The 121,896-nt window shown below is 51.8% G+C and overlaps 6 protein-coding genes and 1 pseudogene across 16 annotated transcripts; 2 read left to right on the forward strand and 5 right to left on the reverse strand.

The window, feature by feature from the left end:
- Positions 1-10,544: 10,544 nt before the first annotated feature.
- HEXIM2 (HEXIM P-TEFb complex subunit 2) lies at positions 10,545-15,980 on the reverse strand. Its single transcript, XM_065909555.1, is given in 4 exon segments — positions 10,545-11,593; positions 13,861-13,961; positions 14,901-14,998; positions 15,112-15,980. A coding segment is annotated over 1 exon segment (783 nt). The 5' UTR covers positions 11,522-11,593; positions 13,861-13,961; positions 14,901-14,998; positions 15,112-15,980; the 3' UTR covers positions 10,545-10,738.
- Positions 15,981-23,161: 7,181 nt separating this feature from the next.
- Positions 23,162-25,212, reverse strand: HEXIM1 (HEXIM P-TEFb complex subunit 1). Its single transcript, XM_065909355.1, has one exon. The coding sequence runs from the start codon at positions 24,523-24,525 to the stop codon at positions 23,548-23,550; it is 978 nt and encodes a 325-aa protein (XP_065765427.1). The 5' UTR covers positions 24,526-25,212; the 3' UTR covers positions 23,162-23,547.
- A 4,189-nt stretch (positions 25,213-29,401) lies between these two features.
- On the reverse strand, positions 29,402-36,712 carry ACBD4 (acyl-CoA binding domain containing 4). 3 transcript variants are annotated; one of them, XM_065910489.1, is made up of 12 exons: positions 36,232-36,712; positions 35,384-35,887; positions 35,181-35,279; positions 34,886-35,005; positions 34,485-34,605; positions 34,317-34,401; positions 33,925-34,045; positions 33,629-33,715; positions 33,261-33,331; positions 33,084-33,159; positions 32,259-32,398; positions 29,402-29,672 (listed from the first exon to the last, which is right to left on the reverse strand). In XM_065910489.1, the coding sequence occupies exons 4-12, from the start codon at positions 34,971-34,973 to the stop codon at positions 29,547-29,549; spliced, it is 915 nt and encodes a 304-aa protein (XP_065766561.1). In that variant the 5' UTR covers positions 34,974-35,005; positions 35,181-35,279; positions 35,384-35,887; positions 36,232-36,712; the 3' UTR covers positions 29,402-29,546. The 3 variants fall into 3 exon arrangements, with proteins under 3 accessions (XP_065766561.1, XP_065766559.1, XP_065766562.1); XM_065910487.1 differs by having other exon boundaries at positions 35,384-35,547; positions 35,768-36,712; XM_065910490.1 differs by having other exon boundaries at positions 29,402-29,669; positions 35,384-36,699.
- A 266-nt stretch (positions 36,713-36,978) lies between these two features.
- On the forward strand, positions 36,979-57,370 carry PLCD3 (phospholipase C delta 3). Of its 2 annotated transcripts, none has more exons than XM_065910509.1 (15): positions 36,979-37,228; positions 48,382-48,543; positions 48,641-48,869; positions 49,235-49,364; positions 50,205-50,433; positions 50,910-51,111; positions 51,277-51,421; positions 52,232-52,384; positions 53,646-53,774; positions 53,906-54,056; positions 54,855-54,971; positions 55,826-55,992; positions 56,140-56,275; positions 56,390-56,539; positions 56,737-57,370. In XM_065910509.1, exons 1-15 carry the CDS (start codon positions 37,078-37,080, stop codon positions 56,823-56,825), a joined length of 2,340 nt encoding a protein of 779 aa, XP_065766581.1. In that variant the 5' UTR covers positions 36,979-37,077; the 3' UTR covers positions 56,826-57,370. The 2 variants fall into 2 exon arrangements, with proteins under 2 accessions (XP_065766581.1, XP_065766582.1); XM_065910510.1 differs by lacking the exon at positions 36,979-37,228 and adding an exon at positions 41,384-41,526.
- A 2,340-nt stretch (positions 57,371-59,710) lies between these two features.
- On the reverse strand, positions 59,711-92,138 carry NMT1 (N-myristoyltransferase 1). Of its 2 annotated transcripts, none has more exons than XM_065908781.1 (12): positions 91,969-92,138; positions 81,317-81,425; positions 78,528-78,672; positions 71,803-71,921; positions 71,139-71,230; positions 70,171-70,287; positions 69,220-69,390; positions 68,286-68,394; positions 65,492-65,662; positions 64,741-64,908; positions 63,634-63,771; positions 59,711-62,935 (listed from the first exon to the last, which is right to left on the reverse strand). In XM_065908781.1, exons 1-12 carry the CDS (start codon positions 92,097-92,099, stop codon positions 62,915-62,917), a joined length of 1,491 nt encoding a protein of 496 aa, XP_065764853.1. In that variant the 5' UTR covers positions 92,100-92,138; the 3' UTR covers positions 59,711-62,914. The 2 variants fall into 2 exon arrangements, with proteins under 2 accessions (XP_065764853.1, XP_065764854.1); XM_065908782.1 differs by lacking the exon at positions 91,969-92,138 and adding an exon at positions 81,516-81,581 and having other exon boundaries at positions 81,317-81,444.
- Positions 92,139-92,334: 196 nt separating this feature from the next.
- Positions 92,335-121,357, forward strand: DCAKD (dephospho-CoA kinase domain containing). Of its 7 annotated transcripts, XR_010659719.1 has the most exons (7): positions 92,335-92,521; positions 93,808-94,059; positions 110,844-111,065; positions 111,673-111,876; positions 116,092-116,179; positions 119,382-119,730; positions 120,923-121,357. XR_010659719.1 is itself a non-coding variant. In XM_065910542.1 (6 exons), exons 3-6 carry the CDS (start codon positions 110,954-110,956, stop codon positions 119,671-119,673), a joined length of 696 nt encoding a protein of 231 aa, XP_065766614.1. In that variant the 5' UTR covers positions 92,335-92,521; positions 93,808-94,059; positions 110,844-110,953; the 3' UTR covers positions 119,674-120,896. The 7 variants fall into 7 exon arrangements, 6 of the variants coding, with proteins under 6 accessions (XP_065766614.1, XP_065766616.1, XP_065766620.1 ...); XM_065910542.1 differs by lacking the exon at positions 120,923-121,357 and having other exon boundaries at positions 119,382-120,896; XM_065910544.1 differs by lacking the exon at positions 120,923-121,357 and having other exon boundaries at positions 93,808-93,919; positions 119,382-120,896.
- On the reverse strand, positions 94,070-95,371 carry LOC136149900 (reactive oxygen species modulator 1 pseudogene; annotated as a pseudogene).
- Positions 121,358-121,896: the final 539 nt, after the last annotated feature.

Below are 121,896 nucleotides of genomic sequence, written 5' to 3' on the forward strand. Positions count from 1 at the left end.
ACACACCATCAATAAGAGGTAGTAGAAGATAAGAAGCTATAGGTTGGGACTTCCCTGGTGGTCCAGTGGTTGATAGTCCATCTTCCAGGGCAGGGGATGCAGGTTCAATCTCTGGTTGGGGAACTAAGATCTCACATGCTGCAGGGCAGCTAACCCTGTGTGCCACAAACCACAGGGCCCAAGAGCTGTGAAACCCACACACTGCAACTAGAGAGAAGCCCACAGGCCATGATGGAGATTCCACGTGCTGCAACTAGGACTTGATGTAGCCAAAAATTAAATGAATATTTAAAGGGGAAAGAAAGCTATAGGTCAAAATAAAGAGCACAAGAGAAGGTAAGTGCCATGAGGGCAAGGGCTGTGTCCATCCAGCTCACTGTGCTATGCCCAGGGCCTGGCACGGTGCCCACCACAGCACAGAAACCCACCGTTACGGATTAACTTGAGTCCCTCCTACAAAAAAGACATGCTGAGGGACTTCCTTGTGGTCCAGTGGTTAAGAATCTGCCTCGCAATGCAAGGGGACACGGATTCAATCCCTGGTCAGGAACTAAGATCCCATATGCTGAGGAGCAACGAAGGCCCTGCTGGAGACCAAAGAAGATTTTGCATGACACAATGAAGATCGCACGTACCATAATAGCCAAAATAAGTAAATATTTAAAAATACAGTAAAAGGAAGTAAATCTTTAAAAAGAGAGAGAGAGAGATGCTGAAGTCCTAACCCCCAATATCTCAAAATGTAATCTTGTTTGGAAATAGGGCTTTTCTCTTTTTTTGGCTGCGGTAGGTCTTCACTGCCGCACGGGCTTTTCTCTAGTTGCAGTGAGCAGGCACCACTCTAGTTGCGCTGCATGGGTTTCTCACTGCAGTGGCTTCTCTTGTTGGGGAGCATGGGCTCTAGGTGTGCAAGCTTCAGTGGTTGCATCTACCGGGCTCTAGAGCACGGGGTCGGTAGTTGTGGTGCATGGGCTTAGTTGCTCAGTGGCATGTGGGATCTTTCCAGATCAGGGCTCAAATCCATGTCTCCTGCATTGGCAGACAGATTCTTTACCACTGAGCCACGAGGGAAGTCCGGAAAAAAGGTCCTTACAAGGGTAATCAAGCTAAAATGAGGTTACTAGGGTGGGCTCTCATCCAACAAGACTCGTGTCCTTATAAAAGGGGGACATTTGGACACTGAGACAGGCACACAGAGGGAAGATGGAGAATTGGACAGAGGTACCTATAAGCCGTGCGAGCTAAGTGTCCAACTCTTTGCGACTCTATGAACCCCCAGAACTTAAGAAGAGTTAAGAAAGGCTTCTTCCCTTACAGGTTTCAGAGGGAGCCTGGCCTGCCCACACCTTGATTGCAGACCACCACTAGCCTCCAGAGCTGTAAGACATTACAGTCTCTAGCCACCCAGTTCATGGTACTTTGTTATGGTGGCCCTAGAAGACGAATGTACCCAGCAAACGTCTGTTGGGTCAACAAATGGTGCTTCTAGTGAGACAGGACATCCCTTCATCAACAGAGGAGGAGGCATGTGTGCAGACAGGTGATGGGGACGGTGCCCCTCCTCTTCTGCCGTGGGTGGGGAGCAGCAGTGGATAGTCCAAGAAGCACAAACTCTTCATCTCTGCGCCGGAGAAGCCCAAATGAACCTCCCTACCCAGCCTCCAAGTGGCCTCCTCCTTCCCTCCCTCTGCTTCAGGTAAGCCAGAAAAAAAGGGGGCAGGAGATAATCAATAAGGCACTAAAAAAGGAAGCTAGGAGAGCATGTGATCCTGAAACTCCCTGCAGGCTCATATACAACACCTGCTCACAGACAGATATCAATAGCAGGAGGTCTATGTAACCTCCAGTATGGAGCTCCCACCCCACCCTGGCCCAGAAGGGGCAGAAGCATCATCACACACAAATCACAGGTGGTTGTGCTGCTGTGAATGTGAAGCAATGGTTCTTTGCCAGGTAGAATTTTCAGAATCTGATGGTTGGAGGGCCCCTCAGCATAATTTCTCCTCTCACTTCCTGCCTTTCCTCATAAGCCCTGGCACATCCCATGATGGAGGCTGCAAGTCTCTGGGACAGTTTGACCCCACCCACCCCCGCTGGTCAGTGGAAATTCCTTCTTGCTCTGCCCATCCCTAGGTCTGCCCCTCAAGGTTCCCCCGAACACCCTGATTCACTGTTTGGCTTCTGCATATTGGAAGTCATGCTATCTTGGAGTCCTCCTAGGGATGTGGGCAGGTGACAAGCACCCACATGCTTAACCAAGATGAGCTGGGCAGAGAGGATATTCAGAGTTCTTAGAACTCTGGTTCTCAGCTCTCTTGCAGAACCTATGCATCCCTCTTGAAAGCCTTAAAATCTCCAATGCCTAGGAGTTCCCTGGCGGTCCAGTGGTTGCGCTTCCACTGCAAGGGGGCACAGGTTCCATCGCTGATTAGTGAACTAAGATCCCGCATGCCACACATCATGGCCAAAATAAATAAGTTAATTAATTTTTAAAAACTTTCCAATGCCTGTGGCTCAGTGGTAAAGAATCTGCCTGCCAATCCAGGAGACTCAGATTCAATTCCTGGATCAGGAAGCGCCCCTGAAAAAGGAAATGGCAACCCATTCCAGTATTCTTGCTTGGGAAATCCCATGGACAGAGGAGACTGGTGGGCTACAGTCCATGGAGTTGCAAAGAGTCGGACATGACTTAGGAACTAAATAATAACAAATGCCTGGGTTGCACCCCAGAAGAACTAAATCAGAAATTCTGGTGGCACCCAGTCGTCGGAACTCTAAATATTTTTCCGGGGTGATTCCGATGGGCCATCAGTTGAGAAGCAATAATTCATTGGACAAAGGAGTTCTGTAAGGAGAGGAAACCTGGGGTCCAGCTGGATGGAAACCAGCAGGGGAGCAATCTTATCAAAAGGCTTCTAGAAAAGAAGAATGGTAGTTGCCAGGGGCAGGGGGAGAAGGGATTATTGTTTAATGGGTAGAGTCTCAGCTTGGGAAGTTGAAAAGGAAAATGTTCTGGAGATGGATGGTGGGGGTGGCTGCACAAGAATGCGAATGTACTTAATGCCACTGAACTGTACACTTAAAAATGGTTAAAGAGTATAAGAGAGGGCCACAGGTTTAGAAAGATATTTAATTCAGCCTGAAGATAGGATATTAAATTAGGTAATGTCTAGAACACTCTCACATGCTTGCTTCCTTCCACAATACCTGTATCTGTGCCTATATTTGCATATCTATCTATATCTTTATATACAGATATTCAATACATAAAGATATGCTTTGGGGAGAGGAGCCGAACATGCTGCTCTTTTTAAAACTATATCATTAATCTATTTGGCTGCATCAGGTCTCAGTTGTGGCACGTGGGATGTTCCTTGTGGTGCACTCACCCACGGACTCTAGAGCAGGAGGGATCAGTAGTTTCAGCCTACAGGCAGGATAACCAAGTGTGGCAATATGGTATCTTAACTCCCTGACCAGAAGTTGAACCCACGTTCCCTGCCTTGGAAGGTGGATTCTTAATCCCTGGACCACCAGGGAAGTCTTCAGAAATGCTGCTTTTGAATATACTCGAGAAAAAAATTTAAATCTAAGAATTTCCAATACTTTGGCCACATGATGCGAAGATCTGACTCATTAGAAAAGACCCTGATGCTGGGAAAGACTGAAACCAGGAGGAGATGGGGATGACAGAGGATGAGATGGTTGGATGGCATCACTGACTCAATGGACATGAGTTTGAGCAAGCTCTAGGAGATGGTGAAGGAGAGGGAAGTGTGTCGAGCTGCAGTCCATGGAGTCACAAAGAGTCAGACACGACTGAGTAACTGAACAACAAGAATATCCAGGAATCTTCATTGAAAGAAGGGTAAGGAGACAGAATAGAGCTTATCAGATATTAAAGCATATTGAGTAGCAATCAGATTTTTTTAATGTGACTGGTTTATCAACAAATGAATTAGTGGAAGAGAAAATTCACACATGCATTTGTGAAGGTATTTTATGACAAAGAATTTCGAATTGTGATGAAAAGAATTTTTCAATAGTGTGAAGATGTGGGGTAGTCATTCATCTGGTGGGAGAGGAGGGAGTTAAAAAAATAAGGCCTCTAGCATCTGAAGCCTGGGGTAGAAGTGGGGAGAGACAACTGAGGAGGGAGAGCTGAAGGGGACCCTGGGAATGGGGTGAGTCCACAAACACAGCTGATGTGGGTTACAAGTGAGGACAGTTGGACCAGGGGCCCAGAGGAAAAGATCCTGTTTATCAAAGGCCCCAAGAGGAAAATGGTTGAGGCCGGCACAGAGAAGCTGAGGAAGGGAGGTCTAGCTGGGGAGGCCAACAGTAAGAAAAGAAGGCAGCCAGCCGAGCAGCCACGGGGTTTGGTTCTGGGCATGGCTGTGAGAGGAGCTTGTAACTTCCTCGCGTCCTCACTCAGTCATAAAGAAGCCTGATGGCTGATTGGGCCTGTGTGGGCCTAAGGAGCACCCCACAGAGGGCGCTAGAAGGATCAAGAGCCCGGACGGGGACTTCCCTTGTGATCCAGTGGTTAAGACTCCAGGCTCTCAATGCAGGGGGCCCAGGGTTCAGTCCCTGGTCAACCAACTAGATCCTCTGTGCCAAAACTAAGGATCCCGCAGGCTGCCACTGAGACCCAGTGCAGCCAAATATTAAAAAAAGAGAGAGATGGAGAAGGAAATGGCAACCCACTCCAGTATTCTTGCCTGGAAAAGTCCATGGATAGAGGAGTCTTGCGGGCTGAAGTCCATGGGATTACATGACTGAGCATGTGTGCACGAGGGTGGAGGGAAATGGGTCGGTAGCAATAAAGTGGTAGAACTAAAAAATAAAAAAAAAAGAGAGAGAGAGACCGGGACAGACAGAACAGGTAAAAGGTCCCAAAAGACGGGCTGTGGCAGAGTCCCGCCCTGGACACCTTCCCAAGCTTAGTCTGCTTGGGAACTTCCTCTCAGAGCCCCCGGACTGGGGTAAGGACAGAGCAGGGGAGGGAGCCCTGCCTGGCCGTCCTGAGGAAGGAGACAGCAGGCGTCCAGAGGGCTCATCTGGGCGTTTCCATCCTGGAAGGGTTCCGGAGCTGGGGGTGGGGCGGGGGGGAATCTCTCTGGCAGGTGGTCTCTGGAATGCCCAGGCCCGCAGGCAGCTGGGACACAGAGGCCAACTGGAGAACCAGCTGCTCAGTCTGGGCCCTGCCAGGCCAGGCCTGTGCAGGCCTCTCCCTCCCCTGGATCCACAAGCTCATTTCTCTTTGAGGGGGCCGGGATGGAGGTTCAACCAGGGAGAAATAGGTAAACTGAGCTCCGTCGAAGGCAACAATCATATCTCCCTCATTGGGTGAGATGGGAGAGAGCCTTCTCACACCCACCTGCCTTAAAGACTTGGGGTCCAGGCAACCCCTTGGTCCCAACAGGAGTTGTCATCCTAGGGAGGCCAGTGGAGGACAAAGATGAGGCAAGTGGGGAGAGAGGAACTCCCAAGAACCACCTCGGTTTATGTGGTTTAGTGGCTAAGTCATGTCTGACTCTCGGTGACACCATGGACTGTAGCCTGCCAGGCTCCTCTGTCCATGGGATTTCCCAGGCAAGAATACTGGAGTAGGTTGCCATTTCCTCTTCCAGGGGATGTTCCCCACCCAGGGATTGAACCAGGGTCTCCTGCATTGCAGGTGAATTTTTTTTACCAAGAATTTACCAAGAATCACCTTGGACTGGAGCTATTCACTTCAGGATTACAGAGTGTTCCACAATGTAGTAAAATTTGTTGCTGCTTCCATTTGAGAGCACCTCCCACACGGCTGGCATTTTGCTAAGCCCTTAACTTTATCTCTTTGAAGACAGGAGGACACTGTGGTTAAGAGTTCCAACACAATCAGACTGAACCGGCTGCCACTCCAGTGCAGCAGGAGTTGTGTGGCCTTGGGCAAGTTTCTCAACCTCTCTGAGCTGAAGTTTCCTCATCTGATGCCTCTGACCCCAAACTCTGTGGTATTACACCGTCCCCTGGGGCCATCTTCACTGCCTGGGTCTGGCAGGAAGGAGCCAAGAGGATCAAACAGGAATATTTTTCAGGTCAGGCTCCACAATCCCAGACAGAAGCCTCCAGACAAGGGTATGATCTGAAGGCTGAGGATACTGGACTGACCTGAAGTCCCCCAGCCCCGTGAACAGGGGAGGGGAGGCCCCTCAATTAGAAACAGAACTGGGATCTATCACAGACCTTAGGGGGTTTCCCAGGTGGCTCAGTGGTAAAGAATCTGCCTGCCAATGCAAGACACACAGATGATGTGGGTTCAGTCCCTGGTTCGGGATGATTCCCCTGGAGGAGGAAATGGCAACCCACACCAGTATTCTTGCCTGGAAAATCCCAGGGACAGAGGAGCCTGGCGGGTTACAGTCCATGAGGTCACAAAGAGTCAGACACGACTGAACACGCATACGAGCCTTGGGACTCCTGGTCCAGTGCTCCCTCAACAATAGGCCCTCAGAGAATCTGTTTTTGACATACAGACCCCGGGTGACTAGGTTTTTCCTCTTTTCTCTACTCCATAATACCCAGAATAAGTAAATCCATAGAGTCAGAAGGCAGATAGGTGGTTGCCCGGGCTGGAGAAAGGCGGGAATGGGTATGGGACTTCCTTTTGGGTTGATGATGTTTGGAACTATTGTAGATGGAGGTGGCAGTTGTATACTTTGGGAAGGTACTAGGTGCCACTGAATTGTTCTCTTTAAAATGGTTGATCCTATGTTAGGTGAATTTCACCTCAATTAAAAATAAGGGTGCCTGGGCTTCCCTGGTGGTCCAGTGGTTGAGAATCCATCTGCCAATGCAGGGGAAAGGAGTTCGATCCCTGCTCCGGGAAGATTCCACATGCCCAGGGGCAACTAAGCCCATACATCACAACTACTGAGCCCATACACCTAGCGCCCATGCTCTGCAACAAGAGAAGCCACCACAGTGAGAAGCCTGTGCGCCATAACTGGCAAGCAGCCCCATTCGCTGCAACTAAGGAAAGCCCTCGTGAAGCAACGAAGACCCATTGCAGCTAAAAGTAAAATTAATTAGTTAACTTTTTAAAAAGGGTGCCTGGGGAATTCTGCAGTGGTCCAGTGGTTAGGACTCTGCACTTTCACCGCTAAGAGTGCGGGTTCGATCCCTGGTCAGGGAAGTAAGATCCTGCAAGCCACTAAGGCACAGGCAATAAATAAATACATTTAAAAACCGTAAGGGTTCCTATAGGTAAGAGATTACAGGAAGAGCAGGCAAGTGCCAAGGGGGGAAGGGAAGGTGAAGGAGGGCCTGAGGTGTGAGGGAGGGAGAAGGATGTTGGAGAGTTGCAGAAACAGGGACTTTTGCGGTGGGGGAAAGGCTTGAGGGAGGGGGCTTTCCTAGGCTGCCGGGGAGGGTGGCCTGGAGGATGTAGCTGGTTGACGAAGCAGAGCTGGATCCTGTAAACTTGGGAGCCACTGCCCTTTAGAGGAAGGAGGGAGAGCCAGGAGAGGGAGTGGGGCAGGCGCTTTGAGCAGCTTTGAGCGTTTGCTTCTTCTCAGACTTTAGACTGGAAGCTCCTGGGGGTGGGGGAAGGGACCTCATCTTCGCTGTTTTTAATTTTCTGAGCAGAACGTCATCAAGGTAGGCAATTCCTTTAGAAACCCGGACACCAATGGAATGAAATCAAACACGTTAAGCAACAGGAAGATCACCCACCGCCCGCCCACACCCTCACGGGGAAGTGAGGCTGGCACTGGGCTGAGTGTGGGTGCCACCTCCGAGCGGCAGGGGGGCTGCCGAGACTTCCCAGGGCCAAGAGGCTGCCCCTCACCCCTGGCAGGCCCCAGAGCCCCCAGCAGGCAGCACCCACCGAGGGTCTGGGATGGGAGAAGGGGCTGGCTGAGCACCTTGGGCTCCTTTGTCAGACCCAGGAAGGAGAGTGGGGGCAGCTACAGGAAGCAGGGGGGTGAGGAGCTCCCTCCGGAATCCATCCCCCCACTTCCCTCCCCTCCAGCTTTGCACCGCTCCTGCACATGCTCTGTGTGCCCTTGAATTGGGTTGGCTGGGGGAGGGCATTGACTGGCACCCCCACTTAAAGGGCCAGTGCCATCCTTGCCTGTGCCCAATGGGGCAATGGGACCTGGCCACCCTCTTCACTCACACTGAACGACTGACTTCACCTTGACCCCCATCCCCCTTTCCTGGCAAGCTCCTCCCTCCCTGTCACCTCTTATTCCCTGACCCCACCGCAGGCAGGGACTGTCCATTGGACACAAGGGTGTCCACCTTGGGTGGGGAAGAAAGAAGGATCCCAGACTCGGGTATGCAGTTTCTCCTGGGAGCTACCTGCTCCTCTGGGCCTCCCTCCCCCAGCCCAGGAGACAGAGAAGGTCCTGGAAAGCAAATGAGCTGGAGGGAATGAGGCCCTGGGCATCTGCTCTGGAAAGGCCTGGGGAGGAAAGGAGTGTCCAGGCCCAGCTTGACCAGCAAACAGGGTGATGGGGGCTATAGACTGGAGCTTCCTCACCGGAGTGGGCTCCTGGGAGAGGGAAAAGCAGGGGGGCAAAAAGAGCCCACAGCACAGAGCTGGCTCCACCCAGTGCTGAGGGTCAGGGACACTGAGGTCGGGGACCCAGATGGAGGTAGGGAGCGATACTGACTCTTCACTGATCCTCCTCAGCCCCTCCCGACACCCTCCCAGCTCACATCCTTCTCCTGTTTTTCTTTTCTGTTTTCTTGCCCAGTCCTGGACCCCAGTAGCCTTGGAAAAATTATCCCACCTCGGTGTGACCCTGACCCAGAGCCCTTCAACCATTGTGTGTGTGCATGTGTGTGTTGGCATTATGGCAGCTTTTCAGTCTTCAGGCTCCTCAGCTCCTTGGCCGAGAAAGGCCAAACTCTTCACCTGTCCCCTCCCCCATGTGCAACTTCTGCCTGCTCTGGGACACGCTGGCCCAAGCCGCCTCCTGGACACACCCCCAGCACCCTCTCCCTGGACACTGCACCCACACCCCTCCCCCTACACTCTCACAGCCCTCTGGAATCTTCTCTCCCCTCCTGGTTACTTTTACACACACACAGAGGCCTCCCGGTGGGTAAACAACTCTGTTCTGGCCCTGGCCCTCCCCTTTCCCTCTGGCTCCATGCTGAGGAATGCAGCTGCTGGGAGGCTGCCTGCGCCCTGCCCAGGGGCCTTCAGGTCCCTGGCTAGCACCCCCACAGGGGAAGGCCAGCCTGGGGCCAGCTTTCCTGGAACCCAAAAGCGGCTTCCTCTCTGAGCCTAGGGCTTTCCGTCTGCAAAGTGGAAACGATCATTCCTCCAGCCCCTTCCTGACAGAGCTGTCTGGGATCAGAGGGGAGAGGGTTGACTCTCAGCCGGGGCTGGGTCAGGGGAGACCCCAAAGATGGGAGATTCTGCCCTCATAAAAACCCATCCTTTCCTAGAATCTGTTCTGGCCTTGCTTCTGGAAGGCGCTGGCGAGGCCTGGGTGTGGCAGGGTAGAAATGAAAGTTATCCTGGCAACACATAGGGTTTGTCAACATTTCCATCCCAGCAGCTCCCAGGCCTGAGCCTGTCTCTCCCCCAACGTGGCCTGTCAAGATGAGTTTTCCTGAAACGGAGGTTAGGCTGGGCCAGCCAGGCTTCTACCGCTCCCTGATCACAGTGGCAGAGCCAACACACACTGGTTGACTAACTTCCCCTCCACCACCACAGCCTGACACTCTGCAGCCACAAGAACAAGAGACGAGGTGCCTGGGGAAGGGTGGGTCTGAGTGTGAGGGGGTGTGTGAGCTCGCTTCAGAGCCCATACTGCTGGTGTGTTGGTGGCATATCCAGGATGACTCAGCTCTCTATTAGACAAGACAGGTGAGGGGCTCACCTCGGAAGGAATTAACCACACAGGTGATTAGGCTAAAAGGAGTAGGGATGCACAGGTGCACAGCAGGCCTCCAGCTCTGCTAAGGATCAATCCCCTGTCCAACCGGTCTTGGGGTTATTTTCCATCAGGAGAAAGTCTCCCTTGAGTCTAAGTGCCCTTCTCGGAGGTCAGAGGGCAAACTTGACAACTCACCTCCTGCCCAAGCCCCAGCTGAGAGACGTGGGGGGCAGTTAGGGAGACTGTTAAGGACAAGGAGACACGAGGTCCCCAGACCTTGTCTAGCCCAGAGCGCTACACTGTGGAGAGAATAAGGGAAACACAGGGAGCCTGGGAATACACCCTGAAGAAACCCCTGGCCTTGAGCCCAGGCCTCCTCTAGGGAAACTCCCAGTTCCTCAAGGCAATCTGGCATCTTCAGTCAGGCTCTGGCTGAACCTGGTGGTTCCCTCCCTCCTCTGCCTTCGCCTCCCTAAAACCTTCGCAGCAGGTGATGGTTCCTGGATACCCGGAGCAGCTTACAGGCAACCAAGACTCAAGAGGTCCCCAGGGCAGGGGTCTCCCAGGCTTGAGGCAGCCCCAGGCCTCTCTGGGAAGAACGGGCTTTGATTCTTTCTCACAGCAGCCCTAGTGAAACCAATGCTAGTCACTCCCATGTGATCTCACCAAAATCATTTAATTCCTTCGTGAAAAGTAACATGACATCCAAGAACAAATTGTGGACATGACAAGGTAGAAGCCTGAGCCTGTATAGGCTGTTCTCAGGGAGAGCAGGGGGACTGAGACCTGCCTCCTTGAGATTCAGCTGGCCTGAGGGTACACTCCTTGAGTCAGCCTGGCTGGGGCGGGGGGCACCCCTAGCGGCCCGGCTGCCCACCACGGCGGCAGCCTTCTCGATTCCGGTTCCACATCTCGTTCTCCTGCCGAAGTCGCTGGTTCTCCGTCCGGAGCCGCTGGTTCTCCGTCCGGAGCCTCTCTACCTCGGCGGCCAGTTCCTCCACCTGGCAACAGGGGTACCCGCTGGTGCGCCTCGGCAGCTGCCGCAGCCTCCTCACCTCCTCCTTGGCCTGGGACAGCTGCCTCTCCAGATCCAGATAGTCTCGCACCAGCTCCTCCTTGCTGCGGCCCTGCAGGCTCTCGGGGAGATGGCGCTCATAGGCCTCAGAGAAATCCTTCTGCTGGAACTCCCCACAAGCGCGGCCCTGCCCGTCACTGTCCCCGGCCTCACTCTCCCCGCTGGAGCCTGGGTGGGAGGCCCCCTGGGGCACATCCAGGTTGGGCTCCTTGGGGTCTCGGTAGTTCATCGGGAACTGGGTGGTGTTGTAGGGTGCCACGGGCTAGCCTTTGGCGAACAATTCTTCTCGGGCCCGGGAGGCCCGCTGGCTCTGCCTCTCGTCCCGCAGTTGCTTCTCAGCCCAGCTGAGCTCCAAGTAGGGCCCCCAGTGCCGCTTGCGCTTTGTATATGTGCTGCTGAAGCGAGCATGCCGCTTGCGCTTTGAAGGCCGCCGGCGGTGCTTCTTCCGGGCCAGCATGGCCTCTGCGGAACAAACCCCTGGGCTCTGGGCCTGGGGACGCCTACCATTCCAGTCCAGGCCACCGCCAGCCTCAGGAGGGTCTTCCTCCTCTGAGTGGCTCTCCATCCGAGGGGTCAGGGGCTGGGAACCTCCAGGGTCATGAGGCTCAGGGGATGTTCTCCCACAAATGCCAGAGATCTAGAGAGAGAGGACAAAGGAGAAGGGATCACAGATGGCCTCTCCCCAGTGGTGGAATTCTTCTCTGTCCACCCAGCCTGAATCTGACCTGCGCACACCCAACTCACTTGGTCCCTCTCTAGCCTCACACCTTCTACAGTCATCTGTCAGTTTATGGGCTTACCTGTCTACTGTTTGTCCTCTAACCCTCCCCAAGCAAACTCATGGGGAGAGCCAGAATCTTGCCTGCATTTCTCATTCTGTAATTTCAATACCTGCAACAGTATCTGGCATAGGGTAAACATTCAATAAATACTCTGAAACAGCATGGAAAGTCGCTCATGATGTATTTACTTGATCAGAAGCCCAAACAGCACTTGCTCTTCCCTCCTTAGAAAGCTTCTCTTACATGGATGGACCCAGAGATTATTATACTGAGTGAAGTAAGTTAGAGGAGAAATATCATATGACATCCTTATATGTACAATCTACAAAGAAATGATACAAGTGAACTTACCTAGAAAACAGAAACAGACTCACAGACTTATAAAAAGAACTCTGGTTGCTGGGAGAAGGATGGTAGGGAGGGATAGTTAGGAGTTTGGAATGGACGTGTATACACGGCTATATTTAAAATGGATAACCAATAAGGACCTACTGTACAGCACATGGAATTCTGCTCAATGCTATGTGGCAGCTTGTATGTGAGGGGAATTTGAGGGAGAATGGATACATGCATACAAATGCTTTGTGTGTGCTTAGTCGCTCAGCCATGCCCAACTCTCTGCGACCCCATGGACTGTAGCCCACCAGACTCCTCTGTCCATAGGATTTTTCAGGCAAGAATACTGGAGTGGGATGCCATTTCTTTCTCCAGATTGTCCTGATCCAAGAATCGAACCCATGCCTCCTGTGTCTCCTGCATCGCACGTGGGTTCTTTACCGCTTAAGCCCAGGTGATGCAAGTGGTAAAAAAAAAAAAAAAAAAAAAAATCTGCCTGCCAATGCAGGAGGCATAAGAGACGTGGGTTCTATCCCTGGGTCAGGAAGATCCCCTGGAGGAGGGCATGGTCACCCAATCCAGTATTCTTGCCTGAAAAATCCCATGGATGGAGGAGCCATAGTGTCACAAACAGCTGAACACGAATGAAGCGACTTAGCACAGCACACACACGTGTGTAGCCGAGTCCCTCTGCTAGTCACCTGAAACTATCACAACAGTTAATCAGCTATATTCCAAAACAAAATAAAAAAATTTTTTTGGCAAAGCTAGTTTCCTGGCAAATGACCTGTACTGTCCCACAGAACCCCCATTCAGAAAGGCCCCAAGCTTAGGGCTTTGCTTAATCTCTGCTGTCATTGTCTTGAACTTTTTAGTAATTTTGAATTAGAAGCCCCATAATCTATGTGGCCAATCCCACTTCCAGCTATCTGCATAGCTAATTCTTTTTCATCCCTTAAGGTTTAGTTCCAATGTCAGCTCTTCAGAGGCCCTCCCTGACCACCCTATCTATGTGGCCTCCTCCTCCGCTTCCCAGTGACCCCCTGATATGTGACACTTAAGTGTCCCACTTAGCATTAGCACATTACCATTTACCATCTTTCTCTCCCCTAGAAGAATGGGTCCTGTCCGGTTCACCACTGTGTCGCTATGTATGGCTCAAGGTGAGTGTTCAATAAATATATATTAAATGACATGAGCCCAGAAGAAGGGGGTGGGGGGGGACCCAAAAGATATCAGAACACGAGACTCTCTCTTCTGTCATTCCAGGGTGAATGGAGTGTATTTATTCCAGGCAGAAGTTGCTATCACTCTTCTACAGGAGGGCCAGGAAAGCACTAGGGAGAGGAAGGGCCAATCTCCAGTCTGTAGCCCAGAGAATTCTAGAACTTATCTAAGAGGTGGAAAGGATTCTGTCTCTGTCAAGAGTGTGTGTGTTCAGGGCATCTGTTTATCTCCCTCGTGGTGAGGGTGGGAGCACTGAGTGTGGGGGGAGGGGAATGAATTGCTAGAAGTTTGTGGTTTGGGGAATTCTAATAATAACTACTAGCATTAGAACAGTGTTTTATAATGTTTAACACATTATATGTTCTGTTCAGGGATCTCTGAGCATGGGTCTATACAAACATAGGGCTTGTCCTGGGAGATGGACACGGTCCTATAAGAGTTAGAGGTGTGTTAACATGCATTTGGGAGACCCCGAAGTTCTCTTCTTAATTTGTGATGGGGTATTTTGGAGGCGCGCGTGTATGTGTCTGCTGTTGGTTGTGTTGTATTATTACTTTACCTGCAGATAGAATATCTATCAAGAGTGACAGGCCATGTCTCCACCAGTGTCTTGGGCCAACGGAGAAGAGCTTCTGCCCCATCCAGGAAGAGGCAAGGCCACTGGGAAGTCCAAGGTGGGGGGCTCATTTGTGTGTGCACAGTCATCCACCTGTTCCCAGCCCTCAGCAAATGTCCCGCAGGAGCTCACCCCCACCCAAGCCAGGCCTGCCCTCAGCCCCACATGCTGCCCCCCTCCTAAAGGCCTGTCCCTCTACCACCATTACCACTACTGCAGGTAAGCTGTGTGATCTGGATGAGTCATCTGCCCTCTCTGAACCTGACATGCCATGAACTCCAAGTTAAACCCAGAAAATATACTGGAGGTAGCTAGGTATGGAGGGTCAGAGGGCAAGCATTCCCTCCTTACCTACAGGTAGCTGTGGACTAAGGGAAAAGAATGGGCAAGGTGGGGGCAGTGAGACAGCACACAGGCTGGGAGGCTTTGGGCTCCTGCTGTTGATCAGAAGGTGATGTTCTCTGACTCTCCCCTCCCTCCTGGGTGATTTTCTACCCACTAAACCCAACCTAAATTATGAACCAATGGCTCAAACTCTTCTCCCTGCTTCAGACTTGGTTCTCAGCCTAGACAAAAATGCAAGGCAGGGTTCTGTTGCTTAAGGCCCTAAGCTTAAATCCTAGGTCTTCTTTCTGCTTGCTGGCTGCATGATTCTAGAAAAGGCACTTCAGGGGACTTCCCTTGCAGTCCATGCTTCCACGGCAGGAGGCAGGGGTTTGATCCCTGGATCCCTGGTGGGGGAACTAAGATAGCAAAGGCTGCCTGGCCCAGGCAAGAGGAGGGGAGGTGTGGGAGTGGGTAAGCATTGACAGAAAAGCATTTTTTTGAGATAGCATCTAGCATGTTGCTCAGTGCACAGTAGGGACTCACTTAAAAAATACTGGTTTCCCAAATCCACCACCACATCTGAGACAAGAAGCCACAATCCCAGTTGGCAGGATCCACCTTCAGGGCACTAAGGTGGTTGGGAGAATGGGGCTTACCTTGGCCTCCTCCAGGGCGGCTGGTGGTGGTCGGTTTGGAAAAGCCACCTTCTTCTGTTCCCAATTTTTCACCAGAGGCCTTTAACTAGTGACACCTGCTTTAAATAACACAAACTTAAGTCCAGAAGGAGAATTTTCAGGAGGGCTCTGGCTGCCCAGCAAATGTTTACCAAGGCAGCGGCAGCCATTTTGTAGCATCAGACCTACATACCTTGATTTTCAAATAAAGGGCCAGGAAGGCTGCCTCCACCCTGGTTTTCACACCTCCAAGCAGGGAGGGGGTCAAATGGGGATCAGGGAACCATCTTTCCAGCCCTGTTCCTCAGGTCCCAGGCCAGGGCTTACATCTTATTCTTCTGAAAGTCACCAAGGCCAAAGCAAGCAGCTAGGCAGCTACAGAGGTGAACCAAAGCGGGGGGAAAGACAGCCTGGGGAGGCGAATACACAGCAATGATCTGGAGAGGCAGGGAGTGGCGTCGGTCAGTGGCTCTGACAAGCCTGAGGAGGAGTCCTTTCTCCACTGCCTCCAGAGGTCCCTATCTTGACTGCAGTCTCCCACCTCCGTTTCTGGAGCGCTGGGCTCCAGAAATCAACGCCCCAACAGACACCACTGAGACCTAGGCCCAGCCTGGGACTGAGGCCCTTTCATCTACATGGTTTGGCCGGCTTCCCTCCTCCTTCTCAATGGAAAACAGAAGAAAGGGGAAAAGATGTCTTCGCGCTATATACAACTGGGAGGGAAAGTCAACTGGGATAAGGATGGACTCCGTGGAAAAGGGGAAATGATCCGGGAAGGAGATTTTGCAAAGGCAGAACTGACCTATTTGCTGTCAGGTGCCATGCACAGGACTACGTCTGTGTGTCTTTCTGTGCGACCGCCTGTCTGTGCAATTCCCAACGCCTCAGCCCTACCCACTGCTGCAGCTCTAGTGAAGCCGCTCAGGCACTAAAGTTGAGGGGAGGGGGCCCTTCCCGGGGGGCCCCCTCCCCCCACGGCCCCGCCCGGCAGCGCTGTGCCTGCTGGGGATTGTAGTTCTTCTGGCTGGGGAAGGGGGATCAAGAGCCTGTCACGTCGACAAGCACACAGAAAACTCAAAACCCATCTACCCTTTCGCGAGCGGCATCCCGCGCTCATCGATGCCTCCTTTGATTGGTCCACTCACCTGTCAATATTCCCCCATTCGTCATCGATTAGCTGTGCGGAAGCACAATGAGACCCGCCTACCATACCTCAATTAAAGAGTTCATTGATGGCGTTAATCTTTACTGGGCAGAAAATAGATCCGGCTGAAGGGGGAGGGGCTTGGACGCGGAGGTATCCTCGGCCCTAGAGGAAGGCGACGAGAAGGATCGGTGGCCGCCGCCGCCATTTTGGGCTGGGAGGAGGCAGCGGAGGGACTCGCTGCGCAGTGAGAGCACCCCATGGGGGGTGGTCCGGGCGCGGGGAGAGGCCGGGCCGAGTGGGCTGCCTGAAGTGGCGGCGCCGGGAGACGGCGGGAGTGAGACCGGGGGCCGCGGGGGTGAAGGTTTGAGTCTCTCCGGCCGGGCCCGGTCCTCAAACCGTCCCGGCAGCCCCGCAACCTCGCCTCTCACAGAGGGCGGGGTTCTTGGGTAATTACCCCGAATTTTCCGAGACCCCCAACTGGGGAGAGACCGGGTGAAACGACTACCCTTTGCTCCTATCACGGGGGCTCTGATCCTGAGGTCGAACTCCGCTAAGTTCTTTCCCCACCCCCATGTAGCCTGGGTATGGCGGCGAGGCCGGTTTAGCGGGACCCCCACTTCGATGGGCATGGTGGGGGCGACGCCACATTCCAAAGACTGGCGCCGCGGGGGCGGGTGGAGGTTGCAGCTCCGGCCGCGCGTCCCTTTGGCGTGGCAGTCAGCTGGAGGCTCCGAGGGCGGAGAGCCAGGCGCACCCACCATCTCCCCCCATGCACCAAGGCCACCCCGTGGCCAGGGCTGTGAAAAGGGACAGCCTTCTTCCTACTGTAGCAACCACTAATTCTCCCCAGGGACCAGCTAGATCGCGGCACGTGCAAATCTCTGAGCGCTCTTGCCCTCGAGATTCCTTCTGTCCAACCCCGATTCTCAGAACGACCTGACCTCGCACGTTGCCAGCCGCTTTGGGAAACTCCAAAAGTGTGCTGTTCTACTTCTCTTGAAAGTTTACACCAAAAGGGGATGGGATTCTGCCGTTTGCAGAGTTGGGACACAAAGTAACTTGGGAGTCGCCACGGTTCTGGGAATAAAAGTGGAGTGGCCCATTTCGGTTGCTTCAGGAACATCTGTTTGCATTTTGAAATCTGAGCCATAACTTTTACCAAAATCTTTGGAGAAATGGCCGCCTTCCTAAAGGAAAAAAAGAACTAATTCCAATGTAATCTTTATAAGAGTAGAGATTATTTCCAATTTAAAGAACTTTTCTCCCACAAAGGAAACAAAATGGGGGAATATTTTGCCACTAATGCATTGTTAGTAGGGAGCCTCTGTTTTGAAATTCCAAGTAATTGAAAGTCACGTCTGTGGATCCCGGATGACCCCCAAAATAGAAATTGCAGTTTTGAGCTACTTCATATGTGTGGTGTTTGAGAGAGTAGGGAAAACCTGCTTTGAAAAAAATAAACAACCTTTTGTTACAGTTGTAGCACCTTCTTAAGGATTGAAGATTGATGTGAAATTCTTTTCTTGAATTGCAGATGAAACAATTTTGTTTCTTACTGCTTGAAATCTAAATTCAGAAAGATTCATAGCTCAGGAGTTGCTTAATGTTGTTGCTAAAAAGTCAGTTAAAATTATGCCCAGGTAGACTGAAGTAGAGATAGTGACTGGGCAGTGAACTTTTATCTTTGAGGGTATCTTGTGGTGAAGCTCATGGCTGATTACAGATGGTCAAATCGTTCCTAAGTATTTGGCCTTCATAGCAAAGTTTTTTCAGAACTGAAGTCCTGTTCCTCCTATTAGTAATTTTTTTTTTAAGTTGTAAGAGTGACAACTCCAGAGCTTTAACTATGTTCTGTTTGTCCCTGGGATGTTCTTAGTGAAAGTCTTAGAACTGGATTGCCAAAAGTAAGATCACCTTTGATACATTATTAATCTAAAATATGAGCCACTTATCCTAAATAAAGATTCAGCACACTTGATTCATGCTGTAGGTTGACTTGGCCTACCTCATATTCTCTTTACACTTTTCAGATCAAGAGAAGATACCAGTTTGGAAAAGCTTACACTTAAGTTGGTAGGACTTCAAGTGTCATAGCTGAAAGGGGCTTTAAAGCTTATCTTTGTGGTTCAGTTGTCAAGAATGTAATGATGGAGAATCTCAGACTTGTGATTCATCCTCCATTGTGAAGTAATCTAGTTAAACATTTGGAAACTACTAAGGAGAGTACTGTGCCAGGTGCAGAAATTTTACTCATAAAGGGGAAAGCTTATCACTTAAGGATGACCCATATGCTTTTCCATTCCTTGATAAGAAAAGTTGGGAATAAAATCAGTTTGTTAATGATCCCTTGGTTACCCTACTGAGCAAAACATAGGACTGGAAGTTAGGAACTCCAAATTCTATTTCTGTGTGTGCTACCACAGACTTGGTTCACTTGGCCAGGAGCCAAATCCTGAGATGAGGCCAAACTGGTCATTTTGTTGCTGAGTCTATTGTTTGTCTAATGTTCAACCAGACCTTCAACTTCCTTCTCAGCTCTCCTGTTTCAGATGAGTTGCTGTGTGGTTTATGACAAATTCAACAAACTTTATATGCCTCAGTTTCTTAATTTGAAATTGGTATCAATGCAGCCTCCATCGTAAATACCTTGAATAACTACTCTAGAGGCTGTGTAAACATCTACTTGTTATAACTTAGTTATTTGGGAACCTTAGAACTCCTGCTTCAAAGCTGGTTTTGAGCATTTGGGAGGCCTGCTTTCCCAAAGTGTGGCCTTGGTTGCCATGTTCCATCCAAATAGTTGAGCAAGGGTACCAAGGTACCTCTCAGGGTACCAAGCAGTTGTTACCTCAAGTCCTGAATGGCTTACATTTGCCTAATGGCCAGCTCCTGGGACTATTGGCTGTGTGTGAACAGGATTCGTTGACAATAGTGATTCTTTGCAGCAGCCTTATTCAGGATGAAAATTCTTACTCCTGAACTATTTGATTTCCACATTTTTTTTACTTTGTGTTTAGTCCTCATCCTCCTCTCTTTCTCTTCTCTTTTTAAGTTAAAATGTTTGCTTAAATAAATACACTTTTAGTAAGCCCTAGAGAAGAACGTAGAACTGACCTCCTCGACATTTCCTTCCATCTTCCGGTTTGGTCCTCTGCCTTTGCCTGAAAGTTGTTCTGGGGTTATCCAGGTATGCAAAAGTGCATGCTTAAAGCAGACTTCAGAACTTCAAATTAATCTCTGACGCTCTGGAGGCTAGGGCAGGTTCTACTGAGTAGCTTACAAGAGCAGTAATGCTGTCGTTTTCTCAAATTGTGCATGGAACACTAGAGCTCTCACATTTTCCTTCAGGAATATCATCTTTGCTTACCGTTGACCCAGAGTTGTTTTTTAACACTTCACAGAGTCAGTGGATGTATCAAATAGAATGTGCCTTCAGATGAGAGTTTACAGTGCTCTTCAAGTTTTCGTTCTTTTTCGAGAATTTTAAACCAACTATAACTGTTCTTGGTGCTGTGCTGAGGGAAAGAATCACACTAGCTATTTCAGAAGACTTACCAGCTGTTTCTGGTAGCAGCTCAATCATTTGAAAGAATTTCGAGGTGTGTAAAGATTTGTTAGTAAACTACTTGGATTATCCCTGCTGTTACCAGTGTTATATCATTTGTCATAATTGAATTGCCTCTCAGTAAAGCCCAGGAAAAACTTTATTCAGGAGGATTTGCGAGAGCTATGTTATTTATCTGCCTTTGTTTTTTCAACAAGAAATGATGTTGTAAGCTTTCTGACATTCAAAGAAAACTGGCAGGAATTGGCAAAATATTGAATCTTCACTTTCTAGACCATATATTTTGTCTTACAGAGTGTGACTTGCCCTTTGGTCAGCAGATCCCACTATTCAGGGCCTGAATTTGACATTTTCTTTTAGAAATTACTTTTCATTTTTAGCAACAGCACTTTACACTTTACATGAGAAGAGATAGTAAAGTGGAATTTTATTACAATCTTGCTTGAGAAATGGGGAAAATAATTTTTGAAAACCCACAAACTCAGGTGTACATAGGTACAAATATAGTACTCTTACTCTCGCCAGCTTTTCCATCACACTGTTATATTTGTTTCTAGCTGTTTGTGTAAGTGGCCAGGGGACACCTATAGTACATTATCAAGTATTTGGCTGAACATTGGTTTTCTGAAGTAGACTAGTTGTGGATTTTGCTTATTTCTGTAGATTTCTTTGATTTCTCTTTTGAATTCACCAGGATAAAGTATATTGTTTGCATTTCCCCAAGCCGAGGAGTTTTATTTTACTTTAACAAAGTGAAAGTTAAAATACTAATCAAATGGGCAATTGCTCTGGTCTTAAGAATATCAGTGGTACCTTACTCTTGTATAGACTGTTTTCATGCTGTCTCTAATCCTTGGAGCAGTTCTGTAATGTAGGCATGGCCCCGTTTTGCTGATGAAGAATGAGGCTCTGAGAGTGTTAAGGCTTACACTCTTAGTGTATATCAAAGGGAGAACTAGGAACCTGGATTTTTGACTCTTTAGTCTGGTCTAATTTTATGTTTCCTCTCTAGAAAAACCTTGTCTATTTTTCAGAACTAAACCAATCTGAAACTCCCTGGCTTTCCCACTCAAGCAGAAATCAGGGCTCTATCTCCTGAGGGCCACTTTAGGTTATAGGCTAGCCCTATATTGTCTAAGTTTTCCTTCGCTCAGAGGAGGATTAAGCTGCAGCCAGCTGTCTCCAAAGTTTGGGAAGTGCTTTGCCCTTGCTGGATACCCAGACCTCAGTAAAGAGAACGACTGAAATTGCTAATGTGTAAGCATGATCTTTGAACAGCTTATTTAAATTGTTTAGCAGAAATACCTTTAGTGAATGGCTCGAGTGGACTTGAGGATCATTCGTCACGATCCTGGTAGTATAGGGAGTTCAGAGTCTTCCCTCTGCCCCGGCAGCAGTGTTCTAGTCAAGTGTTTCACTTAGAAAGTGTTGATAGAAAATTGAAATTTTGCACAAACCACATCATTCTGAGAACATTAAGTAGGTGTTAGTTGCTCAGTTGTGCCTGACTCTTTGCGACCCCATGGACTGCAGCCCACAGGCTCCTCTGTCCATGAGATTTTCCAGGCAAGGATACTGGAGTGGGTTGCCATTTCCTTCTCCAGGGGATCTTCCCAACCCAGGGACATTAAATACAATAAAATGCAGGTGCCTTTGAAAGCAAAATTCAGAGTTGCATATCTCAAGGTAAATCAAAGTAAATTATGACAATTACTTTAAATTTGTATAATTTTAGAGACTGGATTGAATTTGTCTCCTAAAACTTAACACATTTTTATTTTCCTGATGATCAATGCACTACAAATCTTTCTAAGAATAATAGGAAAACAAGATCTTTATACTTAAACCCGTCTTATTAAGAAGAGGTTCTGAAATCAAGAGGCCATCACTGCTGCACCCCATGTAGTGCAGCCAGAATGAGGCTCCTGCTTGTGCACTGTAAAGCCAGAGGGCAGTGTTGCTGCTTTTCCAAGCAGCCCTTTCTGGGACTCCTGTATGACGTCATGGCAGAAGGAAAATTAAAAACACGAAAACTATTTCAAAATAGACTTTTAATGTAGTTTTTAGGCCAAAGGAAAAGCTGATCATACATTGTCTCCAGTGGACCATCTGCCAGAATAGGGCCACCTCAAACCAGCTTTGAAGGCCCTGAATCAGTCTTAACCGCCATAATTTCCCTTGATTCATGGATTTGTGTATGCTTCTCATGCATCATAAGGCACATTTCACTCTTGAAGTTCCCACCACCTCCACTATTTCATTTAGATGCAAAAGCAAGCTTCCCAACGGGAGTTTTTTCCCCCCAACCTTCAAGGAATTTGAGAATTTCGATTCTCTAGAACCCTCTCTCCTTCAAGGAGTTTGAGAATTTCGATTCTCTAGAACCCTCTATCCAGAAGTACCTACACATAATATAAGTCTACATACAATTCCACGGGGCTCACGGACCCCAAGGCCCCCTTTGTTTCTAAGGAACCAGGTGAGAGAAGCCTTGTGCTAGTGATTGGAGCAATGCATTTGGTCTAGGGGAACACTGGGGGCAGGTAAAGATGGGCTGGGTAATCATGATAACAGGAGGGAACAGTCTTAAGAGTTTCTATTTTGACTTGGGGGCAGAAAGGAATTCCTAGGGCCTCCTGCACTTTGAAGAGTAGAACTACTCAAGGACTAAGCAGCTATCAGCACAGTTTAGAAGACTGAGAATAAGAGGCTGTATAGGGATGGTGCAGGGCTCTCACTTGGCCCCCCAAGGACTTAACTTAGCTCAACCAGAAGCTTTACATTTTATTTGCAGTGAGGGGGCATTTCTAATTTTAGTTTGAGTCTCATGGAAAGGTGGACAGCTCCTGTTCCTTTTTTTTGGTATAGGGAGCACTTAAGTATTGGGCATTTAGGGTTAAGTCCTTGGAATGCCCCAAATGGTCATTTCCTCTAAAAACACAATATTCCCTACCTCGGAATATTTTAACATAAAGAGCTGCCTCACAACTGTTTATTCAACCATTGCTTGCACTAAGAAAGCAAGATAAATGCCTTTCCGAGGCATCCAAGAACTCCTTTCAGCCTTACTGGGAAGAGGTGGGGGAAATCACTAAAAACCCACTTGTAGGAGTGAAATGAGGCTGTCAGTTGTCCAACCTGACAAATGGCCAAATTAGGTTTACATTTTTGTTAATAGACTTTTGAATGGCTATTGAGAAGCAGAATTAAATTTTAAGCTGCTGATCATAGTTACTTCCTACTCCCCAAACACCCAACGCTGGTTTATTTCTCCAGCATCAAGTAAGAAAATGAAGGCACTAGAAAATAACACACTTAAGTATTGAAGATAATTAAATCTTTATATTTTGCTGGAACTGTATATTGTAGCACACTAAAACCCATTCAAGGGAAAACTGGGCAAACTGAAAATTCTCCCATTAAGGTTTGTTTTGAAAACGGACAAATTAAATGCTTCCTTTACCCCTCCCCCAATGCAATCACATAAATCAGTATTACTTTGAATTAGCTCTAGAAATCACACAAACTATGTTACATTTACAAATATTTATTATAACTAGAATGAATTTAATGGTTCTCAGATTTGGCCACCTTATAGCTCCATTTAAGGAGATTTTTAACAGAAAATGCACTATAACCTGGTCGAGTTACTTACACATTAAAAAAGAAAAAAAAAAAAAAAACTCCTAAAAGGAAAACAAGGAAAGCAACCCTTCAGTTTCACATAATTAAAGAACAGGAGAAAGCACACAAGCTACATCATAGGTAAACTGACCGAAGCAACCAAAGCCAGGGGGGATTTCTTTTCGGATTATGTGTCATAAAAAGGCCCGCTGTCTTATATACACGTGTATATAATGGTACATTCCATCACTGTAAAAAGTCCCCTTTGCCCCCTCCCCCGGAAAAGTTTCAGTCTAGTCTCCAAAGTTGGACAGCGGCGCCCGCTCCTGCTGCCGGTGCAGTTCGTTCTCCGTCAGCAGCTGGAGGTTCTCCGCGCGCAGCCGGTCCAGCTCCAGCTCCAGCTCCCGCACGCGCGCGTCGTCGCCGTCCAGCCGCTGGCTGTCCAGCCGCTGGCTTTCCAGCCGCAGCCGATTATTCTCGTCCTCCATACGAGAGAGGCACTTCTCCAGCTCTAGGTACTCTTTGATGAGCTCCTGCTTGCTCATGTTCTGCAGGCTCTCCGCGTGGTACCGCTCATAGGTCTCCGAGAAGTCCCGCTGCAGAAACTCGCTGCCGTCTCCTCCCATCCCGTCGCTGCCCCCATCCTCCTCACCCGCTTCTTCCATAAAGTCCTCATCGCTGGTGTCGTCGGACTTGGCAGCGGCCCGTTTGGGGTAGAGGCCGGTTTTAAGATCCGGTTCCTCCTGGTCGTGGTCATCCATGAGGAACTGCGTGGTGTTATAGGGAGCAACTGGCTGACCCTTGGCGAACATCTCGGCTCGAATCCTTGAAGCTCGCAGGCTCTGTTTCTCATCGAACTTTTTCTTCTCCTCCCAGGTCAGCGTATAGTACGGTTTCCAAAGCCGCTTCTTCTTGGAGGGGCGTCTCCTATGTTTTTTCTTGCCCACCTGTCTCTGCTGCGGGGGAGCTCCGCCGGCGGACAGGTCGTCCCCATTCTGGCCCTTTTCACCCGCTTCCGGACAGCTGGATTCTGGGCAGACCTGGGTCTTCAGGGGAGACGGCTGGGGTTCCAGGCTCCCTTCCCCCCGGTGCCCCGGAGAACCACCCGACTGGGGGGACGCTCTCGATTGCCACCTACTGTCTTCCTCCGGCACCCGCTCCTCCGCGCCTGGGGGGCGATCAGGGTTCCGTTCTTCATGGACAGCAACAGCACCTGTACAGTTGCTAGTTTGAGGCTGGTGCTGATACTCTGACAAGAGTGGCTCGGCCATTGCTAATAGAATCTTCTTCTCGAAGTTTGAAGAATGTTGGCTGTAAGTCCTTAAGGAAAGAAAGGTTTGCTTTTCTTTGCAAAAATGTCCAACACAGTCCTCTTCGGTCTGTAATTCCTGTAGTGATGCCTTTAGCCAGTCCTCCTGTCAGCAAACTCCAATTGCAATTTGGGGGCGCTCAAGTCAGTAAAGGGTTAAGCGCCCAGAGCGCGACCAGATAGCGGGTCCAAGGGGGAGCAGCAGCAGGAACAGTACGTAATGTGCAGAGGGAGTGGGCTTCAAGCCTTCCTGCAGACCGCCCCCGCGATCGAGAAGTTGCTGGGCAGGATGATTAGGTTAAATCCAATGGGTTAAACCCAGCCCCGAAGGGGTTAAAACTACCCGATGACGCTGACTCCGAGGGGCCGGATCCACAAAGGGTTAAATCCCCTGCCGCAGAGCCCACAAGGGGTTAAAGTCCCAAAGCCACCTCCTCCCACTTCCACGGGTGTCGCTCCAAGCCGAGCTCCCCGTTCCCTAGGCCCGGCCGGAGCCTCAGCCGAGGACAGACAAACTCATCTCCCCTTTGGCTCGATGCTCTGCTCAGCTCAGTTCTCCTCCGCCTCCTCCTCTTTTTCCTCCCTCCCTCCTCCCCCTTCCGACAGCTCCTCTTCCGCCTCCTCCCCCAACTTCCCCTCCCAACCTGCCTCTCCACCTGCCAACTTCCAACTGCTGCCTCCCAGCCCTCTGCGCCCCTTTTATATAGAAGCCGGTCCGCCCCGCCCATGCGCATGCGTGACGGAGTCCCCATCGCAGGAAGCTGGGAGTCGTAGTTCTCATCTTTCAGGCCCGCCGTCCTCGCGCGCCGTGCGACGTAGCCAATCCCAGGACGCGTAGGGGGCGTTTTCCAGGCCGCCGCCTTCCATCGCTTAGCCCTCGCTAGAGAAACGTGAGCGCCCATTGGTCAAAAGGCACACGTCTCGCCGAGGAAGGCAGGCCAATCGCAGAGAAGATGGGGCGGGTTCTGGACCATACCATTCTGCTTTAGGAATACAAGAAGATTCGATGACCTGTGAGGGCCTGTACAGAATATTTTTCTGAAAAGGTGCTTCTTAAAGGTTATTATCCTATTCTGTTCTCAGCGGAAAAGTTCTGAAGATCACAAACATTTGTTAACTTAAACGAGAATGGTTTACTCCTAAAAAGTAGTCCCTAAAGTGTAAACGAGTATTTATTACTGTAAAGAGAGACGTTGGCCCATGGCGGCTAATTCTCGATTCTTAAGATTACAAGAATGGCTTCAAGGTGTTGATTAGTGACTGGGATTGACGTTTGCGGAAGGATATTGTGAACACATTTTTTTTTTGTTTTAAAAAAAGCGCAAGAAGAGGTAAACAAATGAAGAATAAAAAGTGCCGCCTTAAAGGGACAGTGTGACTGCTTTACGGCAGCAACCTCCGACTAGGCCTCGGAAGATGAGAAAGCAGGTTCGAGTCCCGGGTGACGTCCATCCCCGGACTACCCTGGGACCCTTGGCGGAAAGTGCCGGAGTCTCCGCCCCAGCGGAGTCTTTCACGGCCGCCCCCGCCCAGGGGCCGGTGCAAAATGGTGGGCCGTGGCTGATTTCTCTCGCCGGCGCTGGGAAGTGCGGGTGTGCGCCCTGGGATCCCCCGAGACCCCGGGATGTAAGGCCTCGCTTCTCTTCTCCCTCCCCGGGCCTCAGCTTCTATCGAAGAAAATGGCCTCCTGGGGCCGTCTTGGTCTGTTCGTTTCGACCATGAAATTTTCCTGAGCCTGGATGGGAGTCCAGGGCAGCGGATGAGCCTCTTTGTTGGGGGAGGGGTTAGAAATTGATACTGAGTTGAAATAATCAACCCCGGCTACTCGAGAGAGAAGCCACAGACTGGAAAGACATCCACTGAGAGTCTTCCTTGTCAGTGGACGCTGGGCAACACCGGCAGGGAAGCAGAGCCAGAGGCTCCCCCGAGGAGGAAACCTTGCCGAGAAATGGGGGCAGAGGGATTCTGGCCCAGAACTGTGGGACAGATTCATGGGGGGGGGGGGGGGGTGTCGGCGCGCGATATAACTCTGCATGTGAAAATTCTCTAGATTCCAGGCTTCCGCTCAAAGGACAGGGCCTGAGGGTCAGCAGTAGCAGAAACCCTCCACTCAAATCACTTAGGCCTAAACTCTTAAATGCTGCAGTCCATGGGGTCGCAAAGAGTCAAGACAATCCTGAGTGACCGAACTGAACTGAAAATCTTGCTGTAATCTCGGTTTTTCCCATTTGCCTCACACCGTGACTCTTCTGTTCATCAACGGCCCTGTCTTGTAGTCCACCCGCTTTCCACCGCACTGTGTTACTTTGCACACAGAACCGTGTGCCCCTCCACAGCCCCGTGAGTTAGGCAGGGTAGCGACTCTTGTCTCCGTTTTAGAGATAAGAAATCTCTAAAGCTCAGAAATTAAGTGACTTGTCCAAGGTTACATGACAAGTGACACTTTCGGCTAAAGCGAAGGTCTCTGTCACCCCATGCTGTTTTTCTATCACAAACACAAAATCCCTTTTTTTGTAAGAACTCTGGATTTAGTTCCTTTCCATCTGCAACACTTTCAGCCAACCTCTGGCCCTTCTTTCTCTTTCCTTCTCTCTCTCTCTCTCTCTCTTTTTTTTGCCTCACCTGGAGGCATGTGGGATCTTCGTTCCCCCACCTAGCAAAGAACCAGGCTCCCTATAATGGAAGCACTGAGTCTTTACCAGTGGACTGTCAGGTTAATCTCACATTGGATAAGAAGGCACAATGATGAGTAAAATTTCATCCGTGCTATTCAAGGACTGTGTAGAGAGGCCATCAAACCTATGGTAAGCCAAAATGGCAGGTGATGAAAATCCTGGTAGGAGCTTGTGAGCCAAGTTGCTTAGGAGTTGAGAATTGTGGACAGGTTTCATGGAGGAGGTGACTTCGTGGCTGCCTAAAACATGAAGCATTTTCAGGCAGAGTGGCATGAAGCAGGACATTATATGACGAGTAGGTGTCTTGTCCCAAGACAGGACTTGTCTGGGGATTCAGGAGTGGTTTTGTGGGGAAGCGGTCATGAGCATGCCCAGAGGGAGAGGCAAGCAAGAGTGACCCTGAGGCACATCCAGATGTTTGGAGACGAACATCCTAGCCTGTTTTCCCTGAGAACTCAGGCCTTTCTGAAAAGCCTGCCCCTCCCCTGTGCTGCTTCATCAGTCATGCAAGAAGCTTCGCAGGAGCAAGAGCTTCTCCTTAACAGTGGGGGCTCCCTGAGGAAAAGTTTTTGGAGAACTCGACTGGGAGTCTGAGACCTCCAAATTGCTACATTTTCAGACTCCAGAGGACTGCTGGGTACCCTCAGTCAGGGGATTTGGAAGGTACAACTGAGCCCAGCCTCAGTCTGTTGAACCTTGTTCAGCTGTATGGGCTCATTTGTTTTATTGGGGGGGGGGGGGGGGGGAGTGGTAAGACTTGACAGGTTGTGGAATTCCAGAATTCTATGAAACAAGAGGCCACACACGTTGATATTAGCTAGGCATTTTGTCATTAATGTCCTGGTCATTAATCCCCAGGACTACCTTATGGTGAAAATGTCTTCATCGCTATTTCACAAACAAGGCACCCAGGATCAGCAAAGAATCCTGCCCAAGTCACACTGCTAGTATGCGCAAGTGGTGGCGCTGGCTTGCGCTTGCATCCCCAGCACCAGTTTGGCCCCTCTTCCATTGCCCTCCAGTTCTTCATCCTTAACACAGGGATTAACTCAAGATTTCGTAGCCCCAACAGCTTGCAGCAGCCAGCGGCTCCCAGAGGTCTCTGCTCAGTTTGGCATTGGACCCACCCCGACAAGGGACCCGGGGACGACGCTCCCGCCGTCCTTGGCCTTCCAGAAAGTTCCCTGGAAAAGCCAGAGCGCAGAGGTCACAGGGAGAGAGCAGCTGAGGAGGGGGAAGCGGGCAATGGGCACTTCCGGGGCCCGGATCTCGGCACCCGACCCTACGCCGGGCGCGCGAAGCAGAGAGCGGCCGCCCTTCCCTTCGGGCGGGAATGGAGCCTGGGCCCGAGCCCGCCGGACTCTTCTCCCGCCGCCCCTAGCTCGCAGCTTCCCCCCGCGCGATCCCGACTCCCGACAGGGCAGGGGGCGGGGCTCTGACCGTGGCCCCACCCCCAGCGGCTGCTGGGGGCCTCGCCCCGGGCGCCCCCAGCACCCGCTCCGCCTCCCCTGCAGAGCCGGGGCTGTGTTCCCTCCACGAGCCCCGGGAGGGGGGAAAATGCTCCCTCTGGAACGCAGACCCCTGGCGTCTCGAGGTCGTTCACGGCAGCAGGGGAGCGGCCACAGAAGGGACCTGAACCTCGCGCGTCCCGGATGCGCTTTTCGCCTCACTCCGTGGCAGCCCAGACGGCAGAAGATGAAGGTTTTATTTTATTTAGTGAAATACTCTTTTGTAAGTGCATCTTTAGTGAGGTCGTCCTGAGTATTTCTGCGGATAGGGCGGCCAGCCAAAAGGAGCTGACTGCCCTCCCCCGGGGCCAGCTCTCTCCGCCTTTCCCCAACTCGGTCGAGCCTCCTGGCCTCCCTCCCACAGCCCGCCAGCCAATCACTCTTCCAGGGCCCGGCCGAAGTCCCAACTTGCCCAAGAGCTGAGCCTCCTCGGGGAGAGGCTGGGTTGGGAGAGGAGTCAGGTGACTCAGAGGGTGGGGAGGGCAGAGGCTGAGACCCGGTAGTTCCGCCCCTGGATCACCCGCCCACCCCGAACTGGGGACTTGCTCCACAAGGGCAATCTCCCCAGGGAGCCTGCGGCGGTCGAGGGGGACAGGAGGGACAGTCCCTGTGGAGCAGCAGAAAGAGTAGAGTCTTATCTGGCCCCCACACGAGGAGAGGGGTGTCAAGGCGAACACTATTTGGGTTGGGAAGCGGGGTGAGAACGGGGGTTAGTGCTGCTCTCCTAAACCCTAGGAAGACTGGGCACAGCAGAACACAGGGCTCATAGCCTCCTGTTGGCTGCAGACTCCTCCATCGAGTCACCTCTTCTGGGTCCGAAACTGTCGGAAGAGCCACTGGACGATGAAGGGCCACAGGAAGAAGAAGATCAGCGTGGGGCCGGAAAGCCTGAGGGGCCAAGGCCTTGCACTGGGTGGGGGCATCTGCTGTCAAGAGGAGAGAGTCAGGCACCAGCCCAGGCCTCAGCTTAGGCTAGGCCCTCCTTAGGGACCTGCTTCCAGAACTCAAGTGGGAGCTGCTACCTCCCTCTCCCCAGTCTGAAGATTGGGGCTCCCGGTTTGTCCCTGAAACATTGAGCCCCAACTGCCTCCCCTATCTTCCTACCACGGCAATTCAAGGTGCCAAAAAGAGTGGAGGAACTGACTCAGAGGTCATCTCCTCTGGGCCACAAAGCCTGATATGGCCTCAAGACCCCATATGGTAAAGGGTGTGCCACATTTCCAATGAAGACCCAGGGTGTTCAGATTTTAGTTTCTAAATCCCATTATCTGTTGAAAGGAAGCAAGGCTCCTTGGAGAAGTGGCAGATTTCAGGTCTGGAGCAGGGACGGTGGAATTGAATGTGGGATGTCTTATACCAGGAAGTAAGGAAGCTGTTAAGGATTAATGAGATTATATTACAAGAACATAGGACCCAGCTAGAAAGGGAGGGTCTCACCAAAATTGTGACAGTCTGGGCATCAAGAAGAATGATTGCAGTTGACTGAAATACTGAGTCTTTAAAGTCCATAAATTCATAAAAGAGTAAGTTGGAAATTTATCACCACTGAGGTGGCTGTTAAATCAACTCCTTACTTTAAAAATAGATAATTAAAGAGAAAGAATTAGGCACTTATTCTGCCCTGCCATAAGGCACCATATTTCAGGGAAATCCTAGATGGTCAGGGAGACTCTACAGAAAAATGCCAGCTAATAAATGTTAAAAGAATCATAGAAAAGTCCACATTTTTTAAACCATTAACTAAATTATTGATCCAAGCAAGGATTATCTATCACGTGTCAAAAGCTGTGTGTCAAATAGGGCTGACGGGGAACTGGGACATTCCCTGGCTCCAAGTGGTGGAATCAGACTGTCACCCCTTCATCCCTGCTGTGATCCTCACTAGGAATATTCATGGTAGGACATCCAGTTCTGTGTCTTTTGATGTGAAGAAAGAATATTACCTCTGATGTAATCTGGTCATGTAATCTAGCCACAGGGCTGTCGTGAGACTCCAGAAGTGGTACAGTCTACAGGACTACTGTCCAGTCTCATCAGCAAGTCAGTAGCAAGGAAGAGGGACTTATCTAGACTAACAGAATCTTAAGGACAGAGGCTCCTGGCCTGGACAGACAGGGAAGCTGGAAAAGGCGATTTGAATCTGGACTGTGTATTTGACTGTTGGCTCAGATGGTAAAGTGTCTGCCTACAATGCAGGAGACCTGGGTTCGACCCCTTGGCCGGGAAGATCCCCTGGAGGAGGAAATGGCAACCCACTCCAGTATTCTTGCCTGGAAAATCCCATGGATGGAGGAGCCTGGTAGGGTACAGTCCATGGGGTCGCAAAGAGTTGGACACGACTGAGCAACTTCATTTTGTGTTTTTGATGATACGAAGGAATTGTGGTGTGCGATAAAATGTTTTTGCTAGGTAGTAGAGTGTTCTTATTTTCAGAGATGTAAATCCAGGTATCTCAGGGTGGAAATATTCAGCATATAAAATTAGTAAAAGGTAAACAAAAAATATTAGTAAAACCTCGGCGAGGCAGGGGTGAGTGTTGAAATGTTAGCCACTGTGGATCTGAGGAAATTCCTATGAATTCCTCTGTGTCAAGGGGACAAAGGGTCACCTGAGTGATTCCTCCATAACCAGGACCGCAGCCATCCCCTGCCCCCACATCTCCAGGCTTCACAAGAACAGACTCATTCAGAGTTAATGGTGGATGCCAGCTTTGGAGGGAGATACAAGCGGGACCACTCCCAGCTCCATCACTTAATAATAATGCTAATAGTAACAATGAGCCCCATTCGGAAGCACCTACATGCATTATCTCATCTAATCCTCACAGCAGCTCTGTGGGGTTCTTCCAGGCTGTGTGAGTTACTTCCAGGCCCTGAGGTAAGTTATTCAACCTCTCAGAGCTTTAGTTTCCTCATTTGTAAAAGGGGAATGAAAAGAAAACCTATTTCATTGTTGTGTGTGTGTGTATGTGTGTGTGGATAAAGTGAGGTAATGCAGGTAACATGTTTGGCACACAGCCGGGGCTCCAGAAATGGCTGCTCTTATTTATTTTGCAGAAGCAGAGGTGTCAGGGGCAAGCAGATCTAGAAGTCGGGAGGAGGGAGTGAGGGGTGCAAGGGCTGAATGTGACGGGAGGGGAAGACAGTAAGTCTGGGAACAGAAGTCCTGACAGAGGGGCAATAGGGACCTCCTCCCAGCCCCAATGCAAAGAGCAGACAGGTTCTAGCCCCTCCAACCGTTGGAATACCCTCTGTCCTCGGTTTCCCTTCTGGCACGGGGTGGGAGTAAGAGCAGGAAAGGAGAGCTTCTCCCACTCTCCCTTCCAGGTTGGAAGCACTTTAGACCCCCTGACTTCCTGGCCTGACCCATAAGCACACCATTCTCTGGAGAAGGCAGAATTGTGGGCAGGTAGAGATGGGGGGACAAAGACAGAAGTGGCTGGCCGAGGAGTCCAGCATAGAGACCTCAACATTCTGCCCCAGTCTTGCCCTGGACCTTCGGAGGGGGCTCACCTGCTCAGCGGGTGCAGGCATGCTCTCCAGGCGCTGCAGCCTCCCCTGGACGTCCCGCATGCTGTCCTGCAGCGCACGGACTGTCCTCACCAGCCACGAGTCCAACTCCTGGGGCCCCAGCAGGGGGCCTTCCAGTCTCCCTGCAGAGTACAGACAGGGAGGGGATGCAGGAAGCAACTCAGCCGAGGGCAGGCTGGGGCAGGGCCGGGAGGAGCCAGTAGAATGCCATCCTTTGTGCCCAGTATGAGTCTTACAAAGTCCATGCATACAGCTAATGGACTGCCAGGGGTTCGAACCCCAGCACTACCACTTAGCTCTGTGGCTCTGGGCAAGTCAGTAACTTCTCTAAGCCTTGTCTGTCATCTGAAAATCATGTCCTCTCCCTCACAGGGCTGCTCGCTCTGAGGAATGAAGGAGATAATATTTATGAAAGTGCCTCTTACGGGACGCGGCACACTGGAAGTTCTAAGAAGAGATAAGGCAGAACTCAGCTCGTCGTCCTTGGAGAGTCCCAAATGGGGGACCCCGAGAGAGAGGATGACTCCCAAGGCCACGCAGGTGTAGATGAGAGAACTGGTCTAGTTCTACCCCAGCTGCCCTGACTCAGTGCCAGCCAAGGGCACGGAGACTCCTGGTGGCCCTTGGAGGGGAGGCCAGGCAGGGACTTTGTTCCTCCAGGCCAGTGTCTGGCTTTTGGCAACCCTTCTGGGCAGAGGCTGCGCTCTCTAGTGCCCAGTGCTGGACTTTCACCTCTGCCCATGAAGGCAGCCAGGGGAAGGCCCCAGGCACTGGAACCATGGGGCAAAGGGTCAGATGGAGGCTCACCTCTCTCTGCAGGAGGCTCGGGGCTGTTTCTGGTGTCAGTTTCTCCTCCAACGGCGCCCCTTTGCGCTTCCCCAACCTGCAGAGAAGAGTCACAACGTCCACGGAGGGGAGGGTGGTGGTGGGAGCAGCCAGGGCCCAGTGGGGTGGGGAGAGGGAGGGAATGGGAGTGGGTCTCACCAGCTCAGGCTCCAGCTGCTCCACAGAATCACAGAAAACCTCGGAGTCCTGGTCCCTGGGTGGCTGGGACTCTGAGGAGGAGGGAAGTAGGGCGAGTGGCAGGAGGGAAGCCATGGAAGGAAGGGAAGGGTGTGCACCTGGGCAGGAGCACCTGTTCAGGGGGCCCTCAAGATGCTACCACAAGAAGCACTGATGGGTCCCTGAGAGGACAGGGATCCCAGAACCTGCCTCTGGCCTTTGGGAGCACAGGGGTCTCAGTGTCTGTGGGCATGAGGTGTGACAGGCACAGCGCGGCATCTAGCCTGCTCCCCTCCATGCTGCCTCCCACCTCTGGCCTGGCCCTCTGCCCTTCCCACCCAGACACTGACCTGGGCTTGGGGGTGCTGGTTCCTTGGGGAGGCAGCGGGGCTCTGGGGCGGCCTCAGCATCTCCATTCAGTACCTGCTCTTTCCAACCTGTGGAGACACAGCACCCAGAGGTGGGGCTGGGAAGAGATCAGGCCCCTGCTCCGCTTCCCCATTTAGCCAGGGACTCTGTCTGAGACCCACCCCAACGGGGCACTACCTGGGGTCCCTACAGAGGGCCTCCAGGCTCCCCTCCAGTTGAGCAGCCCCCTAAGACAGTTCCATCAATCTTTGTGGAGCTCCCAGCCTGGGGGCCTGACCTGTGACCCTTCTCAGGAACGTCTCCGGGGGCCTCGGCATGTCAGGGATCACCTGATAGAGGGGCTTGAAGTAACCAAACACGTCCTCTGCCACCTCACCCAGGGGCACGGTGTCGATCACCTGTGCGGGAGGGGGTCTAATGGGGACAGGCTGGCCCCTCCCACCGCTGCCCTCCTACCCCCTTGAGCTGGGCCAGCCCCGCCCTGATGCTGCCATCATATCCCTCCACCTTCTGCCCAGTCAGGGACCAGAGTCAAGCAGGGGCAGGGGAGCAACATGAAGGTGGAATTCTATAGACGTATCAGCGTGCAGGAGACATAACGGGGGAAGGGGGCGCAGGTCACCTGGCTGAGAGCTTGGGCATAGGGAGGAGCCTGCAGCCTCTCCCTACCTTCTGTGCCACCAGCTTCATCTCGGTAATGTAGGCGGACATGGCCTCCTCCCTGCTCATCTGGCCCAGGCTGTTCCAGGCTTCCCTGGGGGTGGGGGTGGGGGGCGGAGGGCTGTGAAAGGCTGATTGACAGCTGAGGCTTGTTTGCCCAGCTGATGGGAAGCTCACCATTTGTAACGTCCGATAGGGTCCCAGAACCCAGGCTGGGGGATGAGGCAGGGCCCCATGGTAGCCTGCTTGTAGTAGCTGTAGAACCGCAGCATCTCTTCGTAGGAGGGGCGGTAAGAGCCTGGGCAGGAGTTGAGAAGTGGAGGGGGACAGTATCACTCCCAGCTCCGGGAGGACAGAGGCGGGAGAATCACCCTTGGCGGGGTGGTGAAGGGTCTCCCTTGGTGGGGGCAGAGATGGTGAGGGGTCTCACTCAGGAAAGATAGACAGGGGCAGGTGGCAGAGGGGAACCCCAGGACGACACATGCAGGGGCTTGTCTGCAAAAGCTGCCAGGATCGGAGTCCCCTGGGAGGCAGACCCTGGTCCTCTGGTCCCCAAATGTGGGTCCCCGTGACCTCACCGTCCTTAGGCAGGTTCTGAATGACGCTGACGGCGGCCTGGAACTGTTTCTGACAGTCCGGTTCTGGACTTTCATTTTCGGTACCCATCTCCAGCCCTGGGGCCCTACTTATGGGCGACTCTGCAAGAACGAGGCTGTGGGTGAGCAGTTTCCAGGTTCCTCCAACCCCCTCCCTGGCACACGCCTCTGTAAGCCACTGGTCCATTTTCCAGAGGGGCAAACTAAGCTCTTTAGAGGCCTGAGTGAGATGCCCCGGGAGGTCAGAAGCTGCGACTGAAGAGGCTCTTTTTCCTACCCCAAGGCAGCGTGGGTGTGACCAGGGTGGCAGAGAGGGCCTCGGTGTGTGGGTCAGGTGGCAAGGGTCGCGGTGTCTCTAGATGCACATCTTCGACTCCTAGACAGGCGAACGGGCAAGCCGAGAGGAGTCAGGGCGGGGCGAGCAGTCTCCCACCCGAGCCTCCCATACCCCGGCTCAGCCTCTCGGCGCCCGGCACTCACCCTCAGGGCCCACTGCCCGGACACCTAGGTTCCCTCTCGTCACTAGTCGGAGGCTTCCTACCGACCTCCGGGCCGGGATGGGGACGCGAGGCAAGAGGGAAAACTTACGCCAATCAGAGAGCCCGTTTCAAATCTCTTCTATACCACAACCACTCAGCGCGGCCCTTTCAAGATTATGCAAATAGTTTAGTGGTGCCTCTCCAGATCAGGCGGGGCGAACCCGCGGGTTGGCTCCCCAATCCCGGACGGCCAGAGGCGGGAGAAAGCGCCCCCTGGTGGACGTCGTGAAATGACGCTGTCTCTTGCGCCCCCTGGTGGAAACCGCGTAGTCAGCTGAACCCAGGCCCCGCAGATTCGAGTCACTCTATTCAGCCCTTCACTTACCAGACCGTGGGGATAAAACGGCAATCAGGTCTTGAGATCAAGGGTTCTGCAGATGGGACATTGGAGCAGAGTTTTGGAAGGCTTAAGAGTAAGCCAGGAGAAGAACGAGGATGGTCATTCCTGGAGGAAGGAATTGCAAGATCGAAAGTACAGAGGTATCCAGGGAGGATATTCTTGGAGACGCAAGCCAGTATGGACGCAATCTCCAGGTCAGGGCTACCTGAAAATGGAGTAAAGCAGTAGGTGGCAAATCTAAGTCCTGATAAACTAATTTATCTTTGGGATGCCATGCTCCCGGCCGCCGCCGAGTGGCGGTGTGCACCCAGCTCTCCGCCCCCGACCCAGGGCACTTGCTGCAGAAGAGGCCGATCACATCACACCCCTCGTGCACAAATACGCTGGTGGTTTCTTATGTAGTAAGCGCACGCATGACACGGTCACCAGAACCCGTACTCGACGGTCACCCACACGTTTATGTCAAGGACATCCACGCGACGTGCGGTGGCTGTCCCGGGGCGATCAAACGCCCGGTGGGGGCTATCAACCGACCCAAGCGTTCACTCCCAGGTTCTGCCGGGGACTCATCCCGGCAGAACCAGTCAGCTTCGAGTCTTCTACCCCTTTGGGGGCGGCAACTGGCCGGGCGCAGAGAGGGTTAATCCTGTGACGTCATAGCCAGAGCCTTCCTCCTTCCCTGCCTTCATCAGTTCCCGCCCCCCTTAACCCTCCAGTTTGGGCTTCCCTGCCTCCCCGCTCAGCTCCTAGACCCGGGACTAGCCGGCCGCGGACCCGATTCCCTGTCTGGCTCCCTTCTGAGACCTCGGGCAGGACGGGGAGGGGGAAGTGAAAGGGGTCCTGAGTCCGCATTGAGGCCAGGTCCGGGGAAGGAAGAGGGTGTCTTCGCGAGACGACAGTTCTCGCCCCCCTCCGAAGCCTCCCCCAGCACCATGGGGGCTCCGCATAGGGCCGGGATCCCAGGACCGCTCGGAGAACAGGGAGGACTCAGGAGCAGACGGCGAGCGCGGAGACTCGGGGGCGCGGGCCAGGTCGCCTCCCCACTTGTGCACCAGTGCCCCGCTCCCCGCCGAGGGTCACCGCCCCCCTTGCCGCCGCCTCGCGCCGCCCCCGCGCTGTCCTCGGCCCCGCCCTCTCGCTCTAGGTCCCTCCTTCCTTGACCCTCGTCCCTCCCTTTCTCCCTCCTCCCGACACCTCCTCCTCCAGACTCGCTCCCGGCGCCGCTAAGTTTCTCCGCTCCGCACCGTGAGCGCTGACCCCAGGCCGGGCCCGGCCCGGACCCCGGACCCCCGACCATGCTGTGCGGTAGTTGGAGGAGCCGCGGGCGGCAGCCCGAGGAGCCCCTGGTCCCGGCCCAGGTCGCAACGTCCGTAGGGCACCCGTCCCCGCCCGCATCCCAAGACGCCAGCACCAAGAGGCCCGGGCTGCGGGCGCTGAAGAAGATGGGTCAGTGAGCGGCCGGGGTGGCTCCGGGTGGGCGCGGACGCGCCCCGGGGGCCGCATCTTGGGAAGATCGGGGTGTTCCGGCGAGCCGTTCGTGGGCTTCCCAGTAGGGATGTGGGGAGTTTGGCGAGGGATGGAAGGCCAGCGCCGTTCCAGCGGGGGGCGGGGTGGAGTGTCACACCTGGGGTCACCCGAGGTCCCGGGTCTGAGCGAGGCTCCCAGGACGACTTCTGGGAGTATGGAGTGGGAGTTTGGACGAGGGCTGCGGACTGGGGTCCGAGAAGGTTGGGGGAGTAGAAAGGGAGAGACAGGTTTTGGATGCCCGTCACCCCCTCCCGGACACCCTGTACTTTCTAGGGTCTTTGAGCGCTCAGGGCATCCTGGATTCTTGGGCCCCTTAAGGTATGAGATTGTGGAAGAGGCTGGCGTCTCATGCCGATCTTCCAACCCTACAGCCCCCACTGGGACTAGAGCACTGGTAGAACTGGTCTAACTGGTGAGAACACTGACCTTTGGGTCAGAAAGCCAAAGTTGCCTTGTTAGATTTGAGGGAAGTCGTGGGGGAACGGAATGCAATTGTGGTTTATCAAGCATCTCCTAGATGCAGGCCAGCACTGGGTGACTAGGGATATGGTGCCGGTCAGTCTTCTTCACCTTCCTGAGAGGTAGGTGGTATTCACAGATGAGGTATTCTTGCCCATGACCATAGAGCTAGTAGATGGCAAAGGTTGGCGTGTACCCCCACACTGCCCCTGGTACCCTTTCAGAATCTGGGCAAAGTGGGACTGAGTGGGGGTTGAGGGCTGGAATGAGGGGGCGTGTGTGTGAAAGTTATTGTTTAGCATTTATTTTTATTTATCTTATTATTTATTTGGCAGCACCAAGCCTTAGTTTGTGGTGCACAGGCGCTTTAGTTGTGGCGTGTGAAATCTTTAGTTGTGACACATGGGATCTAGTTCTCTGACCAGAGATCAAACCCTGGCCCCTGCAAAGGGGCCAGAGTCTTACAGAGTCTTACCGCTGGACCACCAGGGACGTCCCTGTGAGAGTATTTTATACAATGTAAAGTACTGTAAAACTGAAGTGGGGTAGGAGAGCTATGGTCAGTAGAATAGTTAATGATGGAGAGGCTAGAGGTGGGGCTGAGGGAGTAGAAGGACAGGGTTGCCTGAAGACCTGTGTGAATCTTGGGGTAAAATGCAGAGGTCTCACTCGCCAGTCTTACCTTCTCTTACAGCCACAGGGCATGTAAGATCTAGTTCCCAGACCAGGAGTTGAACCCATGTGCCCTGCATTGGAAGTGTGGAGTCTTAACCAATGGACTGCCAGGGCAGTCCTTCTGGTCTCACTTTCTCTGTCCTCCATTGTTTTGTTCTTATTTCTACCTCCTTTCATTTGACCTGAATTTGTTGAGCGCTGTGTTCTGATCACTGTGACTGGCACTCTCCTTATAAACACAGAAGACGTGCGCTCTGCCCTACGCTTCATCAATCACACATGCATTCAGCCAACATTTATTGAGTGCCTGTAGTATGCTCTGCCCTAGGGATTCAGCAACAAACAAGACAGACACAGCCCTGGCCCTCAGAGAGCTGAAGCACCAGCAAGGGTGTCAGACAACGAAACCAAGAAACAAGGCTCTGAAGGATAGAGCAAGAGGCTGGGGAGCCCTGACTGCACCCCGAAGCTGGAGGGAGGCTAGAGTGAGGCCAAAGCGGAGAGGCAGGGGGAGACTGGATCCTCGAGGCCCCTCTCTCTGGAGGATGTCAGGAGCTCAGGAAAGGTCTTAGGCAAGAGGAGAGCAGGAACTGTGTAGGGTAAGGGTGGGTTGGATGAACACAGGGGTAAAACAGGGAGCCCCACCGGAGGGAGGCTGAGGGGTCAGTTGGGCAAAGTGGTGGGGGGGAGGCTCAGATGTGAGCTGTGGAACCAGAACGGATTCCAGGACGACGGGGAGGTGGACTGAGCTGGGCTCTGCTGTCGACGGGATCTGGGAGATGTCTGTCGTCATCCTCTGGTTTACAGGGCAGTGGTGGAGAGGACGATGCCCATGGGGAGCTGAGGTGCTGCGGAGACAGCCAAGGGCTGGCGTTAGGCCTGAGAAGCAGCCCCGGGAGTCAGCCGCCCTCGAGGGTTACATTTGCCATGGGAGGGTCGAGGTGACCATCCTGCCCACCTGCCTGTCTCCTCATTCCGCACACATTTGCCAAGCAAGCCCCGTGGCTCAGATCCTAAGGAGTCTGCTTGCACTGCATGAGACCTAGTTTCAATCCCTGGGTTGGGAAGATCCCCTGAAGAAGGAAATGGCAACCCACTCCATTATTCTGACCTGGAAAGTCCCATGGATGGAGGAGCCTGGCAGGCTACAGTCCATGAGGTTGCAAAGAGTTGGACACGACTGAGTGACTTCACATCGGGGTGCCAGGGTGTTGTGCCAGGGCTGGGGCTTCAGAGATGGAGAATACCTAGCCCTGGGGGAGAGGAGAGTCTAGGAAACACTTGTAGACAAGTAATTAGCGCTGAGCCCAAGACTCAGTGCCCTGTGGCTGAGTAAGGCTGCACGGGAGTTCCGGGCACCCTGTGGACAGTGACACTCTTGGGCACTATGTGGGTGTCACAGTGTCACCTGGGCACCCTCCCTCCCCTTGGCTGTTGCACCATCCTGTTGAGTGACTGCCTTCTCAGAGAGGAATGTCAACTCCATGGGGAATGCCCCTTCCCCAGGCCTCGCTGAGTCCAGGAACAGGGTGGAGGCGAAACCCAGGTGTCCTGGGGCCCAGCTGCTCAGGCCCACAAGGCCAAGACCTGTGTCGACCACCCACATAGCTTTCGATGCGACCCCTGTGGCTGCTGCCTCTCCCAGAATGATCTCAGGGCCGGGCCTGGTCACCGCCTTCTCCACACCCCTTGGTGGTGGTTGAGTCGCTCAGTTGTGTCCGACTCTTGTGACATCGTGGACTGTTCCAGGGCAGGAATATTGGAGTGGTTCGCCATTTTCTTCTCCAGGGTATCTTCATGACTCAGGGATAAAACCTGGGTCTCCTGCATCATAGGCGGTCTCTTGACTGCGGTAGATTCTTTATCACTGAGCCACCAGGGAAGCCCCACCCCTTAGTCCAACAGAGCAGATTTTCTTTCAAATCCGGTCAAGAGGCCAGGGCAGGGAGTGGCTCAGAGTCAAGGCTCAGAGGGGCTCAAGGAAAAGAAAGGGCTTGGAGGGCCATACTGGGAGGAACTAAGATGAAGGGGGAGGGAGGCAGCCCCCATGTTGAGTGGGAGTATTTGTGGAGCACGGGGTCCAGCCTGCTCCAGCCCCCTGCCCCAGCGCTGGGCTGCTGGCCCGACCTGTTCCTGGGAAGCCAGGGAAGAGTTGAACCAAAGAGGAGACGGGAGCACCGTGCAGTGCTGAGCACACAGCAGCCCTGATCCTGTTTAATCCTCTCCATCCCCGGGGAAGGTGCTGAGCTGTCCCCATGTGACATGGGAGGCTCGAGGTGGAGGGGGGGTGCTTTTCACTTACTAGCTCATTTAATGTCACAACCGTATGAAGTAGGTGTAACCATTAGCTTCATTGTATTTTATTTTAAAATGTTTATTTATTTGCACCAGGTCTTAGTTGCGGCAAGTGGGATCTTTAGTTGTGCCATGAGACCTCTTAACTGTGCCATGTGGGGTCTAGTTCCCTGACCAGGGATCGAACCTGCACCCCCTGCCTTGGAAGCACAAAGTCTTAGCCACTGGGGAAATCCCTAACCTCATTTTTCAAGTGAGAAATCTGAGATTTAGAGAGGTTCAGTAACTTGGCCCAGGATTCAAAGCTCAGAAGTATTTATAGCTAAGAGAGGATTTGAGGATTTGAACCCAGGAAGTCTGCCCAGAGTCCCAGCTCCTAACACAATGAATGGATGAGTGATTTAAGCCTGGTGGGGAGGGACCTGCTTCACCCCTCCCCCATATTGACTCTGCTAACCTCCAGGGGGTGTCCTCATAGGGCTGCCCCCCAAAATATAGGATGCCCAGTTATATGCACTTTTCAGATAAACCACACATAATTTGGGACATACTGATACTAAATTATTATTTGTTGTTATCTGAAATCGCTGTTTAACTGGGCATACGGAGTTTTGCCTGACAGCCCTGCCACCCCAGAGCCCCAGTTGCTCCACCCCACGCCTAATCCCCCGGAGCAGAGCACTGAGTGGGCAGAAGTTGCTCCCTTCCCTCTCCAGTGTGCAAACACCACCAAATGCCACAGGGCAAGCGTGCTCTCCCCACGGTCTGCCCAGAACATGTCCTGCAGGGTGAGTGGGGCTCCCGGGGGGAGGTTGGCAGCTGGTGGGGGTCTTCTGAGAAGCCCCTGGTCCAGGCAGATGCCTGCCCTGGGTGGTGGGGAGGGCTGGGGTGTGCCAGGCAGGGCTGAGGGGCTGGCTCTTTCCTGCACTGAGGGCCCGTCACCTCTTCTCCTTCTTCAGCTCTGGGGAGCCCCTCTCTCCCATCTCAGCCCCCAAACAGCCTTCACCCCTGGTCTGGCTGAGAAAGGTGACGACACCTTCACAGCACTGTGTCCGCCTGGACCAGGGGAGCCCCGCCACCCTTCCCTGACTTTGTTGATGTTTCAGGGAACATTATGGTTTCTGGCACTGAGCTCCACTGAGTTCTCGCCTTGGGTGTGGCAGCCAGCCTGGGTGAGGGGGACTCACTTGGTACCCAAGGTGTGGGGCTGCCTGCTGGCTCGGGGATTTGGGTGGGAAGGTGTTTGAGACCCCGCACTGTTGCCTGTCCCCTCCCAGAGCCTCATGGCCTCAGTCACCATGAAAGGCTGCTCTCCTCCCTGCCCCTGTTGACGTGAAGCTGACGGCAGTCTGTCGCTCTTGTCTGCATGTCTCACATTCCTGCTGGAGTCCTGTGTGCCCTTCCTGAGTGCACTGGTGTGTGTGCGCGCACACACACAGACACACACACACACACACTGCCTAGTTTCCATACCAAGCGAATCACCTTCCTCCCACCTGCCGACCACCCCTGCCCCCGCAACAGGTGCACACACCATATATGCATACACACACCTTCAGTCCTTACACACCCTGGCCTGCATATACACCCCGTGACCACACAGCACCTCTCACCCCTGCCCCCTACACAGTCCTTACATCCGCCCCTGCCTTGGGCCACCCACACTGTTCGGCATACATGGCTCGTCCTCTCTGACCTTCAGTGGCCCATCTATGAGAAGGGTGGAGTGTTTTTTTTTTTTTTTTTTTATTTTTATTTTTTTTATTTTATTTTTTTTTTTTTTTAATATTATTTTATTAGTTGGAGGCCAATCACTTTACAACATTTCAGTGGGTTTTGTCATACATTGACATGAATCAGCCATATAGTTACATGTATTCCCCATCCCGATCCCCCCTCCCACCTCCCTCCCCGAGTGTTTTTTTTTTAAACATTAAACAAAATGTATTTGTTTTTAAAAAAGAAAAAAAATGTATTTGTTTTTGGCTGCGCTGGGTCTTGGTTGCTGTGCGAGGGCTTTCTCTAGATATGTCAAGAAGGGGCTACTATCTAGTTGTGGTGTGCAGGCTTCTCATTGCGGTGTCATCGCTTGCTTCGGAGCACGGGCTCTAGGGTGTGTGGGCGCAGTAGTTGCAGCTCCCGGGCTCCAGAGCACAGACTCAGTAGTTTTGTGGCTCACGGGCTTAGTTGCTCTGCTGCGTGTGGGATCTTCCCAGATCAGGGATTTAACCTGCGTCTCCTGCATTGGCAGGCAGATTCTCTTCCAATGAGCCACCGGGGAAGTCCAGAAGGGTGGGATTTAAGGGCCAGAGATGAACTTGGCCTCCCACAGCCTCTTCCAACTCTGTTGCTGAGGCAGATTTCTGCCCCACCCCCAGCCTTGGCCACAGAACCCCTCTGGCCCCCCGACCATACACAGCCTGAACTGCCCAGGCCAAAGGTGGTCGCTGGAAAACTGTGGGGCTGCGCATTTCCCACCACCTGCCGGTCCCTCTCTGGGGGCAGAGGTGAGCCTTCAGCTCAGGGAAGATGTCTGAGCCCGAGCTGATGACAGTGGGCTGAACAGGAGACAGAACCAGCTGGAGGCCCTGAGACTGAGAAGCAGGGATGGAGCAAATTAACCATCTTCCTTCCCAGGCGTTGCGTCAGTTTCCTTCTTCTTTATATCATTTATTTCAAGCTCCCTGTGGACGGGCTCCAGGTGGATCAGGGTTCAGCCCCGTAGAACCCTTTGGGTGAGCTTCCTCCCCAGTTCTCAACACACTCCAGCTCCACCACTTACCGATCCTGCAACCCTGAACGAATTCATTAGCTGCCTCTTTAACAGCTTTATTGAGAATTAATTCAGCCATTTAAAGTGCATGGTGGTTTCTGGCATGCGTGCTCAGTCGCTTCAGTCTTGTCCAACTCTTTGTGACCTTATGGACTGTAGCCCACCAGGCTCCTCTGCCCATGGGGTCCTCCAGACAAGAAAACTTGAGTGGGTTTCCATGCCCTCCTCCAAGGGATCTTCCCTGCCCAGGGACTGAACCTGCATCTCCTGCATTGCAGGTGGATTCCTTACACACTGAGCCAGCTGGGAAGCCCCTCCTGGCATATTACATTATTATTAACGTTATTTTGGGCTGTGCCATGTGGCATGTGAGATCTTAGTTTCCCCACCAGGGATTGAACTCGTGCCCCCTGCATTGGGAGCACGGAATGCTAACCACTGGACCACCAGGGAAGTCCCTTTATTTCTAAAAATTGTTCTCAAATATATATAACATAAAATTGGGCATGTAAACCATTTTGAAGCAGGTAATTGAGTGGCATTAATTACATTGACAATGTTGTGCTATTTCCAAAACTTTCCCGTCACCCTAAACAGAAGCTCTGTAACCATTGGGCCATAATTCCCTGATTGTCCCTTTCTGAAATCCCTGGTAACCTCTAATTTACTTTCTGTCTCTGAATTTTTTAAATTGAGGTATAATGATATAAAATGTTTCTGTGGATTTGACTGTTCTAGGTCCCTCATGTAAATGGAATCGTATGTTTGTCCTTCTGGGTCTGGCTTATTTCACTTAGCATAATGTTGTCAAAGTTCATCCATGTCGTACTTTGCAGAGATCAGACTTCACTCTTTTTTTTTTTTTTTTTTTTTATTTAAAAAAAAATTTTTTTTTTTATTAGTTGGAGGTAGACTTCACTCTTTATACGGCTGAATAATATCCCACCGAATGGAAAGACCACATTTCACTTATCCATTTATCTGCTGATAGACACTTGGGTTCATTCCACCTTTTGGCTACTGATTGTTCTCATTTTCACTACTATTATTTCATGATTGTTCCCCAACCTGCTCGGTCGAGGTGGCCGTGGTGCTGGCCCAGCCCCACTCCAGAAATGGATAGATAGGCAGAAATGGATAGATAAAGAACCCACGGAAACTGCAGGAAGTAGGCTCCTTGTGAACCTGCTCCAAGTGAATAGGAATGAGGTCCAGGAAACATCTGTGGGTTTGGGTCTGGCAGGACTGAAAAATGTTTACTGGGCGGCTAGGCAGAGGGACAGGCCCCTCCCAGGATCACTGCGCAGAGCTTGGACCCTCCTCCTGACCTCACCTCCTTACCTCTGCCTGCCTTGTCTGACACCCCCTACCTCTCACTATCCCAGAGTTCAGAAACTCAAGCAATGGAAAAATTGCTCAGCACCTGGTCCAGCCTGGCCCTTCACCCTCGTTCTGTGAAGCCTTTCCACTGGCAGTGTGGTTGGAGGACAGTGTGGTCCAAGGGGCAGTGTGATCTGGGGGCCCTTGCTGGGAGGGCGTGCAGAATGGAATATCACCCCTTCCCGAAACAGGCTCTTGGGGAGCTGGCGTGAGGGCCAGGAGAAGGGCCCACCTCAACGTGGGAATCTGTCCCTCTGGGGGGGCCAGTCAGGAGTTCAGGCTGCCTTTCTCTGCCTTTGTCCAGAAAACAGGCCCTGGACAAAACAGGCCCTCGGTGATGGTGACGGTGACTCACCTCCATTTCCGGCCTTAGTCATTCACCAGCGCCCCTCCTCCCCGCCCCCCAACTCTGGGCTTGGCATCACAGGGCTGGCCGGGTCAGGAGAGGTGGCTCCAGCTCCAGAGCTTAGTTGTCATGGAAATGAGAAGTCCCCTTTCCCACAGCTGAGAAGGTCGAGAAGGGGTGGGCTCAGCCCCGGTGGCACTGCAGGGCCCCCTGACTGCCCTGCCCCCCACCCTCAGGAAGAGAGAATGCAGGGGTTGTCCAGATATGAGGATAGGGGACTGAGGGTCTGGTGAGTCTCTTGGCCTGACACACGCCATGTTCTAGCTCTTTGTCTGGAAGCAGGAGGGTTCCACCTCCCCTTCCTGGCTAGGTGGCATTGAGTGGCCATCGACCCTTCCAGAAGGCCGAAGTCCCCAGGACAATGGACCTCTATTCCTTCCTTTATTTTAAAGGGAGACCCCTTCGAGCCATTAGGGTCACACATTGGCCCTAAGGGGGACCATAGCCTCTTCTATTTATTTATTTTTTATATATTTATTCAGCTGCATCAGGTCTTAGTGATGGCATGGGGAAATGTTGTTGCATCATGCTGATCTCTCCTGGCCACACACAGACTCTCTAGTTGCAGCACAAGGGTTTCGAAGTTGCATTTAGCTGCTCCAGAGTGCACAGGCTCCACAGCATATGGGATCTTAGTTCCCCGACCAGGGATTGAACCTGTGTCCCTTGCATTGGCAGATGGATTCTTAACCACTGGACCATGAGGAAAGTCCCACAAGGTAGGACAGATACCCGATGTACCGATACCCAATCCCCAACCTGCACCTGTTGAACGAGAATCTCTGGGTCATGACTTTCGAAACCTCTCCAGGTGATTCTGACGCACAGTCAGGGTTGCGAAACCCTGACTCACCAAGCTGCTGCTCAGAAGTCGGGACAGATGGTTCAGGGCTGGGACTAGAATGCACTTAGTCCCCCAGCTGTCTCTCCATCTGCCTCCCCTTTCAGAAAACACCGACTGCAAGCCTGGCTCTGGGACAAGCCCTGGGGTGAGGACATCCCAGTGCTTCAGTTTATTAAAAATCCACTGAAATTACAATTTAGGTGGGGTGATTTAATTAAAGTAAAAAGTGTCGTTGGTGGTCAGGGAAGGGGAACTCCCATTTGAAGATAAATCAGAGAAGGCTTCCTAGAGGAGGTGGTATCTGAGCTGGTCCTTGAAGGACTCTGATATGAAGAAGAGATGGAGAAGGATCCTACAAAGGCTCCCAGAGAGAGGGAGATGCAGTTGCAGGGATTTAGACTTGATTCCTCAGGTCAGAGTTTGCAATCAGGCAAGCAGGGTCCTTGAGGGATGGGGCACGAAGCCTAAAGCCAAGCCCAGTGCTGGGAGCTTGTTAAAATAAAAGGAGGAAGAGAGGCCCACTGTCCTGTTTCCTTTGGCACACACAATGGTGTTTTGGGATTTTTACTTCAATTTGATTTAATTGCCAACACTGAAAAATTTGGAGGCATCACATACAAATTCAGATTCCAGTTCTCTGGAATCTCTGGGCCCACATCCACCCCTGGCTGTCCCCGTCCTTTCCAAAGGGTGTGGACCCTACAGTTTGACTGGTTCCCACCCATTCTATTGTCCCCTGACTCACAAACTTTTGATTTTGACCCCTGCTGAGACACATCCAAGCAAAGGGAGTGGCCCCACGGAGCAGGCAGCCGCTGGACTGAATTTTGGATTTTGCAGCAGCTACTATTGTGGTCACCACTTTATGAATGGAGAACTGGAGGCTTAGAGCAGTCACAGGGTAATGCCACCATGGCCGTGTAAGTGACAGAAGTGACAGAGCTGGGATTTGACTCCCTGAATCCCGCTCTGCCCTAGGTCCCCAGGCCCAGGATGGTTGCAGGGAGGGGCAAAGCGGATAGAAGAAGGAGCAGGGGGGTCAGTGTGCTGGCCAAGGGTGAAGATGCTGAAGCCTGACCTCCAGGGTTTAAAGCCTGTTTCCACCACTCCCCAGCCATGGAATTCTGGCAAGTTCCTGAAGCATCTCTGCACTTGTTTTCCCGTGTGTTAATACATGAGTGGAGTCTGGCATGTAGTAGGTGCCTTATAAGCATTTTGTCATATTTTGTCATATTAAGGAAGAGGGACGCTATGACTGGAGAGCCCGTGGGGTTGTGACAGTGTCTGGACAAGGGGGATACCCAGTGTCACAAGAGATCATGCTTTCTGCTGGACCTCACCAGGGCATCTGGAGGTCAGCCCCAGGCTGGCCAAAGCAGGGCTGGGCCTGGCCTGCTTGGTCTGAGACCCTGGAGCCAGAGTGACCTCCTTGTCCTTGAGAAAGCAGAGGTGAGGAGCTTGGGTTGCAATAAGAAAGATTTAGGTTGGATAATGAGACTACCCTCTTGATGATGGTTGGATGAAAAGAGTCTGAGCAAATTCCGGGAGATAGTGAAGGACAGGAAAGCCTGGCATATGCTGCAGTCCATGGGGTTGTAAAGAGTCGGACACGATTGAGCAATCAAACAAAAACAACCCTCTTGATGGTCAGAGTTTTGTCTCAAGGGAAAAGGCCCTTGATGGCAGATTCTAGGCTTGAAGCCTGGAGGGCAGTGGCAGAAAAGGTGACCTTTAACAGGCTGGAGCCCCAGTCAGTGTCTTCCCTGGAGGCTCAGACGGTAAAGCGTCTGCCCGCAATGCAGGTCTGCCTGCAATCGACCTGGGTTCCATCCCTGGGTCGGGAAGATCCCTGGAGAAGGAAATGGCAACCCACTCCAGTATCCTTGCCTGGAGAATCCCATGGACGGAGGAGCCTGGTAGGCTACAGTCCACAGGGTTGCAAACAGTTGGACATGACTGAGTGACTTCACTTCTTCTTCACTTCAAGGCCTCCAGGGGAAGCTTGGGAGGAGGGCCAGGCTGTTACTGGCACCGGTTCCAGGGGGATACATCAAACACAGGCCTTGGGGCCAAAAAGCCTAGAGCCAAAGCCAGTTCCGTGACCTGGAGAGGAGGAGCCGCCTGGGGAAGTCCGCCCAGACTTGAGGCCGGAGGATGCTTCTCCCTGCTGGGGAGTGGGTTGAGGGGGAACGTGAGGGCGGGCCAGAGGCCAGGGTGCCCATGGTTTCCCATCCCCGCAGGCCTGTCGGAGGATGAGGACGTGCGGGCCATGCTGCGGGGCTCCCGTCTCTGCAAGATCCGCTCTCGGACCTGGCAGAAGGAGCGGCTGTACCGGCTGCAGGAGGACGGCATGAGCGTGTGGTTCCAGCGGCGCATCCCGCGTGCGCCTTCGCAGCACATCTGTGAGCGGGACCGGTGAGGGCACGGGCGGGCTGGGGACAGTGGCGGCCTGGCCTCGTCGCCCTGACCCGGCCGCGCGCGGCCCGTTCCTCTCCACAGTCTTCGTCCAACACATCGATGCCATCCGCGAGGGCCACCAGTCCGAGGGCCTGCGGCACTTCGGGGGCGCCTTCGAGCCGGCACGCTGCCTCACCATCGCCTTCAAGGGGCGCCGCAAGAACCTGGACCTGGTGGCGCCCACGGCCGAGGAGGCGCAGCGCTGGGTGCGTGGTCTGGCCAAGCTGCGTGCGCGCCTCGAAGCCATGAGCCAACGCGAGCGCCTTGACCAATATCCTCCCAGGGAGTGTGGCAGGCTGGCATGGAGGGGGGCCAGCCCCATGCCGGGAGGACTCCCAGCCCCAGGGGAGGCGTGGCTCCACTCTTAGGGGCCTTTAGATTTGAGACCCAGCCCTTGTCTTCAGAACTGAGGGTGGCAGCCAGGCATCCTCTGGGGAGCCCGGGTCCCACAAAGGATGCGCTCCTTCGGTGCTCAGGCAGTTCACAGGCTGAGGGGAACGCACAGTTCCCGAACTGGGGGCCCCCAGGCGGGAGGGGGTGAATGTGCGTGTAGTCGGGGGAGATTGCTATCTGTCAGTTACCTGTCAGCTGGGGGCGGGGCCCAGCCTCTAGCGGGTATTTCCTGAGCACCCACACCTGGATCCACTCCTATCTGCACCGGGCAGACTCCAACCAGGACAGTCAGATGAGCTTCAAGGAAATCAAGAACCTGCTCCGCATGGTCAATGTGGACATGAACGACATGTACGCCTACCGCCTCTTCAAGGTGCGCACCTGCCCCCACTCTGATCTCTGCCCCCCCAGCCGTGGGAGTCCTCAGTTCCCCCGCCCACCCCCACCGCAGGCTTTTGTGGAGAGTGGCCTCTTTCTGCAGAAAGGCTCCATCCGGGCCTTACTCTACGCTTTCACCAGGGAAGCCACTGAGCCAGGTTGGGAGCCTGGGCCCAGAGCCCCTTCCTCACCCTCAGGCAGAGCCCAGGTGGCGAGGACCTCGGGCTCACGGGCACACATGTGAGCACAGCCCCTCCATTGTGGCGTGTGTAGCACCTCCGCACGTGACCGTGTACACCCTACGTGTGGGAGGGGCCCCCAGGGGTGGGCTCTGCACCCACGGCCCAGTTGGAGCACGCGGACTGTGTGACCCTGAAGGACGGGGGGGCCATGGCCGCTGTGCTCCTGGACGGACGGCGCCTCGGAGCCTGCACCGCATGCCGTCTCAGCTCTGCGTTGCTCGTTGACCTTGGGGTGGACGTGTGAGAACAGTACAGCGTACACACCAGAGCGGGGCCTCCAGCACAGAGGCTCAGCCCTGCCTGAAGCTCACAGTTTTTCCTCCCCCATCTTGATTCTTGGGGCAGGCAGAGGGATAAGCCCTGAACCCAAGAGACCGTCTTTAGAACCCTAGCCTTGCGATTTAACAGCTGCGTGAGTCTGAGTGAGACCTGCGGCCTCGCCAGCTCTCAGTTTTCCCACCTGTGAAATGGGAGACGTCACCTCCCTTCCCAGCCGTGGTGGATGACGGGGGTGTGTACAGAGCATGGGTGTGAGAGCACCCGGCTCTCCCAGGGCATTGTCCTCCCCTGAGCCTCTCCCTCCTGCCCTCTAGGAGTGTGACCACTCCAAAAATGAGCGGCTGGAAGGGCCTGAGATCGAGGAGTTTCTGCGGCGGCTGCTGAAACGCCCTGAGTTGGAGGAGATCTTCCATCGGTACTCGGGAGAGGACCGCGTGCTGAGTGCCCCTGAGCTGCTGGAGTTCCTGGAGGACCAGGGCGAGCGTGATGCCACGCTGGCCCATGCCCAGCAGCTCATCCACACCTATGAGCTCAATGAGAAAGGTGAAGAAGGGTCTGACAGATGGGGTTGGGGCCAACGCAGCCCGGGGCTTGGCGTCTGACAGGTCTAGCTTCCCAGCTAAGTGGGCTCTGCTGTTCCTGACTGTGGGCACCATCTTGGGCAGCTCACCTCACCTCTTTGAGACTCAGCCACCATCTCTGTAAACTGGCATAGTAATGTATCTTCCTCACAGGATTGGGTTGAAATTAAATGGCATAACTCGGGAGTCCTTGAGTCTAGTGGTGGTCTAGTGGTTAAGATTCTGGGATTTCACTGCTGTGGGGCCCGAGTTCAATCCCTGGTCGGGAAACTGAGATTCCAGAAGCTGTGTGGCATAGCCAGGAAAAAAAAGGCATAATTGAGTCCAGTCAGTAGACAAGTGCTCATTATTACTAAGTTGAGTGAGCTTTGAGATTCTGGGGGCCAGACACAGGGGTCCCTGCATAGCCTGATGCTCTCTTCTGCCCATTTTCTGCAGCCAAGCAGCATGAGCTGATGACACTGGATGGCTTCATGATGTACCTGTTGTCCCCTGAGGGGGCTGCCCTGGACCCAGCCCACACACGCGTGTTCCAGGACATGGACCAGCCTCTTGCCCACTACTTCATCTCCTCCTCCCACAACACCTATCTGACTGACTCTCAGATCGGGGGACCCAGCAGCACAGAGGCCTACGTCAGGTACCACGATGCGGGGGTGGCGGAGGTGAGCAGGTCTGGGAGCCGGTTTGGGGGTGATAAGGGGCTCAGCTCCCACCATGGGCTTCCTGGGGCCTACCTGGAGGCCTGTCCGTTGCCCTGCTCTGTGCCACCCACAAGATACTTTGTCCATCCGTCTGTCCGCAGGGCCTTTGCCCAGGGATGCCGCTGTGTGGAGCTGGACTGCTGGGAGGGGCCAGGAGGTGAGCCGGTCATCTATCACGGCCACACCCTCACCTCCAAGATCCTCTTCCGAGATGTGATCCAGACAGTGCGAGAGCACGCCTTCACGGTGAGCCCCGGGACCCCCACACTCAGCCCCAGAGCCTTGCCGGCAACCCCGGCTGATCTCGGTCCTTCCAAAAGAATCCCCTGGGTCTTCCCTGGTGGTCCAGTGGTTAGGACTCCACGCTTCCACTTCAAGGGGCATGAGTTCAATTCCTGGCTGGGGAACTAAGATCCTGCATGCTGTGCAGTGTGGCCAAGACAAAAAACAAAAGAAACCCCTTCCCAGAGACTCACTTTCACCAAGTGCTGCTGGGACAGCTGGCCAGCGGGGTGGAATAAAGCTGGACGAGAGGCTCCCTTCTCCCACCCTTACGTTTAGTAATTGTGTGAAAATCATAAAATTTCCAGAAGGAAACCGTGTGGGTAGGGAAAGACATTTTAATCGTGACTCACAAAGAGGAAATCATAAAAGAGAAGCTCAACATTGCACCTGCGTAAAATTGCCACATGTGTCAAGCTATAGGAATCTTTCCATCAACAAATAATGGGCTGGGACGAAAAGCGTGCAACCTAAATGGCATGGTCAGTGTCATTAACATATAAATAACATTTATTAAAAAAAAAAAAACATTCCTGCAGCCACTCTCAACTCCCCAGACAGTCCACCCCCCTCCCCGTGGCCCCAGATCTGACCTCTGCCCCTCCATGGACACACTGACCCCAGTGTGTCCCACATCCACCCTCTCAGTCTCCCCTGGAGTGGGTTCTCCAGACATCTGCCTGCCTGTCCTGAAGGGGGTAGGGGGCTGGGTGTAGTGGGGGTCCTGTTGGGAAGGGGCGAGTGTCTCTGAGCTGCTGCCCCTCCCCCTCACAGGTGTCTCCCTACCCAGTCATCCTATCCCTTGAGAACCACTGCGGGCTGGAGCAGCAGGCTGCCATGGCCCGCCACCTGCACACCATCCTGGGGGACATGCTGGTGACGCAGACCCTGGACTCCCAGAATCCTGAGGAGCTGCCGTCCCCAGAGGTAAGGCTCTCAGACCCCCAGCCTGGGTGGGGGGAGGGTCTGGCTCCAAGGTTGACCATCCAGCTTTGTTCAGGACCCTTCTCCTCTGTCTTAACTTTCTGGGGGGTTTTTGGCCACCTTTTGTGGCATATAGGTTCTTAGTTCCCAGACCAGGGATCGAACCCACGCCCCCTGTAGTGGAAGTGCGGAGTAGTCTTAACCACTGGACTGACAGGAAAGTCCTCTCTGCCCTAACCTTCTCCTGTGTCACCGTTCACCTGACATCTGCCACCCTGTGGTCTTGTCACTTGTCTCCCTTCCATTTTGACTAGATGCCTCCCACCCTTGCCCCTGGCATGCAAGGCCCTCCACGACCTGGCCTGACCTCCCCACCCTGCCTGCTGCCCACAGAGTCCCCGCGGGCTTGGCCGTCCCGTTGTTTGACACTGCCTTCTCCACCTGGAGCTCGCGTCCCAGCCACCTGGGCTCACCAAGCGCCACCTGCTTAGAGTCTAGCTCAGTAAAGGGCCTCTTCCTGTGGCCTTAGCAACTGCCTCAGCGCTCTGGCCACAAGTGGTCCATCTTCCTCTCTCCCACACCCCAGAGCATTTTATCTGCCTCTTCAGGACATTTATCCTTTTGGGGTTCTTGGAGAAAACTCTCCTCCTATTCCCAATCCCAAATTACACAGGGAATCTGGGTTCACCTTTGTGTGTGATTTGACTTTTTTTATTAGTATGAAAAAAAGCATACATGTGGTAAAAGAAAAAATAGAGCATACACCATGAAAAATGGATTTTCTTCCATTTCTGCTCCCCTTGTCCTATTTCTGAAGAAGTGATCACCTTCGATGGTGTCTTGTATATTCTTCCAGAACTTTCCATGCATCTGTATACCTATATACCTATGCATAGTGATCTTCTCTTTCAAGTGATAGACAAAGAAGATCATGTGAACACACGTTCTATCCGCACTTCTTTCATGTGAGACCTTTTTTGAAAAGAACGCCTTCTCTTTCAACCCTGAGCTGCCTCATTCATTTTATTGGCTGCCTTGCAGTATTCAGAGGCTTGGAGGCATCTCATTAGCCAGTCCCCTGTGGATAGTCCTATAGAATGTTTCCCTCATAGGTTTTTTCCTGTTAGAAACATCACTCATGTGTGTCTCTTTTCCTGCTCACCACCCCAAGCCAGCCCCTCACACGGTGGTGTCTCAATGATAGACTGACACATAGAATGATATACGGGCAGGAGAACGTCATTCTTCCATGTTGGATCTACAGAGGCTGAAAGGCCGGATCCTAGTGAAGGGGAAGAAGAGTGAGGATGGTCGAATCCTATCAGACCGGGAGGAGGAGGATGAAGAGGAAGATGAAGAGGAGGGAGCGGGGGCCATAGAGCAGAGGCGGCGGGTGAGTGGGCCCGCCTAGGTGGGCCAGCGCGGGGTGGGGCTCGGGGACAGGTGGCCGAGAAGGGGGGTGGGAGGACCCAGGGGCTGGAGCTGGTGGGTGGGGGCAGAGCCCCGCTGAGGCGTGTCTCCCAGGCCAAGCAGATCTCCCCGGAGCTGTCGGCGCTGGCCGTGTACTGCTGTGCCACGCGCCTGCGGACCCTGCGCCCTGCCCCGGTTCCACCCCAGCCCCGCCACGTCAGCTCCCTCAGCGAGCGCCAGGCCAAGAAGCTCAGCCGAGAGGCAGGTGGGAGCCAGGATGCGGGGCATCTGAGGCAGGAGGGAGGTGGGGACCGGCACTCCGGGTCCGGGGTCCTGGAGACTCCGGGTGGGTGGGAGACGCTAATGTTGATCTGGAAAGGAGAGTGACAGGGCTTTGGGGGCAGTGAAGAGAGGGGCTTAGGGAACGAGTGTCCAGCACCGGGCTAGCTGTACATGCAGGAAGACGGCACTGGGGCGAGGGAGACTGATGTCTGCCTTCACGGACTCACAGCTTAGTCCGGGGCCAGACACAGATGGATAACTGCGGTGCGGGGTGATTCACTGGGTCTGACAGAGGCTGGGGGAGTCCTGCAGCGGGGGGAGGAAGCAGCCAGATGAAGATGGGGAGGGGACTTCAGACAGGAGAAGCAGGTTGTCCCAAGGCCTGGAGGTATGACATACACGGAAGGGTTCCTGGAACCCGAGGCGGGGCTGGAGGAGTGTTTGTGGATTGAACAATGAAAGACGATTGCAGCCTGGGGCCAGGGGCTCCACCCACGGAGTCGGGAATGTGGGGGCTCCGGGTGGGATGCAGTGCCAGGCTGTGGGGGGGGGGTCCCCTGCGCCTCTCTGGACTTCAGCAGCCTCCTCATGAGGACCCCCCGCCCCCTCATCAGAGAGAATGAGGAAAGGGGGCAGCGGGAGCTGGCAATGGGAGTTCTGCCTGTTCCCAGCTGGTCTCTGGAGGTGGTGGGGGGCAGGCAAGGTGGCTGACAGGCTCTGGCACCCAGTGAGTGAGTGATACCCCAGCGGCCACCACAATACCACCCTACCTCTCCTACAGGGAACAGCTTCGTCAGGCACAATGCCCGCCATCTGACCCGTGTCTACCCGCTGGGGCTGCGGATGAACTCGGCCAACTACAGCCCCCAGGAGATGTGGAACTCGGGCTGTCAGCTGGGTGAGTGGGGGCAGCAGAAGAGGGGATAGGGGGCCACTTTATGGGGGTGCGGTTCTGGGAGCCATGGAGTTCCCAGCAGTGATGGGGCCACGGGGCTTTCCAGAAGTCGGAAACATGAGTCTCATAGATAACGATTATTAAAAGTCTTGTCAACAGGGTAGGTGGGGAAACACAAATCAGGGTCGTTGGTTCTTGCCAGTGTAAAATCTCAATTTTTTTTATGAAGGTAGAAATTAAAAGGGCTTCCCAGGTGGCTTAGTGGTAAAGGAGCCGCCTGCCAATGCAGAGACACAAGAGACGCAGGTTCCATCCCTGGGTCGGGAAGATCCCCCCAGAAAAGGAAATGGCAACCCATTCCAGTCTGCTTGCCTGGAGAATCCCATGGACACAGGAATCTGGAAGGCTGCCATCCATAGGGTCGCGAAGAGTTGGACACAGCTGAGGACAGAAAAACACTTCCATTCCCTTGTGCCCTTAACATAAACACACACACACACACACACACACAGAAGCAGTCCCTACTAAGCCCACACTGACGAGAGTGGGCTCTGAAGGACAATGAGCATCGCCAAAGGAGAGGAGTGTGCCCCTTGGGGAAGCTAGGGAAACCTCTCTCTGGCCTTGAGGGATTCCAGCCATGAAGTACAGGTGATAGGGGGACTGGGCCCCTGGCTGCCATGATGCCCCCAAGCCATGGTGGGGTGGTACTCCCACCCAGGCAGGGGGACCCTCTCTGGAGAGAACCAAGTCCTCTCCTTACAAAGTCTGTCTCCAGGAAGAGCAATGAGCCCCTGAGACTGAGCAGTGATGAGAGGGCCACTAAGAGGCCCTGCCCGCCCCTGCTGTGTCCACAGTGGCCCTGAACTTCCAGACACCGGGTTACGAGATGGACCTCAATGCCGGGCGCTTCCTCGTCAACGGGCAGTGCGGCTACGTCCTGAAACCCGCCTGTCTGCGGCAGCCCAACACAACCTTTGACCCTGAGTGTCCTGGGCCCCCCAGAACGACTCTCACCGTCCAGGTCAGAGGCCTGGGCCATGCCCTGCCCGGGGTCCCCTCTGCGGGGGTGGCACCAGCCCGAGGACAACGAAGACCTGGGGAAGGCCCGGGAGGGTGGTGTGAGCACCTCGGGCCAGGCTGCAGCCCCCACCCCCTTCTCCCCGCACAGGTGCTGACGGCGCAGCAGCTGCCCAAGCTGAATGCCGAGAAGCCCAATTCCATTGTGGACCCGCTGGTGCGCATTGAGATCCACGGGGTGCCCGCGGACTGTGCTCGCAAGGAGACCAACTATGTGCTCAACAACGGTGCGTGGGGACCCTGCTGGGGTCTGGGGAGTAAGGGGCGGACCGCAGAGAGCGGAGGGAGGTGCTGTGCAGGGCTGGCCCTGCGGGCTCTTGACTGCCAGGCCTGCGCCCTAGGCTTCAACCCCCGCTGGGGGCAGACCCTGCAGTTCCAGTTGCGGGTTCCGGAGCTGGCGTTGGTCCGGTTCGTGGTAGAGGATTATGATGTCACCTCCCCCAATGACTTCGTGGGCCAGTTCACGCTGCCTCTCAGCAGTCTGAAGCAAGGTTGGTGGGGGTTGGTGGGGGTGGAAAGGGATGGGGTGTCCAGGCCTCCAAGACCCTGTTCATTGGGGCCGCCCATTTCCTCCGAGAGCCTGCCCTGAGCCAGGCCACCCCGGGGGTGGGCTGCGGTCTGCACCCTACACGCCTGGCCATGTGGGGCCGTGGACAGAGAAGCTGACGTGGGGCTACCCTCCCCGCAGGGTACCGCCACATCCACCTGCTTTCCAAGGACGGGGCCTCACTGTCACCGGCCACTCTCTTTGTCCACATCTGCATTCGGGGCTCCTGACGGCGCGGCTGAGCCACCCTGGGTTCTGCAGGTGCCAGTCTGTGTCCCACGCCCTCCAGAGTGGACGGGGTGATGGAGGACCAGCCCCTCCAGCCTCCTGCTGAGCCTGCCAGGCTCTGGTCGCAACTGGGTGCTGGGGACTGCCTGCACCCCTCCTGAAGAACGGGCAGTTGCTTCTTGCTCTGGGCTGTGAGATGGCCTCAGCCCACCTGGTCGTCGTGGCTTATGAAGAGCCAGGCCTGGTGCTGCCAGGAGACTTAGGGAGCGGGACTTGTGAACCCTCGACCACTCTGCCCCCCAGCGGAGTCATCGCAGCCTCCTTCCCACGAGGAGTCCAGCCAACCCCCGTTCCCTCCCTTGGCATTAGCCACCCGCTAAGGCCCTCCTTCCCTCTCTAGCTCTTGAACCTGAGCTCCCTTCCCCTGTTAAAGCAAGGAGGGAGGGAGGCTCAGCTCTGGGGAGACCTAGGAGTCAGTTTCTAACTTGTGTCTTAGAAGAGCCCTGGAGAGGTCAGTAGAACAAAATAAAGAAGCAAGTTTATTTTATCACTGCCACCCGCTGAGTACCGCTGAGGCCACATCCACAGGCCTCGGGGAGGGCTGGGGCAGGGGGAGTGTCCCTTGGGCCTCTTCCCACATCTGGGCCATTTGTCTAAGATGGACAGGGCACTGGAGGGGTTGCCACAGCTCAAAATAGCCCTGACCTCTCTTGGCTCAGAGCTGCTGCCAGCATCACAAGACTGTGAGGACAACAGTTCACAAGGCCACCCCCCAAGAAACACACCGGGGATCTGGAATGGTGAGGGGGCGGGCAAGGAGGGCTTCTGCCAGCGTGCAAGTGTGGTAGCCCTAAACGGGGTGGGGACAGGACTCAGGGACTTCAGAGTCCCCCCTTTCCAGGCTCAGCTGGGTTCGAGGGCCCCTGTCTCTACAGTAGACGAATCCCAGAGACCTGGGACTGTCCTTCCACCAGCCGAGCAGCTTTTTTTGGACAAAGGCCTGAGAAGCAGGGGGCTGCTCAGGCGCCCCTAGAGGTGCTGGGAGAGCGTGCCCACACTACAGATGACAGAATCTGGAGGAAATCCATCAGAAAGTGACTTTCTGGGATGAAGCGTGGAGCCCTGGCGTCTGGGGTTTCTTGAGGCAGTAGGACCAACACTGAACAGCACAGAGCTTGGTGCCCGTTTCCCGGAGGGCGGCCTGGGGCTGGGCTGGGCTGGGCTGGATGCTGCTCCGCAGAACCCAGGGCTGGGCCGTCTCCACCTTCCTGCCACCCCAGGACCTGATGCAGAGTGATGGCCTCACCCTACTCTGTTTACACTGAGGAGGGCCTTTGGTTCTGATGAATCTGTGCATCTGAAAGAAGACACTAGACCCTGAAGGGGCCCAGACGCCCCCCGCCCCCACCATCCAGGAACCATGAAGGAATGGGCCAGTAGTCTGGGTGCACAGTCTTAGGCCTGTGGGAAGAGCCAGGCGGCCAAACTGCAGCCCCACGGTGGGGGCAGGGCGAGGCCCCAGGTCCAGTGTGAGGCTGTCAAGAGCAACTAATAAAGGTGTCCTGCCCCCACAGGGCCTGGTCTGGTTGGGATCTGGGCCGGGGTTCCTGTGTTAGGTGAACCCTGGCCACCAGACTGAGTCCCCCATCCTGCTTCTCATCTCTGGTTTGATGCAGCAAGAGGATGCAGCAAGGGTTTATGGCTAGTAAAGTCCCAAAGCTGGGAAGTCTTTAAGGCAACAAAGTTCACAGGAACTGATTATGGGAGGTGAAGGCAAAGAAGAAACACAGCTGGTAATTCTGAAGACCACTGGGTGGACAGCACCCGCAGGGCTGTTTTTTTTTCCCCAGCCCTGAAGGCCTGGAGTGAGCTGGTCCTGGCTGGGGGAGAGACATAAACTGTAGGTCTGGGAGGGTCAGGGAAAGGCTTCAGGGATGATCCCAGGGGCAGGACCTCTCAGGCTGCTGCTCAGGGCCCAGGTTCCCTGGAAAGGGGCTTGGAGGCACCAGCCATGGGCAGGGGGAATGAATGAAAAGGTCCACAGGAAGAGAACAGGGGTCGGGACGGGGAGGAGTTTAGACATGGTTCCTCAGGCCCTTCCCGGGAAATTTTCTGGGTTCAGTGGGACCTGACAGCTTGCAGTGTTAAGCACCCCTGGAGGGGACTTCTGTGGCGGTCCAGTGGTTAGGACTCTGCGTTTCCAATGCAGGGGGTTCGGGTTAGATCCCTAGTCTGGGAACTAAGATCCCACATGCTGTGTGTCAGGAAAATAGTAATTAAAACACCCTAGGTGACTCAAAAGAACTACCTGGCTCCTGCCCCGCAAAGGGAGGTGTGACATCTGGACAGTGGGAGGGGTGGTGCCCGTGCCCTCTGTCAGAGGAGTCACGCTGACCCGGACTGAGGGGGCGGCTCTGCCGAGGCCCTGGGTGCTGGCCCAGAGCCTAGCTGCTCCTCTTACACAGAGTAAACCCGAGTCAGTACCGGCTCCTTGCTGGAGGGTGGGAGAGGTTAGGGGAAAAAGAGCCAAGCTGGCCCTCAAAGGGTAGTCTTGCCAAAGGAAAGTATTCAGAAGCATCTCTGGTCACGAGGGCCTTCGTTGCAAGGCTAGAGGGCTCTGGCCCAGACTGGGGACTCTGGGGTTCCACTGCCACCTGCTGACCAGAGGAATACCAAGAGGGCAGGAGGGTGTGTTCAGCTGCTTCCTTTATTAGAAACAAGTGAGATGTACCAAGCAGAACAACAATGCATTTGGTATTCTTCCCCAGCCCCGGAAATGGATGCCCCTCCCACAGCCCGGAGCAAAGCCAAGACACAAAGGTGAAGCCTCCCCTTCCCCGTTCCCGGATGCGGGTGCCCGGCTGGCAGTCAATCAGTGTTTTTGAACTGAACTGAAGTAAACGAAATCTTCCCCCACAGCCTCCCTAGGGACAGTCTGTTTGCAGGCCTGCCTTCCCCTGACAGTAATAACCCGAGGCCCTGGGTCTCCTCTGGTTCCAGAGCAGATGGCCAGGCCTGAAGAAGGCAGCCGGGGGTGGAAAGGCCCTGGCCAGAGATACGCCCCGCCCCACCCCCGCCCAGCAGCCACCCTCCCAGGCTGCAGCTGTGAAGCTATCCAGGCCTTTGGGCCATCCATTCAGTTGGTTAAATGCTGGTCATCTTTGGGCAAAGAATTCAAGAGCACTGGGACACCCACCCTGGGCTTCAGTGAGCCAGCAAGTGGGTGACAGCAGTTAGAATGGAGTTGCAAGCAAGGCCTGAAATTTTTCATAAACCTAGGTGTTGCAGTGGCTTGATGTGGGCTGGCCTTCAAACAAGACAGCAGCATCTTCAGAAGTAGGCGTGCGTGGGGGACGCGAGCGCTGTGCAGACCTCAGTCCAGAGCTGAGGCCTCCTTTCTCCCCAGCTCTCTTCATATGGAGAGAGGAGGCCGTGCTGCGGGGTCATTCCAAAGGCCGGAGGTAAACATCAGGAACAGAGTCTGAAAGCCCACCACTGGAGGCAGAGGGCGAGGCCACACCCCCGAGGCCCACTATGAGTGGCGGCCCGAGGCAAGTCCCAGCTGATGACCTTGGAGGCCCTGGGGTCTTCCCTTTGTTTGGCTTAAGCCAGTCATGGCTCCACTATCCTCCAAGGCCCCAAACCCCAAGCAATGGTTCTCTCTGAGCTCTCTGATCAGAAGTCCTGGAATGGGTCGAGTGAAGAACCCAGGGAGTGCCTGGGCAAAAAGGAGACTAAGAGCAGCCACCGAGCCGACTCCTGCAGACCTGTGGGTGGTGCTGAAGGCGGGCAGGGTCCCTACAGCGGGCACAGCAGAGTCCAAGGAGAGATTGCAGGGTTTCGAAGGGAGACACTGGGACCTCCCCAGGCGATCAGTTTCTTCCAGAGCGGGCACGGCCTCACAGTTTCCATCCCATGACTTCAGTCACCAAGGTAAAGCTCACTCCTGGGGCCGTCAGGCACCCCAAATTTCAGAGGCGGCTCAGGCCGGGACCTGGCCCAGAGCTAAGCAAGCCTGTGATAGGAAGCCTGTCCAAGTTCCAGTCCTGCCTGAAGTGGGAGAGTTGGGAACTTTGTTCTCTGACGTCTTTAGAAGCACGCACAGGGTGGGCTGCTCTGGGCCGTGGGATGCCATGTGTCTGATGTCTGTGAGGCTGTGTGGGCAAGCCCCTGCCTCTCCGACTCCCGCTGTCTGTGGAATGCAGTGCACATCTTGCTGAGAACAGCAGCTTCTTTGGTCTGGGTATCTTGGAGTCAAAGGTCAGCCACGATGGGGGCCTACAGTTTGCAGCACAGGGACAACGGGGAAAAAGGAGGCCCCCTAGAGGCCTCTGATCAAAGTGTGACCAGTGGAGCTGGGGGCTCCGTCTGCAGAAAGCCTGGCCAGCAACCCTGCTTGGGCAGGGGCAGCACTGCCCCATCCCAATTAAGCACGCGATCCCCTCCAGCTCTGGGCACTCTGTAGAATCAGTCTCTAGCAAACCTCACCAGAGCCCACAGCCTGTAACATAGACCTCCTGGCCTGCAGAACACGGTTTCAGTTCCCACAGCTGGGCTGAGCCTGGCCTGCTAGCTAAGGCTTCCTTCCCTCTACAAGTAGAGGTAAAAGCAGCCAGGAAACCCCCCACCCTGCACGTCACACCATCCACCCACTGACCTCCTCCTAGAGCAAAAGTTACATACAAGTCTGGATGTGAGTTGCTGCTGCTGACAATTCATAGCCCAACCCTCCCCAAACCACTTGGCTGAGCACAACGGAGGAATGTCTACGTGACAGTCATGTGACTGGAGCCTCCATTATTTGGAGGGCCATGGGAAGCATCAGTCACCATCACCACCACAAAAATCCACAACACATCATCAGTGGAAATCAGACTCCAACAATGGCAACAGGAAATCATGTCTGTTGCCAAATGCAGACTGGCATCTCACCACCACTCCCTGCCATGACCTGCAGGCTTTATGTCTTGGAAAGGAGCAGAGATGGCTAATGGGCTGGAGGCTGAGGTCTGGGTATCAGCCCCACGCCATCCTTGCCCAACCAATCCTGGGGGCATCAGGGTCCTGGTTCTTTGCTCTAAGATGAGCTAGGCAGGGCCTGCACTGACATAGTCTCCACAAGGTCCCAGATGCTATACAAGGAGGTCAAAGGTCCCCTTCATACTGCCAGTCACCCCAGGCAGTGGAAAAACAATCTCACAGGACTTATCCCTGTCATATAAGATTGGCAACAGTTGGCTAGAGCCTGGATGTAAAAGTCAGTTGTTGGCAGGATGACTTCCTACAGGGAGCAGGCCAAGAGGACGAGAAGAGGGAACTGGATTCATGAAACGCGCTTTCACAGGTCACCCCTGCTGCGCAGGTTCAGGACGCAGAAAAAGTTCGGTCCCTGCAGGAGCACCTTGGAGTCGGGTCTGCCCCAGCCAGGACTCCACCTTCTCTTCCCAGAGAGTGCTGAGCCCTCCCCAAAGCCCTGCACAGCCCCTCCACCCGACGCTGCCATCACCAAGCCAATCAACCCAGCTGATTCAGAAGGGGGACTGGGTAAGCCTCCCACATCCTCTTTCTCCTGCTCCCCTGAGAAAAGTCCATGCCTGCTTTCAGAAGGAAACAATTCAATTGTACCGATATGTGTTTGTCGGGCACTGGCCTTAAGAGTCGAATTTTGAGGAATGATCTGGATTCAGTTTTTCATTAGAGACCAAACATCCTTGTACATTTGGAACATGAAACATATTTAAAATATTTATATATATATATATAATATATATATATACTTTTATTATTCACCCGTTAACTCCATAGTATGCCAATCACGAGCTAGTTTTCAGCAGTTACATTCCCTTGATCGTGGCTGCATAACGATGTGATTAATTGGAAAACAGAGAGACCAGACATGGCCAGAGATGACATCTCGCAGCCTACGCCATTGCAATGCAATCATCAAGTTCAGTGGCGGTCTGTAAAGCCGGTTCAGTTCCTCTCCCCTTGCCAGGGATTCTCACGTTCGTGAAAATTGGACCAACAAGTGGTGGGGCTCCATTTCCTGGTAATTCTCAGTGGCTTTATCCAGAATCTCACTGGCAATTGGTTACTGTAACACCAGCCCAACCTAGGAGAGCCAAGAGGGGAGAGGCAGAGTTGAGGGAACAGCTGTCTGGACTCCCCCACTCCCCATCCAGTCCTGAAGGTCCGGTGACAGAGTCTGCAGGGCACCACTGCGCTGACGGAGCAGACCCCGGTGAGCCCCGGGCTCACCCGACCTCCACCTGAGGCTTCAGACATCAGAGCCTTTATCTGCGGCACCCTGAGGAGTGGGCACCAGGCCGCACTCCAGCCCATCCCTCGGGTACCCTCTAAGTGTCGGACTCCCCTGGCCCTGAGCTGCCCTCTGGAGCTGGTGGAGGAAGGGCCATGCTGGGGCGAGGGCGGCAGCCCCTCGAGTCAGACTCTCCCTTCCTGGCAGACCACGGGCATGTGACTGGCCAGTGTCCTGGGACAGTCCCAAAGCCCTGTCCCACTGGATGAGGCCGCTCACCTGCTGGGAGGAGAGGCTGGAAACAACCTTCCCACTTCCGTGTGGCTCAAGGGCCTGTGCCCTCTGCCACCCTCATGCCTGCTGCTCAAAGGGGACACTGCCCCTGCTCGCGTGGCCACCAGAGGGAGGGGACTCTTCCAGGGCCCAGACTGAGGCTGGATCCCAGACCCGAGGCCCTGCTTCTATTACAGATGCCAACACCTGACCCAGGCCAGCCCCGCCGTGGGCCCGCCGTGGGAGCGCGGTGGGGGCGCTGCCCAGAACGTGCATACCTTCTCCGCCCCCATGCTGGGGCACTTCCAATTGTACAGGTAATACTGTAGGTTGCCATCCCCAATGCCGAACTTGAGCTTCTCCAGGAAGGTTTTGTTCTCCATGAGATCCAGTGCATTGAACACGTCAAACCCTTTCTGTGGGACAGCAGGGAGAAACAAGGACAGGTGAGGACGGGTGGACACCGCCTCACCTTCCTGCCCTCTTTCTTCAGTCGTATCAGAACCACCCCGCAGGCAGGCGGCCAGGGCAGCGATCCGCCTTCAGAGGCGCCTGCTGCTTCTGTGGACACCCAGACTCCAGGCAGCGCCCTGCTCTCCAGTGGCAGTTCTCGTGACACACCAGTGTCACCCTACCTGGCCTCTCCGCAGCGTCCCCCAGAGGACACATGTGTGCACCCGGGGTCCAGGCTGCCGCTCCCACTACTTCTTGCTACACTTCCCTGACACATGCTTGTAACTTCCACAGTCCTCTCTGGAGACCAAGCCCTGAACCTTTTCCTGAGAGAAGGTGACTCCCACAAGCCTCACTGCTCCCTCACCGCCTGACACCCCAAGTCCCAGGCCTTGGTGCACCGAGGGACTTTATGACATGTGACATGCTTCTCTGAGGCTGTGACAGACCCGATCAGGGACTGGATGGTCACTGGTGGGCGGCGCACAGTGGGCCAGGCCAAGAGCAGGTAGACCCCATGGGGCAGGGCTGCCGGGTGACCTCTCAGGTGAAAGAGAAACCGGGGCCCCTCCCCGCCATGCTCTCCAGCCAGCGGCTCTGACTCACCACAACAGACACCACCAATCTCCCCATTCCCACGCCGGGGAGGTCGTAAGGAGAACCCCTCACCTCCCCGTGCAGGCCTGGCTATTCATGATCCTTGGCAGCACCTCCCATGAGAATAAAACTCATTGAAATAAATCAGGAGTTCAATGTCTTCACCTGGTGTGGACACTCCTTGCTCCCTCCTAGTTTTTGAGCTGCTGGCTGGAAACTGCTGGGCTGCTCCCAGAGTGAAGTAGGAGGGCAAGGAGGCCTTGAAGCTCCCCGCCCAGAAGCAGCTACTGCGAGCTGTGCTCAGCACCGCCCCACCCCTCTGGTCGGCTCCTCACCATTTTGGCGAGAACGAGGGCGTCGCTCATGAGGTCTAGGAGAGGGGTCTGAGTGTGAACATTGTAGAAAGAGTAAGCAGCCTTCAGACTCTTGTGGGTCGGGTGGTTCATGATGGTGGACGGAAGTGTATAAAAGCTCAGGAAATCGGTCACCTCCCCGTGTGCATTCTGATGGGAAGACAATGAAGAACGCAGGGTCACACCAGCACAGGGACCGTGCAGCCTGGGAACACAGTGTTCCCATTGCCCTCCGCCACCCTCGGGCAGCTCTGCCCCTCCAGATGAATGGGTGGAAACTGAAACAGGATACGCAGAGAGAAAGCACATCAAGAGGGAACCTGAGGACAGAGCTGGGAGGAAAACCCACGCTGGGCCGGGGCTGACTCTGCCGCACTCCTTCCCTGCCTGCAGCTCCAGGGCCTGCTCACAGCTCATGGCCCCTCCAACGTCCACAGCTCCAGACCAAGCAGAGCTCACCCGACCAAGCGGGGCTCAGCTCTCTCTGCTCAGGGTCACCAGCGGGGAAGGACAGATGAAGGGCTCACGCCAGGTCCCGAAGAGCTCTTTTTAGCAAATGCAAGCTATAACTTCCTGCCTTTAGTGCAGACCAAGCAGAGGTGGTCCGGGAAGTCTAGGGTGCCAACCCTCCAGTTAACTGCTCTTTGGTTACCGAGGCTGGGGGTACCCGTCACTGAGGGAGAACGCCTCCCTGTCCACGGGACAAAGGCCCAGAACACGCGTCCCCACTCACCTCCACCACAAAAGTGTCGATGATATTCTCCTGGGGGTAGAACCAGTGTTCCACCTCCTCCTGGCTCATGACAGGCGTGAGGTGGAACTGCTTCAGGTACCGGCTGAGGAGCTGGTGCACTACTGGAATGTCCTTTTTTTCCATTGGTCGCAGCCCAGCTGTCTTGGGAGTCTGGAAGAAAGAAACCAGAGAGCATGAGACGTGCTGACCATGAGCGCCCTGGCTCCCTTTCAAGTCCTACACGAACCGAAAACCTCATGCTGTCTCCCTTCCTACCCTGACCCGAGTCTATCCCTGCAGGCCCTCAAGAGAGCCTCCTCGATCATCTTAGGCAGCTCCCTCTCACCCCGTCCACGTCCGCAAGCACAAGTCCCGCCCTCACAGTGAATCTGGCCCTCTCCCTGCTGGTTAAGCCTGCCATCCTTGGCTAAGGCTGTTGCATCAATCTCTTATCCACATGGCCCAGGCTGGGTTCCTAAGAAAACACAGCCCATCACAGCCCTGCCTGCTCCAAACGCCCCAGCACAGAGCCCAAGCCCAGCCACCCTCGGAACCAGTGGCTGCTGCAGCTGTGATCGGCTGTCTCTCTAGCCCAGGAGCACTCAACAGGAGCGATTTTGCCTCCCTGGGGACCTCTGACCATATTTGGAGATGTTTTTGGTTGTCACACTAGGGGGAGGGTGGCTACTGGCATGGAGAAACCAGGGATGCTGGTAAACATTCTGCAACATACAGGGCGGTCTCCTTGACCAACAATTACCCGACCCAAAGTGTCAACGGTGCCGTGATGGAGAAGCCCTGGCCAACGCATGGATGTGCCGAGGTGGGTTCAGCCCAGAGCTGCTCCTGGGCTTCCCAAAGGCTTTCTTAGCTCCCCACCTTCGAGCCTCACAACCTTCTCCCAGTCAACTGCAGCTCATCTCTTTCTGCACTGCTCCATCTCCTACTGACTTAGAGCACTTCACAGACAGGCACCCAGCCACAGGCACCATGGAACCCTGGGGGCCCAGCAGAGTCTACACTGGATGACCACTTAGGGGTGTCTACTAGGACACTGTTGTACCAGTAGCACCCCTAGCAGGACAAGGATGCCAGTTAAATTCAGAAAAAAAGCATTAAATTCGCAGGACTTAATCTCCTGCCAGAATCCCACTCTAAGGAGCTGCTTCTCCTTAGAAAATGCTTCAGTGGAAAAGAAGCCACGTGATGCTCGAGAATAAATACTGTGGCTGAGGGAACAACCCCAAGGGTTTAATACACAAAGGTGAAAAAAATGAAAGTGTTAGTCACTCAATAGTGTCCAACTCTGCAACCCCATGTACTGTAGCCTGCCAGCCTCTTCTGCCCATTTTCCAAGCAAGAATACTGAGTGGATAGCCATTCCTTTCTCCAGGGGATCTTCCCGACCCAGGGAAGGAAACTGGGTCTCCTGCATTGCAGGCATATTCTTTACCGTCTGAGGTGAGGTCAGCCAAATCTGAAAATAGGGTGGAGCAGCTTTATATGGGGCTTCCCTGGTGGCTCAGTGGTAAAGAATCCGCCTGCCAATGCAGGAGACAGGGTTCAATGCTGACCCCTGGAGAAGAAAATGGCAACCCACTCCAATATTCTTGCCTGGGAAATCTCATGGACAGAGGAGCCAGGCACGCTATAATCCATGGAGTCAGAAAAGAGTTGGGACACAACTTTGTGACTAAATAACAACAGGTTTATATACCTCAGCCCCTGCCTGACACAACTGCTTCCCAGTGTAAGACCTGCTTTATTTTTAAACTTATACTGGAGTACAGTTGAATAACAAAGTTGTGTTAGTTTCAGGGGAACAGGAATTGCTTTTAAAACTGCAGCTCCAGAAACTCCAGCTGTTAAAATTCCTTGCTAAACCTGATGTCGCTGGGGAACACTCACTGACCTTATTTCTATATGGCACCTCTCACAGTGACACCTCAAATCCTGGACTGAAAAAGTAGCCCTGCTGGGGTTCTTCCCCACAGGCAGAGATCCAGAGACATTCTCCTGGCTGCAACACCACTGAAAAGAACCCTGTCTGCCTAGCAGGCGGGACCAGTCTATCATGAAAATGGAAAGGAGGGGACACTCATCGTGGCTCCCTAGTCTGCTTTCTTGGGCAGTGCCTAACTGTGCTGCAGCAGACCCTCCGAACTAGACACCGATGACCCCTGGCCAGGGGTGGGTCAGCCTCAGGTCAGCAGGCACCCACTGACTGTGCTGACCCTGCCTGGAGGGGCTCTGAAGGAACAGAAAGGACTTTAGACCCAGGAGCATCTATCTCACTGGCAAACCAGGCAAACCAAGGCCTAGAGTTGAAAACCAGCTCACTGAAGCTACCCAGTCCTTCAGCAGCAAAATGTGGGCAAGAGGACAGAGCCTGGAAATCTCAGCTCCGCTCACAGGCTCAGTCACCCACCCTCCACCTGACTCGGCTGAGGGAGCAACAGACACCCTGTGGCTCGTTCACACTGGTCCTGGGATGGGCTGCAGTACAGCAAGTGGATTTCTCTCTCCACTGTGCTTCCCTTAGGCTGAGATCACAGACTAGGTGTTCTCTGAGCGAGTCCAGGTGCAGGCTCAGGAAAACAGAAAGTCCAACTAAAATAAAACCCTCGCTACAGATAAGAGAAGGACAGAAAGGGAAAGGCTAGGAATCCGGAAACTGTGAGCTGGGCTGCTTTTCTGGTAAGAGAGCCCCCTGCTCCTGCCCCAGGCCCTGCCAGGCTCTCCCGGCCTCCCCCCCTCCCTCCGGCTCCTGCCCAGAACCCGGGGCCCCACTGGCCTCTGGCAGTCGGTAGAGCTTCATGGTGCGCTGCATGGTCATATTTCTGCTCAAGTGGGAGAACTTGACTTCAATCAGCTTCCGGGGATTTAGGGACCGATGCCAGTACCTGCGGGGACACAGACCTCCTGTCCTCAGAGGGCCGTGGCAGGTCACACTAAGAGGACCTCTCCAGGCGGCCGGCAGGTGGCGTGAGAGAGCCGCCAGGCCCCACTTGAGCCGGCCTCACCCCGGAGCTCTACCACCCCGCCACAGTGACTGCAGAGCGGTCACAGCTCTTCCCATTTCGTTCTCAAGTTCACAAGTCCCTCCTCCGTACCAGCAGTTGTCTTGAGACAGTAGTCTTCACTCGGGGAATCAAGTCAGTGGAAAAGACCTGAGGTTCTCTGAACATCCAGCCTCTGCCTCCCTCTTCTTTGGCACCTAACTGATGTTTTCACTTTAGAAGTTCTTAAGGCAGAGTGTACTCAATTGTTCCAAAGAACTTTCGAAGGCAGAGGTTTTGCTTGGTTCACACAGAGATGAGACGTGCTCTCTTTGGCCCACATAATATTCAGAACTGAGCCAATCATTTAAAACTATAGGCCATTTACCATAAAGAACCAGATTTGGGCTCATCCTTTAAAACAAAACCCCAGCAGACTCACCCCCTGCCATTTCCACATGGCAGGAATCAGAGGGAGCTAAGAAAGCCTGACCCCTTTGGACAGGGTACGCACTGTGCAGGCCGTCGTTCCTAGGCTCCCCTCACTCCCCGCGTGTCCCACCTGGCTCCTGTGGGCACCACCACCCACCTTTTCAGACACCAGAGCAGCGCGTGCTCTCGGCCATGCACTGAGCTGAGAGGCTGAGCTGTGACTCACGGTGACACAAGCTCCCCAACTAGAGTGGGCACGCCACCATTTCGAGAACCTTTCCAAGAAGAGGTTTTCACCTGCAGGTGCCGACAGGCTTTGGTAACACCACCCCGGCAGTGTAAACAGCTTGGAAGATGCCCTCCAGGTGAACCCGCCGGGTTATCTCACGGATCAGGACTGGAGCCACTCTCTTGGAGCGCAGCTTCTTGTGGACACACAGGAAGTTGATCTCTACCATCTTCTTCTCTCTGCAGAGTCAGGAGAAAACCCACGGTCGAGGCTTTTAACAGGCGAGGCCATGCCTTCAAGCATGGGAGCCCCGTGTAGGGAGCGGGGCCCTCAGCACAGGTTCGTGTTCTGGCCCCACCTGCGCTCAGCAGCCAGGACTGGAATGCCTTCCCGTTGCCCTGCTCTGCTGCACCAGGCAAGGAGCCCGCTCTCTCCTCAACATAGACTCTACTTCCAAAGGTAAGTGGGACAAGCAAACGCCTTTATTTAAGGCACCACCAGCATCTTCCTGGTGAAGCCTGTAGAGCAGGCTGAGGGAGCCCCATCTTCAGCCATTAGGAACCCCACAGAAGTCAAGGGCTATTCTATGATTTCAGTGGTTCTGACTCCCCCAAGTCCAGAAGGCTGCGGTAGATAGATGGTTTTGACATTTCCAAAGACACGAAGAGCAGAGCTGGAAGGCCCCGCGACGGTGGATGTGAGTCACACCAGCCCACGTCTGAGTGGTTTGAGCGTGGCAACGCGTGACTGGCACAAGAGCCAACACGGAGCTGGTCAGGGAGTGGGTCGGCCCTCAGGGTGGCCCCCTTCCAGCCCAGGTCACAGACGAGAGCCTCAGCAACAATTTAGAGCAAGATAGGCAGTTCCTATTATGAATTTCTATTCCCAGGACCCAAGTTCCCTCCCTTCAGGGGAACTACCCTCCTGCTTCTAAGGAAGGTATGTATATGTTTTTCCCCCACCTTCCAAGACCAAGCAGGACAGTGGGGACATGGGGTGGGGGTGGCGCTGGTGCTTACGTGTCGTAGATGTGGATGTTTGCCGGGATGGCACTGATGAACCCAACCAGTTTCCGACTCGAGACCACTCGAACCCCACAGTGCCACTGGGGGAGCCAGCCAGGCGGCCGGAGAGCCCTGGAAGAGAGACAGGAGCTGTGGGCACGGGGCTGCTGCCAGCGGGCTGGGCAGACTGTCTGGCCCCACCACTGAGTCTGGCTCTAGCCTCATGCTACCACCTCCCTGGGGAGGGAACAGCTCAATTCTCTGAAATCCGCTTTCAGGCCAAACCCTCCTGGACACCAGTGGGACCAAGTCACAGCCCTTTTTTGCCTCTCAGTCCACTTGGCCTATTTACCCAACCCAGGGTTGTCACACTGAAGACTTCATACTGATCCAGTTTCTCTGTGCTCACTCACTCTGACAGCCTGAGCCGGAGCCCCAGCCTCCTTGGTTCCGAATTCAGTGGGTCCCGTGGTCAGGAGCTGGCTGAGAAGCCTCTGGAGCTCTGGGCTCCATCTCCTCCCCACCCTGCACTCGGGCGGTCTTCCTTTCCCTCCCCCTTCAGGCAGGTCCCCTCTTTGCCAGCCTCATGCCCTACCTCCCTGGATATTAAACGAGGCCGGGAAGGGGACCTTGCTCAGCCAGGCAAGGCCATTTTCATACAACCGAGCATGCTCAGGAAATAGGATGAAAATGATCCTCTATTCTTTTAAATCTTGGCAGGACTCATCCCTCCTTCCCTTCTTCCCTAAAGTCATTATACAACAGACGATTTTTTCTTCTCGGTACCAATTCCATAAAGGAATTTCTCACCCAGTCACTGTGCCTTAAATAAGGTTTCAATTCTGAGCTCCACTGGAAACAAGTCTCAAAAATTACACACCGATTTGCCATTAAAAGGTTGGCACTTAGGAGGGATGAGCAATCTGGCGCCTTGTTTTTCTGCTCTGTGGACTCAGAGCCGTAGGAAAGTCCTTACAACTCACCACAAAAGAAATTCTGGAGAATAATCAAATCGGAACATGTTGTCATCATCTTCCACATAGTTCTCATTCAAGAGAGTGTAGAGTTCTTTCAGCTGCAGAGAGAAGAGGGGCCGCCTTAGAAGTATTCTGCCAGGGGGGGGACCAACGCCAATGCCCTGGGGCTCCAAGCTGTTTGGGACAAGGCAAACTACCGAAAACTCTATTTAATCCCACAAATCCTTTTCATCCGGGCACAGCAGGGGCTCTTGGAACAAGCAATCTAGTGCTTAAGAGGAAACTGAGTCACCAGGAGTAGAGGGGCAGACTTAAACACAGGAAGTGTGGCAGGCCAAGAATGTCATCCAAGCAAGAGACCACTCCATTGGTAAGACAAGGGACTGAATGAGCGGATGAACAAGGAAAATGAAAGCATGAAGAAAAGGTATCCGTCTTGGGGAGCTAGCTGCAGGGGTTAACTCTCAACGCGCCAGAGACGCTGTGTGCTATTCAGGCAGAGTTGTGGGCAGATCCCAGAGGCAACGGATGGGAGGGATCTGCTAGCCCTGCTTGGCTCGGTTCTTCTTAGAAGAGTCCTTGAGGAAGGCCCGAGGAGAAGCCATCTTAGCTGGGCTCTCAGTGAACGTGGCGCCCCGTCCACGCTGGTGGTCAGCCCAGGCCTACTCACCACACCACGGTCCCCCAGGTCCAAGGCGTCCCAGGTGAAGCCCTGGGGTAGCGTGTAGGGCTCCTGGCGGATGTTGTCTTTGTCAGGCTCCACGGGTCCGTGCGTGTTCACAACTTCTCCTGCAAGTAGAGCACAGCCATGAGCTTCACCCTTGGCTTTCTTGGGGAGGGAAGGGACTCAGCTCAAAAACTGACCTCAGCAAATTCCTCCTGTCCCCAGGAGCCCTCCATCCGGAGAACACTCTCTTCTTGGCAATGGCAGACCGTCTCTCTGGCTACCCTTGGCCCCTAACTGAGGGCCAATTCGTGGCCAAACTTCAGAATAATCCTGGGAGCCAAGGTGGTGGGTGTCTTGGACCTTCTTTTAAATCTCCCTTCGGTTACTAAATGACAAACATGTATCTTGACTAACTTGGCTTCCTGCCTCCCAGCTAGTATAGAGTGTTGTCATGGCTCTGGCCCAGGCCCATAGACCTGGATGGATTTATAAGGAGTTGCAACAAGGCAGCTTTTGCGTCAACAGTAGTGACAATGTACCGGGCCCATTCCTGAGCTGGACAAGGGTGTCCAGGCGCTGGGCTCTCTCTGGGCCCTGCCAGCCTGGGCCTTCACCGACAGAGGCCAGTTAACTGCAGCTGCCAACCCGGGCCCATGGTGTTTACAGAGCCCTGTGAGTGCCTCTGGGCTGAATCACTGAGTCTACACCACACTGCTGGGAAGTCACCCCCTGACACGACATCCCCACCCAGGATAGACATGGGGTGCAGGGGATGCTGAGAAGACAGAGCCCCAATTCCTAACCCCAGCCAAACCAAGCCTATCTGACAGAACTCGGACACATCAGCCACATCATTTCAACCTGGAATTATTTGGCCCTGGTAGTTTCTACAGTTCAGAGCGTATTCATTCATGTTCACAACTCAGAAGAAGACAATCTTTAGTACACTTTAAAAATGGAGTCTTCAGGACGTCCCTGGTGGTCCAGTGGTTAAGAGTTCACCTGCCAATGCAGGGAACACGTGTCCCATGGCTGGTCCGGGAAGATTCCACACGCTGTGGAGCAATTAAGCCTGTGCGCCACAGCTACTGAGCCCACACTCTAGAGCCCGTGCTCTGCAACAAGGGAAGCCGCTGCGATGAGAAGCCTGCGCACCACCCCTAGAGACTAGCCCTGGCTCGCTGCAACTAGAGAAAGCCCTCGTGTAGCAATGAAGACTCAGCACAGGAATAAATAAATAAAATTTTGAAAAAAAATGGAGACTTTGAAGAGAGCAAGCAGCACTGACGTATGTACACTACCACGTGTAAAACAGACAGCTAGCTAGTGGGAGGCCGCTGTGTAACACGGGGAGCCCTGCTCGGAGCTCTGTGACAACCTGCAGAGGTGGGATGGGGGTGGGGGAGGGAGGCGTAAGAGGGAGGGGATATATACAGTTCTAATGGCTGGTTCGAGCTGTTGTATGGCAGAAACCATCACAACATTGTAAAGCAATTATTCTCCAATTAAAAACAACAAAAAAAGGGAAAACAACAAAAATTAAAAGAAAAATTAGGAGCCTTTACAGAGGACCCACGGAGCCCATGGCTCCCAGCACAGGGCTCTGCACATTCTTGTCATTCAGCTCAAGCTTTTGCTGATGGTCAGACTCCTGACCCAAACACACCACTCTAACGTGTAACAGGCAACTGTGGACCCTCCCAGGGATGGATCTGTGGGGCAGGTGTAGTGGAAACGGCTGCATCTGGCCGTGAGCCAAGGACACCACCATTAGAACTGACCATCTACCTCTCGCCTGGCACATTCACTGAACACCGGTTGGACATCATGCTCTAGGACAGGGCTGGGAAAAGGTCCCTGGCCTCACAAGACATACCATCTTCTGGGGAAATAGTCAAGAAACAAGTTGTAACCAATGTGCTAAGGGTCAAAGACTGCAAACAACAGGCAACAATGGGGTCACAGCAGGGAAGATTCTGGTTGACTCCTATTTATAAGCTGCTCTCAAGAGAAGGTTTCCTTGGGAGAAAGGCTGTATTTTCCCCCCCTTGTTTAGAAACTGGCTTTTTGGTTAATTCATAAAGTAGCCCTTGTGAATTAATTGACTAGAAGTCAATCCACTTTCACTTCCTTGCCATGAATAATTTCTTGAGCCTAACAAGCCAAGGGCCAGACCCCTGGGAAATACCACTGATCCCTACTCTAGTCTTGAGTAGGTGCTAATCAATTTTCCCTATCTTGTTTTGAGTTTATACCCCCCTTTTTTTTAAACTTCAGAACCCTTTTATCATTTTTCCCCAAGATGATCTCACTGAGAATATACAGGTGATCCTCCCCACCAGATGACAATAGTCTCAAGGCCAAATCATTTCGTTCAGGCTGGCTACCAGGTCCTGCCTGCACCAGGTACCGCCATTTGCACCTTCACCATCTGTTCTCGGAATCCTAGACGGTGCCTGCTCGGGGGCAGGAGTTGGTGAATGACATGGATGCAGGCCCTTGTCATCATGGGGTCCAAAGAAACAAAGCAAGCGGGCATTTGCCACTCAGCATAATGAAAGTCTGTAATAGTGAAGTATGGGGGGATGAGGAGGAGATGGAGGAAAGACCTCTCGGAAGAAACATCTAAAGATGTGACCTCAGGGATGTTCCTGGTGGTCCAGTGGTTAAGATTCCGTGCTTCCACTGCAGTGGGCACAGGTTCGATCCCTGGTCAGGGAACTAAGATCCTGCATAAAAAGAAAAAAAAGATGTGACTTCAAGGATAATTAGGAATTAGGCAGGGGTAGACTGGGTGGGGCAGGGAGGGTGGTGGGTATACTGCGGGAAGAACAGAGTCAAGACCTGGAGATTAAAGGAGGGGAAAGAAACTAGGAGACAAAGCTGAAGAGAAGAGCAAGGGTCAATCGGGGAGGGCCCTGCAAGCTGCGAGAGGCTGGACTTTATCCTGAGGGCTGTGGGACATCCTGAATGGGTCTTTAAGGGGGATGGGAGGGAGCAGTGACATCCTGAGGTCTGAACTGTACAAAGAGCATTCAATAAGTGCTTGTCAACTGAGTAAACTTGTATACAAACTATTCAACTAGTAAGTCTTGATCTGTGTGTTGACAAACAGGTTCTCATAGGTTACCTCAAGGCTATTTACCATCTGCAAGACACAGCTGACAAAGCAGAGTGAGAGGAAACACTGAGAAAGCAGAAGCCACTCAGAACAGACTCACAGTCTGGGGTGCTGGCAATGCTGAGAGCGGCCCAGGGGTCCTGCCCGCCACCTTCTACTGGCTCAGGAGCATCTCTGGCCAAGAAGGTGAGGGGCTGCTTCTCAGGGGGCAGAAATGCAGCCAATTATCTCTGGGCCTCCATGAACCGGCTGTGGAGGACACTGGGAACTTTGGAAGACAAACCTGGGCATTCAACGTTTCCTTTCAGTACACTCTACCCCTAAACTCTCTCTCTGCCCTCTAATACTCAAGATCCAAAAGTAAGCACCACAGGGCAACTGTGAAGGACTTGGGAGAAAAGAATGCGAGATCTGGGAGACCTTAAGCCAAACAAGCAGGACAAGGGAAGGACTGAGTGAGGAAACCTCTCTTTCAGGGCCCAGGGCAACCAAGACCAAGTCCGCGTTCTCCCTTTCTTTGGTAGAGTTACTTTCTAAACTAATCTAACTGTGGCCAGATTCCAAGCCACTAAAGTCAGGCCAAGAAAAAGGATTCCTCATCCTTCCATTAGTGTGGGAAAAGGGGTAACTTTTAAAAAGGAGAATGACACGGTCTGAAAAAGGGGATGAGAAGTTGATTTGGGCACACAAGAGAACTGTTATACAGCTGAAAACACTGGCTGTTTAGAAGCCTTTCAATGGTGAACTTAGGATGATTGTAAACTTGAAATTAGGAGGATGATTTTAAAGAATTCTGGGTCTCTTGAAAGTGTTAGTTGCTCAGTCGTGTCCGAGTCCTCTGTGACCCCATGGGCTGGGGCCTGTCAAGCTTCTCTGTCCATGGAATTCTCCAGGCAAGAAGACAGGAGTGCATAGCCATAACCTTCTCCAGGGGATCTTTCCAACCCAAGGATCAAACCCGGGTCTCTTGCATTACAGCCAGATTCGTTACCATCTGAGCCATCAGGGAAGCCCCTAGGTCTCTTGAGTGGAATACAATCTAATTCTAACTCTCCCCACAAGTCAGGGAGTGCAGCAAACACAGCACACTTGATATGCTTGAGATTCACAATTACTAGCCCTCATTTAAGTGGAAAAAATGAAAGCAAGAAGCTATAAACGACATCACCCAAAGGACACCCAGAAGCAGAACTAGGCTGACACCTCAGCCATGAGGACCAACTAATGCCTGTGTTGTGGTACTTTCTATCAGCTAACTCAGACACAGAGGAGGAATCCTTTATTTGGACTTGACTGACCTGAAAGGCAGACTGGTTAGACACTCGCCAACGAGTCCCACACTGCACGCTGCCACAGGCAGGGGTGAGGAAACAAAACTGAGCCAGGACCTCCCTGGCGGTCCAATGGCTAGGACTCACACTCCCCGTGTAGGGGGCCGGCCTTCAGTCCCTGGTTAGGGAGCTGGATCCCATATCCGACCACGAAGGTCAGCAATCATGTATGCCTCAGCCAAGACCCAATGCAGCCAAATAAATAAATAGTAAAAAAAAAAAACCAAAAACCAAAAAACTGAGCCTCATTCCCCCTTTCCGAGATCATCCAGGTCCCAGTGAGGAGTACTGTGACTTTTTCATAAGCTTTCTGAGAATAAAACTGGAGCACCCTCTAATTTACAGGTGGAGAATCTTTGGCAAACAACAAAGAGCAAATGAGCTGAAGCAGAAGAGAAGTGAACTCCATTATCCTAACCTGCCTCTTGACCAGGTGCCATGTCTATGAAGAATGGAGTGAAGTCACCCATTTGCAAATTCTTAATGAAAAATAAAATCAAACCAAAACTCCATCTGAAAACAGCAAAGATGGAGGTTTCCCTGTTAGTCCAGTGGCTAAGACTCCACGCTCCCAATGCAGGGGTCCCCGGTTTGATCCTTGGTTGGGGAATTAAGATCCCACATGAGGCAACTCAGGAGAGTTCAAAAGCTGCAACTAAAGATTTCACATGCCGCAATTAAGACCCAGACTAGTCAAACAGAAAAATAATAAATATTAAAAAAAAAAAAAAAAAACAACCCAGTAAAGACACATGTCAGCTCCCTCTGAATGTCTCTGTGTAATCCACTCAGAGGCAGAGCATGTAGCTCTTGATTCTTCCTGGGGGAGTGGTCACTGGGACCTGTTACTAGTAATGCCGGAGTAACAGCATTTGTTGTTCAGTCGCTCAGTTGTGTCTGACTCTTTGTGACCCCATGGACTGTAACATGTCAGGCTTCCCTGCTCTTCATTATCTCCCAGAGTTTGCTCAGATTCATGTCCATGTGACCCGTCGCCTTGCTGGAGGGCTTAGCCAGTGGCCTGGAACCTGGATGGTTCCAGGGGAACCATGGATGACCCAGGGGATGGGTCAGGGCAGGGTTCTAGTTGATAGACTTCAATACAACAGTGCCTGCTGCCCGTTCACCACCCATAACCACGCGGGCATGGCTTTGCTCTCCACCCCGTAGGGGCACATTTCAGCCTGTTTCTGGACTGTGACTAAGCTGCCCACGAACCATGTGCTCCAGAGCGGAACTTCTCAAAGTGGACGCAAACCCCCTGCAGGTTCTGATTCTGCAGGCCTAGGGCCTGAGCGTCTGCGTGTCTACCGGCTCTTCAGCAATGCCCGCCCACCCTGCTGTTCCGAGGGGCACGCTCTGGAGTAGACGACTCTCCTAGGGCACAGATGCCCCCTCCCCTCACCAGCCTTCCGCTCTGCCCTCGGTGCCTCCCCACCACACACAGTCAGCTTTCACTGTGTCTCTGGAGGGGAGTGGTAACACGGACAGCCTGAAGGTCACCTACGTTTGTGGTTCACACATACTTTTCTTTTTTTTTTAAACACACGTACTTTCCCAGTCACACAGAAAACAGAAATTGGGCTACCGATGGGTTCAGAATCATGATGCAACCACTACAGAAACTTCCTGGCAATAAGGCCCTCTGCAGTCACCATGGAGGCGAGCTGTGGCTGGGTGTCAGCAGGCATCTCTAAACTGCTACGACCAGTCCCTTCTGGAATGCTCTCATTTTCTGCCCGTTCCACCCATCTGAGAGTTTATCATAGCTTTTTGAAGAGGTGCCAACCAAACCTGTATACGGTAGTCCAGGTGTTAAACCATAACCGTTAATCAAAATGTCAAGTTACTTTGCAGTCAGCACAGCACACACTGTCTGAGGGACAAAGGGAAGAGGTGGCGGACTGGCCCATTCCGGATTAAACACTTGTCCAGATGTACAAGACAGTCTCTCTATAAACTCAGTGTGAAACAATACATACATGGGCACACGTCCCCACTCATCATGTGCCTAGACACTGTCTTTCTTTGCACATTTATTCTGGATGACGATGGGCTAAAAGGACCATTGTTTGTTCTCCATATGGGCTACTGTGAAATGATAAAGTCCCTGAACAACAGTCTTTTCTGAACTGCATTGTAAAGATTACCCTCTAAAAATGGCCACCAAGGAACAACAGGACTCTCTTGTCCTCCCTCACAAATCCCGCGTGGAACTCTCAGCATGGTTCAGGCGCATCCCATGCCCTCTCCTCAGGAAGAAGGCACATACATACCCAGTTTGGGGACGGGCTGCGTGTCCCAGAACTGGTAGCTTCGTTTGCTAGCCTCCTCCATGGTTTTTGCAGGTCCCTGACCCACTGAAAAAAGTTCAATGGCCTTCTGTATTTCCTGGATCCTCTCTGCTGGCAAAGAGTTCATCTGAACAAGACAGAGTTGGGGAGAGAAAAGGCCCATTATGTTTATAAGCATTTTTGATTCATTCAAGTCCAGGAGTTAAGGGGGTACAATTCAAAGAAGGGGTGTGGCATCTCAGAGGTCAACTGCTGCAGGACGACTGGAGAGAGTGACTGACGATGAGCCGTGTGGTGGATGGGTGCTTCCCACAGGGTTTCTCCTCCTCATAGTCTTATGATGTTTGACGGCAAAACCTGGCTTAGTGTAAAATTTCAAACAATGTGGTGATGTAAATATACACAGAAGGTAAAAAACCCAACAGTCCTGTCCCTCAAATATAACCCTTGTCATCAACAGTCTTAAATTTGGGACGTAGGGTGGGAAAAGGTAAATATAATCTCAGACTTTTCTGCATGCAAGTTCCAAACACACACACTATTTTCAAAAATTCAAACTGGATGGCACAGTATTATTTTACTGACTGACCTTCTTTAAACACTGTATCTTACAGACCATTCCAGGGGGTCACGAAGACCTGCCCATTCAACAGCTGACTCCTCTAAGAGCACAGACCGCAATGTATCTGGCCAACCTCCTACCACTGGGCATTTGGTGATTTTGGTCTTCAATTTTACAGACAGTGCTGTAATGAACTTTCTTCTGCATCTATTTTTTGCTCACTGAATAGGTCCTTCTGCAGGATAAAGTTTAAGAAAGGAAGACTGCTGGGTCAAAGGGGATGTACGTTTGAGATTACACATATTATCAATTTGCTCTTTTAATTAATAAAACAACGAACAGTGTATGAGAGCATATTTCTCAAGACTCTCATCATTAGATTTACCAAATCTTAAATTCTGCCAATCTGGCAGGGGGGGAGGGGGAATAGTTGCTTTAATTTTCACACTAAGTTGAACCATCTTTTCATATAAAAACCTATTTCCTTGTGAATGGTCTGCTTATTTCATTATTTTAAACTGACTGACTTATGTAGTGCAAATAACTGCCCACTTTGTTATCTTTTGACTTTTTCAGAGAAGCTTGATAGTTGTCACTTTTTCTTTTATGGCTTCTGAATCTTACGTCTGGTTTAAGATTCTACAAATAAATACCTTTAGGTTCCTCTAATACTTTACTACTTCTTTTTTTCATTTAAATTGTAAAGGGAAAAAAAAATAAATAAAAAAATAAATAAATAAATTGTAAAGGAATGGGAGACTACAAACCAACATATTTATATTGCTCATTCCTGGAAGGCAGAACTCTTAAGTGATTTTCATTTTGTTCCTGTTGCTAGGTTTTTCCCTACATTCCCTACAATGTATGGCATCATTCGCATAAAGAGAAAAACAGAAGAGCTATGCAAATGGTGTTTTGCTGCTATTTTCTAATTTCAGTGAACCATTTTGATAAAGGTTTGAGTTCAAACCCCCACCGGAGTCCTCCAAACACCCACCCCCAGAGAAAGACACAAACAAGAATCCCTGAAGCGGAAGTAGGGCTTGGGCTTGGATTCCTGACTGAAAGACCTGGGTAAACCACTTCCTCACATCTTTAACATGAGAAGACTCCCACCTACCGTGTAGAGAAGTTGAAGGCACCTCGTTAATTTAAACGATGTGCCTGGCAAGAACCTAGCTAGCCAACATGGTGGTCAACAATGGTGCCTTTTTTTTCATAGTGGGTTTGGTATTGAAAATACTAAAAAAACTGCTCGAAGTCGTATCTCAATAAGGTAGGAGATTTGAGGCGGAGTATAACTTTTGAGACATAAAGCAAAGTGTGGGTATTCTGATGAGACTAGATTTTTTGTGAGGCTTGTAAACTGAAGTAATACTAAAAGAGGAATTATGGGTCTGTTTTGAGCTTCCTCCAGGACCTGCTTTGAAGAGGATAGCACTTATCTGAAATGAAAGGTTTTGTTTTTTTTTTTTAAAGAAACGTTAATCTTTATTTCTTTATTTAATGTCTTAAGACCAGACCGTGTGTGGCATATGGGATCTTAGTTCCTGACCAGGGATCAAACCCATGCCTCCTGCATTAGGAGCTCAGAGTCTTACCCATTGGACCACCAGGGAAAACCTAAAAGGTTTTCTTTTCTTAATTTTGTTTTATTTACGAAACAAAACAATCCTTACCCACACTTCTGTGTTTCGTGTCTGTGTGTCAGTCTTAGACGTAAGCTTTAGGCCAGTGGTTCTCACCTATGGAACTCAGAAATGGGCTCTGGGGGGGGTCTCGGTACTGTGACGATGGCATCAAGAGAATGCTTGAGAAACACAAAGGTCTGCCTTAAAAGGAACAGACCTTCATTTTCATAGTGGTGGGGACCGGAGAAAGAAAAGGCCAAGGGCCACTACTCTAGGCCACAGCGGGCTGTGTGAGGGAATCCTCTGCAGCACCTGGCACAGCACCACACGCAGTTACACACCTAAATTCTGAGGGGGCACTGTGCTTGGGGGTCAACGTCTAACCTGCTGTGCCTTTCAAGGTAGACCAGCAGTTTCATCACCTAGGTCTAGGGCAGCAGGGGGAGCCTACCCCTCCATCTTGAAGTAATACCAGTGGAGACTGGCAATCTATTACACTGTTCCCATGCATCTATCCCAAAGCCCTCTCTTCTGAAAAAGCAACTCTCAGGCCCAAGAAAACAGAGCCTCCTTGTTACCTTCACAGGCTGATCCTGGGCTGAATCTGTCTCGCTGCCTTTCTCTTTCTTCTTTTTTTGTTTCTTTTTCTTCTTTTTGGCTCCAGTGTCATTGGCTGGACTCAAACCACTGTAAGACAAAGTAAATACTGATGCAGGCTTTTTAAAAAATCATCTGTTTTGAGCTGCACTGACAAAGAAGCTTTCTGTGGAACCAGACCTTTCTTAATCAAGCCTGTGGGCTTCAGAAGCAGACCAGAGAATCCAGGCCCCAGAAGGGGCATTTGGAGAATGCCAGCGGACACAGCTCTCCTCTCCACTCCCACCAGGGAGGGAGCCATGTGCAAAGAACAGCCTATTTGTTTGAAAGGACCTCTTCTGTTCTTGCTTTTATTTTATGTGGTTTATTTTCTTTATTTTTTTGGTTGCGCCGATTGACTTGAAGGATCCTATCTCCATGACCAAGAATGGAACCTGGGCCCTCAGCAGCGAAACTGTGGAGTCCTAACCCCTGGACCACCAGGGAATTCCAGTGGTTCATTTCCTTTAGATTGCCAGGATGCTCGCATCAAAGGCAAATGTAATTGTTAACAGGGCATTCATGTTACCAACTCTTCCTTAGAGTCCAGAATTTAAAGGGATGGCAGCCCAAAGCGGTCTTTTGGAAACTCTTCCTCACTTCCACTTCCCCCATCCTGCTGCATTGGGTTCTCTGAGCTGCACCAGCTGAACCTAAGACACAAGGCAGCTCTGGAAGGGAGGAAGGAGCAAGGAAAAGGGCAGCTTAATGTTGCTGTGATCTGTGTCCAAAACAGTCAAGCGATCATGAGAAATGCCTAAATCAGGCCTGTAGGATAGAGGACAACTGTCAGCTGGCTTGACTGGGTGACCCCCACCGGCAAAACCCAGCACTAGGAATCCTGGGAAAACAACAACAATGAACACCCAGCCAGCCCTGCTCAGAAGAGATTTACACATGCAACATGTGTGTGCGTGTGAACCACAGCAACGGGGATTTCCTCCTGCTGCTTTCCTTCTGCATGACTCACCCAACGAAGGAAGCAAAAACAATTTCTTAGCCACATTTAACCGTTTTCTACAGGCTTTTAAAAAATTGTTCTCTGTATCATCTTTCAACATTTCTACTGAGACACAAATCACATATTACACTGTGTTTTGCTAACATCTTTTTTCATTTATTTGCTCCCAAATGCTTTCTCCCAATTCTTGTTGAATTTCGGATATTAGCTTTGATACTGGGTTTCCTTCATTTTATTGATGAATTTTAAGGTTCACTTTGAAACCTGCTTTCCTAATCACTGTCAAAATTAAGTTCCTGCCATGTTTTCAGTGATTTTGGCATTGTCAGACTAGGAGTAATGCCGGGCTATCACGCTGCCATTCTCTCTGGAAATTTTCCATTAAGTAAGTTAAAATAAAGGGCTTCTCTGGTGGCTCAGTGGTAATGAGTCCACCTGCCAGTGCAAGAGAGACAGATTCAATCCCTGGTCCAACATGCCTCGGAGTAGCTAAGACCATGCACCACCACCATTCAGCCTGTGCTCTGGAGCCCCAGGAGCCACAACTATTGAGCCCACCCGCTGCAAACCATGAAGCCCCGGGACTCTAGAGCCCGTGCTCTGCAACGAGAGGTCACTGCAATGGGAAGCCGGCACACCGCCACTACAGAGCAAGCCCCCGCGTGCTAGAGAAAAGTCCGAACGGCAACGAGGACCCAGCACAGCCCAAAAAAAATCTTTTTAAAGAAAGTCAAAATTAGGAGTCCAATCAAAGGGTACCGTAAACCCTACTCTGCAGATCAGCTAAGTGCAGGGTATTGTTTTAGCTGTATAGGCTAGATAACCAATTTTCAAAGAATTAAAATAGTACAAAATACATTTTACATACCACTGTGGTAAGTACTATTTAAGCTTTATGTTATAATTCAGAAAGGCTTCATGGTCTTAAAGTGCCTGGGGGTTATTACGAATATTAACTCTCATCTCCTAGTATGTGGTGCAGGGAGCAGGCAATGTGCTGCCATTTCCTGTTGTAGAATGTCTTCAGATTTCTGTCTTCCTAGTTCTGGCTGGAAGCACTTGCATCCGCACTTCATGACCTTACACTTGGACTAAAGTAATCCCCAGCCTTTCCTGGATCTCCCTGACCTCACATCTACTCTGCCTTATCCTAAACTCAGCAGAGGGACTCACCTCTGTGAAAATGGCTTTCCACCAGTCCCTCCCAAGCTTGAAAGTCTACGGTGACAGCGGCTTCTTACTCTAGAAGGTATCCGACTCAGCTTTCCCCGTGGCCCCTCACATTCAGTTCCCATCTAGCTCTTCCACCCTTACCACCCCTGCTCTGGAATGAGTGTGCCTGCACCCGTGGGGCCAGGCCTCTCATCAGGCCCCTGGTGCAGAAAGACTGAAGTCAGAGAGATCACATCAAGGCTGGAGGTCACTGTACTCCCAGCGTAAGGTCATGAGGTGCAGAGGCAAATGCACTTCCCAGGTATCGTATCAGTGGGACCCAGAAGGCACACCACAAAAAGAAAGCTGACACCACTGAGGGGGGGATAAGCCGAACTCCTTAAATCTAGCAGCTCAGCGAAATGCCCAAGGCCATGGCAAAGAACAGGAACTCTGAAGCCATTTACAAACTGAAGATAAAAGTTTTCCTCTTATTATCTCAATTTTGATATCTTGCACAGGTCTGTTTGCAGTCTGTGACAACTCTACTGTGGTTTTCTGACTCCAGAGACATTCTCACTTCAGTCTCAGGATTATAAGGTTTAAAAGGTGGTTGATGGTAGGAGACAAAGCAGGGTTCCACTGCTGATGCAATTTATAAGTCCTTACTCATTTCAGCTTATGGAATGAATTCTCTGGTCCCTGTAAGTGAATTACCATAAGACTTGTTTTTTATGGGAAAAAAAGCATCAAAAAGGGTAAAGGGAAGAACTGCTGCATATTAACCAGCTGGACACTTACTAAACACAATTTCACATAAGGAAAATAGAAGAAATTACTTCCTCCAACTGTAGACATCTTTTCACGTGGGCGAAATCCCTAAAAAGTTCCCTTCCTGCTTTTGTTCTTGCTGTCCAGTGGAAGCAGCCATCCCTTCACAGACCCCATTTCTGGGGAAGGACCTTGGGCTGAACTCTTGTTCTGTTTTATGCATTACTAATACAAGTGCCTGGCAAACTCCAAGACCTAAACTAAAACCAGAGAGCTAATTTCATTTTCCTTGTATTGGCTTGAATCTGCACATGCAGTAACTGAGCAACGATCCTGTCTCAACCTGTACATGAAGAACACAGAGAGGAGACACTTGAAGAACAAAGGGAAGTTTAAAAGAAGTCAGTCACTGAGCGACCAGGTACTGAGCAACCTTCCTAAGAACATCATGAGCTCATCACCATCTCTCAGTTAACAAGCCAAACAGGAAGACAAGTGACTCAGAGAAGAGACTTCCAAGGAGCCCAGGAGGGTGAGCTTTCTAGGTGATTATAGTAACTTTAATTATCCATAAGAAACCAAACAAGCTCAGAGGCCTTGAGAGTAGGTCTTAGGAAGTATTAGGGGTAGCTTCTTAGGAAGCATCTTAGGAAGCGAACACCATTTCACAGAAGGATGGGTTCAATTCGGATTTAGGAAGAACGAAACCAAAGGACCCCATGGAAGCAAGGATGGTCCTCCTCAAAAGAATTTGGCTTCATTTTTAAAGGGACCTGGAGTCCATCCCTACTGGGTGGGTATCCCTGGGCATGCTAGCACTCTGCAAATGAAAACAAAAAATCTCTCAAAGATCTTACTAAACCTGTCAGTCATCCGAACATACTTCAAAGCGATGGGCCAGCGCCTTGGAATACGGCAAATCAAAGTCTACCTTTGGTTCATTTGATTCCAAAAGAATAAGCAGAGAATTAGTGAAACTTGCCAGCTCTTCTTTTTTTTTTTTTTTTTGGAGAAGGGGCTGTTTGCCTGCAATGGAAAAGGAGATGGGAGTTCACATAAAAATTTTGGAATGTACATTCGAAAGTAAAGCTGATCAACTCAAGTCGTTAACGACCAACCTAGCAAGTTCGGGATGAATGAACAGAATGACAAAACCAGGAACAAGGAAGAAAAACGATCATGAAATGTCATTTTTAAAGGAAGGTCAAAATATTCTAAGTTCAAACAAGTAAGAAATCCTATGGATGCTCTGGAAGAAAGTCAGGGCGGGGGAGGAGATGGAAAAGGAACCTCAGTACTTATTTCTAGAAGCAGAACACAGCATCAGAGTGTGAGCGAGGTGGGAGGGAAGGGCAAGCTGACAAGAAGAACAGCAGCGAAGCTCTAAACAACAGGAGCAGGGTGGGTCCATGACTTGGGCCTCCTCTTAATCCTGCTGATGCCAAAGTCCACGCAAAGGTGCGGGGCTGTGGGACAGAAAGCTGTTATCATGGAAGCGAAACCACTGGGGCTGGAAGGAGCTCTCAGGGCCATCGGGCTTAACCTGTTGTTTACAGAAGAGGAAACCAAGGCCCAGGGACGCGATGCATCAACGAACTGACTGGAACCCAGGGACAAGTCACCAATCTAAGGACCTGGCCCACTCTACTCCCAAACACTAAAGTCTCATTCCCTGTGAGAATTTATCTGAGAACCTTCAAAAGCCCTAAAATAAATTTCTGTGTGACAGATGAGCAGATACTAAAGGCAAGAAGGAGAGTGAGCCACATTTTATACAGGAAGCCTCCTCTGAATACTTCAGCTCCAATGCTCCTTGAGGTCTCTTCTAAGGTTATGATCTCCCGTACAATTTAATACTTCACATATAATAATGGGTTGCTGCCTGGCTTCCCAATGAGATAAAAATTTTTTTCCTGAGCCTAGGGGCCCCATGTTACACAGCTGTTTCTCACAGCCTCCCTAGTTATGCTGAGCACACAACTGAGAGTTCACCAAATACGTGCTTGACTGATGCTTTCCAGGCGTAAGAGACTAAAATAAAACCCTGAGAAGCTAGAGCCCAAAAGAGGGGCAACAAAACATCTTCAGCAATATTTTCACAGGACAGCTGCGCTAATGTTGCAAGAGAGTGGTAGCGATGCGGGGCTCTTTTGAGCCACTGTTTGAGATTTTAAATGATCAAATTTCTCATTCAATTTTCAACTCTCTTATTGTCTCCTCCCTCCTTAGGACCTGTTCTATTCCTACAAGAGTTAAAACAAAAAAGCTCCATTTTAACCATTTCCAGTGGTTCCAATGTCTGAAACACAGACCATGGGTTTAGCTTTGATTATGAGATCTAAAGAAAAAAAAAAGAGTTCAGAAAAGGAAATTCACAACTTTCGGTTACCTGTTTTCTAGCTCCTAGAAGTAGAATTAAGCTAGAAGTTAATTTTTTAGGCTCAAATTAAAAATTTCCAGAGAAACTCACTAAAAAAATAACTAGCCTCTAACATCCTTTTGATGCCACTTGTAGGAAATTCTTCTGCAAATTAATTTTTTTCTATTTTTTGGCCACACAGCAGCTTGCACCAGGGATTATACCCAGGGCCACAGCAGTGGAAGCGCTGAGTACTAACTACTGGACTCCCAGTAAACTCCCCTTCTGCAAATCAATTTACTCCTGAGGTGTGATTCACCAGCAAGCCTATTGGTAGCGTATTCAGAAGACCCAAACCCAGGTGAATGTGGTGGCGTTTACAAGGGGCACAGGTGGAAATCACATGGTATGGATCAGTACAGCTGCCGATCCTCTGAACTGCTGAGGCTGCAGAATCACCTAATGCCATCCCCCAAACTTTGCAAGCTCCCACCGTCAGTCACTCACAAAAAACTGCCTTTGAGTCCTAAATGAGTGTAAAAATAAAAACTCTTTACTACTGCCATCAAGGTGCCCAGGAGGCCTGTGAAAAGAACAGCAGGGTGGGAAAGGATTATCAAAGATTGTTTTTACTGACATCCTCTGCCCTCCCTGGGTTAGCCAGAGTTTTGAGGGTGAACCAGCCAATCCTGCCATGAAGGAAAGCTGGTATTTTCAGGGGTCACAAGAGCTCTGATACACTAAGGAGTTCGAAATGGGAATGAGATGAAAATGTAAATTCTACATACTCTGGGTTGATTTGGTGAGCTAGACTGTAACCTGGAAACTCCAAGGTCAAATAAGATGCAGTTCAGAGACCATTTCAGTAATTTTCTGAGTAGGGACTCAATGCTGGCAGCAATTTCACACATCGGAATGAACTCTGAAAAAGATACGAGTCTATCAAGGACAATTTAAAGGAGCCAGCCACCTCCATCACTCACTGGTTCCCTAGTTTGGGAAAGTCCATGGGTTACTGAACACATTCAAAGACAGAATGCACACTGCTGCAGAGTCCGGAGGAAGGAGTCAATGCAAGGAAAAGAAACCCAGCAAGTTCAGAATGGATCCTCCTGGGTGTCAAAGGGAGAGGTGGATTGGCAAATCCCAAGCCTCATTACAAAAGCTAAATCAGTCTTTATTAGTGAAGCCTACACGAGATAACCCATGTAAAGGGCTTTAGCATGGGGTTCAGCACACAGTCACGTTAGCAATATATAACATTTATTGACCACTTAACAATAGTGAAGCCTCCTTAGCTCTCTCTCAAAGACAGCAGCAGAGGAAAAAAATCTGCAGCAAGTACTGACCCTGTTGAAGAATGTTAGTTTTGTTTTTGCTTTGGTGCTTTTAACAGGCAATACCATATTTTGTGGACATTACATGCAACTGTCACAAGAGTGCCTCGCCCTTGGGGAGCTGGAAGAGAGGCTTGTAGGGCAGAGATTTCAGACAAAAGGTTAAAGCGGAAGAGCTGAAGCAGCCACCTCCTAAAGTTACTGAATCTGTGGTCCCCAAACTTATGGATTCTGCAGGGAAAGGGTTAAGGGCAGACTTAGTAAAGCTGGGACATTTTAGAGTGAGCACATTAGTCAAACAATGTGAAAAATCAGCAAAACTGCTTTGCCATGAGCAGCAGTCTCCCAGAAATAGGCTCTCATTTACTTTTCATTTCTTCTGCTTTCCAGTCTTTTCTCTTTGAAGCAGCTCTTGATTAGTTTCTTTTTAATTGCCACTTAATTGGGAAATAAAATTAGAACACTTATTTGTTATCAGTGATGAGGCTTCTCTTTTCATTTCTGCTTTGATCTAGTTTTGAAGAACCAAAAGCTGAAGGGAGAAATTAAGAAAAAGGAACTAAAAAGATTTCTTCCTTCTAAGGACCAGATACAGCTATAAGCCATTAAATAAACATGGAAAGAGCCACTCTTGGAGAAGCTGAAGAATAAAACAGAAGCAAGTGAGGATAGCTTTATGGAATTCCATTCAAAAAGACCTTTCTTTTCTCTTAAGTTTCTTCATAAGGAATAATATCACATCATCAGGAAGTTAAGAAAAACTCATAAGAACCCATTTTAACCTGTCCCCATGGAGTAAGAAAACAGAATGGGAAACAGACATCCCTGATGAAAGTGTTCTTGACCAATGACTTCCCAGCATCTCAGTGGTATTAACAACATTGCAAAATAAATTCCAACAGAATCCTAACAGCAAAACAGTGTAAAAATTCTTTCCCATTCCAAAGCATCCAAATAAACTTTGTTATCTCACAATTAAAATCTACTGCCAGCTGATAAGGTTTATTCTTCAGTGATAAATCTCTTACTAAAAACAAGCAAGCAAATTAAATCCTATAGATGAATCATGACCCGCAGGGGAATGTAGTATAAAGATTATTTTAGCCTGACTCTCCACTCAATTAACAGCTCAAGGAAACTTATGCCAGGTAACTTGCGGGGGGGGGGGTGGGGGGGGTGGGCTGGGGGTAATGCTACCCTCCTTTCTTTCCTCAGTTGAGTGGATTTTTTTAAAAAATAGAAAAACTATAAAGAGATACACAAACACTCACATGCACACATCTATACTAAAGATGTATGCTTGTGAACATGTGTGTGCTTTTATGTATACATGAAATTTATACCCACCAAATGTTTAATTATGGAAGAAAAAAACTCAGGACTAGAAAAATCAAGAACTAAAATACAAAAAGAAGAGACCTAAGACCCAGCACCAATGCACTTCCTATTATTCCAGTGCATGAACACAGCTCATTTCATCAGTGTAAAGCACTGAGCCCATCCTGAAAGAAAGGCCCAAGAGAACAAGGGTTGGTTTGAACTATCATTAACCTTTATTGCATATTGTCTGTTAGATCTGTTAGCATCAAAAGGAGATATTTTGATTCTTCTATCACTTTGAACACATTTAAAATAATATTAAGTAAAGACAAGCAACATTTCAAAAAGCCAAAAAACAGTGGAAAACTTCCATGACAAAACTGAAGGATCCTTGATCTCTGTGGGTATTTCACAGTAACTATAGTAAGGCTTATGGGACTTATTTGGGGAAAATTAAGTGTACCTGTGAGAAAAATCTGATATCCTTCTCCTCAGTGAGGAGAAAGGAACCTGCACTAACACTGGGCTACAGACTTAACATGTCATTCATTCACCCAGCAAATACTCATGAATACCCACTAACTGCCAGCCATCTCAAAGACAGGATTCCTGTTCCAAAATTCCTCATGGTCAGGTAAGACAAGGATTGGATACAAATGTTACTTAACTCCTGTCATGAGAAAAGCTACAAAAAAATATAGTATGTGATAGCGTAAGGGGGAGGGGGTTGGGGGGAGGACAGGGAAGATCTGAAGAAATAGAAGGGGGAAGGCTGCTTCAGATGTTATCTCATGTAACCTGGACAAGTGGAGGTTAAGTAACTTTCCCAAGGACACAGGACTATTAAGTGTCAAACCAGGCTTTGAACACATGTTTGAATGATTCCGAAGTCTATGCTTTTCCCATTGTACTACACAGCTTTTCCCAAAACCATTTCCTCTGACAATTAATGGAAAAAATGTCAAGTCTATTCCAGATTCCAAGTGCCAGAACTAGACTCTGCCCTTCAGGCTGGGTCCTCTGTTTTTCACCTGCGACCTCCAAGCTCACTCATACAGATCTCTAGATTTGGGATACCAATAAACTTAATTTGTCCATCCAGCCCATAACCATGCACTTCCAAAGAGCTTTTAAAGGTTACCACTTTGTTGTACTCTAAATAAAACACAGAACTTTTTGCCAAACAGTCCTGCAAAGTGATTCATAGATTATAGGCAATAAAACCAACTAACAAGCTACAGACACTGGTCAGGGCAACAGTTTGGCATTGAAAACAAAAGCAACTACACACTCAGCAAAGATGAAGGGGTACTTTCACTTCTGAAACGAATCTAGAATTCAACAACTCTCACATGTGACTGGGGTCTCTACTCAGAAGGGCCACTTTCCCTCCTTCCTGTTCCTAGTTCCTCTTTTTCAGCTCTTCCTTTCTCAGGAATCTAGAGGTTTTTTTTTATTACATTAGATCTGTGTGCAAAAGGACACAGTCCTATAAAAACCAAATCTAACAAGCTTCCTTTACCCCTGCACCTTCTTGTGGTTTTAAAGCTGAAGAAGATAAAGCTAGATCTTTTAACCTAAGCATTCATCACAAGCCACTTATAAGCCATTTAAATAATCCTTTGTTCTTCTATCACCTCAAGGTAACAGAATCTCTCTTTAAAGTTTATCCAAAGACTTTAACCTTACCCTTTTACCTCCAGGGCTACCACCAACCGATTGATTCAGCAAAGGACAAGATGGCTACGAAAATCAGACCATCAAAGACTCAGTCAAAGTTACACATCCATGTGTCTCTCATGACTTTCCGTTAGGAAACATATATATAGATAAGGAGAGTGAGCCTCTGCGCCAGCCACTGTAACAATGTGAGGAAAGAGAAATGATCGGGTGTGGCTTAAATTTGGAAGCTCAACATCAAACTCAAACGTTTGATGCGTTCCTTCTACGCGAGGAATACCCGGAAGCAAGACCCTAAAGGACAGGAGACGCAGTATTAAACCACTTCCAAACTGTCCAAGGAAGCACCATCACCCAATTTCTTGAAGCTCGAAGCTACTTCGCAAAGTTAATAGAGCAAAGATACTGAAAGAACTAATTATATATTGCTCGGGAAACTTATGGATCATTTGGAACAGCGGACACCATATACATCAAAATATCATACAGTAATTACATAGGGTTTATAAGGTGAGTTTATATCTTGGGATTCTCTAGTAGTGATATTTTTACAACATAATTATGGTTGGTATAGCCTGATGAATTTCCTCCTTGAAGGTGAACTGAACTGCAGTGAAACGTTTTATTATTCGTTTACTGCTAAACACGTTGTTCACACACCACCACTGTAACATTCCTTTTGAACTGTACTGTTAGATGGACCTGTGTTGTGCCATCGAAGGCCATCGTCCAACATGCTCTTTTCCCCGGACGCGCATGAGCCACATGACGGGAACATTACACAGAAGAACTTTTATATAATAAAAGTATTGAATGTCTCCGGGCCTTAACATACTGAGCACCCACCCCTGATAAATGACAAAGAGAGCAACCAATCGCCAGACAGGATTCCAATGTCTCAGCCAATAGGAATGTGGGGGTAGGGCTACACTAAGCTCCTGGTGACTTCCCCGCACCCCAGAGACCCAGGTTGTGGCGGACTGGATGGGAATTGGACTCCGAGGATCTCGTTACCCCCGGTTGTAGCTGTTGTCCTCCTCGTTCTCGCAATCGCTGCAGTGCTCATGGCCGTTTCCATTCCCTTCCATCATCTGCGGCAGCGGAGGTGCCGGCGGCTTCACTGCTGTATCACTCTCGTCCGCCATCTTGAGTTGCGAGAGCCGGCCTCCGCGCCTCTTTACATGGGGGGTTCCTATTGGACAAGGGGAACTTGCGCGATATTCTGGGTTTTGTAGTTTTCGTGGCGAAAGTAGCCGTAGCTAGGAGCAGGTTATTCCCGGGAAGCCGGAACAAGATGGACTACAATACCCAGAAATCTAGAGAGGAGGCGGTCGTGGGTGGGGAGCCAGCCCTATCCGGAAGTTCTGGGAGTTCGGTCGCGCGGGAGGAAAGAAGGGCCCGAGGTTGGCGAGGCCCACGCTCCGCCACCCGGGCGGTCGCGTCGCATGCTGGGAGTTGTAGTTCGATGCAGTTTAGGGTTTTGGGCGTGGGCTCCAAAATCCTAGGTTTGACCTCAGCCGGCCCTGAGCCGTTATTGGCTGCCGTTAAGGACCGTTACCATTCTCAGGTAAGTAAGAGGCCTTGAGGCCTGCGGCTGCGACCCACTGGAAACCCAAATGCATAGGATTTTCTTGGAGCGCCTTTCTGCAAGAAGCCAGGTTTGCTTCTGGCCGCCTTTCCTCGCTCGGGATTCTGGGCGGCCCTTGGTCGTTGGTAGCTCGAGGCCTCATGAAAGGCGGTGGATTGTGATGTGCGGAGCACTGATCCTGACCAGTGACATCTGACTGCTCTGTCAGGCCTTAGCCCTTCTTGGCCTGAAGCTCTTCCCCACACAGAGTCCCTTTCATTCTCCGCAGCAGCCCTTCACAATTACTCACTTACTGCCATCTTCTCAACAAGTCTAGAAGGTGGGCACTGTTCCCGTTTTTCACAGACAAGAAACTTGGCCCCAAAGTTGGTGGGTAAATTGGACAGTCTAATAGCTAATGAGTGGGGGGCGGGGGGAGGCGAGAAGTATACACATTTGGATATGACTTAAACTCTCTTAAGTTCTTTACCACTAAAGTCCTATTGTCTCATACATCTACCCAAGGAAATCAGTTATTAGAAGGTAATTTTTATATCTTAAGCTATTTTTAGCCTCGACTGAATGCTCCAGTCCTTTGGGTCTCACCCCTGTGGTTGAGTAATCTCACCGGAGTGTTGAGGCAGAGCCCAAAGACATGGTTACCATTCCTAGAGATTTTCCGTTCAGCTTGGGTTATGTGGGTGTTGAGGGAAGGACAAGTTCTTATCATCAGAGAGCTGCATGAAATGATCCAGCCAAGAAGGGAAATGATCTTGCCTTTGGGATACTGTCAGCGTGGGAAGAGGAATAGAGCGGAAAGAAGTATTTCCCTTCTGATTCAGGAAAGCAAAACAAAAGAGAGCTAAATATAGTCAATGCTTGATCTTATACCAGTGGCAAGAGCAGAAGAGTTACTAATATGATCCAAAGCAGCAGGTAACCCGCAATCATATATATTTGACTTTGGAACGCAGACTCTTGCTCAGGCTGAGAACTGTTACCCTTTCTTGTCTCTCTGGGGCCAAGACTGTGGTCAACATGATGCCTTATATGCAATGCAGGCAAAAGGAGGCGGTCAGAGATAATAATAAAGCCTTACATGTGTTAGATGGATTTAAATTTTCTAAGTATTTCAGTTATAATAGCTCATGTGACTTTGTGAAGGAGGCTTGAAGAAAACTATGCTTGGAAAAATTAAAAAAAACAGCGACACCTAATTGCAGACCTTGAACCAGAACTCATTTCTGGTATTCTAATTCCCAGCCCTATATTTTCTTTTCCTACAGATTTGCAGAGGCTGAATTAAGGCTAATGAAATGGGACTCATGAAGAGTGATTATGGAGGTTGATGGTGCTGGTGTTTGTGGCCTCTTGCCATTCTTGCAATCTGAAGCTTAAGTAAGACACTCTGCATGGTATTTTACTGCAAACCAAGCAATTTTGGCTCAGTGGAGAGCTTTTCTGGGAGATAGGCAAGCAATGTGACTGAGGTGACCAAGCTCAGAATGCAAATACGAGTCCAAGTTTCTGGAATCCAAGTTAGTATCTTCTAAATTCTTAGATTTTGTAGGATTCATGACTTCTCTATAGTAAAAATTTAAATTTTTACGTTTTTAAAAAGAAATTAAAAACAAAAAAGAAATTGAGTGTATGTGACACTTGGTTTGTTTTTTCTTTTTTTGGCCATACCACATGGCTTATAGATTCTTAGTTCCCCAACCAGGGACTGAACCTGACCCTGGCAGTGAAAGCACCAAGTCCTAACCTCTGGACCACCAGGGAATTCTCAACACCTTTTAAAAAACTTTATTTATTTTTTTTAAGAAATATATATTTTTTAAATTTATATTTATTTGGTTGTACTGGCTCTTAGTTGCAGCATGTGGGATCTAGTTCCCTGACCAGGGATCAAACCCAGTCCCCCTGCATTGGGAGTACTGAGTCTTAACCACTAGACCACCAGAGAAGTCCCCATCACCTTTTTTTTAAATGTCCATGTAATGACTGAATTTTGCCACATGTGACTTCAATGCCTGAGCTTACTTGAATGTCTAAGCAACTAAGCCTGTGTGCTACAACTACTGAAGCCTGAGCAGTCTAGAACCTGTGCTCTGCAACAAGAGAAGCCACTGCAGTGAAAAGCCTGAGCTCTGCAACGAAGACCTAGTGCAGCCAAAAACAAATAATTAATTTTAAAAATGAAAAAAAAAAGAGCATATAATCCTGTGTAATTCTAGATAGTTTTTTTTTTCCCCGAATACTCAAAGACTTGCTTTATTATAGTACACATGGGATGGAACTGATGGGAGGGGGTGGATGTTGTGGGCAACCACTGCCCTGATTAGCATCAGATGCCCATCCCGATGGCCATGAATGTGCCAAAGGTGCTGTCACTCTGCATCATGGTTTTTCTGATGCTGCCCATCAGCTCCCGACCCCACATTCCCATCCTGAGACAGGAAAAGGTCCTGAAGAGTGCCCCTGCCGCCATGCCCCCGGAGCAACCCATCACGAAGCCCAACTTCATGTGGTCGAAGCAGCTTGGCTGGGACTGTCCATAGGGACCCAAGGCCACCAGCATCTTGCTTGTGGCTTTGGTCGCTCAGACCTGCGTCTTACACAGAACGCAAGCTGGAGTGCACTCGAGATCCTGTAGATAGTTTTTACATATTTTTCAATTAAATCTTGTTCCTATTTCTCTGAGGTAAACATCCCCAGCTTTCTGAACTCCTCAACACACTAAAATGGCACAATTTTCCCATCTAGCACTTCTGGCTCTTCCTATCCACCCATTCTGGCAAGAGCCTCATACAAGTGAGCGAGGTATAGCAGGCCCCAAAGAATGGCTGAAGGATATCCCTGTAAACCTCTGCAGATTCTGGAATTTACTCCTAGGGTGCACACCTCCATTATTCCTTCTGGGTTATTACTGGAGACAATAGAATATAGTCATTAAGAGTAGGTTCCAGACTCTAACTCCCTGGCTTCTAAGTCCTGGCTCTGCCTGTGACCTGACAAGTCACTTAACCTTTCTGAGCCTCAGTGTCCTCATCTGAGACACTGCACACATAGCAGTAAAGTGTTTTCCCCTCCCAGAAAGTCAGCATCACTCCTGGTGATAAAAAAAATCTTTCTCTTGATGTCCATCACAGATCAAGGCCGTTGCTGTGCTCCCAGCAGATCAGAGATCCCTTTCTTCAAATGGGCCTGGGAAGGCATGAGCCAGGTCACCTTCATGATTCATTTAGCCAGTGGTTTGGAGCACTCATGTCCTGACATGTCGGTCTCTGTGGCAGAAGGTAGACAATTAGGGATGGACGACCACAGTCCCCTCCTTGGGTCCCCTCCATCAGTTGGTAGGTGTCTGGTCTGGTAGAACACAGTGCAGAAGAGTTGAGGGGTGGCCACAGGATGTAGCAGGAGCCTAGAGGTGGAATCCTTAACCTGGGGAAAGGGGTTCTGGAGAAGATGGCCGAGCTGAGTTTTGGTAGCAGAAGCAGACAGCCTGGGTGGACATCCTAGGCAGAAGGTATGAAAGTGGAGGTATCACAAAAGAGAAAGTTTGGAGGTATCACAAAGGAGAATGAAGTGGCCAGCTTGGAGTGTGAGGAGCATTTTGGAAGTTGCGACCAGAGAGGCAGCCAGAAGTCAAACCGGGAAAGGATGCAGTTGCCATGTTGAGGAGTTTGGACTTTACCCTGAAGACTGGGAACCACAGAAGGATTTTAACTGGGGAGAAAAATGATGCAATTTTTGTTGGAGAAATCATACTGGGCAACATCCTGGCTCTCCTAGGGAAGAGAGCTTTTCTCCTCTGAAAAACAGGGCTAGTGGGCTCAACTGTGAAATAGGGACTGGAGAGATGGTCTTTGGCAGCTCCCTGTCCCCCCTAGAGCTCACGCTCAGAAAGGGCATCCTTTCTTCTTGTGACAGTTCCTGAAATACCAGGTTCCTGGACCACAGTGGGCCCAGCCTTCTGCTTGGTGCTTTGGGATTTAAGAGAGTGCCAAGCATTCCCTGCCCAGAAGGCACTTCCAGTGAAATCCGGGAAACCAGGCACACTTGAAACCAAAATAACAAGGCCTGGCTGGGTGTGATTAAATGAACTGGATAGATAAGTTAACTGAAGATGGGGATGGGACAGGCACTGCAGACCTCTGGGCCAGGGTGGTTAGAAAAGGCTTCCTGGAGAAAGCAGGACTCAAACTGGGCCTTGGAGGCAACTTAAGCCCTGGATTCCCCCATCATGATCATTTTGGGGGCCCTGTGGACCCATTCCTGAGCTGGAGCCACAGCCGTAGTTTTACTTTTTAAAATTATTTATTTGACTGCACCAAGTTTTAGTGCTGCATGCAAACTCTTAGTTGTGGCACAAGGGATCTAGTTCCATGACCGGGGATTGAACCAGGCCCCCTGCATTTAAAGCACCGAGTCTTAGCCCCTGAACCACCAGAGAAGTCTCCCTGCAGTTTTACTTTTGTTTGTGTGGTTGTTCAATTTGCAGCCATTTTCCCCTTACAAGACCCTGTGTTCTATGAAAGCAGAACAGGTTAGATTTTCCTCACTTCTTTATCATCTGGGCCAGCACACAGTTTGTTGTTTTTTGTTGTTGTTGAACAAGTCATGTCCGATTCTTTTGCAACTCCATGGACTGTCGCCCCCCAGACTTCTCTGTCCGTGAGATTTCCCAGGCAAGAATACTGGAGTGGGTTGCCATTTCCTACTCCAGGGGATCTTTCCCAACCCAGGGATCCAACCCATGTCCCCTGCATTGCAGGGGGATTCTTTACTATTGAGCCACAGGGAAGTCCAAGCCCTCAATTAATATTTGTTGGATTAAGTAATGTATGACTGGGTAAATGAGTGAATAGGAGAAAGAAGGGACAAGGGCTTCAGGATGTGGAAATGTTGCAGACAAGGGGCAGAGGCAGAAACACATGGTATGGTGACCACACATGCCTAAAGCACTTTATTACTCACAATATGAGCTCACACAGTACTGTCTCGTTTGATCCCTACCATCAGTTGTTTTGTTTGACCTGGTGCAGTAAACCGGGCTGCTATAATTCCTGTTTTATGATGAGAAAAACAGAAGTTCAATGATTTGTCCAAAGTTTCACTGCTACTTAGGATGAAACTTGGACTTGAACCTGTTGTTTTCTTGCAAAGTCTAGTGCAGTAACTAAATTGCCTTCTTCCTTTACCTTTCCCAAGGGGGAACATAGGTAAGACATATGGTAGAACATATGTTTGAAGGAATGATTAGGGGCCAGGTCACAGAAAGCCTTGAGTTTCAGGCTCATCTTCAGAGTTTGGACTTTATCTCCCAGCTGGGAAGTCTTTTTTTTTTTTTTTTCTTTTAAGCTATTTAATAAAGAATAAATATTAATGATATTTGTGAGGGATGGTATAAAGTTAATTGCATATTAATATTTATTTAAAATAAATATACGGAAAGTAAGTTTAATTTTAAGAATTGAGGCAAAGGCCCAGGAGTCAAAGGAGTCATCTCTACTGGACTCGGAGGGCACCAAACAACTTGAAGTAGCTCTGTGGTCCGGGCATCATGCTAGATGCTAAGGACACGGGGGTGACTGAGATACAGGTCATTATCAGGATGAAGTGAGATTGTGTAAGCAGTCCAAGCCTGCTCAAAGTTTATTACCACCATCCAAAATTACAGAGTATATGTGTTTGAGCTGAAAAAGTCCTTGATGACATCACCTCAAAACTGCAAAGACAGAGCTTCAGTTCAGAGGAAGTTCCTGGGTTGAAGCCCCTGAAGCTGCCCTTCAGCCCTTCCTCCAGGTTCATCCCAGAGCAGAGATGCAGCTGCTGTTGGCAGATTGGACCACAAAGATGCCTAATTAGAGCCCCTACTTGTACATCGCTAGCTCACAATACTGTAAGGCAGAATGGGGGGGGGGGGGGCGGAGGAAGGATTATCCTGAAGGGACTGCCTAACAATATGCCCCTAGGAAGAGCTTGATACCCTGGGGGAGGCGAAGCCATCTTATTTCTATCACTGCCGTGGTCAGTCATTGTTACTGATGGGGATCGGGGTAGGGGCAGCATGCTCTGGGTATCTTTCTGACGGGACAGAAGTAGGCCAGAGGTTGAGAACCACAAAGTGAGGTTATCTGAAAGTTGTTTAGTCCAGAAAGAGGACTGGACCATTAGCTCTATAGAATAGGAATTAGACTTGTTTTAATATGACCCTGTGGATTAGAAGAGATGTTACCTAAGGAAAAATGGCCAAGATTGAATTTCAGAGACATCATGAAGCTGTCTGGAAAGAGTACATTCACTGACACTGGACTTGTCCAAGTAAAGTAAGCAGAGATGATGTGGAGGAGATTCAGACACTGAAGAGGTGTTTGGACCAAATGGCCTCTTTGATCATGAGATGCAATCCTGCTTGGGTGATGTCAGTCGGTGCTTCTGACCTCAAGAAGAAAGGTTTCAGGGACTGGAGTGATCAGAGAAAGATGTTTGCTTACTTCATCCTTCAATGTATTGGATCCCTAGTAAGCTGGACACTGGGCCAGGCACTGAGGACACTAGTGGTGAAGACAGACAAGATTCCTGCCTTGAAGCTGAAAGCAGATACAGTTTAGAAAGAGGGAGAAGGAGGCAGGGTAGGAGTCAAGGACCACCTCTCATTTGAAAAGACCCTGATGCTGGGGGAAATTGAAGGCGGGAGGAGAAGGGGATGACAAAGAATGAGATGGTTGGATGGCATCACCAACTCAATGGACATGAGTTTGAGTAAGCTTTGGGAGTTGGTGATGGACAGGGAAGCCTGGTGTGCTGCAATCCATGGGGTCACAAAGAGTCGGACTCGACTGAGCGACTGAACTGAACTATATGTGAAGCACCCTTAGGTGTTTTTATGTATTTTCAATTCTTTCAACAAGCAGTATGGTAGCCAATATTTGCACTTTGAAAGAGCAGAGGGTCTAAGTGACTTGGCTAGGGTTGTAAGCATAGAATGAGCTCCATAGCCAATGTACATGGTAAATGGATTAACCTTTATATGTCAGCTTCCACAACTACTGAGCCTGCATACCACAACTAGAGAATCTATGCCATGTGCCACAACAAAGGATAATACGTGCCACAACTAAGACCCTACACAGCCAAATAAATAAATACATATATTTTAAAATGTCAGTTTCTGGGAATTCCCTGGCAGTCTGTTAGGGGAAGCACACTGACGGAAATGGCCCACCCTGGCCAGGCACCATAGTAACTATTTGCATGAGTTGTTTTATGATAGGAGGTCCAGGTAAGGAACACGGAACTAATAAGCCATCATCAACCAGAAGAGTTCAGGAAAGGTCCAAAGGAGACATCAATTGTCTGACCACCTCCCAGAATCCTCCTCACTGGCATCCATCTTGGCTGAACAAGGCATCCACCACCAGGAAGGACTTCTGAGTCAGAATGATTGGCTAAAGACAACACAATCCCATCACCATGAAACCAGAGACTGCAGCCAAATGGCAGAGCAGTTCTCCTGGGTTCCTTTACCCTACTACTCTCCAGCTGGGAGTCCTTTCCCAATAAAATCTCTTTGTTTTGTCAGCACATGTGTCTCCTCGGACAATTCATTTCCAAGTGTTAGACAAGAGCCCAATTTCAGGCCCTAGAAGGGGTCCCCCTTCCTGCAACAAGTCCAGTGGTTAGGATTCTGCACTTTCACTGATGAGGGCCGAGTTTAATCCCTGGTCAGGGAACTAAGATCCCACAAGCTGCCCAGCCAGGCTAAATAAATATAAAATGGGGATGGTAATGGTATCTACCTCAAGGACTGTGAAGATTCAATGAGAATGCCTACAGAGTGCTGTTAAGACTTGGCCGTAGCCACTACCATGGCTATTGTTACCATTGCCAGAGGCTGCACAGCTAGTGGTGGCCAGTCCTGAACTAGAGGTTGGGCTCCCTCGCCTCGGCTTTCTTCCAGCTTGGAAATGTTTTAGCGCCCAGGGCGGAGTAATCCAGCACTCTAGGGAGGCGCGCCTTCCGGGTCCCGCCCCCAGCCGCCGGCCCCGCCCCCTTCAGCTGGCCGGACGTCCGGTCCACGTGCGCGCGCTCCGAGGCCCCGCCTGTCTTCAGAGAGCCACCCAGTAAGCGCCTCTGAGATTGGGCGAGCGGCGGCGGCCCAAGCCGGGTCAGAGTCCCAGGGTACGTAGCGCGCCGCATGGGCAAGTGGGAGCGGCCGGACCCGGGGGAGGGGGCTGGCCGGTTGCGGCCCCTGGGGCCGCTTTGTCTATTCTGGCGTTCAGGCCACCGTGCCCGTAGGACTTCGTCCAGCCTGAAGGCATTGTGTCCAGCCGCCGTATTCTCGGCGCAGTAGTCGTGTTGGGCTGGCGTAGAATACGCGCCTTTCTTTTGAGTCTCGATTACAGTTTATTGAACACATACTATGTAGCAGCTATTGGTCAAACGCTTTTACCTCCGTGGCCCATTGCCTTGACAACAACCCTACTAAGTAAGGTGATGTTTCACCAATTTTAGAGCTGTGGAAACTGAGAAAGGTTTACAACTAGAAAGCAGTGGAGATAGTGAATTTAAACCAAGGTTCAGGCCAAAGCCGCTTCCCTCGTAGCTCACTCGGTAAAGAATCTGCCTGCAGAGTGCAGGAGACCCGGGTTCGATCCCTGGGTCGGGAAGATCCCCTGGATAAGGAAATGGCAACTCACTCCAGGGTTCTTGCTTGAAGAATTCCGTGGACAGAGGAGCTTGGCAGCTACAGTCAGTGGAGCCACAAGAGTCGACCCGACTTAGCGACTAAACCACCACCCCCTGCACTTCAGACCTTTGTGGTCAGATCTAAGTTTGATTTTTGAATTCAGCCTCTGCCATTTCCAGTTGTGTGACCGTGGGTACCGCTCCGACTCTTGTTTGCTCACATGAAACATTGGTGGCGTGGAGTTCCCAACTCTTGGCGTTTATGAAAAGGGCAGCCTACTTCTCTCCCCATTCCCCGCTTCCCAAATGGAGGCGTTGGCGCTTCTGGCGCTGAGTTTGTTTACGAAGTTTGCAAAAATTTTTCCCTCTCTTAGTTATGGGGAAATTTTCACCCGAATGAACCTTGACATTAAGTCCTAGTTTTAAAGTTGAGGAAATGGAAGGCTTTGAAATGTGTTTTCTTTGCGGCCGGGGGTGCAGGTTTGCCTGAATAAGATGGTTTTGGCAGGGTGCAGACAAGCCTGGGGACACGGTAACATAATAGAGATCCGGCTATAGAAGTGGACAGGCCGGCTGGGGTAGCTTTTCCTTATGAGGGCCTTAAATTCCCACCAAATCCTCTTCTGTCTCTTGAGCAAGGTCAGAATCTGTTCTCATGGGAAGCCTGTTCAAAGGGTTCAGAACCTCGGTGCCTGTGCCTTTACGACCAGGAGTAGCCATTGATTGAGCTCAGCTTCCTTTTGGAAACTACGCACTCTTCACATTTTTAGGTTGCTAAAATTTTTCTCTGAAAGTTTCAATAGTTGCAAAAGCTGTGATTTCTGGTTAACTGTAAATACTGACATCTTAAAAATGAAACTGTCAAGGTACTTAAGTCTGCAAAGGAATGTAAATACCATAGTGATTTGATTTTCCCTCATCCTTGGAAGAGATTACATGAACCAGCTTTTATTGAACAATTGAAATTTTACATGTTCCTTTTTCCTCCTTGAACTCCTATTTCCACTTAATTTCCTTCACAGAATTTCTTTTTCTAGTCAAATCAGTTTTATACTCGAAAGTTTTTGGTTTGTTGTTCTGCTCTGCTACCAAAATATGTATAAAAACTAAAACATTTTTGAAAATTGTATTGTCATACTATTAAATATTTTCTTTTAGATTGAGTTCCAAAACTGAAAATACACAACTGACCAAAACAACTCGTTTTGATCATTGTTAACCCTAAGTCTTATTTGAAATGCTTCTCTTAAATAAGCTGAGTGGAACATTTTCTTTTAATTCATATATGTATCCCTGTATATTTGCTAGAATTGACCTCATGTGACCTCAGCCTGCAGTGGCTTGGAGTGGGGCTTGGGTTCCCAGCCAGAGGTTGAGGCTGGGTCACAGCAGTGAAAGCACTGGATCCTAGCCACTAGACCAGTGGTCAGTGACAAGGGCCTTGGCCCTTGGGCTCTGCAGAAAAGAATTTCCACAAAGACGGAAAGTAGTGAAGCAAGTGAAGTATTTATTAGGAGGAAAAACAGTGCAGTACATGTGGCTAGACACACGGGCAGACTCAAAGGGAAAGTCCCTGAGTTGCTGAGTCTCGCCCTCGTGGTAGTTTGAGTTACTTTTATGGGGTATTTCTTCCCCGTTTCTTTTGGCCAGTCATTATGATTTGCTTGGTTCACAGCCCATATTCGTTATATCTTAGGATCCTTCCATGTGGGCATATGCACCTTTTAGCCAAGATGGATCCTACCGAAAAGGCATCTGGGTAGATCATCCCTTGACATGATTCCTCTTTGGCCTCCTAGGAGCCTTTTCTGCCCATGTGTGTTCAGGGAGCTCTCCTGACTTCAGGAATGAGAAATACGTGGTCTCTGCAGGGCCCGGTCTCCTCCCTTAATTGTTCCGCTATTAACATCTTGGAGTTTTTTGGTCAATAGAGAATGAATCTTCAATTTTTTCACCCTGGAGGGTGGGGGTGGGGGCATCTGCCTCCTGCCTCAGAATGAGCAACTGACCCTAACCCTGCTTACCCATGAGATGGACATTTAGCTGTGTGATTCGTGTATCCAGGGGCTTCCCTGGTGGCTCAGATGGTAAAGAATGCCCAAAATGCGGGAGACCCAAGTTCGATCCCTGGGTTGAGAAAATCCTCTGGAGAAGGGAATGGCTAGCCACTTCAATATTCTTGCCTGGAGAATTCCGTGGCCAGAGGAGCCTGGAAGGCTACAGTCTATATGGTTGCAAACTGAACGACTAACACTTATATTTTGTGTATTCAATAGATGTTTTTTGAGGCCCTTCTGCTTATTGGGCCCTGTTTTAAGCACCTTAAATACAATAGTGTTCAGATTCTAGGGGGAGAGGCAGATTACATCAAATAATCATGTAGATATATTTGAGGGGTGATAATAAGCACAGTGAAGAAAAGTGGAACATGAGGGAAACGGAGGGGTGCTACTTTATATATTCAGGACAGTCTGATTGGGTAGCAGTGGGACAGAGAAGGGGAAAGGGGCCTTGTGACTTTTGGGAAAAGGGTCCTGCATGTGGTGGGAACAGCCAGCATGCCCACAGGCCTGAGATGGGAGGTACCCAACACAGTCAAGGGGCAGCAAGGGGCCAGGGTGACTGGAGGGTCTCATTTGATGGGGAGAGTGGGAGGGGGGACCCAGAGAGGCTGGAGCTGAGTCTGTCCAGAGACACACAGGAACTCAGAGATGGAGAGGTGATGTGATCTGACTTAGGATCACACTAGCTGCTGTGTGACCAGCAGACTTGTCAGGGAGCAAAGGTGGCAGCAGATCACTCAGAAGTCACTGCAGTGACCCGGGAGCCAGATGCGGGGCTCGGGGGCAGGTGGGGGGACCAGGCATGTCTGGGAGGTAGAACTGGCAGGGGGCAGGTGGGTTGGATGAAGATTGTGAGAGAGGAACCGGAAGGATGCTGAGGGTTTGGGGTTGAGCAACTGAAAGGACAGAGGTGCCCTTCAGGGAAAGGGAGTAGACCACCGTCACCGATGTGTCACACATTGAGTTAGGAAAGATGAGGAGATGGTGGCATATGGTACCTCATTCAGTCCTGATGAAACCCCTGTGCATAGTTATTATTATTATTATTGACTGCGCCATGCAGCATTCAGAATCCTAGCTCCCCCTCAGGGATTGAACCCAGGTCCCCTGCATTGGGAGCTTAGAGTCGTAACCGCTGGACCACCAGGAAAGTCCCAAGTAGTCATTATTAATCCCATTTTATATGTAAGGAAACAGAAGCCCACAGCGCTGAGGTATATTGCCCGAGGCCACATGACTGCCCAGCCCAGGCCCTGTGACTTCACAGCCCCTGAGGGTTGGCTTTCCCTGTGATCATTTTTCTTTGTGAACACTAGCATAGTTGTCCAGTCCAAACAACCTCCCTGTCCACCCGTCAAACCTCCCTGGAGCAGTGATGTGTGCCTGGAGAGGGCTCTAGGAGAGGGACCTGCCTTCCCTTGGTGTTGGCAGGGCAGAGGGAGAGGCAGGCTGAGCGCCATACCTGCTCTGGGGACTCCCTCCAGCTCCTGACATCCTGGAGGAGGAGGTGATAACTTAATATAGGTCCAGCGGATGAGGAGAACTTGGACTTAGGTTTAAAGAGCAACCTCTCACCAATAATGAAAGATCAGGAGTGGGGAAAGTGTAGATAAAAATAGCACTTAGTAGTTAACTGGAAAACAATATATTTTTGCAACCTCTGGTTCCACAAGAAAATAATTGGGTCCCAAGGTAGGGAACAACTCGTTTTCATGAATGATTATATTGATCATTGGAGCAAAGTGGATGCACCCGCTTTGGAAAGTAATTCAAAGGAAAGGCTCGTGGCCGGTCAGGCCGGCCCAGGGTGAAATCATGAGAGGCTGCAGAGGAGGGAGGAGGAGCTGGAAGTTAATGAGGGAGCAGACTTCTGGCCCCAGCCGGCAGGTGTGGGGCTGTTGTTTGGGAGATGCAGAACAATAGAACTCCCTCCCAACCAAGCCCCGAGCTCTCCTGAGGGAGCAGAGAGTGTCCATTCACATATCAGTTTCTTACTCTGCTTGAAGCCGCTGGGTGTTCTGTCTCCACTTTTCTCCAGGGGGGATTTACTAGCAGTGAGCAGTGTGTTCTCAAGGATAGAGGAGCACGCTAGGAGCTTCCTCTGTGCCAATGAAGGGAGAATGTGACCCCACGTATTTCCGGTCACCTTCCCTGCTCATGGAGTTGGTCAGTCATTCATTCTACGATGATCATCAAACACTATCAGCATGAAAAGGGAGCTTTGGTTGAGAGCTCCATGTGTGCTAAGTACTGTTCTAAGCACTTTACATATATTAATTCATTTACTTTTCATGGCAACCAGAGTAGGGCTTCTTAGCTCCATTTTACAGATGAAGGTTAAATAACTCAAAGGAAGGTTAAATAAGGTGACCAATATCACTCACCTGGTGAGTGACAGACCCTGGACCCTGGGCTAGGTGCTAGGGACAAAAGGGTCCAAGCGCTGGACACGGCTTGTGGCCTTGTGGAGCTTATTTTGTCTAACACATCCTCGTGCAAACAGAAGCACACAGCCGGGTGGGCACAAGGGAAGGCGAGGAAATGAAATGGTGAGAGGTGGGAGGAGCCCAGTTTGGGTTGGGGGGGACAGGCTGCACTGAGAGAGGTGATCTGCTCCCTCCCGCTGTCAGGTCCTGACTCAGAGTGACCGCTCTGGGCCCTCAAAGCGAGGACCCCCATCCTTGATCCCCTCCCCTGCTTAGCACTGCTTCATATATCGTGAGCTTTCTCTTTCTATGCCTCCCCTACTGCCTCCTTCAGAGTGTGAGCTCCGTGGGGGCAGGCGCCCTTGTTCTGAACAGTGCCTGGTGCCTGATTGGCGAAGGGATGACTCGAGGAGTCCTCCAGGTGAGGGCGGTGGACAGGGGAACCGCAGACGAGGAGGCTCCGAGGTAGGAAAGAGCCTGGCGTTCAGGGTCAGGCAGCAGGCGCATGTGACAAGCACAGGCGTGGCCTAGGGGTGATGGAGGGGATGGGAGCGGGGTGGACAGTGCGGTATCACAGGACCCAGAGGCCTCTGAAGTCGAGGAGGAGGAGGAGAAACACAGCGAAGGTTTTAGACAGGAATGACAGGAGCAGATGTTCACATTAGGCCATGATCTTGGCCACCTTGAGAGAAGCAAGGCAGGAACTGGGGGGGAGCGGGTGCCAGGTCACAGGTTCCTGCAGGGGTCTAGGCTCTGGGTGCGGGTGGCTTAGGTTAGCAGGGTGGGCATGGTGGACTGAGAATTCCCCAGACAGCAGGGGGTTGTCTGGAGGCCCGTGAAGCAGTCAGCTCTCATTTTTCCCTAAGGAACGCTGCCAGGGGAGATTCCAAGAGAGATCAACCTTCCCCAAATGTATTTTCTTTGTTGTCTCCGGACCATGGGGGCCCAAGAAGTCAAAACCAAAGGGCCCAGAGGTAGTGGTGCACAACAGAATTCCATCGTCACCTCGCAGGGCTGAAGACCCCCCTCTCTGATCCCAGTCTTTACCCTTTCTTTACTCCCTGCTGCCTCCTATTGATGTGGAGACAGAGGGAGGAGAAAAGATTGGATGTGGCTCCTCCCCGCCAGGATCCCGGGCCAGGATCAGCTCTGGAATCCAGCTCCCACTCACTGGCTTCTCTTTGTCGCTGTGAATCCAGCTCCCACTCACTGGCTTCTCTTTGTCGCTGTGAATCCAGCTCCCACTCACTGGCTTCTCTTTGTCGCTGTGAATCCAGCTCCCACTCACTGGCTTCTCTTTGTCGCTGTGGGCCCCGGTGTTGTCCTTCCTTCTCCACCTAAGCCAACGCTCTGAGCAGCTTTGGGTGCTGAGGAGGGAAGACGACGGCCGGCCACCAGTCGGCGTGCCATCTGGCCGCCCTGGGAAGAGCTCTGGACCACAGGAGGGGAGGAAGGACGTGCAGCGTGGCTCACAGCCTACCCCGGGGCCGCTGCTGTTCTTCCTGCTGGAAGTCCAGCCCCACGTTTACAGGTGTGGAGATGGAGGATCAGACGGAGGATCAACGGAGATCAGGCATTTGGGGCTTTGCTGTTTCTCTCTTTGGGGCGCTTCCCACCTTGGGCCAGGCTGCTAAGGAGGCTTCCCAACAGTTGGAGGTCCAACAGACTTCTCAGCTCCAGTCCACGGCCTTCCATTTTCACCGGGGTTCTGGTGTCTGATTGGCTGGGACGCAAGTTTCCGCCCTAGGTTCAGAGGCAGGGGGCTAGGGTGAAGGCTGGGTTTCTTCTGCACTTTTTCTGAAGTTTCACAGGGGATTCAGATCACAGCCAGCTTTAGGATGGCAGTGCAGTGAGGGGAACTGAGGTGGATTCTACGAAGTGATGATTTTTGAGCCACACCAGGAAGAGGATGTCGGAGGTGGTCGCCTCTCCAGTAGGTGCCTGGGGCGGAGCTATGGGGCAGGTCTGGGTGGGACCAGGGCCCTGACTTCCAGGCAGCTTGGAACCTAAACCTTTCCTCCTTGCTGAGCCTTGAGGGTCCAGTGGGCCCTTGGGTCAGGGCGGCTCCTGGGGGCAGACTGGCGCTCCCCAGCCCCAGGGTGAGTACCATGTGACAGCTCTCGGTCACCTGTCCGTGTTCCCTCCTTGGCTGGTTTCATTTGTTACTGTCTGTCTCGCCAGGCTTTCCTGAGGGGCAAGACCTGTGTTTCGCTTTGGTTGCTGCAAAGCCCACAGGGGCTCAGTCAGCAGTTTGTGAGGGCAAGAGCTATGGAGGGGCTTATGGGACTGGAACAGCTGGTATTTGTCTGGCCCCTTCAAGCCAGGGGCTCACAGCCTCATGGGGCATGCACGCCTCCATCCCTTCGCCCTTCCCAGTGGAGGCCAAGCCGCTGTGAGTCTGTTTATACGATTGGTCAGTCAGGGCCCCAAGAAAGGGAGAATCGCACTAGGTTACCCCAGGAGCCAGGGGCAGACCCTGAGCCTATGCCTTAGTGATCATCTGTAAGACTCGGCCCCCTGTTCTGCAGAGGGAAGACCAGTGTGATTGTCAAGAAATTATTTTTCTTTGGCCCCTGCAGACAGACTCACCCTCCTTATTTCGTCTTAATCTAAATGTAAATTAATTTCCCATTCCCTGAGTACATGAAGGCAGAGGTCTGGACACAGAGTTAGGAGCCCCGATTTCCATTCAGGCTCTGCTTTTAGCTGTGGTCCTGGGCAAGTCCCGTCTTCTCTGGTCCTCAGTCTGTACCATCATAAACAAAGAGCCCGTCCCAAGCCCTGTGATGCGACAGAACCACCTGGGTGCCTCCACCCCTCTCCCCCGAGGTCTGGCGCAGTAGGTCTCCAGAAGAGTCCCGTCCTGTATACAGGCAGGAGGCGAGGTCAGCTCGGCCACGTGGTCTTCCCGGCCCCTTTACCCAACCCAGTAAACTTGTTCTCATTGATGAGGTGTCAGGCCCCTGTGGAGAAGCAGGCCCGGTCCTTTCCCTCAGCTGCGGCCAGTTCTCCGGCCCCACCACGTGCCTCCAGGCGGGTCTTCAGCAGAAGAGAAGACCCAGGGCTTCAGGGACAACAGGAGACAGTTGGGATGAAGAGTGCCGCTGTTGGGTGTTCCATTTCAAAGCATCAGCTAAGTGGACCAAAAAAATTTCTTTCACAGCTGAATCCAATCCTTAACTCCTCTTTTGTAAGCTGTGGGGAGACCTACCTGAGGGCAACTCCAGTCTCAGAGATTGAGGAACAGACTTTGTAAACGGTTTAATAATTTAGCCAGAACTCCGTTTGGGTGGTGACTGGTGGATATTTTCCTCTCTCCATCCCAGGCTCCCCTGAATGAGAATGAGCCCGGGCAGATTTCAACTTCTAAGTTTGGTGTTACCTTGAGGCACCCAGCCAGCCCACGTCCAAGCGGCTGCCTCCCCATCATTGGTGTGTCCTCAAGGGAGGCAGGCTCATTTCAGTATTGTTGTTCAGTCGCTAAGTCATGTCTGACTGTTTGTGACCCTATGGACTGCAGCACACCAGGCCTCCCTGTGCCTCACCATTCTGGAGTTTGCCCAAGTTCAAGTCAATTGAATCAGTGATGCCGCCCAACCATCTCATCGTCTGCCACCCTCTTCTCCTTTTGCCCTCAGTCTTTTCCACCATCAGGGTCTTTTCCAGTGAGTTAGCTGTTTGTGTCAGGTGGCCTAAGTATTAGAGCTTCAACTTCAGCATTAGTCCTTCCAATGAGTATTTAGGGTTGATTTCCTTTAGGATTGACTGGTTTGATCTCCTTGCTATCCTAGGGACTCACAAGAGTCTTCTCTAGCACCACAATTTGAAAGCAGCAATTCTTTGGCACTCAGCCATCTTTATGGTTCAACTCTCACATGTGTACATGACTACTGGAATATAAGCTCAAGCAAAGTGTATTCAGGACAGTAAATCTGCTGTTTAACCAAAAAAAAAAAAGGTCCTCTGACAGATTTCAAGGTCCTGGAAACCCTTCCTTTGACACTTTTGAAGGAAGGATGAGAGCGACCTGGCCTTGGATATAATTTCTCCCAGCTTGGGAACAAAGTCCAGGACATGGTAACCATGTTTACTGAAAATGCAACATAGCTTAAAATCCACGGAGAGAGTCTGCAGTTGCAGGAATGGAGACCTAATTTCATGAAAGTCTTTTCCTTTCCATGCCTTGCCACATGAGCATAACCCCCAGCATCCACACTGCACCAGCACCCTCACCTCTTTTCCTGGGCATTTACCATGTGAGTGGTAGTGCGCTAAGGGCTGTAGATGCATTTTCTCAATCTGCAGAGTTTCTGCACAACGGCCTTAGGAGGCAGGTTCTGTCATCCCCATTTTACCCCATTTTATGGATGAGAAAACTGAGGTTCCCAGAGGCAAGTGACTTGCCCTGGATTGCATGGCATGTAAGTGGAAGAGCTGAATTTGAAGGGATCCATGCTTCTAGCCTCTGGGTGTATTGCAACTTCGTCTGAGAGCCACAAGTCACGATGCCAGGTTATTGGCTGTCTACCCATCAAGCCTGTCATCCTTTCCTCATTATTCTTTGCAGACTCCATCCTTCTCCAAACCTTGGGCTAAGTGGCCACCCAGCCTTCCTGCCGCTGGGCTCCCCACCTGGGTCACTTCTTCGATGAGGAGGAAGGATTATTCCTCTCAGTCCCGACCAGCTGCCCAGGCTGTCCCGGTGCTAGCGCTGGGGCACACGGGCAGGCCGTTTCCTCCCGGGAGCCTCTGGTCCAGACGAGGAAGTGGGGGCTGGCAGCGAGCTGGGGGCATCTGGAGAGTGCCTTGGGTTCACCCCAGAGGGACAGCTGTCCCTTTGCTGTGGGAAGTTTGCCCTCAGTGGGGTATCGGCGCCTCCAGAAAGCTCTCTGCCTAACAGCACTTGACCTTGCTCTGCCTGCTCGCACTTTGATGACTAAATTTACATAGTGTTAGAATTTGCCTACTCTGTGACTGTTTGTGAAAGAATACCGGAGGCCTCTGTTAAAGAGTTTTCTGTCTCAGGTGGATCCGGAGCCCCCCAGGCTCAGGCCGCGGCACTCGCTGGCTTTGCCTGCCTTTGCCTCACCTTCCCCAGCCTCTTGGCCCCACCCTGACCGGGCCTGCTCTGTCCCACAGGAAGTCCTTCCAGCGCTCCTGTGGAGGACCCTCACCACTGCGGAGCTTGGCCCCTAGTGACTCCGGGCTCCTGGTTCTCCGTCTCACTGACCTCCCTCCTTCCTGGGAAGATGTTCCTGGTGGGCCTGACAGGGGGCATCGCTTCGGGCAAGAGCTCGGTGATCCAGGTGTTCCAGCAGCTGGGTTGTGCGGTGATCGACGTGGACGTCATTGCCCGGCACGGTGAGTTGTGGGCACAGCTGTACCCTGCAGCTCCTCTCTGCTCCCTTCCTTCCGTCAGGCCTTTCCCATCAGCCTGGTCTCCTGCTGCCACCCCCTGTGGCCCCCTCTCTTCTGCTCACTCGTCCCTCCCCCTCCCCTCACCCCGTGACCAACACGAGGGCTTCTGGGTGCTCTGGTCCCTTCCCTAACTGCTTTCCCTCCTCTGATCTTTAAAACATTATTTGCTTATTTCTGGCTACACTCGGTCTTCATTGCTGCACAGGCTTGTCTCTAGTTGCAGCGAGAGAAGGTTGCTCTCTGGTTGCGGTGCACAGGCTTCTCATTGCGGTGCTCCTCTTGTTGTGGAGCACGGGCTCTAGACACACGGGCTCAGTAGTTTCAGCATGTGGGCCTAGTGGACCCCTCAGCGTATGGGATCTTCCTGAACCAGGGGTCGAACCCAGGTCCCCTGCATCGGCAGGTGGATTCTTAACCACTGGACCATCAGGGAAGTCTCCCTCATTTTGTTTTTGCTCCAACTGAAAGAAGCACCCCTGGGTTGCCCCATCATTTTGCCTGTAGCCCCTGGGAGCCCAGAGAATGACCCAGGTTCCTCTTCCTGCCCCAGTTGTCCAGCCGGGATACCCCGCCCACCGGCGCATCGTGGAGGCCTTCGGCACCGAGGTCCTGCTGGAGAACGGCGACATCGATCGCAAGGTCCTGGGTGACTTGATCTTTAACCAGCCCGACCGGCGGCACCTGCTCAACAGCATCACCCACCCTGAGATCTGCAAGGAAATGATGAAAGAGACCTTCAAGTACTTCCTCCGGGGTAAGTCCCGGACCTGGGACCAGGCAGGGCAGAGCCGGTTCCTCCAGGCACGAACCCTTCTGTGCAGAGACATTGTCCATGGAGGGAGGAACCAGTTTTCATGCAGGCTGTCGAATTCACTCTGCTCATTGGCATCCCCTGTGCAGCCGGGTACCAGCCTCAGAAAGATGAAGTGATGTCCCTCAACTCTTAAGGGAGTGGACAGTTTAACAAGAAGAGGCGCTTGAGGCTTTTGAGCACTGAGCTCCAGGAAGCTGATTTTTCTCATAGGGGTGGGAGTAATAATGATGTTGTTGTGGTTTAGTCACTAAGTCTTGTATGACTCTTGCGACCCCATGGACTGTAGCCCGCTAGGCTCCTCTGTCCATGGAATTCTACAGGCAAGAATACTGGAGTGGGTTGCCATTCCCTTCTCCAGGGGATCTTCCCGACAGAGGGATCAAACCAGCATCTCCTACACTGCACGCGGATTCCTTACTGCTGAGCTACCTGGGAAGCTTCAGGGAATAATAATAGCTGACAAATAATGGAGTCATAAGACCAGAGTTTAAGTCCCAGCTCTCATGGTTTCCAGCTGCATGATTGTCAGGGTGAGCCCACCCCTCTGCCTGTTTCCTCCTCCGCAAAGTAAGGCTAATAATACCATCTTGAAAGTTCTTAGGGACTAAGAGTCCACACCGTGACTGTGGGTCACCAAGCAGATGTAAACCGTGGTCAGAGTTGGTGCTGGATAGCTGCCTGGGAGAGTAAGTTTGCAGGGTGGGAGGTAGGGAGGCTCCAGCATGGCCAGGGCCGGCAGGGGCGGATTCCAGTGGAGGATAATCCTTCAGGGCTGGGCCTCAGTGGAGAGAGCAAGCCGGACATGTGCAGGGCCAGCCAAGTGATGGGGCAGGTCTGGAGGAGGGGTGCGTATTTGCAAAGCAGGGTCTGTGGCAGCCTTTTTCCCAAGCCGTACGCCTCAGTCCAGGCACAGTTCTTCAGAGCAGCATGGGGTCGGGGTGGCCTGATCATTACTGTCCAGGATGGGGTCAGCCCCTAGGAGAAGGGGGAGAGCCCAGAGCGGTGGCTTGGGATCAGGCAACAGGCTGGCCCGGGGCCCTGCAGAGCTGCCTGCCAGCCTCTGGGACGTGGAGCCTCCAGCCCAGGCTCTGAGTTGAAGGCCTGCCTGCTTGTCTGCCATCAGTCATCAGTCACGAGGCTGAGACTTTGCTTCCTGGAGGCTATGAGGAGCCTTCGTGCTTTTTTCCAGACTTTTGCACTGTGATCATGGCCAAATTCTCTCATGCATCAGGTTCTCATGTACAGAGTGGGGACCTTCCCCCCCGGGACTCACCACCCCGGCCAGTCCCTCCCTGCCGAAGGGAAGGAATGAATTGACAGACAGCCTTGACATTGACACTCCCTTCCCTGCCCCCGAGCCCTGGCCAGGCAGGAGAGGATCTGGGTGTCCTCCCTGCCAGACCAGCCTTTCTCCCCATCTCCTTGTCGCAGGCCTCCTTCCCCACCACCTCCCCCAAGGAGAGTCTCCGGACTCTTGCTGCCTTTGTCCTGCCTCTTGAGTTTACGCCAGGACCCCTCCTGTCCTCCCCCGCCCCATCCCCCAACTAGGAGTGGGGCCTTCTGCCTTTTATTCCTGCCCTTTCGAGATCTCTCCCAGGCCAGGCATGAGTACATACGTCTGCAGGGCTTCAGGGAGGCAGCGACTCTGCCCTCATGAAATTACGCATCGGATAATGTCACCTGCTCCAAAGTTCTCCTGCTGTGTCATCTACCCAGCCTGCCCTCTCCCCAGCCACCACCACTTAAATAAAAGCCAGAAAGCTCTTTTCAGCTCGATAAGGTGAAAAATGGAGACGACAGCTGTGGCTTCCTCAGTCCCAGTTTTCCCCTGATGAGTATAACAAATACAACTGTCAGAGTTGGTATAATCAAACGTCAGATAAGATCACCAGCTGTTGGGAGGTCTCCGCGTAGGCAGACGGATGTCTTAATAGAGTCAGGATGGTTTGCAGAGCTTATCAAGCAGGAACGATGTGACAGCTGAATAGCCCTTTGCCAGCGAACCAAAGAGCTGGCCGCGAGCTCCCGAGAGGGGCCGAGGAGAAAGGACAGTGACGGGAGAGAAAGGGACGGGAGAGCGGAGCAGAAAAGGGAGATAAAAGGCCCAGGGAGGATCTGGACTCGGCTCCTGCTTTGGGCTGGAGGGGAGCGGGGAGCCTGCGCTGCCAGCCTCCTTCCTCCAGGAACGCTGGTAATGGAAGTAATAGCGACTATCATCTGTGGGGCCTCAAGCGAGGGTCTGGGTGAGGGGGAGCTGAGTGGTTTACAAACTTTTGTTCTCACAGTCCTTACCGTCTTCCTGTGAGGCGGTTATCTTTTCACCCGCCGACATAGGCATGGCTTGGTAAGGGGGCCAAAGTGAAACAGCGGGGGCCACACACCGAGGCGCATCCCAGAGCCCGTTCCCTCAAGCTTGGCTTCACCTGAAGGCGTCTCTTGGGTTTCCTGAGCTTCGAGCCCTGAGGAACAGGAAACCCAGAGGCTTGGGTCACCGTGTCCCCTGTACCACCTGGGGTGCAGCTTCCCTATGACCCCCCGAGATGGTACCACATATGGTTGGAAGTGTTCGCAGTGGGGCATCTTCCAAGCCAGGCAGGCGTCTCTGGGCCAGAGCCAGCGCCCAGCCCTTTCTCACTGCTCCTGGACCCGTGCCAGCTTGTTGACACTTACGTAGTGGTCACTGGTGTCAAGAACTAGGAGCCCCAAGTGTTTCTGGGTGAGTAGCTCAGGGACGTGTCTGCTCACAGTGGGTGAGGGCGCCGCCCCCTTGACTGGCCTTGGCTTGCATTGGGTTGGCCAGAAAGTTCCTTCAGGTTTTTTCATAGGATGTTGCAGGAAAACCCGAATGAACCTTTTGGCCAACACAATGGTAGGCGGGCTAGACAGCATCTTTTACCCCGCGGGAGCTGGTTCTGTAGTATCAGTCATAACCACCCCACCACCTCCAAGCCAGTACGTGTACTCCCTGGCTGGAGCTCTACCTCTGATGCCACGAAGCAGCCTCTTTCCTTTGGGGCAGCTCCTGCTGCCCACGTGTGAGTTTTTTGGGGAGAATCTGTAGATAGCCTTACAGGACTCTTCAGCAGGGAGCCAGGCTTGGACCTGGCTCCTGGGGGGGAGAACCTCTTTTTTTTTTTTTAATTTATTTTTGGTTGTGCTGGGTCTTTGTTGTTGCTTGTGCTGGGCTTTCTCTAGTTGTGGCAAGTGGGGGCTACTCTCTAGTTGCGGTGTTCAGGCTTCCCATCGTGGTGGCTTCTCTTGTTGCAGAGCACAGCCTCTAGGGTGCGCGGGCTTCAGTGGTTGCAGCACATGGGCTCAGTAGTTGTAGCTCCTAAGCTCCAGAGCATGCGGTCAGTAGTCGTGGCATACTGGCTTAGTTGCCCCTCGGCATGTGGGATCTTCTGGGACCAGGATCAAACCCATGTCCCCTGCATTGGCAGGCAGGTTCTTTACCACTGAGCCACCAAGGAAGCCCTTTTTCCTCGTTTTTTGAGGAAAGGTGGGTGAAATAGGGCAGAGAGGACCCAGCTACTCCCAGAAACTCTCTTCAGTCTCCTATAATTCAGCTGTGTCATCTCCCTGTTCAGAAATGGCAACTCTTTGGGTTTCAGATCAGGGGAACCCAATCCTTTGTGACTGCTCTGTCAGCTTTGCCTCACCCTGCTCCAGGCCCGCACTTCAGCCAGAGCCGCTCCCATTCCTGGAACCCTCACCTCCGCCCACCTCATTTTCAAGTCTCAGAGGTCCAACCTGCTTTTCAAGGCCACTACAAACACCATCCCTTCTATGAGGTCTTCCTGGATCATCCACCCCAAAATGACTTTCTGCAACATTTTGTCCTGAGTGGCATTGGAACCAGCTAACATTCAGGTTATTGGAGAAGGAAATGGCAACCCACTCCAGTATTCTTGTCTGAAGAATCTCAGGGACGGGGGAGCCTGGTGGCCTGCCGTCTATGGGGTCGCACAGAATCGGACACGACTGAAGCGACTTAGCAGCAGCATTCAGGTTATGCCTTTCCTTAGAAGGTCTCCCCGCTCTGCTGGGGAGCTCCTGATGGTGGGGGACATTGTTTTTGGCTCGTTCCCACGCTGAGCACATAGTCCTGTGTGTGCTTACAGAATTGAATTTGTGCATTTCCTGGCCTCTCCCCAGGATACCGCTACGTGATTCTGGACATCCCCCTGCTTTTTGAGACCAAGAAACTGCTCAAGTACATGAAGCACACGGTGGTGGTTTACTGGTGAGTGTGTGGCACAGCCTGGCCCGACTGAGGCTGGAAAGGGGCACCCCTGGGTAAGGCGCATACCTGTGAGATGGCCCATCGCATTTTACCCTTTCCCCACATGGTGACCAGGAGGCCCAGGGGGGTTGGGTAGCAGTGCCCAGAGCCTGTAGAAACTGACCTCTATAGAGCCAGGCCCAGACATGCCTGGGGGTGGATGTGGGAAGTGATGGCCCCCAGGTGTCTCTCTAGTGCTTGGGAAGGGCTCCCCCTGCTGGCTCTTGGAGGCATTTCAGTCCAGATACTGGGCCCTGCCCTGGGGGACTATGTTCTTATTCAGTGGTTTCCTTTTCCCTCCTGTAACGCTTCTCAACTTTCCAAACAGCTCCCACATCAATTTACCTCTCAACATAAGGTAGCCAGGACGGGAGTTGCTATTTCTGGGGTATAGGAAACTCAAGGCAGGAGTTACAGAATTTGTCTAGGGTCACCCACTGGCAATATGTATGAGCTGAAAGTTGCAGAGAGGGAGCTGTCAGAACTCAGCCAAAGAAGGCGCTTTGTTCTCAGAATCCCTCGGGACACGGAGCAGACTGGTATCCAGGTTTGGCAAACAAGAGGATCAAACTGTCAGAGAAAATGAGTCATAGTCCCACTGGGGTGTGAGTGTAGATGAGGCTTCAGGGTGTCTCTGCCTTCCAGAAACTTCCGGGAGGCCACCCACAGATTCAGCAGACAGAGGTGGGTCCTTGGCTCTGCGGGTATTTTGGGCGCAGGGTGGCTCTCAGGAGACTAATGCAGGGGAGGCTCCTGGAACAGCCAAGGCAGGGCCCGGAGTACTCAGCACCCCCAGCACCACCCTGCCCTCCCAGCTCCCAGCCCTGGGCTGTCACTTAAAGGCAGCCTGAATCTGCTGAGCCTGGAGCAGGGACTCAGGCATCCTCTTCTCTCCCCCGCTGGCCTGTGTCTACCCATGTAAACCTGTAGCCTCTCTGGGTTCTTTGTTCCCTGTTTGGGAAAGACTGTCAACTGAGGCCAAGCAGACTCCTTGAAGACAGAATTCTCTTTGCTTTGGAGTTTTAATATAATTCCAAACTTTGTACCAAGGGATCGGGAAAAAAAAACACCTCAGTATATATAATGTTTAAGTGAAAGTGTTAGTTGCTCAGTCGTGTCTGACTCTGTGACTCCATGGACTGTAGCCTGCCAGGCTCCTCTCTCCATTTTACAGGCAAGAATACTGGAGTGGGTTGCCATTCCCTCCTCCAGGGTATCTTCCTGACTCAGGGATTGAACCCAGGTCTCCTGCTTTGCAGGCAGATTCTTTGTCCTGAGTAAACAAATTAGGACCCGGTTGCATCTGCAGTCACCAGGTGACTCAGGCCTACGTTTCCCACCTTCCTCCTCCCATGCTTTCCTTTTGCCAAGAACAGAGACAGCCGTGGCTCCTGGCAGATAGATGGGGCTTTGTGGATTTGCCAGCTTCCCAGGAGATCCTCCAGCTCCACTCACTGGCCAGAGCCTTCCCAGGGTCCTGGGTACCATACATCCCCCACTGTTATCACATGTGGTTGTATGGCTCTTGAGAGATACCCAGGAGATAAATGAAGGATTATTTGTCTTTAAAAGGAATCCACACTCAACAAGAATAAGTCCATCCCCACATGGACTCCTTTAACTGGCAAACCACCCCTTGGGCATTTGAGCTAATATGGGGGATTTACCAAAGTGTGATTATACCAAAAAGTGATTATTCATTTTTTTGAAGAGCTTGCCAATTGTGGGGTAAATGTTTGGGCAAAAGTTTCCTTACCCCAAACAACATCAGTCCTTAAACTAATCACATGGGGCTCTTGCTGAGCTTCCAGGAAGGGCTGTCGGCAAGTTCCGCGTTCACATCCCGGGAGGCCCACTGGTCTCAGCCTCACCCTCTGAAGGATGAGTGCTCACTGGTGGCCCCACGCCATCTCCATTCTCTCAGCCAGACTTTCCCAGCCACAGATCTGCAGAGTCCCTGACAAGGATTGCATATAGCCCTTGTTCTCAGCCAGGTGGGAACTGGCCCCATGACCTTGAGAGCATGCTTTCCTCCTAACAAAAGAGGTCAGAAGTCCTACCAACTTTTCAAGGCCAGTACAAACGCCATCTTTATATAAGGTCTTCCCTGATTGGTCAGCCAGAAATGACTTTCCTGCCACATTTGGTCCTCAGTGGCTTTGGAACTGGCTGGTGTTCAGGTTATATCTGTCCTTTCTGTCTTCACATCCCAGGAGGTCCTCAGGTCTAGGCCACAAGTAGACTAAAGGGACTAAACTGTAGTCATCAGATCGTCCCATCTTATAACTGGAAAAACTGGCCTAGTGGCAAAGCAGAGAGACCCCCATACGGCAGAAAACAGCTGCTGCAGCCTTTTCCTGCCTTGTTCCCATCTAGGGGCTTAGGCAATCAGAGAGCTAGGGGGCTGCTAGAGATGCTCCTGCTCCAGAGGACAGCCAGACGGTGCCTGTGTAGCCAAAGCAGGACAGGGAGCTTGCTGAGGAAGGCCCAGGCGGTAACATCAGAGCAGGCAAGAGAGGCATTCTTTGTATTTCCTCTGGAGCTGGGAGACTGGGTGCTGCTCGGCCTCCTGTGCGGTGCTTAGTCCTGTCCCAAGGGCCAAGGGGATCTGGTTCTCAAGTCCTTGCTCCTGTTGGAAGTACGTTGGGGCATCTCGCTTCCTCCGTGGCATCCAGCCCAGCGGCCACTGTCTCAGCACAGCCATTGTGCCATGAATGTGCCAGGGTGGGTGTGAGGAGACCAGGAGAGGGCTCTTTGTGGAAGCCCAGGAATCTGATTTTTATGCCGCAGGCCCTGGTCCCCAGGGGAACTGCAGGAAGCATTTAGCTTGCAGACCCAGGCCTTTCAGTAAAGGTCATCCATTCAGGGATGCAGGATGTCGCTGATTCCAGGTGACTAAATCCTCCCATCTTAAAAACCAAGGAATCTCGGGCCTGGTAGCCAAGCAGAGAGACCCCAGATGGCAGAAAACAGCTGCTGCCCCCCTTTTCCCTCCCCATTTATACTAAGGGGCTTAGGTAGCCCACAGCGGTGCTAGGGTGCTCACGAAGAGTGGGGTAAGGTGGAGGGAGCCCGAGCTTCCAGGGCTGCCCACCCCTATAAATGAGGGATGAGGGAGGCCGGAGCCTGCAGCGCCTGAGCAGCCCTTCTGCCTGGTCCTTAGTGACCGCGACACACAGCTGGCCCGGCTGATGCGGCGGAACAATCTGAGCCGCGAGGACGCAGAGGCCCGGATTAAGGCCCAGCTGCCCCTGAAGGACAAGGTCCGCATGGCCCGCCACGTTCTAGACAACTCGGGCGAGTGGAGCGTCACCAAACGCCAGGTGGTCCTGCTGCACGCGGAGCTGGAGCACTCCCTGGAGTACCTGCCACTGCGGCTCGGGGTCCTCACGGGGCTGGCCGGCATCATCGGTCTGCTCTACCTGCTGACCCACTACCTCCTGCCTGCCCCCTAGCTGGACCCTCCAAGGCAGGACCTGCTGGGTCTCCATCTTCTCAGAGACTGGAACCAGGTAACAAATGCATCGGGTTTGTACAAATGCACCCAACCCCTCGACACACGCACTCTGGATCTGGGCTGGAGCCCTGCCCTGGGCCTACCTTTCCTCTGGGCACATACTACATTCTGTCCGAGGCAGGGAAGCAGCCCTCTGTCAGCAGATGATCCTTTCCACCTCCCCCAGAGCCCCTCCCTCTGGAACCCCCCACAGAACAGTGTCCATGAGGGTGTGGCAGTAACATTGAGAGACTATTGTTAATTTCTTGTGGGTGGGGGTGAGGAGCACTCTCAGGGGCCGTCACCAGTGTTTAAACCTGGGAGGGTCCCTGGGCCTGAACCATCTCCAAGCACGTGCCCCATCATGGCCAGAATGTCCTTTTAGTGGACATCGGGGAATCAGTTTGGACCAAAGGCTGCCACCTTCAAGCAGGACTCCCCCATAGACTGAAGCCCTCAGCCAGGATATAGGAAGGATTCCCTTGTGGGCAATGCTATATCCGGGCAGAGGCCAGGCCTCTTCTGAGATGAGCCACTGTCCCCCCGTGGCATTTGCCCAGCACTCCCTGCAGCTCGCTCCCTGCCCCCTACCACTCTACCTCCCAGAGCTCTTGGTGGTCCCCGTGCACCTGGATGTTTCTTGCCTCTGTGCCTTTGCCTTGTTGCTCCCCAATCTAAAATAACCCTTCTGCCACCCCCCCCCCCCAACCTGTTACCTTTTAACTCAGGCACCACCTGAAGCTCCAGGTGGGGTTAGATGCTGTGGGTTACCACCCTGCCACCACCATCATGTTTTACCTGAATCCACAGTATAATCAACCAAAAGCTGGTTGGTCTCTCCTCCTAGACTGTAAGCTCTTTGCGGGTAGAAACTGTGTCTTATTCATTTCTATTCCTGGTGCAGAGCCTGAGTTGCCACTGGTGCTGAATAAAGTGTGTTGATCTGAAATGCCCCATGCTGCCAGTGTACCCCCAGCATCACTGACCAACTGAGGTCCCCAGACTCTGCTCAGACCATTTGGGCTTAAGTGTGGCCTCCCACACCAAGACCTGGGCCCCTCACTCCCCCAGCCCCAGAAGGTACAGTTGCCCTCTTGACTTCATCCAGGAGGACTCAGCCAGGTCCAGACGTACCTGTGTGAGAGGAGTGGAGGTGCTGGGGCAGCCTCACATCCACGTACTCCATCTTCCTTCCCCAACCCAATTAGACCAGTGTGGACATCAGCTTCCCCTTGCCAGAGCCGGCAGACCTGCTGATGTGTTGATCCTGCGGCCAGCAGCCTATTAAAGCCAGAAATGAGTGTGACAAATGCGACTGCTGTGGTGGCCACATTCAGTGCCCCTTTCCCCAAGCTGCTCATACGTTAGAGACCAGCTCATTAACTCACTGCAAACCCAGAAGGGGCTGGGGCTCATCAAGGAAGCTGCAGAGTGGGTCCAGGGCTGGATGAGAACAGCAGAGGGTGGCTGCTTCTGCGGTTTGAGACCCGGCAAGAGGGGGGAAAGAAGGGAAGGTGTGGACCCCTCCCAGCACCATTACCCCAGTCATGGAGAAGATGGCTCCTCGTGAAGACCTGTGACATGCTGACACCACTGCGTTGTAACACCCGGAGGTAACATAGTGATTATTCTGATTCTCGGCCCAGCGGGATGAGCTGGTTTGGGTCAGAGCCACGGTTCAGAACTCTGCTGTGTCCCAGGGCCTGCTGGGAGGGAGCAGACCTGGGATCCCTGTGGCCCATGATGCTCTCCTATCTGTGTGACCTCCTGTCTTCATGATGTTTATGTCAAGGAATCTAATATATGGAGGACCACAGAAACCCTTTGCAAACCGTAAAGCTCGAGTTATTTTCTTCCCTGCCCCAGTATACCGAATTGGATGCAAGAATGTCAGAGGATGGCCAATAGGGAAGGTGTGGGGAAAACGCCATCCCGGCCTCCTCTTCCCAGGCTTGGTGGCCCAAGGCGGCCTTACAGGAGTCCTGCTTCTTTTGGGGCATCACTGCGTGTCTAGGTCGCTCCGGAGCCCCTTGGATAAAGCAAGAGCATGTCCCCCGCCCCCACAAGCCCTGGTTCCACGACCCGGCGGCACCCTCCGTTCCGGCCGGCAGGTGGCAGCACCCGCCCGGATTGGGGTCGGGCTTTGGCGGCCAGCGCTAGCCAAGCGATCACTAACTTTCTC

The sequence above is a fragment of the Muntiacus reevesi genome, chromosome 18 (genome assembly GCF_963930625.1).
Source record: "Muntiacus reevesi chromosome 18, mMunRee1.1, whole genome shotgun sequence".
NCBI classification, from domain to species: domain Eukaryota; kingdom Metazoa; phylum Chordata; class Mammalia; order Artiodactyla; family Cervidae; genus Muntiacus; species Muntiacus reevesi.

Bases quoted from the DNA above. Each gene is read 5' to 3' on its own strand.
- ACBD4 (XM_065910489.1), bottom strand. From the start codon at position 34,973: ATGGGTACCGAAAATGAAAGTCCAGAACCGGACTGTCAGAAACAGTTC. The intron at 34,606-34,885 runs GTGAGGTCACGG...ACTCCTGCCCAG, and splicing joins TCAGAACCTGCCTAAGGACG to GCTCTTACCGCCCCTCCTAC. The intron at 33,716-33,924 runs GTCAGGCCCCCA...GTGTCTCCACAG, and splicing joins GTTCCTGAGAAGGGTCACAG to GTTGGAAAGAGCAGGTACTG.
- NMT1 (XM_065908781.1), bottom strand. From the start codon at position 92,099: ATGGCGGACGAGAGTGATACAGCAGTGAAGCCGCCGGCACCTCCGCTG. The intron at 70,288-71,138 runs GTGAGTTGTAAG...TCTCTCTTCCAG, and splicing joins TCTCCAGAATTTCTTTTGTG to GGCTCTCCGGCCGCCTGGCT. The intron at 64,909-65,491 runs GTGAGTGGGGAC...TCTTCCCATCAG, and splicing joins TCGACACTTTTGTGGTGGAG to AATGCACACGGGGAGGTGAC.
- PLCD3 (XM_065910509.1), top strand. From the start codon at position 37,078: ATGCTGTGCGGTAGTTGGAGGAGCCGCGGGCGGCAGCCCGAGGAGCCC. The intron at 52,385-53,645 runs GTAAGGCTCTCA...TTGGATCTACAG, and splicing joins AGGAGCTGCCGTCCCCAGAG to AGGCTGAAAGGCCGGATCCT. The intron at 53,775-53,905 runs GTGAGTGGGCCC...CGTGTCTCCCAG, and splicing joins CCATAGAGCAGAGGCGGCGG to GCCAAGCAGATCTCCCCGGA.
- DCAKD (XM_065910542.1), top strand. From the start codon at position 110,954: ATGTTCCTGGTGGGCCTGACAGGGGGCATCGCTTCGGGCAAGAGCTCG. The intron at 111,066-111,672 runs GTGAGTTGTGGG...TTCCTGCCCCAG, and splicing joins GGACGTCATTGCCCGGCACG to TTGTCCAGCCGGGATACCCC. The intron at 111,877-116,091 runs GTAAGTCCCGGA...GCCTCTCCCCAG, and splicing joins CTTCAAGTACTTCCTCCGGG to GATACCGCTACGTGATTCTG.
- HEXIM1 (XM_065909355.1), bottom strand. From the start codon at position 24,525: ATGGCCGAGCCACTCTTGTCAGAGTATCAGCACCAGCCTCAAACTAGC.